At 45.9% G+C, this 144179-nt stretch overlaps 1 protein-coding gene across 1 annotated transcript; it reads left to right on the top strand.

Moving 5' to 3' along the window:
• Positions 1–30142: 30142 nt before the first annotated feature.
• LOC144758635 (uncharacterized) lies at positions 30143–88704 on the top strand. Its single transcript, XM_078646439.1, has 3 exons — positions 30143–31799; positions 87608–88551; positions 88612–88704. Exons 1-3 carry the CDS (start codon positions 30143–30145, stop codon positions 88702–88704), a joined length of 2694 nt encoding a protein of 897 aa, XP_078502565.1.
• The last annotated feature ends 55475 nt before the right edge of the window (positions 88705–144179 follow it).

Here is a 144179-nt window from a genome sequence, read left to right as displayed (position 1 = left end):
ATCATAATTAACACGTGAAGGCAGTAATCAAAGACCTATTAGTAAACAACCCCCTAGAAAAAATGTGGCTTCTTGATATTTTTGCCACTGTTAGTCTCTGGATCCAAAGGCCTGTAACCTTTCTATCAATATGAACAACAGTGACACTGGTGCATGTACATCAGTTATTCATTAGGCCCTGGTTGGATTCTCTGTGTGTAAAGAATGCGTCAACGCGTTTCGGTGCAGAACAAGTGGTACTGTAGCACCTTCTTCAGGGCTTCTTAAATTGGGGTTAATCGCTTCAATCAATGTTGACTGACAATTTCTCTGCAAATATACGGAGAGAAAGGTAGGGTATCATTTACTTTGTATAAAGGTTGTTAACCTCTCCTACTCTGAGGCTCTTATACCTACATTCTCTACAGTGATATATTACACTCTAACTCTTTATAATACAGTAGTTCAATTACGTATCTGTTGCCATTAGCCATGTCTGTCTAATTCTATATACATGTACATCATTCTCTGTTCACTCTACATTTTGGACTTCTCATTACATTGTTATATATTAGACATCTCTGATCCCTCCGAGTCCATTTCGTTGTGGAAATTGATAAAGAAGCTTATACACGTCACTTAGAAAGAAACTACTCCCCTTATCTTTGTTTGAAGAAATAAACAAGCTCCATGAATTTGTGATCAAGGTCAAATCCGGGTCACCAACTGACCCTTGCCCTCCACCAGTCGCAGAATCTCTGACGTCATCAATCCCCTGCAGAGCGTTTTCAGCAAATCAATAACTGAAGCGATCGATTCAAGTGCGTTTAAAGATGCTGTGGTGCTTCCGTTACTGAAAAAGATGGGAGATGTCCAAATCTAGAGCTAAAAGTCTGGGAGTGATGGTCGATAATAACAACCAGCAGAGGCTCTCAATGCACATATACTGAAACTACTTAAGAAATATCTCCACTGATCCCACTTTAGGCAAGAAAAGCAATAGTGCCGGCCGCAGTCCTATCTGGATCGCATTATGTCAACCCAGTATATTTAAGATTATCCAATAACACCATACATAGACTACGAGTAATTCACAGCGACGCATCTTGTTTACTACAGCACCTTCAGAGGTGGACAAACGTCACACCTATATGAAAATAACAAATCCACTGTCACACCCTCTGCCTCCCCTCCAAAGGGTCGAGATTGCAAATCAGGTGGAAATGCATGCACCCCTACAAAACTTATGATCTCACATGTTGAATATTGACAAAAACTGAGGTTGCAATTCTAAAGAATAGGACCAATCTTTGGAGCCAATGTTCCTCGCCAACAAAATTGAGAATGTTACCGGAGCCTAAACCCCTAGCTAAAAGCCTCTGAGTGATAATCAATAATAATCTTTAAATCTTTATCAGTTTAATAGTCAAGAAAGGCAATTCATACATAAGGCAGTCAGGCATAATCACCCGTCAATCAACGAAAACAGCGAAAGTCAACTGACCCACGAGCGCCAATCAGTCCTATAATCACTGATCTGGAATGGGTAAACCTTGACCCCCCCACCACCTGAGCTTTAATAGTAGGTACAATATCTTTCATAATAGATTGATCTTGTTCACAGAGTCAGTCTGAACATGGCAGTCCCCTGTAGGTCATCATCTGCCCAGCTGTAAGAGTTTCTCTCCCCTCCCCTGGGCATCATTCACTCACCCCCATTCTCTCCGGCATATCCCCCTCTAGAGAGCATGTGTAAGTGAGTAGGCCCTGAGATGTCTCAGCCCAGGCGACGAGGGCCTCCTGTGCTTTGGAGTCTCTTCTCATCCTTCTCAAGCGGAAATGTAAACCTATGCAAACACCAGACCAACTCCACTGGATCAACCTCCTAAGCCCCCCTCATTGGAGCCCGGTGACTCATCCAGTGGATTGCAGCTGGCCTTTTAGCTATAAGGAGCCTAGCATAGTTTACTGGCTACTGAGCATCAGTGTTCGGGGCATAGGGCGCTCTTCTAAAGACACGCCTGACCACTCGCTCCCGTATTTTCCCCATGTGGCGGATCACATGGGAGAGAACAGGGGGTATACTAGCCCCTTTTGTAGAAAATAGAAACCTTCTCAGGGGTCTCACTGATACTTGGTCCTTTTAAACCAACAAAGAAGAAATTGGCACAGAAGCTGAAATATAAAAGTAACATCTTTATTAACCTCAAATGAGGGAGACTACTTCACACAGAAGCCTTAGCAACTGAATGAGGCAGTCTTAGGAGTACAGAGAACTGGGGCCTTATATATGCTTAGGGTTACATAGTCAGCATAAGACCAAGGGGCAGTCCTGGCTCAGGTAAGCATGCAAAATGCCTAATATGGGCATGCAAGACCTGCTTGCTCAACAAAGTGAGAGGAGATAACAGTGGCTGTTTTAACAAACACATCCTGACATTTACAGACTAGAAACAGTTGCAAGGACAGCTGCAAGCTCAACTGAGCATGTGCGAAGGTGGAAGATGCTAAATATAGTTCGTTTCTAGGCAGATTACAAGAGCAGTCAACACTGAGGGAGGACAGAGCACATGGTGAGCACGTGGCAGCACATGGCAAACAAGATGGCTGCCAGAAATACAAAATGGCTTTCACAAAACGGATAAGATAACTTCTAAATACAGGATGGCTTCTGCTAATGCTAACCCATTCGCTGTCAATTTACAACAGATGACCCTTTTAGCATTAGCTGAAGACATTCCTATGATCCAGTAGGAACATAGAAAATATTTGCACATTAATTTTCATAAATGTATCAATATCCTAATTCATTGCTAGGTGGGCATTTTCCATTCTAAACATTTCATTAAGCGGGTATATATTAAGTATAAGCAGGAATACAAAGAGAACGGAGCATTGGGTCATAATTAACATACAGATAGCAGGAGAAAGTAATGACCACTATCACAAACAGAATTATCATTTTTCTAGTCCTAAGCGAAAGCAAATCCTAAAATTATCTAGTAAACCTTTCCAGGGCTCCTATACATTGCAGTGACAATCTATTTCAGTTTCAGAATAGCAAACAGGACATCTCTAATAAAAACATTTTCCAATTGACTGTTATATTTTCCTTTTATGAGGACTAGAACATCAATCATATCTGGGACCAGGAGGACCACACAGGGCCATAGGAATTAGAACGAAGAGCTGCAAAGGGCTGCTCCTCCTTAAAAACGGAACATCCAAAGGGGTACATTATTAACAAGAAATAGAAGTCCTTGGGGAAATTGAAGCCGCTGTACAACCAAGCCAGAGGGGAGTCTTCTCCCTGTGTCCGTTTGAGCCTCACAGACAGGCTCTTGTTGTTTCCACGGTGGAGCTGCACAACTCGCAACTCAAGAATCACAGCCCAGTTTCAAGGAAAAAGTCTCTTCTTTCAGGATAGGGCAGTCACCCAACAGGCAAATGCTCTTAGCGATCCTGTCCAGTGTCTCAGGCAGTGCACCAGTTTACTTCACTTTAATCTAACAGGCACCAGAGACACAGCACCTGTACCCTAAACTCAAGTCCTTTGACCTTTGACCCTGTCCTCAGGTAGGTCGCCCCCCAGCCACCACACGGTCCTCCTGTGACGCTGCCCCGGCTGTGTGCTGTTTAGAACACCTTGCTCCTGCTCTGTTTCTTTAATTTGCCACTGTTGTACCCTTCGTGACTTCTGTGTCCCTTTTCCCCGTACTTTACCTTCTGTGCCCTTCCTGCCGCTGCGTCCCTGCGGCCCCGCCCCCCGCTGTCCCTTTCGCCGTCTGCTGCTGTTTATTCTCACTTACTGCCTTCATTGTACTCTGTTGTGCCCTTTTCTGGCCTCGCCCCCCGTAACTCGTTTTCGCCTTCTGTGTCCCTTCCCTTGTATTTACTGTTGCCACTGCTGGGCCCTCTGTGCCCCCTCCCTCTTCACCCTGTTTTTACCTTCAGTGTCCATTCCCGCCGCTGCGTCCCTGCGGCCCCGCCCCCGCTGTCCCATTCGCCACCCCGCTCCCGCCTCCCAGCTGCTCCTCTCTCCCACAGCCCCTCATATGGAGGCCGCGCAGCGGTGAAGGGAGGGACCTTAGACCCTGTCCTCATGTAGGTCGCCCCCAGCCGCCACACGGTCCTCCTGTGACGCTGCCCCGGCTGTGTGCTGTTTAGAACGCCTTGCTCCTGCTCTGTTTCTTTAATTTGCCACTGTTGTACCCTTCGTGACTTCTGTGTCCCTTTCCCCCGTACTTTGCCTTCTGTGCCCTTCCCGACGCTGCATCCCTGCGGCCCGCCCCCCGCTGTCCCTTTCGACGTCTGCTGTCGTTTATTCCCACTTACTGCCTTCATTGTACTGTGTTAACCTCTGTTGTGCCCTTTTCTGGCCTCGCCCCCTGTAACTCGTTTTTGCCTTCTGTATCCCTTCCCTTGTATTTACTGTTGCCACTGCTGTGCCCTCTGTGCCCCTCCCCCTTCACCCCGTTTTTGCCTTCTGTGTCCATTCCCGCCACTGCGTCCCTGCGGCTCACCCCCCGCTGTCCCATTCGCTACCCCGCTCCTGCCTCCCAGGTGCTCCTCCCTCCCACAGACCCTCATATGGAGGCCGCACAGCGGGCGCCAACAGCGCGCCAAAGGCAAGCCCGTCTGTGTCCGACTGCGCCTGGACCATGCCCAGCACCAGAACCCCTGGCCCCCACTGGAACCAGGACACCCTATTGAGATACGACACAGCCGCCCTCAACACCGGATGACCACCCGCTTGCTACCGAGCCACCCCGAAGCGTACCCACGGACCCTTCACCTGCCTAGCCTGCAAATTCCTCAAAGGTACAGGAGGTTCCCCTGTTGTGTATAGCAGGGAAGGGGATCTTGCATCAGAGAAAGATTTTAAGTCCCTGTCGTAAACGTAGCATGCTAGGATCGCTGAAATAAAACTTATTGGGAGGGTCTTAGTAGGATGGTGGAATTATTCCACATATCCTTAGTCAATTTAATAACAAAAAAGAGCAGGCAACTAAAGTAAAACAACTAGTAGATACAAGGAAAAGTTCGAATGGTGAAATTTATTATCTTCCTCCCGGTTGGGTTACAGTCTAAAACATAGTAAAAAACAATTAAAAAACCACCAACAGTGGTAATACAGTGAATATAGGTACAGTCAAAGTAAAAACAGTCGACGTGGCGTTTCGGTGCTATTCAATCTTGACACCTTCATCAGGACACTAAAAACATTTGACTCCGTATCTACAAATTAAATAACATTGTTTTAGTATTTATTTTTATACTTTGTTAGTTCTTATTACACACACCTTGCTCTTTTTTATGTTGCCTAAACATAATCAACTAATCTTGACCACTTATATTAATTAAACTAGTGCTAAGAGAATCCAACATTAGCAAACTCATTGTGAAAAAGAACCATTGTGAAAAAATCATTGTGAGGAAATCCTCATTTCATCAAACCAGAGTTCTAATTTCAACCATAATCTGTTGATTCTACCCATAATCTTTTAGGGTCCACCCTCATGTTTCTATGTAATATTACTAACTGTACCTGTATTTTGAGCGGGAGAGTGTTTCAATTGCTTTCCAAATTGCTGTAAACTTCTCTGATAATTACAGTCTTTTGAGCTACATAAATAAAAGAACAACGGAACATTCTTATTTCTATCTTTTATTATCGATGTCTCACTGATTGTGCTTATAATAGATTAGATCATTATTTACCTTATAGATCAAATATAAGATCTTCTAAGTGCACGGAGGGGCCACCGTTGATAAAGGGAGTAGCTTCTTTAAGTATTTTGACCTATATACATAAAGATCACATATATATGAAACAATTGCTAATCCATGCTGGTTTTAAAAAAACTCTCGGTTTTGAAAATTGCTGTCTCAGAATAGTACTCACCCAATTGTTTATCAGGTGGGTATCTAGATATGATACGTTGATGATAGTTGATCATCCGATTCTTTTCATGATTGGAAAAGTTGGATATCTATGGATATAAGTAAAACAAGCATTGGAAATGCAATAGGTCTCGCATTAGAAAAGTTGGAGTTATTGGTCTTGTAAATGACATATTTTATTTATTTGTTGGTTTTTAAAATTGCTAAATTGATGGCTTTGTCATTTACAATGCCAATAGTTATAACTTTCGCGAATGTGACACCTATAGCATTTGGAATGCAACATGTTTTGTATTTACGTGACTTAGATGGCAGCTCTGGTCGTTAGGCCACATCTCTAGAGAGCAGGAGAGTGCAGCAGGGGAGAGAAGCACAGCAATGCAACAGGTCTCGCATTAGGAAAGTTTGAGCTATTGGTATTGTAAAGGACACATTTTTTATTTATGTGCTTGTTTTGAAAATAGCGAAATTAATAGCTTTGTTATTTACAATGCCAATAGTTTTATCTTTCGCAAATGTGACACCTATTGTAACACAATATGTGTTGTGAGGGTGAGTGAGGGTGAGGGGTTGAGGGTGAGGGGTTGAGGGTGAGTGAGGGTGAGGGGTTGAGGGTGAGTGAGGGTGAGGGTGAGGGTGAGGGGTTGAGGGTGAGGGGTTGAGGGTGAGTGAGGGTGAGGGTGAGTGAGGGTGAGGGTGAGGGGTTGAGGGTGAGTGAGGGTGAGGGGTTGAGGGTGAGTGAGGGTGAGGGTGAGGGTGAGTGAGGGTGAGGGTGAGGGTGAGGGGTTGAGGGTGAGTGAGGGTGAGGGTGAGTGAGGGTGAGGGTGAGGGGTTGAGGGTGAGGGTGGTTGAGGGTGAGTGAGGGTGAGTGAGGGTGAGGGTGAGTGAGGGGTTGAGGGTGAGTGAGGGTGAGGGTGAGGGTGAGGGGTTGAGGGTGAGTGAGGGTGAGGGGTTGAGGGTGAGTGAGGGTGAGGGGTTGAGGGTGAGTGAGGGTGAGGGTGAGTGAGGGTGAGTGAGGGTGAGGGTGAGTGAGGGTGAGAGTGAGTGAGGGTGAGTGAGGGTGAGGGTGAGTGAGGGTAAGGGTGAGTGAGGGTGAGGGTGAGTGAGGGTGAGTGAGGGTGAGGGTGAGTGAGGGTGAGGGTGAGTGAGGGTGAGGGTGAGTGAGGGTGAGTGAGGGTGAGGGGTTGAGGGTGAGTGAGGGTGAGTGAGGGTGAGGGGTTGAGGGTGAGTGAGGGTGAGGGGTTGAGGGTGAGTGAGGGTGAGGGGTTGAGTGAGGGTGAGGGGTTGAGTGAGGGTGAGGGTGAGGGTGAGTGAGGGTGAGGGGTTAGGGTGAGTGAGGGTAAGGGTGAGTGAGGGTGAGGGGTTGAGGGTGAGTGAGGGTGAGGGTGAGTGAGGGTGAGGGTGAGTGAGGGTGAGGGGTTGAGGGTGAGTGAGGGTGAGTGAGAGTGAGGGTGAGTGAGGGGTTGAGGGTGGGTGAGGGAGAGGGGTAGGGTGAGGGAGAGGGGTTGAGGGTGAGTGAGGGTGAGGGGTTGAGGGTGAGTGAGGGTGAGGGGTTGAGGGTGAGTGAGGGTGAGGGGTTGAGGGTGAGTGAGGGTGAGGGGTTGAGGGTGAGTGAGGGTGAGTGAGGGTGATGGGTTGAGGGTGAGTGAGGGTGAGGGGTTGAGGGTGAGTGAGGGTGAGGGTGAGGGTGAGTGAGGGTGAGGGTGAGTGAGGGTGAGTGAGGGTGAGTGAGGGTGAGTGAGGGTGAGGGTGAGTGAGGGTGAGGGTGAGTGAGGGTGAGTGAGGGTGAGGGTGAGTGAGGGTGAGTGAGGGTGAGGGTGAGTGAGGGTGAGTGAGGGTGAGTGAGGGTGAGGGTGAGTGAGGGTGAGTGAGGGTGAGGGTGAGTGAGGGTGAGGGTGAGGGGTTGAGGGTGAGTGAGGGTGAGGGGTTGAGAGTGAGTGAGGGTGAGGGTGAGTGAGGGTGAGGGGTTGAGGGTGAGTGAGGGTGAGGGTGAGGGTGAGGGTGAGTGAGGGTGAGGGGTTGAGGGTGAGTGAGGGTGAGGGTGAGTGAGGGTGAGGGTGAGTGAGTGTGAGGGTGAGGGGTTGAGGGTGAGTGAGGGTGAGTGAGAGTGAGGGTGAGTGAGGGGTTGAGGGTGAGGGGTTGAGGGTGGGTGAGGGTGAGGGGTTGAGGGTGAGTGAGGGTGAGGGGTTGAGGGTGAGTGAGGGTGAGGGTGAGTGAGGGTGAGGGTGAGTGAGGGTGAGGGGTTGAGGGTGAGTGAGGGTGAGGGTGAGTGAGGGTGAGGGTGAGTGAGGGTGAGGGTGAGTGAGGATGAGGGTGAGTGAGGGTGAGAGTGAGTGAGGGTGAGTGAGGGTGAGCTGTTGAGGGTGAGTGAGGGTGAGGGTGAGTGAGGGTGAGGGTGAGTGAGGGTGAGGGGTTGAGGGTGAGTGAGGGTGAGGGGTTGAGGGTGAGTGAGGGTGAGGGTGAGTGAGGGTGAGGGTGAGTGAGGGTGAGGGGTTGAGGGGGAGGGGTTGAGGGTGAGTGAGGGTGAGGGTGAGTGAGGGTGAGGGTTAGGGGCTGAGGGTGAGTGAGGGTGAGGGGTTGAGGGTGAGTGAGGGTGAGGGTGAGTGAGGGTGAGGGTGAGGGGTTGAGGGTGAGTGAGGGTGAGGGTGAGTGAGGGTGAGTGAGGGTGAGGGTGAGGGGTTGAGGGTGAGTGAGAGTGAGGGTGAGTGAGGGATTGAGGGTGAGTGAGGGTGAGGGTGAGGGGTTGAGGGTGAGTGAGGGTGAGGGGTTGAGGGTGAGTGAGGGTGAGTGTGAGTGAGGGTGAGTGAGGGTGAGTGTGAGTGAGGGTGAGGGTGAGGGTGAGTGAGGGTGAGTGAGGGTGAGGGTGAGTGAGGGTGAGTGAGGGTGAGGGTGAGTGAGGGTGAGTGAGGGTGAGGGTGAGTGAGGGTGAGTGAGGGTGAGGGGTTGAGGGTGAGTGAGGGTGAGGGGTTGAGGGTGAGTGAGGGTGAGGGGTTGAGGGTGAGTGAGGGTGAGGGTGAGTGAGGGTGAGGGTGAGGGTGAGGGTGAGTGAGGGTGAGGGGTTGAGGGTGAGTGAGGGTGAGGGTGAGTGAGGGTGAGGGTGAGGGTGAGGGGTTGAGGGTGAGTGAGGGTGAGTGAGAGTGAGGGTGAGTGAGGGGTTGAGGGTGAGGGGTTGAGGGTGAGTGAGGGTGAGGGGTTGAGGGTGAGTGAGGGTGAGGGTGAGGGGTTGAGGGTGAGTGAGGGTGAGGGGTTGAGGGTGAGTGAGGGTGAGGGTGAGGGTGAGGGGTTGAGGGTGAGTGAGGGTGAGTGAGGGTGAGGGGTTGAGGGTGAGGGTGAGTGAGGGTGAGGGTGAGTGAGGGTGAGTGAGGGTGAGGGTGAGTGAGGGTGAGTGAGGGTGAGTGAGGGTGAGGGTGAGTGAGGGTGGGTGAGGGTGAGTGAGGGTGAGTGAGGGTGAGGGTGAGTGAGGGTGAGGGTGAGGGGTTGAGGGTGAGTGAGGGTGAGGGGTTGAGGGTGAGTGAGGGTGAGGGTGAGGGGTTGAGGGTGAGTGAGGGTGAGGGTGAGGGTGAGTGAGGGTGAGGGGTTGAGGGTGAGTGAGGGTGAGGGTGAGTGAGGGTGAGGGTGAGGGGTTGAGGGTGAGGGGTTGAGGGTGAGTGAGAGTGAGAGTGAGGGTGAGTGGAGGGGTTGAGGGTGAGGGGTTGAGGGTGAGTGAGGGTGAGGGTGAGGGGTTGAGGGTGAGTGAGGGTGAGGGGTTGAGGGTGAGTGAGGGTGAGGGTGAGTGAGGGTGAGGGTGAGTGAGGGTGAGGGGTTGAGGGTGAGTGAGGGTGAGTGAGGGTGAGGGTGAGTGAGGGTGAGGGTGAGTGAGGGTGAGGGTGAGTGAGGGTGAGTGAGGGTGAGTGAGGGTGAGGGTGAGTGAGGGTGAGTGAGGGTGAGGGTGAGTGAGGGTGAGGGGTTGAGGGTGAGTGAGGGTGAGGGTGAGTGAGGGTGAGGGTGAGTGAGGGTGAGGGGTTGAGGGTGAGTGAGGGTGAGGGGTTGAGGGTGAGTGAGGGTGAGGGTGAGGGTGAGTGAGGGTGAGGGGTTGAGGGTGAGGGGTTGAGGGTGAGTGAGGGTGAGGGTGAGTGAGGGTGAGTGAGGGTGAGGGTGAGGGGTTGAGGGTGAGGGGTTGAGGGTGAGTGAGGGTGAGGATGAGGGTGAGGGTACATTTATTTATTTATTCAATTTGTATAGCGCAATTATCACCGATAGGTCTCTAAGCGCTTATGGTGTAAACAGCCGAATCAATACAGAGGGGAAGATCGCCCAAATCATGCCAAGCCCCAAGCTTCTCGGAACAAAATCGTTTTTAGCTTACGCCTAAAAGGCAGTAAGTTTGGTTCTTTCCTCAAGCAAAGCGGTAGCTTATTCCAAGCTGCCGGTAGAGTAGTGGACAGAGCACGCCCACCATAGGTGGTCGTGCTGTAGCGAGGACAGACTAAAAAAGACTCCTCAGATGAGCGCAGTGTTCTTTTAGGGAGGTAGTGTCTCAACTTATCTTTGATATATCTAGGAGCATTGCCATAAACTGCCTTATGCGCAATGCACATGCCCTTAAATAAAATCCTCTGCCTAATTGGGAGCCAATGTAGTTGGCATAGGAGAGGGGAAGCATGTTCTCTTCTAGCCTTTCCAAAGATCAACCTCGCAGCATCGTTCATTACAATTTGTAATCTTGAGAGTTGCTGCTGAGGGAGTCCAACATAAAGGGAGTTTCCATAGTCGAGACGCCCTAAAATTGTTGCGGACACTACCGTTCTCAAGGTAGAGAAAGACAACATCTGCGAGATTTTCCGCAGTTGCCTAAGAAGGCCGACGCATGTACCCACCACCGACGACACCTGATTTTTCATTGACAGTTTCCCGTCAATGTGGATGCCCAGGCTTTTCACCACCGCAGCTGGTACCGGAGTCCTCCCCAGCTCCTTAGGCCAGAGGCAATCGTTCCAAGGGTTTCCCGAGATGGTTATGGGCAACACCTCAGTCTTCTCTGGGTTAATTTTTAAGGAGTTGGTGGACATCCAGTTGCTTGTGAACTTTAAGATGTTATGTAATCTATCCTGGGCTCCAGATGTATCTTCAATTTGTATAATGATCTGGGTGTCGTCGGCGTAGTTGTAGACTTGGCAATCCATGTGGTTGAGAGCATGAATCAGAGGCTGGAGATATATATTAAAGAGGAGCGGTGAGAGAGCTGACCCCTGCGGAACTCCGCAGGTTAAGGCTGCTGCAGTGGAGACCAAGTCCGACAACTGGACCCTCTGCGATCTTCCCTGCAGAAAAGAGGTCAGCCAACTTAACACAGTCCCCCCTATGCCCAGATCTCTCAGCCGCTTCAACAACAGTTTATGGCACACCGTGTCAAACGCGGCCGAGAGATCTAAGAGCACCAGGGCCCCAGGGATCTTCTTGTCAGCTCTACATCGTAGTTCATCCAAAATGGAAACCATCACCAGCTCAGTACTGTGATGTTTACGAAAGCCAGCTTGATTTTGCTCTAGCAGGTCCCAGGTCTCCAGGTGTTGAGATAGGAGTGCCAAGACGTGCTGCTCGACTACTTTAGCTAAGAAGGGAAGTTGGGAAATGGGCCTATAATTCTTTAAAATTTTTATATCTGCCCCTGGTTTTTTTAAAAGCGGAATCAGCCGAGCTTCTTTGAAAGACATCGGCACCTGTCCAGTTTCCAACGACTTGTTTAGGAGGGTAAGAACATCTCCTTCACAGCCTAAAATAGCGACCTTAAAGACGCTAGGGGGACAGGGGTCTGCCTGGGAACCTGAGTTAACTCTCTCCACCAAACTGGAGAGCCTCTCCTTAGTAATCAAGGGGAAGGTCTCAAGTGGTTGCCGTACGTCCTGGGTAGTTGGCAGAGTGCAGGGTGGGCAATCAAAGATAGGGGTCCGCGCTATCTCATCCTGGAGATCCTCTATTTTACTTATAAAGAAATCCTGGAAATTCTGACAGTCATCCTGGGAGAACTCCGGCTTTTGTTCTTTAACATTTTTCAGTTCATTAAGAACTTTGAAGATTTCTTTCTGTGGGATCCGAGCTGTCGCTATCCTTATTTAAAAAAAAACTGCTTTACAAGACACAATAGCTTTTTTATACAATGCTACTTCTTGTACATAGCGATTATGTGCCACCGAACAATAGTCCTTCCTCCACGCTCTCTCCAGTCTCCGAAGGGCTTGTTTCTTGGCTCTTAAGGTCTCATCAAACCAAGGTGCCCCTGGCCCTCTGTCCACCCATTTCACCTTTTCTGCTGGAGCGACCACGTCCATGGCTCTCATCAATTTATCAGTGAGCTTTTGACTGCCCACCTCGACGTTCTCGTTGGTCATATTTAGGACAGTGGAATTCGCTAGATGTTCAATCAAATCTGTCTTATCGATGTGATTCCATCTCCTAACGGTTTTCCACTTCATTTTCTGCCTATATGCCCCCTTGCCAAGCTTCTTTTGACCTGTAATTAGAAAATGGTCTGACCACACGCACGGAACAGAGGTGGGTTGCCCTGATGTAGAGTCAGTGGTCCATACCAGATCCAGAGTATGATCTTTGGCATGGGTAGGACCAATTAGCAATTGCGTCATTCCTATAGCCCCGAGGGCCTCTTCTAAAAGAAGAGCCTGCCCTTCCTTTGGGGAGAGCTCCCAATGGAAATTAAAATCTCCCATGATCAACAGATTTTTGTAACGGGATCTAAGATCATGAGCAATTTCCAAAAGGGAATCCAAAAAAATAGGTTTAGCCCAAGGAGGACGATATACTAATAAAACAATCCAGCAGGTAGCACCCATCTCAAATTTTACTCCCAGCACTTCTGCGCCTCCGCAATTTTCTGCGCACACCCTCTCTGCGCGCCGATGGCCATTATAGAAGAGCGCCACCCCCCCTCCTCTCTTGGGGCCCTGGCGATTAAAGCAAATAGCCTTATAGGTCGGAGGAAGCGCGGCCACCAAATCTGGGTTGGAATCATCTTCGAGCCACGTTTCCGTAATACCCAGAATATCAAGTCCCTCACCCTGAAGTAATGAAAATATTTCTAGGTTGTGCTTTTGTAGGGAACGGGTATTTAAAAGGCCGTACCTCAAGATGTTGTCAGTTCGTTCATTTTTCCTCTCCTCCCTTGGACGTATAGTTATATATAGACCCTCCTGTTGTAATATCGTTATACATCCCTGTGACGGTATGAACCCGGCGTGCTGTAGCTGTAGCAAAGCCGCTTTACTGTACCTGATAGAATGGCCAGGGGTTATGGCCCCAGGTCCCGGCTGGTCGTGGATGGGCGTAGATGGGCTCGCCTCTGGCGAGCCTCCGGCGCGCCCACGGCACGCACGCTGCGCGCCTGCGCTGCGCGCTTGCATGCGGCCGGTTGAAATAGACGTCGTAATGAGCCTCCTGACAGCTAGAACGCTGCCCTAGAAATGGCGGCCCGGGACCAAGCGTCCCAACTACCCCCAAAATGGCGGTGATGAGCGAAGAAGTAGGGAAAAGATCCACAAAATAGCGGTGGGGCCACAATTTAGTGTGCAAGTAAGCGGGAAAGAGCACTAAACAGTGCACAATATTATCAGGTTAAAAATATAGCCAATAGTAAAATGTCAGCCAATAATAAAAAATTCTCATAACATGAGTACTAACAGCGCGCTACTATGCTTGTTGCTTGTTGCTTGCTATAGCTCTGGGAATCCTCTCCTAAATCAAATTAGAGTCACCATTAACAGGGCCAGCCTGGGAACGACGCGTCTTAAATAGACGTCGTAATGAGCCTCCTGACAGCTACAACGCTGCCCTAGAAATGGCGGCCCGGGACCAAGCGTCCCAACTACCCCCAAAATGGCAGTGATGAGCGAAGAAGTAGGGAAAAGATCCACAAAATGCTTTTCACTTTCTTCAAAGGTTGTCCGTGCATCAAGGGTAGTTGACTGAACTTTAAGTATAATAATTGTACGTACTCTTCGGTGGCATAGAGCTCACACCCTCGAATGGTCTTCGGCAGTATTGTTTCCTGTAGAATTCTATTTCCTGCTTATAAAGCGCATGTCTCGGTCAGTATCAGCAAAGTGGTATGTGCATGTGAAAGTCGGAGAGTTGGAGGCGGTTAAGGAAATGCAGAACATTCTGCAAAAGTAATGGGAAACCATTTTTATCTTGAAACTGTTTTTAACCGACAGTCTTTTATTCCTAATCATAGATGAGTGGGAGTAATACAGGGACTGGAGCAGCAGCGCCTCAGTTTGGATTGGTGTGGCAGGCAGGAGAAAGTCAGGAGAGGGAGGAGAGGGAGGAGGGGGAACTGCTTGCGAAATGAAATTAAAAAAAGCGGCCGGGCGGGAAATGCTCTCGGTAGCATTCGTTTGAAGTGTGAAGCAGGGGGCGGGAGCAGCCTTTGATGTGCGGATAATTAGGGGAGGAGCAGCCAGGAGATCCAAGCTGGGGAACAGATGGCTGGCGATTTGATGCTGTGCACGCGCATTTTAGGTCAATGCGCTTGCGCATTGACCTAAAAGCGCACGGGCACAGCACCAAATCGCCACAGTTAGTTAAGCTTTGTTTAAAGCCCTATAGTCTCGCTTCTCTCAATGCGCATGCGCATTGATAGGTCACGAGAACTAAAAAGGGGGGGGGACTATGTTCAAAATCTATGCTAGATATAAGTTTATCCACTCCATGTATGCTGATATAATACCCTTTTAGGAAGCTGTCTACGATATTATCTACAGGGGCATGGTGAGTTATATTTCTGTCTGCTTAGAGTATTCTTGGTTTGAAAGCTGGTTAAAGTCTATATGTATATATCTTGCTTAGTGCACTAAACAGTGCAGGAAACTATAGTTTTCCTTGGGTACTAGGCATAAAAGATTTATTGTTAATATTATCGCAGGTGGACAGGCATTAGTTCTGCACAATTTATCCCTGTCATTAATATATTGTCAGGTAGTGCAGGTTAAGGTGGTTTACACCAACTAGGTAGATATCAATGGACAACTGCCCGTCATATAGACTGAATTACTCAAGACTACCTAAAGGACAAAGTGCCCTCCCAGTTTATTATCGTCCTAACTTGAAAGCCCTCGCTTACCTTTTGGTGAGTATTCGGCCTCCCTGCTCCTCCGTGCTGTCGGCTTGGTAATATTTTGAAGTATACGTTAGCCTCGTGGGATCGGCGTTTTTATGCTGCCGCTTCCCATGGTGACCCGGAAGTTAAGAGTCACGATAACTGCGTAATTTTAAAATGGAATATTTTGATGATTCACCCCTATGTTATTCATTTACATATGTTAGTGAATGATGGGGACACATTTTAAAAATTTAATAACACGGTCTAAACAGAAAGGACGGGTAAATGAACCCGGAAGTAAATTTACATCGATGCGCAACCACGGCGATTTAATTCTTCTAAATATGGACAGTAAAGGAAATTCCTTACTTTGTAATGGCATTACACAGTACATATTTGTGCCTGTTTATTCAAACTGAGTCTGTACATACACATTCTTACAACATAATTAATTTGTCGCGGTGGCCATCTTAGGTTGGGAGAACACGTATTTACATTAGTTCAGAGTGGGATGTATACCTCTTTGTTTGCCCTGAGTATGGATCATGTTGCTCGTGTTTATGATACATATAATAGTACTATATTCTCATTGCGGAACTCCGTATCTTGATTCTTATAATTTCAGAAATATATAATTCAGTTTAGACATTATTTTTCGGCACTGTAATCGTATGAATTCATATTATACAAATGGTATCAATAGTTCGAGTCTAAATCTAACAGCAGTGTATGGACATTCCTTCTATAGTAACAACAAGTCATAACATTTGATCTTTCCCCTACCACAAGAAGAAATTAATACAATACATTTTCTGAAACCTGCAAATTCACCTGCCTCCGAACCTGCACCCCGCCCGCCGGACCTAATATCAACAACAACCACCTCAAGTGCATCCTCCTCAACACCCGCTCCGTCCACAAGCACACCATCGAACTCTGGGACCTCCTCGACACAACAGCACCAGACGTCGCCTTCCTCACGGAAACCTGGATGAATGCATTCTCGGCCCCCGACATCGCCACAGCCATCCGGGACGGCTACAAGATCACCCGGAAGGACCACACCAACCAAACCGGAGGAGGAATAGCCATCATCTACAGGAACACCATCAGCGTCACGACCAACGCCGAAGACACACTCTCCTCCGCCGAACACCTACACTTCCAGATCCACACCGACCCCAAGACTACACTGAGAGGGACTCTCATCTACAGACCACCGGGTCTGCGCACACAATTCAGTAAAACCATCGCCAACTTCATCAGCCCGCACGCCCTAGCCTCACCCGAATACATCCTCCTAGGGGAGCTGAACTTCCTCCTGGAGAACAACAACGACAGCAACACCACCACCCTGCTCGCCAACCTCGGACTCAAGCAACTGGTGAACACTCCCACCCACTACGCCAGCCACAAGCCTGACCCCATCTTCTCCTCTAGCAACCACGTCTCCTTCAGCCACTCCACCGGACTACACTAGACAGACCACAGCTGCATACATTTCACCTTCAAGACTACATCCCACCACCACACGCAACAGATTCCCCGCAGATGCTGGAGCAAAGTCATCACCGACCAGCTAACCACATCGCTGAGCCAGAACCCACCACTCGAGCTCACACAAGTGCTTCAAGCGCCTTGTCAACAAAACAGTGAAAACTCTTTCCATGGAAGAAGACAAAGCAGCACTAACCAGGAGATCACATGGGTGGTTCGTGATTCAAGGCTACACTAGCCCCCTACCTCAGCCATACCTCAGTACCAGCTTCTCAAGGAAGGTGAAGGAAGACTTCCTGCGGCTAAGGATGGGGGTAATTCCGTCAAAAGTACATCTACCCCCTTGGAAATGCCAGGAATTGAACAGCAATTGCAGGCTTTGCGGCAACCCAACGGAGGACATGCTGCACTTGTTATGCAGCTGCAAAGCTCTAGACAGAGCCCGAAGGGGCCAACTAACGCAGCTCTGGAACCAAAACGGTGTGCACACCCGCAGACAAGCCCTGTTGATCAGCTTCAAGGGAGATGATATCCAATTAGCCTGCAGTCTAGTGCGCTTCATGAAAACAGTTAACACGATCCAAAATCCAGAACCCAGCGATTGAACTTAACTCAAAAAGACCTGCTTTTGCATCTTAAGAAAACTTTTTTTTGATTAACAAAGACTCAGAAAATCTTGAACTACTCTTTCTTACAATTACAATGTACTACAACAGTTTGCACGGGTCTTTTGTCCATATTTTTAACTCTCTATTGTTTTTAACTGTTGATCATGTATCTACTCCAATGTTTTTTTCTAAAGAGTCATTGCAAAGATTTTTAATAATCACGCAATAAAGTTATTATTACGTTGTTATTACGTTGCATTAGAACCCACCAGTTGACACCCCTGACACCAACAATGCAGCCCAGAACCTCACACAGTGGATCACCAACTGCGCCCACGACCTCGCTCCTCTCAAGAACCTTCCAGGCAAGACCAGCAACAGGAAAACCACATGGTTCAACAACGCCCTCAAAGACTCTAAGAAATCCTGCCGAACCCTCGAAAAAACCTGGCGCCACGAACGGACAACAGAAAACATGACTGCCCTCAAGAACGCCACTCGCAAACACCACCAGCTGATCCGCACCACCAAAAGGACATCTTTCAAAGAGCGTCTGGACAAAAACACCCACAACAGCAAGGAACTCTTCAACATCGTAAAAGAGCCCTTCAACCCAAGCGGCAGCAACAACGACATCGCACCGTCACAAGATCTCTGCAACTCCCTCGCCACGTTCTTCTACCGCAAGATCACAGACATACACGACAGCTTCAGGACCCAGACCCCACCTCCAGCCACCGAACCAACAATCACACCCACCACCCTCAGCGCCTGGACCCCCATCAGCACAGAAGACACCACCCACGTCATGAACACCATCCACTCTGGCTCTCCTTCGGACCCATGCCCCCACCACATCTTCAACAAAGCCGACACCATCATCGCACCCCACCTCCGGAACATCATAAACAACTCCTTTGCGTCAGCCACCTTCCCAGAAAGCTGGAAGCGCGCAGAGATCAACGCCCTTCTGAAGAAACCCACAGCCGACCCAAAAGACCTCAATAACTTTCACCCCGTCTCTCTCCTTCCCTTCCCGGCCAAAGTCATCGAGAAGACCGTCAACAAACAAGTCGCTGCATTCCTCGAAGCAAACAACTCGCTTGACCCATCCCAGTCCATATTTTGAGCCAACCACAGCACCGAGACCGCCCTCATCGCAGCCACCGACGACATCAGGACCCTGATGGACAACGGGGAAACAACCGCCCTCATCCTCCTGGACCTCTCGGCTGCCTTCGATACCGTCTGCCACCGCACCCTAATAACCATCCTCCACAACACTGGGATTCAAGGAAAAGCCCTGGACTGGATCACCTCGTTCCTCTCCGACAGAACCCAGACTGTCCGCCTCCCTCCCTTCCGCTCTGCAGCCACCAGGATCATATGCGGCGTACCCCAAGGCTCCTCACTCAGCCCAACCCTCTGCAATATCTACATGAACCCCCTCGCCACCATCGCACGCAAACACAACCTCAACATCATCTCCTACGCCGACGACACCCAGCTGATACTCTCCCTCACCAAAGACCCAGCCACCACCAAAACCAACCTCCAGGAAGGAATGAAAGACGTCGCGGAATGGATGAAGCTTAGCCGTCTGAAATTCAACTCAGACAAGACGAGGTCCTCATCCTCGGACAATCCCCATCCGCCTTGGACGACTCCTGGTGGCCCACAGCGCTGGGCACCGCACCGACACCCACGGACCATGCACGCAACCTGGGATTCATCCTGGACTCCGCCCTCATGATGACCAAACAAGTCAACGCCATCTCATCCTCATGCTTCAACACCCTGCACATGCTCCGAAAGGTCTTCCGTTGGATCCCCACCAATACCAGAAAAACGGTCACCCAAGCCCTCGTCACCAGCCAACTGGACTACGGGAACGCCCTATACACAGGAACCACAGCCAAACTTCAGAAACGACTTCAGCGCATACAGAATGCCTCCGCACGACTCATCCTTGATATCCCACGCCACAGCCACATAACACCCCACCTGAGAAACTTGCACTGGCTCCCCGTCAACAAGAGGATCATGTTCAGGCTCCTCACCCACGCACACAAAGCACTCCACAACATGGGTCCCGAATACCTCAAGAGCCGCCTTTCATTCTACACTCCCACCCGCCAGCTCCGCTCCACCAGCCTTGCCCTCGCCATCGTCCCACGGATCCACAACCGGAGGAAGATCGTTCTCCTACCTGGCCGCCAAGACATGGAACTCCCTCCCCGCACACCTACGACTAACCCAGGACCATCTCACCTTCAGGAAGCACCTCAAGACCTGGCTATTCGAGCAGTAACAGCACCCCCCCTCCTGTCAGCGCCTTGAGACCCTCACGGGTGAGTAGTGCGCTCTCTAAATGTCGTGATTGATTGATTGATTGATTGATTGATTCCCTAACTCCTGTATTGCTCTGCTGGTGCACTGCTCATTTGTTGGGGCCACACAGTGCATCCAGTGTGCTCAGGTATCTCTTGATCAACAAACAAAGTAGCAAACTTGCATTCACTTTAGGACCAGGATTCAGAGGCCTGATGCTAGGATCTCTGAAGCAACCCTTGTCTCAAAAGGGGTCACCTCAAGCAAAGCTTCCTCGCCATTCTGGTCAGTCTGCTCATAAACTTTACATTACTTGTACAGGACTGCAGACACTTCTAAAATAATTCTTCTTAATAAAAAGCACCTACATTGTACGCGTAGGACCATGCTCTCATGGTATAGGAGCAGCAGGAAAGTCTAAAACTGCTAAGTTAACAGGGTTCTTACCTATAAAACAATATTTCCTTCAAAACATTTTTTTGCTAAGGATCACATGGGCATCTTTCCTGCATTCTATTTTTCATGATCCAAACTATGAAACATCAGCTCTAATAAGGACTGTCAGTTTATTTACACAGACTAGCTAATAAAAAATTAGCAATGCCCTTGCAAAACTATGTAGCATGAGGGAACAACAATCTAGACTACCGATCCTGTCATAACAGGATGGGCAGTAACATAACATATATTTATTCATTTTATTTTGTAGAGGAGCTAGCCTCCTTCCCCCATTTTGAAAGTAGGAAACCTGAAACAGGTTTCACTTCTGTCAACACTATCAACCCCTATTTGTAGCAATTGGGCATAAACAAAGTTATAGGAGGTATATTGCACTTTTGAAAGAGCTAAAAAAACATGAATTCCCAAACCCCAATCCTTTTAGCAAATGTACAAATGTAACATGAGGGCGAATGAATTCAAACTAAATTTCATTGCCTTAGCTTTTAAGCATTAGTGCTGTATAAATATGGCAAAGCTTAGCTGTTAATCAAAGTGCACATATACCATCATATATTTTTCTATCACATGAGTGCATAAAGTGCGTGCTTTTGCCAAAAAAAAGTCAAACTTCTCCTTTTCTCCCTGTCCTCTTTCAAAAAGTTTCAGAGGTCAAAATGTCAAAGCAGACTTCGCTCTGGGAGCCATGACAGGCTTCTAAATATAGAACTGACTTTAAACTCTTACCAGCTGTCCTATTCTGTGTGCAAAGTATTCCATGCAGCTTTCCCTATTCAAAGTCACCCTGAAAACAGAAATCTGGAATGCAGCCTCATTCCCCTGTTTGTCAGTTTAGGGTTAAGAAAATAACTTCTGTTGGTTTTATAGATATTTTCAATTATAAGCAGTGTGCAGTAGGCTTTTCCAGCTATATAAAGGTCAGCTATTTGTTTTATACCTAAATGTATGCATTTACTGAAGCCTAAGGCAGTTTAAAACTGCTCTGAATGCACAATTTGTTTTTAAATTAGTGAATTTTGCCCAATTTCGACTTTGATATTTGGGGCACTTAAAAATGAATATCCTATATTTATTTTACATAATAGTCATCCTCAGAATGTTCTCTACAAATCCCATGGATTGGACATTAGACATATCTCAAGTAAATCCTTATAAAAAAGAGTTTTTTACGCCTGCGCAGAGTCATATTTCATACGCAAATATCCTCATTATGCGGTACAACACAACTTAAATTTAGTTTTAATGCTAGAAGGTCACAGTATGAATATTAAGCTTTATAAATATTAAAAAACGAATTTAAAAGCACTTATTTTTTAAATAGTTTTTTCATAATTAATAAAACATGTTTTAATAAAACCAATCATTTTTAATAATTCCACATATGAAAAGCAAGCTGCATCCCCTGCCTATCATATTTAGACACATTCATTCTTAACCTTAAGTACAGAAGCCTAACTTGAAACATGAAAAGTTTGGCGCCACTTTCTAAAAGGACAGTCTTTATTGAACATCAGAACCACGAATATGCTTATAAAAAAAGGCTTTAGGTAAGGAAATCCTTACTTTAAATGTTTCCCTGTTATCTAAAATAATGAACCTGATATTTGTAACTTTTGAAAACAGCAGTCTGAAATGCAGGGTTTTACCCCGTGTTTAACTGACAAAATCCTAACTGAGTCAACATTCCTGTCTCTCCGTGGCCTACAATCAAAACAACAGCTGCTGCTCAGCAGTTAAAACACAACTGTTGGAAAGGTTTTAGTGTTGAAATGTAAGCATGGGGACAGTCTATTTAAAATTGAGGCATTTCAAGTTCTAAAAATGTGTGTGTAGTTCAGCAAAAATGTAATCAGATGGTGTGTTTGCCAGTTAATATCTAACACAATGTATCTAAGAAAAAGGCTGTAATATTTTATAATTATTTATTGTAAAACACACAATTTCCTTTTTGAGGCCTATTTTATTCCTATTCAATGTGAATTCTAAATGTATCTTTTAAGCATTAGCAGTTTGTACATGTGCATAGTTACTTGCTCTATAAATTTAATAGTAACATGCAATTATTTAGTATATTATATGGTTCATTTCTGGATTTTTATTATTTTTATTTAATATCAATTAAATGACATTTTGCATAACAGACTGATGACAGCAAGAAAACACAAACACATTGAGCTCATTCCAGACATATACAGAAGGGGGGGTTATACACTTATACACTCAGAACACATCAGACAGCGCGCTTAAGGCTAGCAAATATTTCACAAATAGCGCAATCGCTATTTATTCACAGACGTTCCACTAATGGGAAAGCCACAAACCACATAGACATTTAAACACACGATTAACTCACAGATCAACACATAGGACAGAAACAAAGGACAGCCCACAGACTGTACCTAAACCAAACCATTTGTAAATACTAGTTGTAAGTCATATTTACAAGAAGAGCTTCTCACTAGTATTCCAAAAGACTGCAAAAAAACAGCCCAACAGACTTTTTTATTTCCAAGAAGCCAAAATACACTCAATTCACTAGCTTTGTCTGGCAGAACACCAAAACATCGCTCTGCAAATCTCCATTTATAAACGTGCGCAGAAAACAATCCTTGTTTATATTATGTCCATATTTGAATTCCATGGGGATACAGAATCACCAAGGAAGAAATATGTTTTTATACCTAAACCTATTTAGGTATTCCCTCAAGGGAGCCGGCTAATTCACTTCACATCTCACTATGGTACCTCCAAAAAGCAACACAATCTTCAAAAGTGTGCTTGAAACAGGCATGCCAAAAATAGTGCAAAATATGCAGTATTATAATAGCGCTTAAGGTACTCTTCGTACGTTGCGCCGTTCAATTCAAATTCAAATAGAGATAAATCTCCTCATTACCTGCCTATATAAATTGCAATTTATATATATACATACATACATATTAACCAAAAGTTGGCTAACGCAAATCTAAGCCACAGTAAGTGTTACTAAACTACCTTACCAATCCAAGGCATCAAAACCAACAGCAAGTGCCGTGAACGACTCTTACCAAACAAATGGTTGTCCAAATTCTAACTGCCAAGTTCTGAAATACCTAACAGTTGTTTTTAGAGTACTCACGCCAAAAAGGTTCTCAGTCAGGAGTGGTAAAGCATCATGTGGAGAATCAAAATCAGAAATATACTGGGCTGCAGAGACAGAGAATCCCCAGAATCTCCGTGCATAGAGTACCTCCTTAGTAGAATCCTGTCCTCCTCACTAGATTTCTGTCTCCTGACAAGATCATTCCCTTAGATAAGCAATTCTCTGATGAGTAACCCTGGGCTTAAAACTACGCTACGCTGACGGAGCATGCAAAGTTTGTACTAATTCGCACTTTGCAAATTGCACGTAGTACAGTACCAAAACTGTGCTTAATCACGTGGCGTAGCATTCAAATCATCAATATTCTCAGATGCTTTGATCAAGCAATTTTACATGTTTAACAGCATTTAACAAATTCACAAGAATGAACTTTTACGATGAAAACATTAGGTAATGAGAGAGCTGATGATTTTGGGGCCCCCCTAACCTAGGGGGAGTACCAAGCAGATGCCTTGAACACAAAGAGCATAAACAAAAAGCACATTTTGTTGAATTTCAGTGGTGATCCTATCATTTTAGGACCACCCCAAGCACAGTTATTGGCAAAAAACAATCCCAACCAAAGGCCCTGCAAAGCATTATGGGACGAGATTAGCAGTGGGCAGTGAATATTATAGTATCAAATATCAAAATAATTCTACAAAGAGCTTCAGTTCACCTAGTTGTTACTAGATGTCCCTCACGAGTCAAATGCAAAGCATTGAAATTATTCTTACATCAAGCTGCAGTTCCACTGGTCGTCCCTAGATGTCCCTCACGAGTCAAATGCAAAACCATTGAAACCCTTTCATCAAGCATTTGCATTTGACTCGTGAGGGACATCTCGTAACCACCAGTTGAACTGCAGCTCTTTGTAGAATTCTTTTGATATTGTATACTATATAATATTCACTGCCCACTGCTATCTCATTCCATAATGCTTTGCAGGGCCTTTGGTTGGGAATGTTTTTTTGCCAATACCTATGTTTGGGTTTGTCCTAAGAGGATGGGACTACAACTAAATCGTTCAATAAGATGTGCTTTTTTGTTTTCAAGGCATCTGTTTGGTACTCTCCCTAGGTTAGGGAGGATCCCAAAATCATCACATCTCCCACTGCTTGCTAACTTTTCAGTTTCACCATTGTGAAAGTACTATATGCACTTTAGCATATAAAGATAGAAATAGTTATTTTATCATATCTGGTCATGTACAGGAAGCTTTTTGCAATTATTTTGCAATTTTTGCACAGTACTGACAAGTACACAGTATCATCAGCTACGATACGCAGACTAACTACGTGTACTATGCAAAGTTTAAAGTATGCTACGTGAAGCTACGTGTAGTGCTGCTACGCAAACTACGCCCAGGCTTACTGATGAGGTCCACATTGGAGCGCCATTTGGAGAAAATAGAAACCTTCTCAGGGGTCTCACTGATTCTTGGTCCTTTTAAACCAACAAAGAAGAAATTGGCACAGAAGCTGTAATATAAAAGTAACATCTTTATTAACCTCAAATGAGGGAGACTATGTCACACAGAAGCCTTAGCAAATGAATGAGGCAGTCTAAGGAGTACAGAAAACTGGGGCCTTATATATGCTTAGGGTTACATAGTCAGCATAAGACCAAGGGGAAGTCCTGGCTCATGTAAGCATGCAAAATGCCTAATATGGACATACAAGATCTGCTTGCTCAACAAAATGGGAAGAGCTAATAGTGGCTGTTTTAGCAAACACATCCTGACATTTACAGACTAGAAACAGTTGCAAAGACAGCTACAAGCTCAACTGAGCATGTGTGAAGGTGGAAGATGCTAAATATAGTTAGTTTCTAGGCAGATTACAAGAGCAGTCAACACTGAGGGAGGACAGAACACATGGCGAGCACGTGGCAGCACATGGCAAACAAGATGGTTGCCAGAAATACAAAATGGCTTTCACAAAATGGATAAGATAACTTCTAAATACAGGATGGCTTCTGCTAATGCTAACCCATTCGCTGTCAATTTACAACACTTTCATCAAAAATTCTCCCAGCTGATACCCAGTATGGGAAACCTCCAGCAATCGATAATAATCTTAACAACAAACAGCAGTAGGATCTAAATGTATACTTATACTGAAAATAACACCACTGCTCCCACTTTCAGCAAGAAAAGCAATAGCGGTGGCCGTAGTTATATCTAGATCACATTATGCCAACCGAGTATGTGTAAGAATAACCAATATCACCATTCATAGATTACGAGTAATTCACAACGATGCAGCATGTTTACTATAGCATCTTCTGAGGTGGACACACGTCACACCAATATTAAAATAACAAATCCGCTCTAAGACCCTCTGCCTCACCTCTAAAGGGTTGAGAGGTCTGGTCCCTCACTTCATTGTAAACTAAGTGGAAATGCATACATCCTCCAAAACTTACAATCTCACTTGAATTTACTTCCTATTGCAAAATGATAGAAGATCAGATCAGGTGGACGTAGATTTGTGGTACAAGCTCCTTCCATTAGGATCTCTCTCCCGGCGAAATCCATTTTGAATCTAACGCCAAGTGTTGTCCCAGAAATCTAACAGCCCACAAGCCTATTCATACTACATTCTTCCCTAGTCTGATTTGTCGTCTTCTCTTTTATGTATTTCTGATTCAGTTCCAAGAACCCCAGGTTGAACATACTCCCTTTATATGCAATGACATAAGAAGCATTTTGTAAATCCTTTAGAGGTTTGGTATATTGGCGCGTGCTTCAGTCCCTGAACCGAATATTGCAAAAGAGAGCTGTACAGTGCAAGTGAGAATGATAGCGCAGTCTTGTCTGCCAGGGTATTATAAACCTTCGATTGCTGCAACTCTCTTTTTTAGGTAGCACAGTGTGTAATTTGGACAGAGCAAGGAACAGACATGGGGCCTGATTTAGATCTTGGCGGTATTCCCTCCGTCACTCCATGGCAGCAGCTTCAAGTACTCCGTTGAGTGGCCGGTATCCCGCCTGCTGTATTTAGGTGTGTGCTGGCTGAACCATTATCCACACCGACAGACTGTTTTCCATTGAATAAGCGGCACTCCACCCTGACTCGGCGGTCTCCTCTCCTAGGTAATGTTAGAAATGGGATCCCCGGCTGGCCAAGGCTCGCACCAAAACCAGTCAGAGACCACCACTCTAAGTCAGGGCAAGGGAGTTACACGCCAAGATAACCTCTGCTCACCCCCTTGGTAACGTGACACGAGCAGTCAGGCTAAACTCGGAGGCAATGTGAGTTAAGCGTTTGTGCGCGCACCCCCAGCAACAACACCCAAGGCCCACCACAAAGGAAACTCCACACAAGGTTATATATAAAAATAGCCTTTGTATTACACCAAAACACATTAGATAAAAACACACACTTTACAAGGTGCCAACAGGCACGGGCAGGATTTACAGGGGATATGTACAGGACAGGGCCACATGGACCACTGTCAGGAATATGCACTTTTAGTCTCAGAATACTTCTTAGAAATAGCACTTGGTACATAGAATAATAATCACTTTAGTACAAAATAGAAAACAGGGCACACAACCAGTAACTACTGGTAACAGGTAAGTACCATCTACGCAACCCTAACCACCTTAGGAGAATATTACGCAGGGAACCAGGACCTCACTAGCAACACCTGTACTAGTAAGAACAACCACCTAAGTATCACTATACTTTTAGGGGTATAGGCATGAACACATTACACATGATGCATCACGACATTCAGAGGTGTAGGGAAGAAAACACATGATGCATAAGCATACATTCAGCGGTGTAGGGAAAAGCACATGACGCATAAAAACACATTCAGAGGTGCAGCAAAGAACAATTGCGCAGAAATCACATAAGGTATAAACTCATAAACTGTCCCCAGGCCACTCGGCCTCTCTGGGGCTGGGACGGCCTGTGTCTCATATGTCAGGGCAGGCTGCAGGCAGCCAAAGAAGAAATGCTCCAGGCCTAAACGTAGCAGCTGCCCACTAAGTGCTGGGCAGCTGTAGAACCAATGGGGGCTAAAATAGACACCTGTGCCCTGAGATCGAAGGAGTCCCTTCCGGGGGACTCAAAATACTTATGATGCCCAGGAGCCTCTCGGGCTCTGAGTAAACAATTGTGGTACCCTGGAGCCTCTCAGGGCTCTGAATCAATAATGCCTCCAAGGCCTTGTCGGCTCCGAACAAGTGTTGGGCCTTCGGGGGACTCGAAATATGCCAATGCCGCCACTGACGGAGCCACGGGGCTCTGAAAACAAAATCCCCCTTGAGCCTCTTGTGGGCTCTGAAGAAGAATGCCCCAGATCGTTGGAGTCCCTCGTGGAGGACTTGGGATAGACAATGTGACCCCGGGCAGGTGGTGAGTAAAAAGGGGGGGAACGGCCCGCTGTCTCCCGGGGCCGCTCTCTCTAAATGAGAAAAATGGCCCCTGAGCCTTGTAGGCTCTAAAACAAATACGCCCCACGCGTTGGAGTCCCTCCTCGGGGGACTCGAAACACCAAAATGCCCGAGCCTCGCAGGCTCTTCACCAGCACCGGCAAAGGGCAGGCGGGGGGCAAATACCAGCAGGAGGGGAGGAGCGGGCACCAGCAATGTGCCCAATGCCCTCCTCTTCCAGAATGACCCCACTCACCGGCGGCTTTCTCTCAGTGCTGGTGCTCCTCTGTGCAGCGGCCGGACTCTGCGTGGTGCGGCGGGCGGGGCTCTCTCACTTGCGAGAGCCTTGCGGGGGACCAGACAGCCTCTGTAGGCTTCTTCTGTGGGCAGCGTGGGGCTCCTCTTCGATAATGAAGCCCTGCCGGTACCTTCGGCCGCCTCTCCTTTCCTCGTGCTGCGGCGGCGAGGGCGGGACTTCCGGGGCAGGCTGGGGCACTTCCGGGTCACGCTAGGCAGCACCCGGCAACGTTTTCGGCACTCCTGGGCTGCGGCGGTGATTCTCCCGGGTCAACGAGGGGTAGGCTCCCTCTTTTAAATCAATATTAAAAGCCAGGTGGGCACTCGCTTGGGCGGCACAAAACGGCACCAGGTCCCTGGCGGGGTGGGCACCCGCTAGGGATATTAAAAATCGGCAAAATAAGCGGGTGGGCTCCTCCACCGCAGCTTCTCAAAAAGGGGGGATCCCCACGCCGGTGAATCCCTCGAGGAAGGCAGGATCACAGCTTTGGGCGCTAGGGGGCAAATCCAGTGCTCCCAGGCCGTGTAGGACCTCAGCAAAATACAAGTAAAGCGCTTCTCATGCGCTAGGGCCCCCAAAGTCCTGCACAAAGTCCTTCAGGAGGTGGGGGTGGGCAAGGCTGGGCCCAGAGCCAGTTCACAGGGTCCTCCTAGGCAGGGAGTCAATCCCCAGTGGCGGTCCTCCTGGCACTCAGCAGCAGCAGCAGCCCCCCTCAGGAAAAGGATCCAGTTAGAGAACATTTTGTAAGGGGACACAGCCCAATTTTATACAGTAAAAACCTTTGTCTGGGTGCAGAGTGGGGGAGAAACCAGTCGCAGCTGGTTTTGGAGCACTTTGTTTTCCTCAGCCACCCTTTCCATTCACTAGGCAGGCTAGGGTCATTAGACGCACCACAGGGGGTGGAGCCAGCATGGTGTGGGAAAGCCCAGCCCTATTCAGGTCCCAGGTATACTCCTCCCTCACATCACTCATGCTAATCTCAACACTCACCACCGGGGCAGACCCATCATGACTCATGGAGCCAGGCTCACCAGCCAGCTCCAGCCAATCACAAGCCAGACACAAATTACACAAACATGCCAACTTCTAGATGTGGCACTTCCACACTAGACACATTCATGCCGCACACATCATCGCGCAGCATTCAATCACACGAGTACGCACATACCAGACTCGAGCCTGCACACCCCACGCATCAGCAACAACCAGGGACACATACATTCCCCATGCATTCCTATGGGAGGGCAGGCCTATCTCACCACACGCACCAACCAAAAATCACCATCCCCAGGTCACATATAAAAAGCAAAAAGTTCAGGGGTGAACCTGCCAGAAGGGCCAAGTCCAACAGGTAACATAACTCCGCCTCCATCAGGCCAGCCGTATTCTGCCAAGCCTATTTAGATATCCCTGTTGTGCTGCAGTTTGCTGACAGAGTGAGTCCCTGGTGAAGTGGAGACTGGTAAGTACTACTTATTAATGTGTCCATACACATATGTTGTATGTGCTTCTAAATACATATGTACGTAGTGTCATGCCCCTTTTTGTTACATATTGCATGCCAGACAGACAACAATCCCACACTATTGAATGCACACCCACAGGCACCACAGCCACAATATATTTTTCAAGTGTCAATACAGATGTGTTCATTTGACCTTGTTAAATTGTGAAATGAGCACTACTGCATTACAAAGGAGAAAAAAATTGAATGTAAGAGCAATCCAAAAATACGTAAGGCTACAGCAATTGTCAACACATGATTCATAGTAAGACAAATGTAAAAGTAGCTTACCTCTGATCCCGTTAACAACGGAGTCATTTGGCATCGTGGTGCTGTTGAAGCAGCAAAGGTGGTACCTGGATGAAGGGATTAAAGACAGAAACAGTAGTGGAAAATCACAAAAATAGTTAAGTTTTTATTCCTCATTTGCTTTGATTCCAACTAAGATTAGGAGGGATTCCAGCCATTGTTGGTTCGACGGAAAGCTACGGCGTGATTAGCTCGCCGATCATCTTGGCTGGAGGGCCTCCAACAGCCGCTTCTGCCTCTTACGCCGTCAATTCAGTTGACAATTCTTGGCGGAGTCGGTGGAACTCTGGCGTTCTTTTGTCTATGGACCAGCCGACCTCTAAATAGAGTGGAGGAACCGCCAAGAAGGCATACAGTTAATGAAGTCGAAAAAGTGATGGCTAAACCATACTGCCAAGATCGAAATCAAGCATATTGCCCTGGAAACACGTTTCAAATCAGTTTTTTTCATAATATAGACTAGGTTACAGGCATTGTGAAATTATAATGATTCAATTTTTTTTTGGTTTTAGAAATGAGCGATGTTCTCTGATCACATCACGCTTGGTGAGACAGGAAGGAGTATTTTGACCTAGTTGTCCTGTGATAACGTGTTGTCTTTTCTCTTTTCCTTCTCTCTGCAGACACTTGAGACTTGAAAATCAGAGTACCCGAATGGGGAGAAGACGGGCTCCAGGAAAGAAAGTGACAGCGCAGTGGTTACGTGAATCCGTAAGAGCCACAGTCCCCTCTTTACTTCTCCATAACGTCTCCACTTCGGGATCCCAAAATGATGCTCAGAGGGACCAGGACCAGGAACCACTTTTTGAGAACCTGCCTCACATTATCCTTTTATCCATGCTGGAGGAGTTGGAAGCCAAACTGGATAACTTGCGGAATACTGTAGAGGACGTACCTTCTAGAGTCGCTGGGCTGATTAAGAAAATCTGGATAGAAAAGGATCAAGGTTACCTAGATAATGGTGCAGTGTCTTTGGAGATGGTCTGTCCGGCGAGCATTAGAGATTGTACTGTTAGCCGGTCTCCTGCAACACCTCAACTGGACAGGCTAGTGGAACCGAGCTTGTGTCTTCAGCCAGTGTTCTCTGATGGGCATGCACCAAAGCAGGAGTGTGCGCTCTCTTCTCCGACCGATGTTCAAGGGCGTCCAGAGGAGCCAAACCTTTGTCTACAGCCAGTTTTTCCAAATCGGCGTGACCCATGGGAGGACCAGTGCTTGCAACCTGGGTTTCCACATCTACACGAGTGGAAGCGAGACCAGTGCTTGCAACCTGGTTTTCCAGATGTACACGAGTTGAAGCAGGACCAGCGCATGCAGCCCGGTTTTTCAGATGCACACGAGTCGAAGCGAGACCAGCGCATGCAGCCTGGGTTTCCAGATGTACACGAATCACAGCAGGAAGAGTGCATGCAGCCTGTGTTTCCAGATGTACACGAGTCGCAGCGAGACCAGTGCATTCAACCTGTGTTTCCAGATGGAAATGGACTACAGCAGGATTGTACTCTATCCAGATGCCCTCAGACTGATCCTCCAGGCAGATCAATGGAGGCAAAGCTTTGTCTTCCTTCAGAATTTGTTGTTGGGCAGGCACCAGAGCAAGACCAGAGCGTACAGTCAGCATTCGCAGAAGAGAGGGAGCCTGATGAGCCCCTGAAGCAAGAACCATCCTCATTGTCTACTAATAGCTGGGAACAACATCAGAAACTCTGCACACACCCACTATTTTCTGAAGGACACGAACCACAGCAAAACCACTGTATACAACCCGCGCTGCCAGATGGGAAGGCACCAGACGAACACTTAGAGTCTGGTCTGTTGCCTTTTGGTGGCTTGGGGTCACAACAAACCCAGCATCTACAGCAACACTTATGCTTGAAGCATGAACTTCCTTATGCGCAGGATCCAAACGTGAACTACAAGCTGGAATCTATGCATCCTGAAGCACAGGAACCAGATCAGAAAGACAAGCTAGAACAGGCCTATGCATATGCACCGGGTTCAGATCAGAACAACACGGTGGAACCACTGCACCCAAAGGAGCAGGATTCAAATCTGAACTACAAGCTAGAACCAGCCTGTACTGATGCACAGGGCTCAGATCAGAGCTACATACTCGACCCATTGTACCCTGAATCCCAGGATCAACATCAGAATTGCAAGCCAGAACTGCTCTGTCCTGAAGAGTGGGGTCAGCCTGTGCCTCCATCATGCATAGAACTGGATACAAATACTGCAGATGAAGATGCCCCCTCAGACTCAATGGAGACAGGACCAACACAGTCACATTTATTGCCATCCAAAACCACCCCAGGTATGTGTTTCGCTATACATGGACACGCTGAGTGCACTAACACATGTAACCTCTTTAGAATGCATATGGCCAGATTTTAGAAAATCTCTGAGGGGATTGATATGGTTTGGGTGGAACCCCCTGAGCGATACTGACCTCCAGAGTACGAGTACACAGGGTGCAGATGTGTCCCTGCATTCTCCGCCTCTGTTTCCACACAGGACTGCATCCTTCCTGTGCAGAAACAGGCCTGGTAATGGGACTCTGCATGAGACAAGTGGGCCAGTAGCTCTCGTCCTTCCTTGTCCGTACCTATTCCAGGCCGAGGAACTGGAAATAGAGCTGTTCTTGGGAGGAATTACTGGCTGGAATCAAACTTAATAGTCAGATGCAAGTGATGTGGTGTTCATTGAGAATAGCAGACATGCACAGTCTAGAGAGGGACTGTTTCCTGTTGCACAGTTACATTGGTAAGACACAGTCGTCTCCAGTTCCTAATATAAAAATCCTAGTATGTATTCAGCCTCAACAGCAGGGATGACCAGTCATGTTCTTGCCACTGCAGGGTTCTCCAAGAGTGAACACGGCCTCGTTGTGAAAGACAGATACACTAGGTGATTCGTTGTATGTGACTTGTGAATTTACTCACCTGACTTCTAGCTCAGTCCCAATTGTGCTATGAATGGTTTTAAGGGAAGATAAAAGTAGGGATGATCTCCCTACAGCATCATCCTGCTTTAGCAAACTCTTTATCTATGTAAAATGTCATTCCATCATCACACGTAACATGCTGAGTTAGGGTTTGTACACCCATAGTGCGAGTTACGGATTGTGGTTCTAACTATAACTTGCATATTGCAGTGGTTTGAACAGTTTTAAATGTTATAAATGCACTTTACCCTTGTTTTTTAAGCAAATGTTGTTGTTGTTTTTATTTTTAGAGATCCATTAAGGTGTTATAACAAAACCAACTATAATTTCACTTTAACCTTATTCAGTGAAAATACATTAGGGATAAAGTACCTTCGGCCACACATTATAAGGATATTGCATGTCAGAGAGGAGTTCCATAACTATATAGAGGAACGAGGCCAAAGGCAGAGTTACTTTATAAGGTTATGGGACTCCGAGGTGACTTGCAGTAATCTTATAATGTGCGCCAGGTGGTACTTTATCTCATATAATACATGTTCACACCATCACCTTTCCCACAAACCACTTAAAACCTTGTTGCGTAGCTCTTTCATATGAAAAAGCAAACATGTTTGCAAACATGAAGAATAAAAATAAAGCCTCTAGTGCAAAATTAAACACATCAAAAACCTGGGGGATATTTTTTGCACACAGATATTAGAAACAGTTCAATACAAGTCATAAAAAAAGCTGCAGTACCTCGGAACATGTAGAAAAATGCAGAAAGATTCCACGATTCCACCTTTCCTCTATCTAAGGAGTTGAATACATAAGCATGTTCTCTCTGCTTGTTACAGTAAGCTAGCAAAATAGAGCAGAAGAAAGAAAATCAACTTTCCATTTGTTGCTTTAAACAGCTGCTTCAATTATGTTTTGTTTGACCTGGCATCATTGGCGTGGGTCTCCCTTCCTCTTTTCGCTTCCTATCTTTTATGTTGGCTGGATTTAGATGCTCTGGGCGCCGTGCCACTGCTAATCATTGCCACAGCGCGAATGCTCCTCATGTAAAGATGACTGTGTGAATTAGGATAACCATAATGCCTAGGTCTGTGTAGTATGTTCTAATAGCGAGTTACATTCCATTTCACTGTTACTATTTTGAAGCTAACCGTTCTCATAGGCCAGAATGGGCAGGTTGACGATTACCTTCTATAATCCTATCCAACCCCCAGAACCTGATAGGAACTTCGAGTTTGATATGTTTATGCTCAGGACATTGAGATACACCTTTTAGTAACAACCAATTAAATATCCCAGGTTCGAAAATGGCTCTTCATGAAACGCGGTATTTGCTTGCCTGAGCTTTTCTTTAGGCTTTGCTAGTATGTGTATTGGCCGTCTGGTTTTGGAGCAGCAGGGCCAGCTGGGTCAGACCTGGCTGGAGAGAGAGATCGGTATTTAGAGCATGGGGAGGGGTAACTCTTTGATCTGAGCAAGGCTGTGCCTGGCAAGGTGAATGATGGCATCCCCCCCCACTGGGCGTCTGATACAGACCCCACTTTCTGAAAGGGCAGGATGTCGCCTCATAAACCAAGTGCTCCCTGACCCCACCGTACTGGCTCTGACTGGATTGAGTGATTTGTGGCTTTAGAGAACAAAGACTTTTCAGGTATAAAACACTGCACTGGAATCTTGTCCAGGTGTGTTCCTTCTGGATGTCAAGACGAAACCCTGTCAGAACAGAGGAAAAGACTTTTGAAACTTTCACCAAGCTTGCTGAAGAAACTACCCGAGGGCCTGAATCGAGAGCGCCTCCTGCCAAAGTCTCTGGGACATTAGACTTCACCCCGTCAGCCATCGGAATTCCTGTGCGAGAAATTCTGCTTGAAGGTGAGGCCTCCGTCGAGCAATCCAGAGCCTCTAGTTCTACTGTAAGGAACGCGGACTGGTAACCTGCGCTGTATCTATGTTGGCCGCTGCAGCTAAGAGAGAGCTGCCGCCGCTGAGAGCCTGCCTGAATTTGAACCTTCTCTGAATCCGTGTGGGCCGCCGCAGCTTAGAGAGAGCTGCTGCCGCTTAGAGCCCGCCTGAATTTGAACCTCCCAGACCTTCGCGGAATCCTTGTGGGCCGCCGTAGCTAAGAGAGAACTGCTGCCACTGAATCTGTGTGGGCAACTGTAGCATAGAGATGTAGTGTAGTTCCTATCTTCCCAATAGGCTCTGCGCATTGGAATAATACCTACAGCAGTAAAGGCCTAGGCCAGACGTTAACTAGGTCTACTACTGTCGATACTAGACTTAAGTTTTGGGTTTGCCAGCGTAGCTCAGAGTTCGCTAGAAACTTTCTCGAATGTTCAGGAAAGAATTAACTCCCCTGATTAGACAAGAAGGGATTTAGTTTCTGCCAACCATAGAACATGACAACTTTGCTCTCCCCTAATCAAGAGTCAATCTCGAGAGTCGTGTGAACAAAAGGCAATTTATTTTACTCAGTCAGTACGTGCATTCTTAGTCTCATCAGAATGTAGAGAAAAGGAAGAGACGGGCGTGTTCAATAAAAAGGTGTTATTTATTGATCAGTCTCTTTTCTCATACAAGAGAAATGGATCGATATTATTGCAATACTTATAGTTAAGTAAAGTGCATACATAAAAAGCAATAGTATAAAATAATACTGTAAAAACATTGATATGGTTTCTAAGCCATATGATGTTTAAAATGAATAAAATATATTTACATACACATATACATTTGACTAAACGTACTCAACTGGTGTTTCTAGATACGCCTACCCCGTGTACCTGACCTAAGTCTAATACGTGGGCGGGAATAGAAAGTTACAGTTTAAGTTAAGTTTGTTTTTTCCAAGTGAATAACTAAAGAATTCTCTGTGAGGGGTTATTCAGTTCTGTACCTGGAAGTTAGGATGAATGAGGAATGGTATCTCTCTCTCTGGTCTCGATATTCCAGGCGGCCTGCGAGGGCTGCCCAGAAACGCCGGTGCTGGATTCTCGGCAGGAGAAAGCAGCGCGTCTCTCAGCGCGTCAGAAAGGCGGGGCTGCTGCCAGCGGGGTCTGCTCTGCTCTCCGCTTCGGCAAGTATGGCTGCTCCGTATCGTCACCACGCGTGTGTTTGCATATGGCAAGATCGGTAATATTTATACCTTTAAGGTGCCGAGATTGACGTAAGGATGGACATAGATACGTCAATAAAGATGTCATACGATTTGCTCGTTAGCACATTCTTTACTAAAGTTCTCTGTGAAATCAAAACAATGGCCGCAGGTTTTTGCCCAGGTTGTCATAGGTTTGATTTGTTATGAGAACTCCGTATGCCTTATCAGGGGCTGGAGGAATATCGCTTGTCTAATTAGATCGCAAGTGTTATGACCTAATCAGATAACACGTTCCTGTGCCGTAGTGTGACTGCGTCAGATAACGGTATCTGCATCATGGGGAATTTCTGCCTCATGGGCTGACTGCTAGTTAACTTGTTGGTTTGTTTAACTAGAATAGGGTCAGGAATAGGGGGATCGATTCAGAACCGATAGGAATACATGACACCCACTCCACGCTAACTATGGACATATTTACTAATCTAGGCATAGTATAACATAGTACAACATATTATAGAGTAGTGTGTATACCTTACCACCCCAAAATACATAAATGCATTTTGAAACTTTCAAATATACTGAAAAATTGCAGACATATATATATAGTATGCACTCAAGCTGTAGAAAAATGCCAAAGTAATCGCATTTGTATACATTATTGCTTATTTGGTATATGAGAATTACACATGAAATGATTTCTTACAGAAAAAAGTTTCGAGACCATTCCATCACAGAATAAAATATCTTTATGAACATGCCAGCGGGCAGCTAATGTCTATAAGCTATCTAAAATTTAGAAACCTTAGTTCTCTAAGAATAGTTCTTACTTTAAGCAGAAGATAGTGTCCCGAAAAATATGCAAAAATATTTGGGGCTGCTGAAAAAACTGCTGTCCGTGAACTGGAGCGAAAATGTTCATGTGACTTTATTTTTAAAGTTGAAGGCCGAATTCAGGGAACGCCGTGTGCGAGCTTGCTCAAAAGTCTCTATTTCTGTTCTGGAGAGAACATCATATCATTCAGGCTTTCGAAAAAACTGTCAACAGCTTCCTGGGAAAGTTCCACTAACTCGGAAATAGGTGTAATCATGCATTCTTGCGCATGATTGTCTCCATTGACATTCTGATTTGCATTACTGACAGAAGGTCGTACCTGTTCGATGCTGCTTTCATCTTGAACTTCACTACCCATCAATCGTAGTGGTGAAGCTTCCACGAATGCCGTCATCAGAATTGGTAGCCTTTGAGGGCAGCACAAAGCATGAACCTTGATCGGGCTCAACAATGTTTCTGCATCCATCGGCGCATCCGATTGTAGCGTCAGACAGGTGTCTAACACGCATTCTTCTCCGCATAGCAGACACCTCAATACAGGTAAAACACATCTTTGCCACATTGGTCGAAATGATAGAAACCAAGTCATGTTCAGGTCTCTAAGCCGGGAGAGTCCCAGGATTTTTGATATCCGGTCCCGGTATCCAATGGCTAGGATTGTTTCTTCCCTTGTCGCAAGAGTTTTGTCTGTGACATGGGTTGCCATAACGAAAAATAAGGACTAAGAATAGGATTCCTGCAATTAGTCCCAGTATCAGGGGAAGTCCGCCAAAAATCGAATGGACGAAATCGGGAAAAATACCCAGTATGGCTTTGAATGGTGTTAATGCCATCGAAAATACTGTCTTAAATACATTTGAGACCCCAGTGGTATCAGAAATATTTAAGATTTCATTTAGGATTTCCGCGAAATGTACGGGGGAATTAGTTGATAATAATGTATGTATCTCTGCAGTCGTCCTTGCGACTTGTAGATCATACGTTTCTTTTGATGACGAGAGCCTGGTAGGCGTCTGAAGAAGGACTGTTTTCATTCTGCTTAAAGTATCTATTCGAATAGAAGTAATTTTCAAATCGGGCCATGCCCTTGCCTCCCTGTCTGGGAAGGAGCTGGGGAACAATGAGCGTCCACAGCACTTGACCTTCGCAGTCGTAGTGACTAGATAAGGAGTCCCGGGCATAAGACTACAACATCAGCGGTCTACAATAAGAATGTAACTCCCATTATAGAGTCTTTGAAAGAATGGTTCTATTTCAGTTGCAGGTGCGCCTTGCTGGTGACATGAAAGGTTGTATGAATTCCCTTCAAAGGCTCCATGCAAACTAATTCCGTTACACAGAAGTGTGCCACTTAGTGACATCGCACAATTGTTGCCACTAAGAAACACTTTCTGTCCTTTATTACTGACACATGCATGTGAATAGGGCAGGTTCCATGTTGTTTTAAGGTACCCTTTTCCCAATTTCTCGTACATGCCAGCCTGTATATATTTTTGGCAATATTGAAACCTGAAGGTTGAGATTGGAATATTTATGATTCCGTGTATTATCCATTCACTGACAGGTCGTTCTGACATTGTCATTGGTAATCTTTCTAGTTTTTCAATGCTCAAGATTGTATAATCAGCACCCTTTTGCGCCATACCGATTTGTCTATCAGTAAGGTTAAAGATTTGGAATAGTGACGTTGTGTTGATTAAACGCCAAGGCACATAGCCTGAACGCAGATTTTGTAACGTCCAGCCAAGCTGTACAATAGAACGCAATTGTGACTGATCATGTTGTAATAACAGTAAGTCTTGCGATAATATATCGATTGCTGAAGACACAATGCTGTCCAATGAAAAAATTCTGGAGGACAGAGTCATTAACCCATTGTCCACTACAGAAAGTGATTTTTCCAAATTGATACGGTCAATTTCCCGTATTCTTTCTGCTGTTTCAATTTGATTAACCTTCCAGGCCTCATTGTATGCTGCATATACAGAGGCTGCTATGAAACGCTTTTGACGCTGTTTGCGTGGTCCCAAAGTGAAATCACGCAAGTCAGCACCATCAGTAAGTAAAGTTAGGTGTTGCTTAATTTCTGCCAGTGTGGAAGTTTGTAGCCATTGAAGGCATAATTTGCCCACACTGTAGGTGGTTATTATCCCTGGGTGATGTCTTTGAGGATATCTAGGGTCTGGCCTGTTCATTTTGAAACCTTGTGTTTTGTTCAGGAATCTGTCTTGACAGTTATTAGTATCTGTGGGCCAGATCAACCACTGTTTCCAATCAGGATGTGTTCTGTTTTGGTTTAATATATGGTTTACGTCTATCTCTTCATCTGTATCAGAGTTATTGCTAAACATTGTTGGCTTTGGAATAGACGGGTTATTTAAATCTTTGATTTTGGCTAAGCCAAGACAGGTGGTTTGTTGAACAGTGTCATTTAAAAATATCATTTGTTCTGGGATCATGCAGGCTCTAAACAAAGCTTCTATACCCTGTACTTGCCATTCTTTTGTACCCCAAACACTTTTCAATTCAACATTTTTGTCCCAATAATCAAATCCAAAAGTATTCATTTGTTCAAAAAATGAGTCTGAATATAACAATTTTGTGTTGGTTATCATGGTTTTGGTTCCTGTCTTGTTTGACAATTTAAAATAAAATGTTTCAGCATTACTTGTGTTAAAACCTGAAAAATATGAATATTTGTCGTAAACGGTTCTTGAGCTCCCTTTTGGAGGTGTTGCACAATGTTCCCATTGATTATAATTTAAAACATTTCTAGGTTGTGCAGATCTATGTAAAAAGTGATTACCATAGTGGTTATAGCAATACATACTGTCATAATTTGTAGAACCCTGCAAATAATCATGTTTGGTAAATTTAGCAGACATTACTAAGTCAGACATCATATTATTAATGCTTTCGAAGTCCCAATCATCAGCAAATGAGTTTGGTTTTGCAAAGTCACTCAATGAGATCTTAATTTGGTGTGGATATTTCAGGATCTCCACCGGACCATAAATTTCATAGTCAGTGTTGTCCCAGGCTACCCCACCAGGTATAGGATTGGCTGTGAAGTTGGCTGAAGAAAGTTCTCTTTTCTCGACGTGTGAAGATGTGTGTGGTTTGAGGATCAAGTTGATGTTCTGGCTTGCTGTGTCCATTTTAGCATATTTTCCCTAAATGAAGCGTCCCAAAGTAAGTACCATGATGAGCCAAAGTATGAGGATAAATGCACCAAAACCCACCCAAAATTCAATCCATGGAGAAATCAGATATGTTTCTTTCAGTTGTCTCAAATGTTCCTTAGCTTTATCTTTAAAGGTTTCTGATGATGGCTGTGTCTTTGATTCACTGAAGCCTTCAGAGGAATCATCGAAGTTTATGAAGTAGCCGGATGCAGTTCTGTCAATTGTTCCAATTGCTTCAGGATTTCTGTTTCTTGCATTTTCACTTGGTACTTCATTATAGATTGGTGTGTCTCTGCTAAATGTTTTTATTTGGGTTTTCAGAGGTCTTAGTTCTATTGCATTGTTGCATAGTCCTCGTTGTTCTTCTGTAGGCGTTTCGAATGTGATGAGCCTCTTTGTTAGGACCTCTGTACTCGTAGCAAACCTTGGTGTTCTGCTACTTATTGGGAGTCCACTTGGCCTACTGTTTGTTATCGGCCACATGTTGTGGTTTTACCAGGTCGATGGATACAACTCGGTTCTCCTTTTTACCAGCAAGTGGCGGTAGTACAACTGATCTTGTCCCGTTGACAGACAAGACAGGAACTGCTTTTCTGTAAGAAGGCCCAAATTCCTTCTTTACCGCGATCTTTTCCCTGACCAGATCCCCGACTTTTGGAATCCAGACAGGTCTTGCTGGGACAGGTGGTGGTTCTTCAGTGGTTGTTGGCTGTTGTTTCAACTTTATGTTGCTCAGGTCTTTTCTTGTTTTGTTTAAGTCCTGCAAAATAGCCAAACGGTCTTTGATATCAAAGCTTTTTTCTTTCACCACTGAAGTCTGACTATCAAGGTCAGAGATCAACATCCTAGTTCCAAATAATAATTCGTACGGACTGAATCCCTTCAGAGAATTTCTTGGCAAGTTATTGAGACTACGTTGGACACTTATTAGATGTTTGACCCACTGAGCTCCCGAACCTAATATCCTTTCCGCTATAGATTGCTTTATGCCTTGGTTTTTTCTTTACACCATCCCGTACCCTCAGGAAGGAAGTGAGAAGATTCCCGCTGGGCTGTGCTCATTTGGCCCTGTTTCCCCCCAGGCTGGTGGGCCTGAGTGAAAACAATGGTCGAACGTAGCATGCTCGTAGCGTATATGCCATTTAGACTCGCAAATCTTTGTATAACAGTCCGGACGTCAGCCGAGTGCTGGTGATCTACATTATAAGTGGAAACTAGCCTGTATATGTTAATCGCAAGCCATTCTTTTTACTGGTGATATTATCTGCCGTAATACGACAAGGTATCAAACTCTTTCTCTCCCCACTGCGATCTCTATTGCAGTTTGGGCAGCGTTTTACAAACATGGTGTGACGCAGGCTCATGCCTGGCCACCAGTACCGTGATTGTAATTCTTCCAGAGAATCTTTTAATTTAAGGTGTCTGAGACCCTCGCCCATGTGTGCGTCTGCGATTAACAAGTTTCTCCTGTCCATGTTTGGAATCACTCTATCCCCCACTCCAGGGATTCGAGCAAAAGGGACGGAGTTTGCATCGATTATGTATGTATAATTGAGTGGATAGTTGATCGGTAACGCTGAGCAGTCGCCTTTTGATGACGTTTTCACCGCCAGCACTGTTTCACCGTCAATGTATTTTAATGTACGCTTTTTTCGAACTACGGGAGCCGATTTAGTGGCTGCCGCTGCGGCTGTTTCAGCCAATGAATTCCCTACAACGTGAACGCCATTACGCTGATGACTCAGTGAGTGTGTCACGTGAGTCTTTGGTAGTTCTTTTTGTAAAAGAGCTATTTGTTCCCAGAGCAGTTTCTGCTTTATTGGTGCATCTGTGTCATCTTTGTAACCGTTTTGAATCCATGTCTGCAAATCGTTGTTATATGATTTGACGCAGTAATACGAATCTGATACTATAAGTGTCGGGAATTCGCGATCCGCATTATCTAGCGCCATTTTCAATGAGATTATTTCAGTTTGTTTTTCTGAATTAGTTTCTACTGAGTGTGATTTTGTTAATAGAGGTTTTAATTTACCTCCGCGCCACACTTCTTTTGTAATCTCACATGTGGGGTTGTATGCCTGTTCTCCCCAAACGGAGGGTTTAGCATGTCCGTCTGTATAGATTACACAGGCGTAATGTCGTAGAGGCAGAATGTCGATTGGCAGAGGATATGTTTCTTCATATGCTAGATTTTTCAATTCTTCTAGTTCTGGATCAAAGAAGTAGTATACTTTGTCCGTTGTGATTGAATTTACCCATTGTAACCATTCTGGATCCAATGTTGTTGTTGGTAAATTACACGGTGTTGTTAATGCCTCAAAGGCTGATTCAGCTGTTCTGACTGTGATCTGTCTACCGTCAGCTATGTCTTTTTCTCTAGCTATTGCGGTTTGAACTGCATGAACAATTTTTTCTTTGTTGCTGAATTGCTGTTCAGCTTCTGTGTACAAGTGTGATTTGAATGCAATTGGTACCTTTTCTCCCTCATAAGAGGTCAGGTATGTGAATCCGCATCTCCCTGGGATGACTCGAATCACAAGATTGCGTGTGTTATCACGTGTTTCTAATTTTGTTTTAATTAGCATGTCTGTTTGTAAGGATCTAAAAATTTCTGTGTGTATTTGAGTCCAACTGGATCTTTTAAAGTCTAGTTTAATTAGATCATAAAGGGGTTTTACCCTTTCTGCGTAATTTGCAATGTATGTTCTTCCGAAATTTAGGAATCCTAGAATCGACTGTAAGTTTTTTAGTGTTCTAGGTGCTTGGAGTACGGCACATTTCTCTAGGAAATTGTCAGCCAGGCTTTTGCCTTCACTTGATAACTCATATCCTAAGAATAGGACTGTCAGATGGGCAATTCTGGACTTTTTAAAGTTGAATTTGTAACCCTCTGCTGCGAACCCAAGTATTATGGTGTTCACTCTTTTCAAGTGAGTCTCCAAGTCATCATCTGTTAAGTAAATGTCATCGACATAAGATAATGCTTCATCATCATATAGTTGTAGTAATTCTGTTACTCTCGCTGAGAATACCCCCGGGCTGTTCTTGTACCCCTGGGCTAACCGACAGAATTGTTTTTGAGTGCCATTTACTGAGAATGCAGTTAAATATCTGCTCTCTGGTGCTATGTTTTGACAAAAGAATCCATTGGAGATGTCCAAGGTCGTTTTGTATTTTTTGCGCACTATGTTATTCATTAGTGCAGCACTGTGTGAGTTTTGCACTGCAAAAGATTTGCAACATGTGTTAAGGTGTCGGTAATCCAAAACTAGACGATATGAGTTGTCTGGTTTGGAGACCGGAAACAAAGGATTGTTCATTTGTGAGGTGCAAGTTTCAATCACCCCCTGGTATTCTAGCTGATCTAGTATTTCATTTACCTGTTTTTTAGCTTCTTGCTTAATTGGGTACTGCCTTTGTGCAGTAGGTTGTGATTTTAACTGGATTTTGTGAGGAGGAGAATCCTCATCCCATCCTACGTGATTTTTATATAAAGCAGGTGCTAAAGCCACTGCCCACTTTCTAGCAAGTGTGTATTTTTTATGAATTGGAATTTGATTTGAGAAGGCAGGCATAATTACTTCTTCGCCATGAGGGCACTCCCTGACAAACTCTGGTGGCCAGTCTTTTTCAGCTAGAAGGATATCATAGCCCTTGGAGAGATTATCCCAAAATAGTCCCCTTATTTTCCTAGTCTTATCTCCCTCTATACGTAATGTTATCTCGTATATCTTGTGGGGTTTGCTAACCCTGGTGTCCGCAGTTTCCACTTGAAGATATTCATTCGTGTCCACTGTCTCCAGATGATTCATAAGGACTTTGCGAGCTATGCTCACTTCTGCTGCACTGTCTAGCATGGTCTGAGCCCACTCTCCGTTTTTCAGTTGTGTCCTCAGTATTCTCGGCATTGTTAACTACCTTGATACTGGCTACCTTCTTTTTTGGAAATTGTAATTTCTTTTTTAGCTGAGCAGGTTCCTTGTCTTTGGACTTGGCGTGCTCTTCTCTTTGTTCTGATCGTCCTCTTCTTTCCGATTTCTGCGAGGAATTCTGAAAAGATTGAGAGGGACGTGTATCAATGTCTTGATATCTATCAGGTTTTTTAATATTATCCCTATTTAACATAAACATAACACATAACATGAGTATTTGTAAAGCGCACGTTCACCACTACGGGCATCTTGGCGCTGAAATAACAGATGTTTGATGTTACCCAACTCAATGGTACTCATTTTATCGACCCCAATGGATGAAAGGCTGAGTGGACCCGCCGGGATTTGAACCTGTGACCATGAGGTCGAACACAGGCCCCTGCAGTAGATGCATTAGTCCACTGAGCCACCAGACCCGGCTTATATCTATTCCCAGAGGGGTCACTCTGCGGTGACCTCTGTCTTCGGTTTGGAGATTTTTCTCTTCGCCTAGGAGACCTTCCTCTGGACTGGAATTTCTTTTCTTTAGGATTGGATTGTTTGTTTCCATCCCAGTTCTTTTTTGGTGAATTATTAGTAAAAAATATTTTTTCTGGACTTTCAGTCAGTTGCGGTTTTACTGGTATTCCACCTAAACTATCTCTACCTAGTTCCTCATATGATTTTTCTATGATTCTGGCAATTTCAGCTGGTTGGTCTGCTATATCTGTCTCTTTTAACCTCTGGCGGATCGCCACGTTTGCTGCTTCACCTTTTATGTTGGCTAATAATATAGCCGAGACCTGCTTGAAGTCTTTCAGTAATTTCATACCAAGAGTTAAAGCAGGTTCTGGACCGTATTCGTCTTGAATTTGTTTTAGCACATCTGGTATTACCGAAATGGATGGAACACCGTGCGTTTTTGTGTAGATGGAAGCAAAGACTGTACCCCAAGTGTCACAGTCCTCTATGTGTGGTGCGATTCCCATAGGAAGACAGATAGTCAGAATCCTGTGTTTTTCTAGCGGGGTGGTGTCAGGAAACACCGCCTCTATTTGGGTAATTTTCTGTGCCAACCAGAATGGTATTTGTTCCCGTTTAGCCGGTACTTTACCTAGGCAGGATTGGATGTTCTGTGGTGTAATTTTATTTGTGTTCCCCTGGTGAGGGGTCAGCTGTGGAAGTTTAATCGCTGGCTGAATTGTTGAAGTCCGCATTACATACTGGACTAATTGTCTATGAATTTTTAGTAATTGTTTTAGCTGTATTAACAGCTCTCCTGTAGACATCCCTTCGATGTCTGGGTGTGGTGTGTATCCGGCTAAGACCGGCCACGTTGCTCCTGGTCTACCTAAAGGACCGAGCCTGGTGATGTGATTATTATGTATTAGGGCGCCATCAAATAAGAGCAAATGCTCTTGGAATTTGAGTGGTACTTCCACCTCCTCGAAAGGAGTGTAAATGTCGGGTGGAATCTCTATTTTGTAATAGTGGAAGTACTTTGTTACAGCATTTGCTGCTGGAAAATGTATCCATGTATAGTATACCTCTGTCTGCCGATATTCGTGTGCCTCAATTACGAATATGACTGTGCCACCTCTAGGTGTCAGTCCATTTTCTATAAGTTTTAAGGTTATAGATTTCCTTTTGGCGACCGGGATGAGTATTATATCCCCGTCCGCATCTAGTGCTGCAGTATCAGCTGCTGCTATTTCAGCTGCTAATCTAACTGCCTCTCTTTCATCCTCATTGTCAGACATTTTACTGTCAATAAGGTTATTTTGTTTGTTTGCAGATCAGGTTTCTTATGGAACAAAGATTAGATACACAATATTTTGGAACTGTTTATCCTTCAACGTTGACTATACCAAGAACCATACATAGGAGTTCCCTCCTGCGAGGTCTTGGAGGATATTACCTTTCACCCACTCCAGACGTCTTTGGAGTATTTGGGAAAAGGGGTCTGAGTGAGAAAGCACGACTGAGTTACTCTAAATGTCTTACGTTAGTTTTATCGCCCTTTCCAAACGCGTTGGGCGCCATGTAGTGTAGTTCCTATCTTCCCAATAGGCTCTGCGCATTGGAATAATACCTACAGCAGTAAAGGCCTAGGCCAGACGTTAACTAGGTCTACTACTGTCGATACTAGACTTAAGTTTTGGGTTTGCCAGCGTAGCTCAGAGTTCGCTAGAAACTTTCTCGAATGTTCAGGAAAGAATTAACTCCCCTGATTAGACAAGAAGGGATTTAGTTTCTGACAACCATAGAACATGACAACTTTGCTCTCCCCTAATCAAGAGTCAATCTCGAGAGTCGTGTGAACAAAAGGCAATTTATTTTACTCAGTCAGTACGTGCATTCTTAGTCTCATCAGAATGTAGAGAAAAGGAAGAGACGGGCGTGTTCAATAAAAAGGTGTTATTTATTGATCAGTCTCTTTTCTCATACAAGAGAAATGGATCGATATTATTGCAATACTTATAGTTAAGTAAAGTGCATACATAAAAAGCAATAGTATAAAATAATACTGTAAAAACATTGATATGGTTTCTAAGCCATATGATGTTTAAAATGAATAAAATATATTTACATACACATATACATTTGACTAAACGTACTCAACTGGTGTTTCTAGATACGCCTACCCCGTGTACCTGACCTAAGTCTAATACGTGGGCGGGAATAGAAAGTTACAGTTTAAGTTAAGTTTGTTTTTGCCAAGTGAATAACTAAAGAATTCTCTGTGAGGGGTTATTCAGTTCTGTACCTGGAAGTTAGGATGAATGAGGAATGGTATCTCTCTCTCTGGTCTCGATATTCCAGGCGGCCTGCGAGGGCTGCCCAGAAACGCCGGTGCTGGATTCTCGGCAGGAGAAAGCAGCGCGTCTCTCAGCGCGTCAGAAAGGCGGGGCTGCTGCCAGCGGGGTCTGCTCTGCTCTCGGCTTCGGCAAGTATGGCTGCTCCGTCTCGTCACCACGCGTGTGTTTGCATATGGCAAGATCGGTAATATTTATACCTTTAAGGTGCCGAGATTGACGTAAGGATGGACATAGATACGTCAATAAAGATGTCATACGATTTGCTCGTTAGCACATTCTTTACTAAAGTTCTCTGTGAAATCAAAACAATGGCCGCAGGGTTTTGCCCAGGTTGTCATAGGTTTGATTTGTTATGAGAACTCCGTATGCCTTATCAGGGGCTGGAGGAATATCGCTTGTCTAATTAGATCACAAGCGTTATGACCTAATCAGATAACACGTTCCTGTGCCGTAGTGTGACTGCGTCAGATAACGGTATCTGCATCATGGGGAATTTCTGCCTCATGGGCTGACTGCTAGTTAACTTGTTGGTTTGTTTAACTAGAATAGGGTCAGGAATAGGGGGATCGATTCAGAACCGATAGGAATACATGACAGAGAAAGCTGTCACCGATGAGAGCCCGCCTGAAATTGAACCTTCGCTGAATCTGTGTGGGCCACTGTAGCTAAGAGAGAGCTTTAGCCGCTGAGTGCCCACTGTTGTGCCAGCCTGGGCGAGACCATCCTTCGTCCTGTGGACTGCCGTAGCTAAGAGAGAGCTGCTGCCGCAGAGTGCCCGCACCTTCGCCAACTTTGCATCATTGTGGTCTGTCCTGTGGGCCCCAGCAGCTAAGAGAGAGCTGCTGCCACTGAGTGCCCGTACCTTTGCCAACTTTGTATCATCGTGATTCGTGATTTGTCCTGTGGCCGTCGCAGCTACGAGAGAGCTGCTCCCACTGAGTGCCCGCACCTTTGCCAACTTTGCATCATCGTGATTCGTCCTGTGGGCCGCCGCTGCTAAGAGAAAACTGCTGCCACTGAGCGCCGCACCTTTGCCAACATTGCCTCATCGTGATTTGTCCTGTGGGCCGTCGCAGCTAAGGGAGAGCTGCCGCCACTCTCTGCCCACATCTTGGTCACCATTGTCGATGATTGTTGCTATCGTCTTCTGGGCCGCCGCAGCTAAGAGAGAGCTGCTGCCGCTCTGAGCCCACCACGGAGCTGCAAGACGAGAGTCATTGCCACCACCAGCCCGGGCCGCCTGTCCCCGAGTGCTGATCACTATTGGGCAGTTAATTTGGCAAACCTTACTGTAGGTGCAACAACCGTAGAGTGTGGGAGTACCCCGGAGATGATTACTCTTGGTAATTTGTGAGTTGACCTACTGGTGAAAGAACTGTCTTCCAGAGGTTACAGACTTTATAACTACACTGACTCTCAGTTGATAATTTAGTTAGGCAGAATGTCAGCATCACCACTCCAGTTTCAAAATATGCAATTTGATGATTACTGAGGTTGAATCGACTAAAACTGAATATAGACAAAACTGAGATTGTAATTCTAAAGAATAAGACTAATCATGTGAACCAACGTTACTCGCCAACAAAAATGCCTAAACCTACTGCTAAAAGTCTGGTAGTGATAATCGATAACAACAACTAGCAGTAGGATCTAAATGCATAGTTATAATGAAACTTAAGAAAATAACCCCACTGCTCCCACTTTAGGTAAGAAAAGCAATAGTGGTGGCAGGAGTCCTATCTGGATCGTATTATGCCAACCCAGTATATTTAAGATTATCCAATAATACCATTCATAGACTACAAGTTATTCGCAGCTTGTTTACTATATCACCTTCTGAGGTGGGCACAAGCTTGAAGTACGCTTTGACCACATTGTCCTTGATATTCCTTCCTCTCTTGAAGGCAAATAACGGAGTTCGCTGGCCAACAAGTTCCAATACTTCTCGATGATTTTCTTTATATCATTACTTTTTGAGTTGAATGTGGTTACACATACAATGTTCTCAGTCTTGGTCTTCTTTTCTTAAGTTTGTAGCAATAGATCCCATAGGCAATATCAGGCACGCTTCCTTGCTTGTTTCAATAGTCTAATCGGATAGCCTCATTCTCTTAGGTGTTTAGTCAAGATGTCAGTTTCCTTGAAGAAATCTACTCTCCAGGTACAATCCATGCTCCAAACTGATTGAGCTCGTCTTCTGTGAATGGCCAAATCATAATGACATCGTCAATATATCTTTTCCATGCTTCAATAGACTCGATGAATGTATTGTCTACGCTGCACAGATGTTCTTCCTCATAATCGTCCATGAAGATATTGGCCAGGTTCGGGGCATATGTAGCTTCCATTGCCACGCCTTTGCACAAGACATAAAACTGATTTCTGAACACAAAGTAATTTTTCTTCATAGCTATACCCAACATTTTGACTATGAAATCAGTTGGTATCCAATAAGGTCTTGAGCATTTATTCAGTGTTGTCCTTACCACGTCCAGTGTCTTGGTCTGTGGTATCGATGTATAAAGGGACGAGACGTCAAGGGTTACAAGAAATTGTGATTGTGTGTTGAATGCCAGGCCTTCAAGCAGCTGGATGGCGTGCATTGTATCTCTCACTTATGACTTAGTCTCTACCACCCAGGGTTACAGAAAATGGTCAATGAATTGATTAAGAGGTTCAAGAAACGACCCATACCATGAAACAATGGGTCGCCCAGGTGACTTCTCCATGCGTTTATGCACTTTGGGAAGGGTGTATATAGTGGGGATTCTGGGCTCTTTTACCCACTTGTAAAAATCTTTTCACCACCCTGTATATATTGCACACCACTAAACACTTTGCACCAATGTCACTTGGCCCTCACCTATTTGTGATTTTTTATTGTGTTGACAGCCATTAATATATGTGTAAAGAATGTGAATGCTACTATTTGAAAAAAACTTACACATTAGACAGCAATTTGAGTCATGTGCCTCATTTTTTCAAAAATATTTTTCTGCATCTAGGCATTTTGAGATACGTTTGTGACACTTAGGGCCCGATTCCCAGAATGAATTTAAGACTCAATCCTAAACTTACTATTATTTTGGTATTTACAGAATGCACTTACTACTTTTGGCATTCACAGAATTAACTTACTGCTTTTGGTATTCACAGAAGTTAGGATTTTGTCTTAAGTCTGTCTTAAGTCTGTCTTAAGTCTGTCTTAAGTTTGTCTTAAGACAAACTTAAGACAAAATCCTAACTTCTGTGAATACCAAAAGTAGTAAGTTCATTCTGTGAATGCCAAAAGTAGTAAGTGCATTCTGTGAATACCAAAATAGTAGTAAGTTTAGGATTGAGTCTTAAGTTCATTCTGTGAATCGGGCCCTTAATGAGCTAATAGAAGTAATCAGAAACGCAACAGAACCACTTTTGTTTATTACGATATACCCAGGTTCCTACGTACATAGGGTCGCCCCATTTTTGTACAATTATTTGTGGAAGGTAGCTAAGCACATATAGTTTTTGTGTATGATAATTTGTCCACCGATAGTGCGATCCTAGCGGTTGTACGAATGATTGCGAAGCCCTATGGGGTGAGGAATTTGATAAAAGAGGATGAATGGTTGTTCAGCCGGGTTTCAGTTGGAAAGCAGAAGTTACTTTTGTGTCCTAGGATGGTTTTGGCTATTGGAGTGGCATGCTTGACTGCTGACTGATAGTTTAGAAGCATGCAGCAACTCGTAGGTAGTGATCTTGGACCAGGCTGACAGGGAAGCATGGTAGTTATTTGGTTAGGCTGCCTGGGAGGGCAAGTGGTGTTCAGGGTTCTACTCGTACCAAGGATGACCGGGGTCTTGCGGTGCCAAGGTTGGCTCAGGGCATTGTCATACGTGTTGCTCAGCATTTCAGCTTTCCCTTGCGTCATTTCAGTCGTAGTGCATTTATGATTGTGTTGGTGATGGATATAGGGGATAGTTTGTCTAGGGGTAAAGGATAGGGGATCAGAGTGTATGTTTGTGGTAGGATCAGTGTTTGCTATAGATGCGTGAAGCTGGGGCAGGAAGTAGGTCATCTTTGCATTCTTACGTAGTGACGAGATTTCATCCAGAATAGTGTTGATTGTGAGTTCAAGCTGGGCTGTTGTAGGGATCAGTTGAGTGGCGGTTGGGTCAGTGGTAGGAAGTGGAGTGTGATGAAGCTCGGCAGAGTTTGGGGCAGAGGCTAATGCAGGAGCGGCCCGTGCAGGTAAGAGCGGTGGGGCCGGGTGGGGGGGTATTCAGTTTTTAGTTTTATTTATTTATGATTTTGGAACTCAAATGAGATCCACATATAGATTAAACAATTGAGTACATTTACACACAATCATTGTTCGATAAAAATATGACAATATACATTTCCAACCATAATTAATATAAAGCTAAGAAAGTTTTTAAAAAGTTAAAAATTTTGTAACAAAACAATTCGTTAGGGGGATTGTAAATAGCATCTAAAAAAGAGATAGCAGAGGAAATACCCAATTGAAAGCAGATAGGTCTCAGCCACTTGCGCCTAAATGCAAGTAGAGCTGGGCATACAAAAAGAGCATGATTGATATCCTGATTACTATTATTGCAAAGATCAAATAAAGCTGAGGAGCCATACCATCTGGATGTCAAAAAGTTCAGCGGAAGTAGATCCTGCCTTAGTAAGAAAAAGAACCGCCGCACCCCATGATGGAGATTCCAGGTGGAATATGGTTGGGCAATTCTCATTTGATAGGAATCTACAACCAGATGGACACATTTTTTCAAGGTACGTGATTCTCTGTCCAACCTAAAGCTTAGTTCCCAAGAGGCCGCTTTCAGGATAGTTTTCAACTGATATGTGGATAAGGTAAATAAAACCGATTCGTCAAGTTCAAGAACATCAACTGCAGATCTAAAGTTTTTTACAATTGTTGAATATTCTTTGAAGTTTCCAAGCAACTCCGTTTTTATAATATATCTTAGGGTGCCTGGGTACCCCTGTGCAATGTTAAAAACCCAACAAACTATTCCAGCGACACCTTGGGCCCAACTGCTTCATAGGCCGAACTCCAATCTGAGAGCTGCTGTAGAGCATGCAGTATTTACCATAGTGAGACTACGCAAAATGTTGCCTTCCGTGGAGTTTAGGAAGCCCCAAGTTTTTATATCTATTATTTCCATACCATAAAGTAAAGATGCAGAAATTTTTGCACGATATACTTCCAACAAGATAGCAAAATGCCATCTGCCTGTAGCCTTATACAAAGAAGCCAGACTTTTTCCTTGGATAATTGTTTTGCGAGTGTTGTTAGCTATATGAGCTTTCTCGCTTAAATTACCCGTAACAATCTTTCCGAGGAAGACATAAGATTGTACCACTTCCAATCTCTGTCCCCCCACGGACCATGGGAAATTCGCATATTTCAACTTTTTTCTTCCCACCATGCACATTACTTTGCTTTTTGAAACATTTATCGACAGGTAGTGTGCCTCGGCATATTTATGTAGAGCGTCCAGACGGTTATTTAGACCTTTAGGTGTTAGGTCTAGAATCAGTATATCGTCTGCATACATTAGACAAACAATTGGGACACCACCCAACATTGGAGCAATTCCATCACTTACAGACAGAGCTAGGGGTAGATCTGTTACGTAAAGGGAAAACAGCAGAGGGGCCAATAAACAACCTTGTTTTAACCCATTTGCTGTTTTAATTTCCTGCGACAGACCTTTGTCCCCACCTAACAAAACTCTACACCAGGTTTCAGAGTGCAATGCTCGTATTAACTCCAAAAGAGAAGAAGGCATACCAAGATTTAATAGCTTCCTCCACAGCAAAGATCGATCAACTTTATCAAATGCTGTGGAGAAATCTATGAAGGCGCCATAGACTCTCCCTCCACGAATTTTAACATATTTTTCCTGTATAACCTGCAGAGCTGTCAAATTGTCTAGGGTGCTATGTCTCTGCCTAAAGGCAAAATATCTTCTCTTAGCACCCACTCTTGAATTAATTTTAAAATACATTTAGAGAAGACCTTGCCTGTAGCATCCAGGAGGGCAATTTGTCGATAGTTTTGAGGCATATTACGTACTCCCTTCTTAAATAAGGGAACTAATATACTACCCCTCCATGAAGGGGGAACAGTTTTACTAGAAAAACAGAAGTTTAAAACTGGGAACAGAATTTTGCTCCACATCTTACTGTGTTGTTTTATAACAGCAATGGGGAGCTCGTCCGGACCCATTGCTCCAGAAGATCGCAGGCCCTTAATCGCTAATTCAATATCCTTTTCGGACGGAGGACCATAGATGAGATCATCCACTAATAATCTGCTGTCCTCGTGTGCCCTACCGTTACTAGCATATAACTTTTCGATATATTCAACCCAAATAAGCTCTTCAATGGGGATTGGCAGAGGACTAGATCTTAATCCACAGCCTTCCCCAATTATTGACCAAAATGTCCTAGCTTGACCCTTATAAACAGCCTCACGAAGTCTAATCCAAAGAGCATCTTCTTGCCCCCTTTTTAATTTCTCTTTCATCCTTTTCCTTCGTCTTCTCAATAAGATGATCCTATGATATCTTTCGGGGATGTTTATAAGGTATTGCTCCCGTACCAATTTATTTATTTCGATATTGAGATAGCGAAGACAGCTAGGCACTGCTTTAGGCTTTTTTACAGGACGGGGTTTCTTTGCAGTTGAAATTACTGTATGCAAAAGGTCAGCGAAACGTTTTAATATACATCCATCCCAGTGAACCAAATTCTCTATGGCAGTCTCTAGAATACTCGTCAAACCCTCTATTACCTTAAAATTCAAATAACATCTCCCGGAATTAACTCCAAAATTTGCCTGTTCGCTATTTAAAGACCTCGTATCTACCGCAGGTGGAATTATGTTTACCGAAATTACAAGTACCTTATGGTCACTAATTTCTGTATCAATTACTAGCAGGTCTTTTAAAAGATGGAAGGAAGAACTATCCACTACCCCATAATCGAGAATGGATTCAATGTTAACAGAATTACTTTTATTAGATTTATTTGTGGATTGAGCTGGAATATCAGAGGGAAGCCTTCCATTTATAATGATACAATCTGCCTCTAGTGATTCCTCCAGTAGTAATTTCCCTCTCTTATTGGTCTTGATGTTATTAGGGAATAAGGCATGTGGTATGTGTAATGATTCTTCCTTAAGTATGTTCCTAAACAATTCTAGGCTGTAATTGGAAATTTTACAATTTAGATCCCCTATTAATAATAAATGAGGGGGATCATCGGAATCTAAAAGATTCTTAACAAATGAAAAGACCTTTATTAAGCCATCATTAAAAAAGGCATCCGGAGGAATGTACGTGTTTATCAGTACCAGCGTTTTTTTAGGATCTCCATTGACGAGATTTGATAAAGTTATTGCTTGTAACATTCTATCTGGATCCAAATAGTGAACAAATTTCCATCTTATGTTATTCGAAAGCAAACAAGCCACTCCTCCTTTGGCATGGCCTCTCCTAGAAGGGATGGCATTACTATCCAGCACATAAAAGTCCTTTACCATAGGAAATCCTTCATCGACCCAAGTTTCCTGGAGACAGATCACGTCTGCTTCTAATGTATGTAAATATGTTAATTTTTCAAGATTGTTTTTTATTCCTGCCGCATTCCATGAGATTATTTTTAAGTCGGTGTTAAAGACAGGGATGCGATTTTGGAATAGAGATGGATTTGCTTGACAGTATCCCTGGCAACCAATTCCATTTATGAGTTTCTTCTGCAAAATTTGATTGACAAGAGATGGACTTTTTGTAAGTTACATGCCTTTCATTCCTAGAAATGCATATTTTTAAATCATCAGTTTTTTTAGACCAATCAGTGTTGCCTTTAATTGCAGCAGGGAAGATGGAGAGATTTTTGGGACTGTCATTACAAGATTTTATGAAGAAAGGAATAACATCTATCCCCCTACATTGTAGTCCCTCGGACCATTGTAAAATGTGATTTACTATAATTTTAGAGTAGAATTTAACCCTTGCTACTTTCCCAACCTCAGTTTTTGAGGTTGTAACTGTATCTATATCATTTGTTTGGATCAAATTTAAGTTTTCGATCTCCCGAAAACAGTTCAGGAGAACAGATCAATTTATAATAAGATCCTTCTCAAATAGAGGGATGAAATCAAGGAAAGCGAAATCAACACTTTCTTTTCCAACGACCATGTTTGAACAATTAGATGACCTTTTATTTTCCATCATATCGGTGAAAGGCTCAGCTAAAGGGTTAAGGTCCAAGGGAAGGATGTTAAGGGGATTTCTCTCATCAGCAGATCCTAGAGTGTTCACTATCCCAGTTGAATCAATGACCAAAGTTATTTGGTCAGATTTAGTTTGTATAGTGTTTACTTTAATTGAGGTTAAAGAACACTCTAGAGGCAGATTTTTTTCAACAGAAGTGTCTAAATTTTTATCAAAATTAATTCTCCTCTGCCTCTTTTATGCATATCTACGAATAGGTTTCCTTTTTTTCCCTCTATACTTTTTTTGTTTACCTGTTACTTCCTTTTTTTCATCGTTAGAGGATTCCAAAATATCTTCTTTTTTTTTTCTTCATTTATTTGAGATTTAAATATAGGAAATAGTTCCTTCTTACTCCTTTTTTCAGAGTCAGACAGTATTTCAATTTCTTGTTCCTGTTCAGAAATGCAGTTAGGAACTGCTGTTTTTATTTTTTTTATTTTTTTATACTCCAGGGAATTCCCCGGGAAAGCTGTTACTTTCTTACCAGTATTGACAGGACATGTATAACTTTGTTCTTTAGAATCCAAATCTAAAATTTGAGAAGTACTTCCAAGATCTTTTTCAGACGCCTTCTCAAGATTTTCATTAGCTACTATTATAGGTATCTTGTATTGTGGACTGGAGTCAGTCTCTTGTCTACTGTTTAACAATACCTTAAGAATCTGTGTTACCGTCTCAAACACACAATCCGAGCCCCCAACAAATTTTTCTAGCAATGATAAAATAGAGGATAGGAGATGTTCTAAAGAGACCAGTGAGTCAGAAATTGGCTTATCCAACCTAGCAGGGGAATTAGGCTGAGAATGAATCATATTAAGAACCGGTCTTGATGAGAAATTTACCTGAGAAAGGGAGAGATGTGAATTAGTTGATGGAGTACTACTCAACAGTCGAAGGCCCTGGGATGCTGGTACATTTGGGGTATTAATTTGGTCCGAGACTGGTTTATATTCAGAGTTAGTAAGTTTCTTATAATGTATTATATCTATATCAGGTAGGGTAAAATCATTTCCAGTAGAGGCCAAAGGGAGAGGTAAACCAGGAGAAACAATTAAGCCTTCCTCTGTTAGAGGGGGGAGGCTGTGGATTAACACCTCAATTGGTTTAGTAGGGGCTTTGTGGGGAGAACCAACAGAATTATTACTTAGAACACCCGGAGTGTACTTTAATTGCCTCTGCAAATTAGGGGATATGATGGGGCCAACCGTAGTGGTTTTACACGCCTGTGTATCTGAATATAAGGTGCCAACCTGCTCGTTACATCCATTGAGTGTAGGTTGACCTTCCTCTTCCCTATTAAAGATAGTTACTTCTGGTTGTAAACCCCCAAATGGAGCCTTATCCTTTCCCCTCTCCCATAAGCTATACAATTGACCTTTTCCCTTCCGATGCGCTTTGGGAGTTCAGTTAAATACAAGATGGAGAGGGGGGCGGAGCACGCCCGGGAAGAGGCACCAGCTGTGGGTGGAATGAAGAATGCTGGTCCTCGCAGTCCCGGGCGGCCGCTCTGTCTCCTCCGAATCAGGAGCTTTCCCCCGGTGCAGTCCCTGCCTCACAGCGCCCAATGCAAGCACACAGCAGGAGTTAAATACGTCTCCAACAGGAAAGAGCAGCAATCCAAAGGTCCAGTAACTGCTTTCGAGCGGCACTCCTGCCGCTGCCCAGGTTAAGCCGCTTCCACAAGCTCCACTCCACTGTGGGTACTATAAAAAAGCCAAGAAAAATCGATCTGCCACACTATTGCACTCTGCCGCCGGCCCCCCAAATCCCCAGGCGCTACACTCCCTGTGGTCAGAGTCTCTCCGGATGCAGGGCGGTGTTGTCAGCGTTTTTTTCACCAATAGGCGTTCAGCTCTCAGTTCAGCTCGCCTCGTCTTGCTGCTCCATCAGCTTCCGTGGTTAGCTAAACCAATACGGCTCCAGCCGCTCTTGCTGCAGCCCAGGTACCGCACGCCACGGACACACTCCACGCAGCTCAGCATAGGCTTACGTACTCCAGAAGCGTGGTAATGACCGCGTCTGTCACCCTCTCTAGTTGAAGGCTCCTGCCGAGTCTTGGGGCTTTTCCAGAGCAGCGATTAGCAGCGATTTTAACTTCAAGCGGAAAAAACCGCGAGGGAACTGGTCTTTGGGCGACACTGCGTTAGTTTTTCACAAGCAGCTACGGCCGCTTTGATGTATAATTTGATTTTCAGTGGCTCCTGCCTCGTTTGTTCCACAATCGGCGACGGCCGCTTTGATGTATGATGTAACCGGCTCCCGGTTTGATTTTGGTCCCGGTTTGGTTATCAGCGGCTCCTGCCGCGTTTGTTCTGCAAGCGGCAAGCGGCCGCTCTGGTGTTTTATTTAAGCGGCTTCTGCCGCGTTGCCAGCACAGCTCAGCAAGGCGTCTGACTCTGACTCTCGCCTGATGAGCTGACGAGCTTCAGGTGCGGTCACTCTGCAATCTGTTCTTCAATAGACCACAACGAAAGGGAAATGATTTATTTAATTTTCCCTTGTCATCTGTCGCATTCCCCCGGCCCCCCACCACTCTTACCTGCACAGGCCGCTCCTGGGCTAATGTAGTATCCAGCCTGCTGTGGTTGGATGACTGAGAGGATTCTGATGCGATAGATAAGTCAAGCTGGGCAGTGGAGGTGTGCCTTGCAGAGGGGGCAAGTAGTTTTGGCATCAAAACAGAAGCTTCAGTGCGTCTGGGAATCAGAGAGGCTGTAGGTGGGGTAGAGGAGGGGGCAGTAAGAGGGGGTATGGGAGTAGAAGGTTCAGCTAGTAGATGAGGGCGTGCATGGGAGAGGGTGGAAGCGAATGGCATGGCGGTGCAGAGAGCCCGAAAGTAGAAAATAGATAATTTTGTTCAGTGGCTTGGATTAGGATGTTCCCATTTCTGTATATAGTTAGGGACCGATCTCTGCTAAAGTTCTGGGATAGGGATATAGTTTGTTTAGATCCATAAGGGACATTGGTAGCATTATTACATGAAGGTGTTGAATTACGTTTTCTCTCCTTTTGGCGAGTATCGTAGTATAGAAGATGAAGTCCATTTTAAGACTTCCGTGTGTTGGATTGATGAAGATGTCTGGTCTTAGTGTCTCTGGGTGTTCTTTAAGGATGTTGTGTTTGTACTTTTAGCAGCGTGTTTGGAGAGGTTTTGCAGAAATTAGTTGGGGGCAAATCTTTCCACGCTCCTGAAGTTGAAGTGATACTCAGAAGTTGTTTCTGGGGATAACCTAATTTAGACTTCAGGAGAAGCATTCAGAGGTGTGCAGAGTGGTCACAAGACGGCCTCCAACAGCTGAGATGGCCATCTGATTGTAACATTGGGCCCTTCAGTGGACGGTTGGTGGGCACTTCTTTGGAAGAGTGGGATGCGAGTGTCAGAGTCGTGTGAAAAAGGTCACCAAGGCGATCTGGTAGGATCCCTTTGAGGAAAAGGGGGCCTTAAATGCCGAAAAGTGCCGGTGGGCCTGTTGATGTCACTGGGTTCTTAGTGGCTATGGTATCTAGGAGCTGGAGGTTGTGATGGAGCTTATTGGTCAGTCTGCAGAAACGTCCTTTATATTCGAGGGCATATATACAAGTTATTCACCCACATCATAGGTAGTATATCAATATCTGCATAGACTAGTAGACATCACAAAGGATGGGTCACTGCTATAGGCACATGGTAGGATAGGAAGCAGCATCAACTTGAGAAAACAGTATACGCAACAGATAATATTGGAAGAAGATGGGCAAAACAATCACCATGTAGGCTTAGAATAACAGTGTAGATATAAAGACACCGTATACTCGCAAGAGGACATCTTGCACTTTAGCATTGTGGAACTTCGTTGAGAGTTCATTTTAATGGTGAGGTATGTTGGGAGGGGTCACTAGGTGTCAATGATGTAAATTGTCTCTGACACTATAGTTTTGTGGGACTTTGTTGAGAGTTATTTTTATTTTCATGAAGTATTAGAAGGGACAGTAGGTGGCACTGGGACCTCATTTATTCTTTTGCGGTCTGGAGTCCAATATTTATATCTTCCGCCTACTTTGAAGTAGGAGTTTCTAGAGGCTTCCACCGCCATGACGTGTCAGGCATACGCTTCCTCCTTGCCCAGGGTCCAGTTTGTCTGGAGTCACAAAAGACCAGTGATAACTCCTTTGTGAGAGTGCTCATGCAGAGCCTTTGTGATGTGCAACTGCGATAAGTGACAGCTGCTCCCCCTCGTTAAGTCAAATAGGCCTATCCTGCCAACACCTCGCTTCCAAATGAGCAGAAGAATACTGAAGCACTCAGCGAGGTCCAATGGCCATGCCTTGTGGCCAGTAAAGAAGTACTGCAAGATCAGAGATGTTTGTTGTGATTTATTGTTTCCACAATTATTCACCTTTCTTGCGTCTGAGACGTAAAATTAATTACAGACAGGCAGCTGTCACGTGTTTTGTCATAGAGACTTTTTCAAGGCTGCAAGATGATATACAAAGTATCTTACACAATTGTAACAAAGACGTAGGGATAAGAAATGCAGCTGTTAAATCACCGCCACCAGATAGAACAAGAAGAACACCGTTGTGATCCTGAAGGATACCCTGTGAAGAGCCAAGTGCATCGGGTGAAATCCTAAAACAGATTGTGCCTGATAATCTGGCCATGCTAAGTTATTGCAACTTGCTGTAAAATCATACTACTCCCCGGATAAAGTCATTGTTAGCCAAAACAACAGTAATCAAATCTATTAGCATTCCAGAATGCTCAAGTAGAGTGGCGTCTATGATTTTCAAAAAATGCTGTATGGCGGCAATCCCCCCCAGATTTGGGGATACTAGTATATAATGCACAGAACTCCAAGGTAACCAGTATGTTGGTGTCAGTCTACTCAATTTTTCTTCCTATTGCTTCATCAACCCATACACCAGAAGCTACACTACAAAGGACCCCCTCTCCTTTCACCGCTTCAGCCATGCCGTTTAAGGTTTATTGTGTAAATTTAAAGCTGAGTGCAGTGCTCGCTCTTCCCTAGACTCCACCCACTTTTCATCTGTGTTGGACTTGGCCCTTTTGGCAGGTTCAGCCCTGAACTTTTTGCCTTAAGCTCTGACATGGTGGTAGTGATTTTAGACCTGTGGCCCAGTGTAGAGTGCATGCGCTCTCTGAGTGCATGTGGTGAGAATGGCCTGCCCTCCCATAGGAATGCATGGGGGATATGTGTGCCCATGGTAATTCCTGGTATGAGAGGAGTGCAGGGTCAAGTTTAGTATGTATGAACTAATGAGAATAAATGCTGCGCAATGGTGTGCACAGATTTATGGTGACTGGTGGAGAAATGGCACTTTTAGAAGTTGGTATTGCTGTGTGTCTGCCTGCCTGATTTGAATTGCATGTCTGGCTTGTGAGTGACATGAGCTGGATGATGAGGTGGCTCCAGGAGACAGGGTGAGTCAGCCCAGTGGTGAATAGAGAGATCTGCATGCAGATGGGAGGGAGGAGTTGCACCTGGGACGGGAATAGGGCTGTGCCTTCCCTCCACAATGCTGGCTCCGCCCCCTGTGGTGCCTCTGATCACTGAACCCCCACCTAACAATAGGGAAGAGGAGCCTGGTAAACAGAGTGCTCCAAAACCAGTTGCATCTGGTTTCCCAAGCCCAATGCTGTAACACAAAGGAAATTGTCCTATAAATGTAGGGGCTGGGACCCCATGAAAGTGGTGTGCTTGTTCTTAATTTGGGAGGACACTTTGCCAGGAGGAACCACCGCGGGACCCAGCTGATGTGTCCTGGGGGTCTCTGCGTGCTAGCCATCCTGGCTGCACTTTGCTGGGGTCTCCCCAGCACCAAGGATTCGCTTATTCCTGCCTTTTGAGGACTTTTGTGGCCTAGCGCCTCGTGAGTGCTGTATTTGGGTCGCCTAAGGGGAGAGGAGCAGGCCCTGCTCCAGCACGAGGCTGCAAGGGAATCCCGGCGTGTGGATTTCCCCCCCTGAGCTCCTTAATGAAGCAGGAGCCCACCTTGCATTTGTGTGTGCTGCTGGCGGTTTCCCACCCCGCAATGATCTATATTGAAAGTGTGTGTGCCCACCCCACGTTGCCGCTGTTTCCAGTTTGTCTGGAGTCACAAAAGACCAGTGATAACTCCTTTGTGAGAGTGCTCATGCAGAGCCTTTGTGATGTGCAACTGCGATAAGTGACAGCTGCTCCCCCTCGTTAAGTCAAATAGGCCTATCCTGCCAACACCTCGCTTCCAAATGAGCAGAAGAATACTGAAGCACTCAGCGAGGTCCAATGGCCATGCCTTGTGGCCAGTAAAGAAGTACTGCAAGATCAGAGATGTTTGTTGTGATTTATTGTTTCCACAATTATTCACCTTTCTTGCTTCTGAGACGTAAAATTAATTACAGACAGGCAGCTGTCACGTGTTTTGTCATAGAGACTTTTTCAAGGCTGCAAGATGATATACAAAGTATCTTACACAATTGTAACAAAGATGTAGGGATAAGAAATGCAGCTGTTAAATCACCGCCACCAGATAGAACAAGAAGAACACCGTTGTGATCCTGAAGGATACCCTGTGAAGAGCCAAGTGCATCGGGTGAAATCCTAAAACAGATTGTGCCTGATAATCTGGCCATGCTAAGTTATTGCAACTTGCTGTAAAATCATACTACTCCCCGGATAAAGTCATTGTTAGCCAAAACAACAGTAATCAAATCTATTAGCATTCCAGAATGCTCAAGTAGAGTGGCGTCTATGATTTTCAAAAAATGATGTATGGCGGCAATCCCCCCCAGATTTGGGGATACTAGTATATAATGCACAGAACTCCAAGGTAACCAGTATGTTGGTGTCAGTCTACTCAATTTTTCTTCCTATTGCTTCATCAACCCATACACCAGAAGCTACACTACAAAGGACCCCCTCTCCTTTCACCGCTTCAGCCATGCCGTTTAAGGTTTATTGTGTAAATTTAAAGCTGAGTGCAGTGCTCGCTCTTCCCTAGACTCCACCCACTTTTCATCTGTGTTGGACTTGGCCCTTTTGGCAGGTTCAGCCCTGAACTTTTTGCCTTAAGCTCTGACATGGTGGTAGTGATTTTAGACCTGTGGCCCAGTGTAGAGTGCATGCGCTCTCTGAGTGCATGTGGTGAGAATGGCCTGCCCTCCCATAGGAATGCATGGGGGATATGTGTGCCCATGGTAATTCCTGGTATGAGAGGAGTGCAGGGTCAAGTTTAGTATGTATGAACTAATGAGAATAAATGCTGCGCAATGGTGTGCACAGATTTATGGTGACTGGTGGAGAAATGGCACTTTTAGAAGTTGGTATTGCTGTGTGTCTGCCTGCCTGATTTGAATTGCATGTCTGGCTTGTGAGTGACATGAGCTGGATGATGAGGTGGCTCCAGGAGACAGGGTGAGTCAGCCCAGTGGTGAATAGAGAGATCTGCATGCAGATGGGAGGGAGGAGTTGCACCTGGGACGGGAATAGGGCTGTGCCTTCCCTCCACAATGCTGGCTCCGCCCCCTGTGGTGCCTCTGATCACTGAACCCCCACCTAACAATAGGGAAGAGGAGCCTGGTAAACAGAGTGCTCCAAAACCAGTTGCATCTGGTTTCCCAAGCCCAATGCTGTAACACAAAGGAAATTGTCCTATAAATGTAGGGGCTGGGACCCCATGAAAGTGGTGTGCTTGTTCTTAATTTGGGAGGACACTTTGCCAGGAGGAACCACCGCGGGACCCAGCTGATGTGTCCTGGGGGTCTCTGCGTGCTAGCCATCCTGGCTGCACTTTGCTGGGGTCTCCCCAGCACCAAGGATTCGCTTATTCCTGCCTTTTGAGGACTTTTGTGGCCTAGCGCCTCGTGAGTGCTGTATTTGGGTCGCCTAAGGGGAGAGGAGCAGGCCCTGCTCCAGCACGAGGCTGCAAGGGAATCCCGGCGTGTGGATTTCCCCCCCTGAGCTCCTTAATGAAGCAGGAGCCCACCTTGCATTTGTGTGTGCTGCTGGCGGTTTCCCACCCCGCAATGATCTATATTGAAAGTGTGTGTGCCCACCCCACGTTGCCGCTGTTTCCACGTATTAGTACTTTTTTTAAACCGAAGCTGGAGTCCACCCCGCTGGTTCTGGCCCCCTGCGAGAGGCTGCTGCCGAGAACACAGGGGATCTACAAGAGGGGCCGGCCCGTAAGCCAGGCAGAGTGGCCTGGATGTGGGCAGAGCACTCCGCAAGAAGCTGGAAGCAGACGGGAGCTTACCCCGCTCTCCTGTGGAAAAAGGAGAATGGAAGTAGACGGGAGCCTACCCTGCGCTCCTTGGACCAAAAGAAGAGAGACCGCCCGACTAGGTGAGGAGGTGCCCAGGGGTGGGAGAAAGACGAGTCACATTGTCAGAGCTTGCCCCCACCCACCGGGTGGCAGTGCACCACCAGTGAGTGAGGGGGCTGAATGCACCGCCGTGTTGGTGCCGCTCGAGGCACATTGTCGGTGCTTGTGGCTTTTTCTCAGTTGCACCGCAGAAGCGGGCAGCTGCAATGTTTGGGGCCCTTTTCAAGTCTAATCTCCAACGAGTGGCCCATGCTGTTCCTCGTGTTGGCAAGATTTTGTTACAGTTGCCCAGCGTGTCAGTGGGCAACTGCAACATCCCAGGGTGGGACTCCCATGTGCACAGTGCCTGTCCTCATTGCTTGTGGGCCATTGTTTTGGGTGCCAGAGGCACAGTGAGTGCCAGGACTGCCGGTGATATCATTGGAAGCGGACGCTCCCCACGACCCCTGCTCCCACCTGGGTATCGTATCTCACTGCACTCAGCTGCCTATTTACGCTGCTCATAACTATTTACTCTGGTGCCTGCGCTGCACGCTGCTATCTGCTGCCGATTTATTTATTATTTATTACTGTAACTTTCTATAATTTCTCCTGGAGCCTGCGCTGCTCGCATTTCCTCTTCAGCTACATCCGCCATAATTTAGAATACTCTCAGCTGCTGTGGTGTGGTGCTCGCTTTGTGTGCCCTCATTGACTCGCATTGCCTCCGCATTAATTAATTATAGTGCACAGCCTGTCCCGGTTCAGAATCGCCAGCCATTTTTGTTGTTGTTGTGAATAGGAGCCCGGCCCCTCCAACACGATCCCGCCTCCCAGCTGATCCCCCCTCCCACTAAGTGCCTTGCCTCGCTCCGTCCTTTGTTTGCGCTGTGTCCGCCCTGATATCATTGGAAGCGGATGCTCCCCACGACCCCTGCTCCCACCTGGGTATCGTATCTCACTTCACTCTGCTGCCTATTTACCCTGCTCATAACTATTTACTCTGGTGCCTACGCTGCAATCTGCTGCCGATTTATTTATTATTTATTACTGTAACTTTCTATAATTTCTCCTGGAGCCTGCGCTGCTCGCATTTCCTCTTCAGCTGCATCCGCCATAATTTAGAATACTCTCAGCTGCTGTGGTGTGGTGCTCGCTTTGTGTGCCCTCATTGACTCGCATTGCCTCCGCATTAATTAGTTATCGTGCACAGCCTGTCCCGGTTCAGAATCGCCAGCCATTTTTGTTGTTGTTGTGAATAGGAGCCCGGCCCCTCCAACACGATCCCGCCTCCCAGCTGATCCCCCTTCCCACTAAGTGCCTTGCCTCGCTCCGTCCTTTGTTTGCGCTGTGTCCGCCCTGATATCATTGGAAGCGGACGCTCCCCACGACCCCTGCTCCCACCTGGGTATCGTATCTCACTGCACTCTGCTGCCTATTTACCCTGCTCATAACTATTTACTCTGGTGCCTGCGCTGCACGCTGCAATCTGCTGCCAATTTATTTATTATTTATTACTGTAACTTTCTATAATTTCTCCTGGAGCCTGCGCTGCTCGCATTTCCTCTTCAGCTGCATCCGCCATTATTTAGAATACTCTCAGCTGCTGTGGTGTGGTGCTCGCTTTGTGTGCCCTTATTGACTTGCATTGCCTCTGCATTAATTAATTATCGTGCACAGCCTGTCCCGGTTCAGAATCGCCAACCATTTTTGTTGTTGTTGTGAATAGGAGCCCGGCCCCTCCAACACGATCCCGCCTCCCAGCTGATCCCCCCTCGCCCCTCGCCCCTCCACTATCCTCATATGACCGAATCATTTGCGTGCAGCGTTCACGCGCAGCGGTCGCGCCCCATGCGCGCCGAAGGTGCGCCAAAGGTAAGCCCGTCTACGCCCGTCCGCGCCGGGACCGCGCCCAGCGCCAGACCCCCTGGTCCCCGCTTCACCCATCCCTCCCGCATTACATACGACGCCCCCACCCTCTTAGCACTTAACCCCGGCCGACTCCCTAACTGCGCCCAAGCAGCACCAGGACACACCCATGGACCTGTCAGCTGCCACTCCTGCAAATTCACCTGCATCAAGACCCACACCAAACCAACAAACACCAAACAGAATTCCAACACCAACCACCTTAACTGCATCCTTCTCAACACCCGCTCGGTTCACAAACACGCCATCGACCTTTGGAATCTACTCGACACCATTTCTCCGGACATCGCCTTCCTAACAGAAACCTGGATGAATGCCTCTTCATCTCCAGAGATCGCCATAGCCATCCCGGACGGCTACAAGACCATCCGTAAGGACCGCACCATTCAAACAGGAGAAGGCATCACCATCGTCCACAAGAATACCATCCGCGTCTCAACCAGCTCAGAAGACAATCTCGCTATCACCGAACACCTTCACTTCCAGATCCACACCGACCCCAATACCACACTCAGAGGCACCCTCCTCTACAGGCCACCAGGACCCCGTACAAAATTCAGCGAAGACATCACTGACTTCATCACCCAACACGCCCTCCCCTCGGAAGAATACATTCTACTGGGAGACCTTAATTTCCATCTGGAAAAGAACAACGACAGTAACACTTCCACCCTTCTGGACAATCTCGCCAATCTCGGACTCAAACAACTTGTTAACACCCCCACACACTATGCAGGACACACACTCGACCCTATCTTCACTTCCAGCAACCATATCTCCTTTACTCACACCACACCCCTCCACTGGACGGACCACAGCTGCATCCACTTCATTTACAATAAGACCACGATCCACAACCACCCTCAACTCTGCGAAGAAACTGGAACAAAATCACCATCGACCAGATCTCCACATCGCTTCTTCAAAAAACCCCTGCCTATTCAACGAACCCTAACTAAGCCGCCATCAACCTCACACAATGGCTAACCCAAACCGCCGACAAACTAGCACCCCTGAAAAAACATCAAATCAAACAAGGAAGCAAGAACACCCCCTGGTTCAACGATGACCTTAAGAAATCCAAGAAGCTCTGTCGTTCCCTTGAGAAAACCTGGAAAAAAGACCCAAACGCTATCACCCAAGCCGCCTTCAAAAACGCCACCCGCAAACACCACCAACTAATCCGGACAGCCAATAAATCAGCACTCAAAGACCGACTAGACAACAACGCCCACAACAGCAAGGAACTTTTAAACATAATCAAAGAATTCACCAACCCCACCGCCAGCTCTAACGACATCACCCCCTCTCAAGTCCTCTGCGACTCCCTCGCCTCATTCTTCCATGACAAAATCGCCGACATTCATAACAGCTTTGACAACCAACCCGTAAACCAGTCCACCCCACTCACCTCCGAACCTGTACCTCCTCCGAATAACCTTTTCGACTGGAACACAATCACCACAGAAGACACCATTCGCCTGATGAACTCCATCCACTCAGGATCCCCTACAGACCCATGCCCCCATCACATCTTCAACATAGCAGACTCCATTATCGGACCCCATCTCCGAGACGTCATCAACTGCTCCCTCAACTCCGCCACATTCCCAGAAAGCTGGAAACACGCCGAACTCAGCGCCCTTCTGAAGAAACCCACAGCTGACCCCACCGAACTCAAAAACTACCGCCCCATCTCGCTCCTCCCATTCCCTGCCAAAGTCATCGAGAAAGCCATCAACAATCAGCTCGCCGCCTTCCTCGAAACCAACAAATCACTCGACTCCTCACAGTCTGGCTTCCGAGCCAAACACAGCACCGAGACCGCCCTCATCGCAGCAACAGACGACATTCGAACACTACTGGACAATGGAGACACAGTTGCCCTCATCCTCCTTGACCTCTCCGCAGCCTTCGACACAGTCTGCCATAGCACCCTGATACAACACCTCAGAAACATCGGAATTCAAGGAAAAGCATTGGACTGGATCATATCGTTCCTCGCTGGAAGAACTCAGAGAGTCCGCCTCCCCCCTTTTAAGTCAGAGGCCACCGAAGTCATCTGCGGCGTCCCGCAAGGATCATCACTCAGCCCCACCCTCTTCAACGTCTACATGAGCCCCCTCGCAACCATCGCACGTCAACACAACCTCAACATCATCTCCTAAGCGGATGACACTCAGCTGATCCTATCACTCACAAAAGACCCAATCACCGCCAAAACCAACCTACATGAAGGGATGAAAGAAGTAGCCGAGTGGATGAAGCACAGCCGTCTGAAATTAACAACTGTATTCTACACGATCATTTAATCCATTGGGCTTAAGAGTTTGCAGACGAAAGGTCCATTCAAGTTCTTTCTGTAGGAGCAGTTTGCGATTATCAATCCCTTCTCTTCGAGAGACACATTCAAGTACAATAAATTGTAGTTGTGCTAAAGTGTGGTGGAATTCCTGGAAATGTGTAGCGATGTTGGATTTCTCTTGTTTCGTGCGTATGTTGGACTTATGTTCGTTTATTCGAACCTTGATCTTTCTTTCAGTTTTGCCAACATATAGTTTGCCACACGGGCATTTTAGGGCATAGATGAGGTTCATAGAGTCACATGTTGCGTTTACCCGTAGTTTGATGGAGTTGCCTTTCATTGGATGTTTGATTTGATTTCCTCTAATTAAGCAGTTGCAGTTGTTGCAGTTCTGGCATGGTTGGGTTCCTTTGAATTTTTGTTGGACTATTGGTGGTGAGGAAAGAATCTCTTTAATGTTTTTACCACGCGTGTAAGCGAACAACGGAGGGTTGTCGAAGATGTTCCGGAAATCTGGTTCTATTTGAAGAATGGGCCAATGATTAAGAATGATTTTTTTGAATTTGTTGGTGGCTGTAGAGAATTTAGAAACAAGAACCATGCGTTCAGCAGGAGGTTTAATATTTTTGACTAGACTATGTTGTCTAGTGATGTTGGCAACACGTGTTTCTGCTTCGTTGAGGATTGGTTTGGGGTACCCTCTATCTAAGAAACGTTGATGCATTTCCTTAATGCGGTTGTTGTAAGTGTCTTGTTCGGAAACAATGCGTTTAATGCGCAACATTTGTGAGTAGGGCAGGTGTTTTTTAAGAGACCCTTGGTGGAAACTCTGATAATGTAGTGTATTGTTGCGGTCGGTAGCTTTACGATGTAGGTCAGTGATTATTTTCTGATTGTGGATTTTAACCTGTACATCTAGGAAGGGGATTTCTGTACTGCTTGTCTGCCAAGTGAGGTAAATACGTGGATCCTTGGTGTTGAGGTCGGTGAGAGCTACATTAAGTTCTTCTTGTGAGTTCGCCCATAGGAAAAAAAGATCATCTATGTATCTTACATACATTTTGAGTTTGCCGTGGAATTTGGGATTTTCATAGATGTAGGTTCTCTCAAAGTTTTCCATATAAATATTAGCGTAAGTTGGAGCCGCGCAGTTTCCCATGGCCATTCCTGTGAGCTGAAGGTACCATTTATCGTTTTCTTGGAAATAGCTGTGATAAAGCGTATAGATCATCAGTTCCATCAAGAATGTTTGCATTTTAGGGTCAATGTTGCTCTTGAGTAAGGCTTGTTCCACTGCTTCGATACCTCCCTGATGGGGTATGGAGGTGTATAGTGACCTGACGTCGGCTGTACATAGGATCAGTGGTTCGTCATCAGTGATATCAACTGAAGTAAGTTTTTTGAGAAATTCAGTGGTGTCTTTTATGTAGCTTTGAGATTTGATGACCAAAGGTTGAAGATATCTGTCTAGATATTTACCAGTGGGTTCGTGGATGGATCCTTTTGTGGAGACAATAGGCCGAAAAGGTGGGTTGTGAAGGTTTTTGTGAATCTTAGGGCTCATGAAGATTTTTGGACTTCTGGGATGTTCTTTGCTTAAGTATTTTTTAGTGCGGTCTTCAATTATCCCTGATTGGTGTGCTCGGTCAATGATGTTCACTAACGTCTCCTGAAATTCTTTGGTGGGATTATTATGAAGCTCCATGTAGGTATCCGGGTCTTGGATATGTTCTCATAGACGTTGTGTATACAAGGTTGTGTTCATTATCACGAGAGCTCCGCCTTTGTCGGCTTTAGCACATCGGATGTTAGGATTGTTAGCTAAAGTCTTTAAGGTGTCCAGGTCTTTCTGTGAGGTATTCCGGTGTTTACTGAGTCTTTTGAAATTCACTTTCGCCAAGTCGTTTTTCACTAGTTTCTCAAAAAGATCGATGCCTTTGTGGCCCTGAGGGGCCAGATAATTGCTGGGCGGGCGTAGACCCATGAGTTGATCTGTTTTAGCATCAGTTGTTGGAGGTAGGATGTTCTCGAAGAAGTGTCGCAGCCTTAGTTTCCTGGTGAACTTGAAAGTGCTCACTTCCAGCTCGAGGAGGTTGGTGTGAGTTACTGGGACGAAAGAAGTACCCTTCTCAAGGAGGTTCATTTGGTATTCAGAGATGTCTGTATCAGAAATGTTGATGACTAAGTTGGTTTTTTGGGCTTCAGGTCCTTCTTGGTTGCTGTGCTTCGTGTGTTCGGAGGGCTTTTTTCCAGATCTTTTCTTCTTGCTCCTCCGGAGTCTGTGATTGTATCTGGGCCTAATCCTAAAAAATGAACTGCGGCAGATTGTTCTGCTCCAGTGGCAGAAGAGGAAGCCTGATCGTTGGTTGGTGGGCGGTCTGCTGATGACGTAGTAGACGTTTTTTGTGGTGGACGCTGAGATGAATCACTACCTGAAGAAGAAGTGTCAGTTTGGGTGTTGTAAGGTTTGTTTCTTCGACGTTGGGCGTATACATCAGCCCAGTTGTACACTTCATCAAGTTTGTAGTCAAGCGTGTCCCTTCGGTACTTGCGGATCTTGCGTTCGTTAATTTCTCGTTGATGCTTGTCAAGAATAGTTTTTACGTCTTCAAGTGTCGAAGTCAGTTCTTCTGGTGTGAGTATGAGGTTCCGTGAAAATCGTTACGGTGTTTTGGGCATTGCCGAATATGGACGAGTTTGGTATCTATGAACCGTAAATGGCGAGTTCGGTAAGTGTACGCGTTTTCGCTACACTACTTGAGACGGTTCGCCTAAATTACGTGTTTCTTACCTAAACCCTCGGGTTCCATTTTAGATACGGCATCCCTTTTGTTTCTTGCCCTCACGTAGTCAGTGAACAGGCAACTGTCCGCATCGTGACCTGTTAGTTCCCAAGCCATACGGAAGACGCATATTCCTTTCATGCGTCTTTATGACCGAAGGAATGACACTGCAGAGGCAAATGGCTCAGCTTGAGGGTAATCTTGCCGTGCCGGCCTATTGTTTCAGCCGTGCATGTGCTGGGATCAAGCTCTTTGATCCTATGATCATGTTTCCGATATTACCCCCACACTCTTTTCTCTACGTGTGTCTGACTTCCTAGCAGCTGTTCTTGTCTCTTTCTCTTCCTCATTTACAACTCAAGTGGAATGTGCCTAACGGTGGGAAGATGTGCTTTTACAGTTGGGAACCGGTAATGTTACTGTGATTATGTTCCGGGGTTCTGAAAGCATGAAAGCGACCCTTTTTGAAGTTTATTGTGGGAACTGAGTTGTAACCTTTTGTTCACATGTAGTGCAATGGCAAAACCTTGTATAAAAGAGAGTGACTCACATATGCAAGTGGAAGCAGACTCGTAGAACCTACATGCTGTTGTACTTCTAGTGACTTTTGCCTCCCTGCAGTAATAAACTCTGATCTTTGACGCCGAAGGAAGTCTCCCGTGTCTCTGTCTTTAGTGCGCCGAAACAGGTATCCCACGAAGGTTAGAGGTGTTGTTCCCTGGCACCGCTGGGCCTTAAATAGCTCAGTCCTTCAGTTGGCGCCCAACTCGGGGCGACATCGGCGGTACCGGTCCAAAGCCTGACGATTGTGAGGAACTTCGTGTGAAATCTCCGAGGAAAAGGTGCACCCCGCTTCATCGATCCTGTTGTCGAAATAAGTGGTCCGAAGATTTTTCCCGCGAAGATTCCCGCCTCCTGACGGCTGCGACGGACCAATGCCCTGACTGTCGACCTGTTTTCGACGCCCGGCGTAGACCTTTCGTACAAGCGAGACGATAGACGGGCCTTCCTGGTGACGCCATTGAAGCTCTCAGTTAAGTATTTGTGGGTCGCTCCCAGTCCTTAGTTGTTGTCGAGCTTTTTTAAGCTTTGTTGTATGTATGGTTCCATTGCATTTGTGGTTCTTAGTTGTTGGTCCTTAGTTGTTATTTGACAATTGCAATTGCCAAAAACCGAGGGTTTTTGTCTTTCACGAAGATTTAGTACTTCGGTAACCCTTGAAGTTTGATACTAGGTTAGTGTGCACGATGCCTAGCCATAGTGGATTTCTTGGTTTTCTTAAATGTTGCAACAAGGATTCCCGGTTGGAGGACTCGTGTCCGATACCTCCAGTTGGAACCCCGATATATGAGCTCTATAGTCGACATGGTGTGGGTCCTATTATTTATAATAAATATTGGGTCCGTTACACGAAAAAAGATGGTGTCCTTAGTTGGCCACCGCATGGAAGTTTTGAACTTACGATTTTAGATAATCTTGAAGCTAAATTATTTAAAAAGAAAGCTAGGCCAGCTATGTTTGATTCTTTTCGGTTGTGGCGTAAAGAGGCCAAGCAGAAAGAAATCAAACAGCTTAAAAAGGATCGAAGAGAAGGGTTTGTTCCAATAATGCAAGTTGTACAACAATGTCAGCGAGATAAAGAAGAAAAAGAAATAGAAGTTTCGACTAGATTACATCACATGAGGATAGACAAATGTTATCCGGTTTTACCAACTAGTCCTGATAAGAAAGAGGAGGATCCGAAGGAGGATCCCCTGTTAACGTATTTCATGAACTCGCCACCTCCTTATGCACAGGGTGCTACAGCCCCTGTAGTTCCTCCAGTAGTCCCGCCTGTCGTTCCTCCTGTTGTCCCTCCTGTTGTTCCGGCGGCTGCTGGTCAGCCCGTTGTTGATCCTACGTTTGTCCCACCACCTGTTCCTATTCCTACTGCACCTTTGCCTGTACCTCCTCAACCGCTAGTTTCTGCTACTTCGACTGTCTCGTCTGTCTCTGCTGTTCCTACGTTCACTTCTAATATTGTCGCTCCTGTTCTTTTTCCTTCTACTCCTTCTGCTCGTACCCATATTCCTAATACTGTTGCTACGCTCTATTCACCACTATCTGGATCGATACTACCACCCAGTGTTTTTGAAACTTCTCAGAGACGAAGTCAAATCCCTGGTGGAAGGGAGAGAGAGACGTTAGTGACAATGGCACATAGGTGGATGAGACATCCTGTTAATTACCCTCCACGTGTGGTCTTCGACACGTTTTCTCAGTTTAATGAGCCTACACAGAGATTCGTGTTCGAAGAAATGTGTAACTTTTTGAGGGAGCAATGGTATAATGATGATTTAGATACTGTACCGCCCGATATGATTGAACTTCAGAGTCAATTTTCGAACGGTATGATCGTAGGTGGAGATGTACGACGTGCCTTAGAGCGATTGTTAGCCCATAGGTCGACAGTGCCTTCTCGAGTGTCGTTTGATGACGACTCTGAGAATTGGAAAGCGGCTCCTGGTCAGTATCCTATGCGAGAGGTTCCGCCACTGTGGGTGCCAGGTGATCCACAAGCTCACCCTCCGGTTTTACCACATTTCCGAAGAGTTTGGATACACCTCCCATGGAAACGATCCGAAGTTTTGCAAGTGAAGCAATCTTTGCCTGATCTGCGTAAGAACCCGGCTGGTTACTATAAGGAGTTATCCCAATTGGTGGACGCTTCTGTTATGAACCTTGCCGACATCGACATGCTGTTTGGTAATGTCGTACCGCAACCGGTTTGGGCGAAAATTCGCCAAGCAAATCATGCAAACGAGTTAGGTGGTGATTGGGCAGCACTATTAGCGGCTGATGGATTACAAGTTGGGGGGGCTAAGCCTGATCAGTTAATTTTAGATTTACCTCAGAAAATCATTACACTTATGAAAACGCTTATGCCGGCGATGAGAGTAAACTGGGATAAATTATCAGCTTGTAAGCAAAAGAAGGACGAGAGTGTCTCCGATTTCTTCACTAGGTTCGAAGAGGCATTTGTCGATCATAGCGGTCAGGATATGGGCACTGAGGGAGGCCAACGTTTATTTGTCGATAAATTCGTATTAAATTTGTTGCCTGAACTATGCACCAAATTGAAAAATTCAGAAAGTGCATGGGCTGTCTGAACCACTGCACAGATATTAGCAACGGCTCAATACTATGAGAATAGGGAAAAGGAAGAAAGTGATCGTGCAGACAAGAAAACGAAGGAGCTCAAAACGAAGGTTTTGTTGCAGCAAGCGTATCCTCCACGTTCGAATCAAAATGAGTCGCAACAGCAATATAGACCACAATCACAGTCCTCCAGAGCACAGCCACGTTCAGACTTCTCTGACTATAGATCTACACTTGGGTATAATCAGTGTGCGTATTGTAGAAGGGAGGGTCACATAAAATACGACTGTCCCGCTTTGCGTGACCGTCTTAATGGTGTACCATCACGAGGAAGCCGTGGTGGTCCTCAGCAGGCATCTCGAGGTAGAGGCCGCGGTACCATTCACAATCAGAATGATCGCCCTCAGAATTCATCAGATACGAATAATTGTTTTGACCAGCGAAATGCGGGGTCAGTTAGATCTACACAATATCATGTGGACGATTACTACGTTGAACATGAGACTGTTGCAAACGATCATTACTAGGACAGCCACCGACAAAGAGAGGGAGTAGTATCAGTTCCGGTTGATCAGAGTGGGCCTTACGTCGCAGTAGCTACTTCTGGCGTAGTTCAGCCTTTTCTGTTAGACACTGGTGCGACGAAAAGTTCCATCATGCATTCGAAACTCCCTGGCGCACCTTTGTCTGGCTTAGCAAATGTTTCCGTTGGATTCTCTGGCGCCCCTGTTAGCAATCCTGTTTCCAGCCCTTTGCCACTTACGATTGGCCCTCGTGAGCTGAAGGCTCCATTGATTCTATCTACTGGTTGTGGTGAGAATCTTTTGGGCTTGGATTTGTTAAAACGGTTATATGCGACTCTGTATTGCTCCCCTGAAGGAGTGGAGCTTACATTAGGTCGGAGAGTAATCTCTCCTATGTACTTGTCGATCGATAAATTCCCACCGGAATTGAGCTCCCTTCCTGCGTCTCTATGGGCCACAGGTCCCAATGACGTGGGTCTCTTGGACATCCCACCTTATATGATCAAGCTGAAACTAAATGTGCGACTGCCACGTATACCACAGTATCGTATCTCCATTGAGGGAGAACGGGCGCTATTAGCGATTGTACACGACCTGATCAAAAAGGATGTCGTTGAAGAAACTCGAGGAAATGTGTGTAATAGTCCTGTACTACCAATTTTAAAACGCACTGATCCATCTAAACCTCCTGTGTACGGTTTCATAATCGATTTGAGAGAGGTGAATAAAATCGTGATTCCACAATTTCCCGTGGTCCCTGATATCACGGCTTTGCTGACCCTGATTCCAGCTTCTGCCTCCTGGTTCATGGTGATCGACCTAAAGAATGCTTTCTTTAGTATCCCGATCGCTGAGGAAAGCAGAGACCTATTCGGATTTTCATTAGGTGGTCGCAGTTTCAGACTAAAACGCGCACCACAAGGCTATTGTGAAAGTCCCTCGATCTATAGCCAGGCACTTAAAAGTCAACTGGATGGATTTGTGTTACCGACGGGTGCGGTTTTGATTCAATACGTTGACGACCTATTAGTCGCAGCTGATACGGAGGCTATTTGCAAAACGGCTACAGTATCACTATTGCGCTATCTACATGACTTACATCACAAGGTGTCACCTTCCAAACTGCAATATTGTTGCCAAGAAGTAACCTACTTAGGTCACTTATTGTCAAAAGAAGGGAGAAGGTTGACCCCAGAGAGAATTGCAGCGATTTCTCGAATGACTATGCCAAAAACTCAGAGAGATATACGTGCCTTTCTAGGTATTACGTCATACTGCAGACAATGGATCCCAAATTTTTCACTATTGGCGAAACCATTGTTAGCTCTCACGTGCAAGGATGTTCCTTTGCCATGGACAGAGGAGTGTCAGAAAGGTTTCTCTGAATTACGTGATGCGTTGTGTTCGGCTCCTGTGTTAGGTACTCCTGATTACAGTAAGCCGTTTACACTGTACGTTCACGAGAGGGATGGTTGTGCGTTGAGTGTTCTGGCACAACAATTTGGTGACAAACAGCGCCCATGCGCATATTTTTCTTCGACCTTAGACCCAGTAGCTAGAGCTTTGCCGAGTTGTTTAAGAGCAACGGCGGCAGCCGCGGCGTCCATTCGACAGTCCGCAGGTCTGGTCATGGATAATATGCTTTCGGTGATGGTTCCGCATGCAGTTGACACTCTCTTGAACCGAACGAAAACTCAACATTTGACGAGCGCAAGGTTGTCTGGGTATGAGTTGACGTTACTGGCTAGTCACATACGCATAAAACGATGTAATGTGTTGAACCCAGCAACATTGTTACCGATCAACATGGAGTCAAGTGGTGAAGCACCACATGACTGTTATCTGAGAACTGAGGAGGAAACAAAGGGTCGTATTGACCTGAAAGATACTCCATTGGTAGATCCCGATGGTACTTTATATGTGGATGGTTCCTGTTTCAAGTTGCCGAATGGTGATGTGACGACCGCGTATGCTGTAGTGACATTGAGTACGGTTGTAGAAACTGCAAGATTGAGTCAGAATTCGGCTCAGGCTGCTGAGCTGATCGCCTTGACGAGAGCGTGTGTGTTGTCCAGAGGAAAACGGGTGAATGTGTTTACCGACAGCCAGTATGCTTTTGGTGTGGCGCACAGTTTTGGGCGATTGTGGAGAGAAAGAGAATTCTTGACGTCGCATGGCACGAAGATTCAGCATGGACAGCTTGTGAACGACCTTCTAGATGCACTTACATTGCCTAAGCAGGTGGCCATAATCAAATGTAGTGTGCATCGGAAAGTGACGGATGATGTTGGTCGTGGTAATGCGTTTGCAGATGAGATTGCTAAGGAGACAGCTAAAGATCTGACCAATCTAATGTATGTTACGAGTACAGTGAGATGGCCAGCGGAGACTAGCGTGTGTGAAGACACAGTTGAAAGTGTGAAGGAAATACAGAACGAGGCCACTGAGATAGAAAAGACGCAGTGGAAAGAAAGTACGGGAAAATTGGATGAGAATGGATGTTGGGTTGATTTGTCGGAAAAGCAGAGATGGATGTTACCGGATGCATATGTGCTTGCTGTTGTTACAATGGCCCATGGCACAGCACATATTAGCTCGAAGGGCATATGCAAGTTGTTGTCTCCTGTATGGAAGAATGATGGGATTCCTAAGTGTGCGGAGAGAGTGGTTAAGAATTGTATGGTGTGTCTGATGTACAACCCCGGAAAGGGCACCCCCACTCCACCTGGTCATTTTGCCCCTCCTGCATGTCCTTTTGAAGTTATCCAATTGGATTTCATCCACATGGAAAGATGCAATAATTTGAAATATGTCTTGGTTGTAGTCTGTGCGTTCTCGAGATGGATTGAAGCATACCCCCTTAAGGATAATACTGCCCTGTCAACAGCCAAAGTCCTGCTCAAAGAGTATTTCCCTAGGTATGGCATGCCTCGGATTTTATGGTCAGACAACGGAAGTGAGTTTGTGGGAAGTGTGATGAAGAGTGTGTGTCGTGGCCTGGGAATAGTTCAAAAATTCCATAGCGCTAATCATCCCCAGTCAGCGGGTTTGGTGGAAGGGTACAATGGCACCCTGAAACTAAAACTTGCTAAAATTCAGGCAACAACTGGTTTATCATGGCCTGATGCTTTGCCCCTAGCTCTCTTATCGACCAGGGCAACCGTGCACTCTCGAGTAGGGCTTAGCCCATACGAGATTGTGTTCGGCCTTCCTGCGAACATTTGGGGAGTTCCGAGGCCTAAAGAAATTGACAGACTTGAATATCCAATGTTGATCGACTATCTTTATGTTCTGACTGCTAAATTGAGTTTGATTCATCAACAGGTCTTTGAGGCACTCCCAGCACAAACAGAGGGTCCTGGTTATCGGCTGCAACCAGGGGACTGGGTCCTCACCCGCAATTTTGGACGGAAATGGAATCTTGAGCCGAGATTTGTGGGCCCCCATCAGGTGCTACTTGCAACAAGGACAGCAGTTCGGCTGGAAGGCAGGAAAAATTGGGTGCATGCCACTCACACCAAGAAGATACCGCTTCCCTTGCCAGCGGATTCTTGGATAAAAAAGGGTTTTTCCTCGTCCGAGACCGACGCTCCACAACGTTTTGTCCCGTTCAGCGAAGCTCAGCCCATATCTGACACCCTTGCTGATTCCCCTCAACCAACTTCCTTTCCATCAACATTGAAAACTTCAAGTGCTGAACAATTGTCTGAACAATCGAACACTCATTTGCCATCCAATTCACTATTTGAAGATCAGACTCGCCCTGGGAGCAGCCGATACTTTCTTCGCCCACGCACAAAAGACTAATAAAATATTTTTTTGTTATTTTTGGATTCCACATTTACCGTGAACATTGTGGACATTTTATATGGTGTACCTTTTTCCCTTTTCCGTGCAGCCAAGAACCTTATAGTAAATTGAATGTTCAATTTATCTAGAACCTATCATCCGGGTTAGCCGTAGGGCCGTGCGGGTACTTCCTTCTGTTTAGCAGTTATTGACACTAGGTCGATTCCTTTTGTCGATTTCTGGGAACTCCTGGGAATTGACAATCGCTACTCAGAACGAAGTGCGTCAAGAACGCCACGGACGGTTTTTAGAGGATGAATTTCTCAAAGCTGTCGGAAAGAGAGAAAATGTCGGCGCAAAGATCTGCATTAGATAAGGTGTTGCGTACAAAATGTTTCTTGCTACAGGTTTTCATGTTGTTCCTAACTGTTTCTATGCTACTGGTGGGTGGAGTATATTTTGATGTCCAATCATTACTGCCTTCTGCCTTACCTACCTCTCCTTCTCTTGATCTAAATTTCGTCTCTACTGTTTCTCCACATTCTTTTCACATACTGCCCCAACATGGGCAAGTCAGACGTGCGGAATTTAGAAACAATTCTTTTGTGCAACTTTTGCATCAGCATCAGTTGGTGGTAAATACTACAAATTGTTGGGTGTGTGGGCTAATGCCACATACCATGGACCGGGGTATCCCGTATTTTGATCTTCCGTACAGCCCCCAAGGGTCAGCTCGGGCATTCCAAATCATGTTCCATAGTGCACTAGATTCCTACCCCCACCGAGAGCCACGCTCGGCAAGCTTTGGTCCAGGCCCATACCATAAGTCTCTGGCGACAGCGATTGCTGATCTAGACAGAGACATTTTCGATACTTCACTTATCCCAGAGGAGGAAGTGCAGGCCTATAAGCACCTTAGTGAGGCTGAGTATAGTATATCAGTGGGTGATAGGCAGCTTAAAAGCTCATCTCCAATCTGGATTGTACCTCACCTAGGCCACTTTTGTCTGCAAGGTCGTGGCCGAAATCCAAGAGCCCAGCTTGGGAAGAGCGCTTGCGTGGATACTTACGTTCTACCGATGCTCTCTTCCCCTGTCTTCCTAACTGCCAAGGGTACCTATTTTGTATGTTATGATCGAGCATATACGTGGTTACCTCATGACTTCTCGGGTACCTGCTATATTGCAAATCTCTTGCCTCCGACTTTCACTGTTGCTTCAGATTATCACCGAACTAGAGTTGAGAGAGGTGGTATTAGCAGAGAAGATACTGCCGGTCAAGAGGCAGGAGACTTCTTTAAGGGGTTACTACCGTTTTGGGGCCCTATGGTCAATAGCAGAAATCTGAGACAGTTAACTCGTGTAGTAGAGTCAACTGCTAACATAACCGCAAGTGCCCTTGGTAATTTGACAGCAGAGCTTCAAGCGAATAGGCTTATGACGTTACAGAACCGTATGGTTCTAGACATTGTTCTAGAAGATAGAGGAGGTGTGTGTAAGGTCATCCATTCGAGCTGCTGCATATTCATACCTGATAACGCTCCAACGGTTTATCAAGCCATCTCCAAGTTGCACAAAATCTCGGACTCCATACACGTGGACGAGGGAGATGGGACGCTTCTAGGATGGTTTTGGGGCCTGATGTCGACCTGGGGTTGGAAGATTCTGATGATTATAGGGGTTGTTGTGACGTTCCTGTTCACGTGTTGTCTTTGTGTACAGTGTGGTCCTGCCTTATGTGGCCTATGTGCTACAACGTGTATAAGAAGGCCATCTGTTTCCAGAGAGGCATTGATGGATAGAATAATGTTCCAGCAACACCTGAACGATCTGATGAATATCGAGGTCGACTATGATTTCGACTAGTGCTTGCCTACATGAGGGCAAAAGGAGCGTCTGAGGTTCCGTGAAAATCGTTACGGTGTTTTGGGCATTGCCGAATATGGACGAGTTTGGTATCTATGAACCGTAAATGGCGAGTTCGGTAAGTTTTCGCTACACTACTTGAGACGGTTCGCCTAAATTACGTGTTTCTTACCTAAACCCTCGGGTTCCATTTTAGATACGGCATCCATTTTGTTTCTTGCCCTCACGTAGTCAGTGAACAGGCAACTGTCCGCATCGTGACCTGTTAGTTCCCAAGCCATACGGAAGACGCATATTCCTTTCATGCGTCTTTATGACCGGAGGAATGACACTGCAGAGGCAAATGGCTCAGCTTGAGGGTAATCTTGCCGTGCCGGCCTATTGTTTCAGCCGTGCATGTGCTGGGATCAAGCTCTTTGATCCTATGATCATGTTTCCGATATTACCCCCACACTCTTTTCTCTACGTGTGTCTGACTTCCTAGCAGCTGTTCTTGTCTCTTTCTCTTGCTCATTTACAACTCAAGTGGAATGTGCCTAACGGTGGGAAGATGTGCTTTTACAGTTGGGAACCGGTAATGTTACTGTGATTATGTTCCGGGGTTCTGAAAGCATGAAAGCGACCCTTTTTGAAGTTTATTGTGGGAACTGAGTTGTAACCTTTTGTTCACATGTCGTGCAATGGCAAAACCTTGTATAAAAGAGAGTGACTCACATATGCAAGTGGAAGCAGACTCGTAGAACCTACACGCTGTTGTACTTCTAGTGACTTTTGCCTCCCTGCAGTAATAAACTCTGATCTTTGACGCCGAAGGAAGTCTCCCGTGTCTCTGTCTTTAGTGCGCCGAAACAGGTATCCCACGAAGGTTAGAGGTGTTGTTCCCTGGCACCGCTGGGCCTTAAATAGCTCAGTCCTTCAAGTAGGTCTTTAAGTTGACGATCAGTCTCTTTAATTTCTTGTTCAAGGTCTTCAGAATACTGGCCAATTCTTCGACAATCAATAAAATCAGGTCAAGACTGCACTTGTTAAGTATACCGTTCCATTTGTCTTTAAAGTCTTTGGAGTTTTCACAAAGGGACGGTTTTAAAGCTATACGGAGGCCACGTGGAATTCTGAGGGCTCTATGGTATCTCAGTAGAGTACTGGCATGTAATTTCTGGTTAATATGACGTTTTGATAGATATAGGAGTTGTTTCAGGCATTGCTCTTTATTGCGAGAAGGTGCACTCGGGCTAATGTCTTCTTCAATCAATCCGCAATAAAGAGCAATGCCTGAAACAACTCCTATATCTATCAAAACGTCATATTAACCAGAGATTACATGTCAGTACTCTACTGAGATACCATAGAGCCCTCAGAATTCCACGTGGCCTCCGTATAGCTTTAAAACCGTCCCTTTGTAAAAACTCCAAAGACTTTAAAGACAAATGGAACGGTATACTTAACAAGTGCAGTCTTGACCTGATTTTATTGATTGTCGAAGAATTGGCCAGTATTCGGAAAGACCTTGAACAAGAAATTAAAGAGACTGATCGTCAACTTAAAGACCTACTCACACCAGAAGAACTGACTTCGACACTTGAAGACGTAAAAACTATTCTTGACAAGCATCAACGAGAAATTAACGAACGCAAGATCCGCAAGTACCGAAGGGACACGCTTGACTACAAGCTTGATGAAGTGTACACCTGGGCTGATGTATACGCCCAACGTCGAAGAAACAAACCTTACAACACCCAAACTGACACTTCTTCTTCAGGTAGTGATTCATCTCAGCGTCCACCACAAAAAACGTCTACTACGTCATCAGCAGACCGCCCACCAACCAACGATCAGGCTTCCTCTTCTGCCACTGGAGCAGAACAATCTGCCGCAGTTCATTTTTTAGGATTAGGCCCAGATACAATCACAGACTCCGGAGGAGCAAGAAGAAAAGATCTGGAAAAAAGCCCTCCGAACACACGAAGCACCGCAACCAAGAAGGACCTGAAGCCCAAAAAACCAACTTAGTCATCAACATTTCTGATACAGACATCTCTGAATACCAAATGAACCTCCTTGAGAAGGGTACTTCTTTCGTCCCAGTAACTCACACCAACCTCCTCGAGCTGGAAGTGAGCACTTTCAAGTTCACCAGGAAACTAAGGCTGCGACACTTCTTCGAGAACATCCTACCTCCAACAACTGACGCTAAAACAGATCAACTCATGGGTCTACGCCCGCCCAGCAATTATCTGGCCCCTCAGAGCCACAAAGGCATCGATCTTTTTGAGAAACTAGTGAAAAACGACTTGGCGAAAGTGAATTTCAAAAGTCTCAGTAAACACCGGAATACCTCACAGAAAGACCTGGACACCTTAAAGACTTTAGCTAACAATCCTAACATCCGATGTGCTAAAGCCGACAAAGGTGGAGCTCTCGTGATAATGAACACAACCTTGTATACACAACGTCTATGGGAACATATCCAAGACCCGGATACCTACATGGAGCTTCATAATAATCCCATCAAAGAATTTCAGGAGACGTTAGTGAACATCATTGACCGAGCACACCAATCAGGGATAATTGAAGACCGCACTAAAAAATACTTAAGCAAAGAACATCCCAGAAGTCCAAAAATCTTCATGAGCCCTAAGATTCACAAAAACCTTCACGACCCACCTTTTCGGCCTATTGTCTCCACAAAAGGATCCATCCATAAACCCACTGGTAAATATCTAGACAGATATCTTCAACCTTTGGTCATCAAATCTCAAAGCTACATAAAAGACACCACTGAATTTCTCAAAAAACTTGCTTCAGTTGATATCACTGATGACGAACCACTGATCCTATGTACAGCCGACGTCAGGTCACTATACACCTCCATACCCCATCAGGGAGGTATCGAAGCAGTGGAACAAGCCTTACTCAAGAGCAACATTGACCCTAAAATGCAAACATTCTTGATGGAACTGATGATCTATACGCTTTATCACAGCTATTTCCAAGAAAACGATAAATGGTACCTTCAGCTCACAGGAATGGCCATGGGAAACTGCGCGGCTCCAACTTACGCTAATATTTATATGGAAAACTTTGAGAGAACCTACATCTATGAAAATCCCAAATTCCACGGCAAACTCAAAATGTATGTAAGATACATAGATGATCTTTTTTTCCTATGGGCGAACTCACAAGAAGAACTTAATGTAGCTCTCACCGACCTCAACACCAAGGATCCACGTATTTACCTCACTTGGCAGACAAGCAGTACAGAAATCCCCTTCCTAGATGTACAGGTTAAAATCCACAATCAGAAAATAATCCCTGACCTACATCGTAAAGCTACCGACCGCAACAATACACTACATTATCAGAGTTTCCACCAAGGGTCTCTTAAAAAACACCTGCCCTACTCACAAATGTTGCGCATTAAACGCATTGTTTCCGAACAAGACACTTACAACAACCGCATTAAGGAAATGCATCAACGTTTCTTAGATAGAGGGTACCCCAAACCAATCCTCAACGAAGCAGAAACACGTGTTGCCAACATCACTAGACAACATAGTCTAGTCAAAAATATTAAACCTCCTGCTGAACGCATGGTTCTTGTTTCTAAATTCTCTACAGCCACCAACAAATTCAAAAAAATCATTCTTAATCATTGGCCCATTCTTCAAATAGAACCAGATTTCCAGAACATCTTCGACAACCCTCCGTTGTTCGCTTACACGCGTGGTAAAAACATTAAAGAGATTCTTTCCTCACCACCAATAGTCCAACAAAAATTCAAAGGAACCCAACCATGCCAGAACTGCAATAACTGCAACTGCTTAATTAGAGGAAATCAAATCAAACATCCAATGAAAGGCAACTCCATCAAACTACGGGTAAACGCAACATGTGACTCTATGAACCTCATCTATGCCCTAAAATGCCCGTGTGGCAAACTATATGTTGGCAAAACTGAAAGAAAGATCAAGGTTCGAATAAACGAACATAAGTCCAACATACGCACGAAACAAGAGAAATCCAACATCGCTACACATTTCCAGGAATTCCACCACACTATAGCACAACTACAATTTATTGTACTTGAATGTGTCTCTCGAAGAGAAGGGATTGATAATCGCAAACTGCTCCTACAGAAAGAACTTGAATGGACCTTTCGTCTGCAAACTCTTAAGCCCAATGGATTAAATGATCGTGTAGAATACAGTTGTTACTTGTGATTTACATCTGTTTATTGTCTGCATTGCTCTTTATTCAACCTTCATTTAACCTTTTTTCATTCACTACTTAACCTAGACCCTTCAGTCCCTCATCGGTTTTTTTCTCTCCCCATTCCAACATGGCCACCATTCACGAACCTGTAGTCCTCCTTCTATGTTGCACCTATTTAGTTCACCCTTCGATTCACCACGCCGAGTTACCAGACCGTCGCGTTATCTTTCCTGACCGCCTCGGCGCGTATCATCTAGTAAGTACCGAATTTCACACAGTCCGTTTCTGGACGTCACAGCCAGCTTCTATACCATTCACGTCTTTATTTGGCATTTAACCTTTGCACCTACGCGTTTTTATCGCTTTTTGTTGGGCACTTTAATTTCACTTTTTATCGTATTTACCCCAACTCCCACATCAACCCACCATATTGATCGGCACTTGTTTAACTACTTGAACGGCCAAAATCAACCTCCCCGTTCACCTTGTCCTACCTCCTCACCCTGACCCGGGCTCTATTTCTTTCTTTTTTCAGCCTCTCCTTGATAAAGGGCGGACAGCCCGAAATGCATTGGAGATTTATGGTGTTCGTTGTAACGATATGTCGATAATATCTACAAACCGATGAAAGGAAGTAAAATACTTCATAAATTTGGAACACATTTGGAATAAACTTATCTTTTGAATCCAACATATAGAGTAATTTCTATGAACTTCCCGGAGTGCCTCCATGAGGGGATGTAAATGCAAATCTTTTGCTTACACTACTTAATTGTATTTCATGGTGTGTGACGGTCACACCACCCTCGAGCGCACCCTTCCAGAATAAAAATCAAATACACCGTTGATTAAAAGTGCGGTGTACCTACCACCAATTCACATTTCAATAAGAACCTGTAACAAACTGAACGTGCATACTCGCACCCTGAGAAAGAAAGTTTGGCACTGGTTTGGGCTTGTGAATAATTTCCATGGGTTTGTGGATGGAAAGCCCTTCACATTAGTGACTGATCCCCAAGCATAGTTTATGGTATTCGGCAATCCCACAGCAAAAATGCCTCCTCGAATTGAGTGCTGGGGTTTGAGGTCACAAGAATTTCAACTACATGATTCTTCATCGTCCAGGGAAAGATCAGAAACTGGCAGATTATGCCCTAGTACCCCATCTAATACAGTGGAGGATTACATCAAATTTATTGTGAAATCGAGCACACCAGCTGCCATGTCTTTAGAGCAAATTGTCACTGCCACCAGCCAAGGTAATGGCATGTCAAGATTAAAAGTTGCGGAACCAGTATTCTAGACATCTCACTAATGACAGCGAGTATATGAAGTTCAGAAATGTGAGATGAACTTTCAGTAACGCAGGAAGGCCTCATTCTGCAAGGTACACGGATTGTTATTCACCAAAGTCTCTGACAACAAGTAGTCGAATTTGCCCAAGAAGGAGATCGAGGAATAGTTGCCTTTAAGAGAGCTGTCCGTGATCGAGTCTGGTTTCCGTATCTTGACATAAGGGTCAAAAATGAATTGAAGACTAGTCACATATGCAACTTTCTTTCCTCTCAAGTTAGTCAGCAACCTTTGATTATGTCAGAATTGCCAGATCATGCTTGGAAGAGAATTGCTATTGATTTTTTTATGGCCCTCTGGATAATGGAAATTATCTTCTAGTTATTGATGATCAATACTCCCATTTTCCATTGGTAGAAGACCTTTCATTCACTACACATGAGCAGGGTTATTCAAAACGTAGATGGCATCTTTGCGTCATGACTTGTACCTGCAAGTTTAAAATCTGACAAGGACCCACCTTTTAATAGTCAAGAATTCAAAAACTTTCTAAATTACCTCCATTTAAAGAATCATAAAATGAACTCCCCTTTGACCCCAGGCCAATGGTCTGGTAGAACGCCTCATGAGTACTCTAAAGAAAGGTGTTCAGTATTTTGCACTTGTGAAGCTCAACCTCGAAGGTGTTTTGAACACTATTCTTTGAGGTTACCGTTTGACCCCCTCACTCAACCACAGAGGAAACCCCTGCAACTATCATGTTTGGAAGAGTCATGACAACCAAGCTTTCCCAATGGAAGGGGCTGGCTGTGACAGGGGATACATCTGCATTCATCTGCACGCTGATAGTCTTCTTGGGCTGGGAGAGAGGTGATTCACACTTATATTTGAATAGGTTGTGTCCTGCCCTCACTGAAAGGGCTGATTTACCCCGTACTGATCGTCTGGAGCCAGGAATGGGATGCAAGGGACTGTTGCACGCTTCTTAGGGTTCCTTTGAAGTCACCCGTTCATCAAAGACAATTTTGAGTATATGTACTGGAGCTCTAATCCCATGTTTTTAGACGCTGCTTGGGACTTGTAACCAGACACTGTTGGTTCTACAAACTGCTCATCGCCATGAGGACTGCTGTGCTGCCAGGAGCAACCACCACTTTGTCCTGCTGCTGCTGGGCGGCAGGAGGGACTGCCAATTTGTAACATAATAGTATGTGCTCTCTGCTGCCTGGCCACTCCCCTTTGTGCCCCAAAGTGCTCTCCAAGGGCTTGTTTGCTTGCCCCCTGTCCTCTTGAGACCTTGTTGCCTCTTTTCTCCGAGACTTCTGCTGGGTGAGCCCATTTTACAAAGGCTAGCATGTCGCCAGTGCTCCCTTCTGCACCAAGGTAAAACTTTGTGCATTACAGGACAGTGCACCATGGGCCTACAGTGCAGCTCTCTGATCAGCAGCGTGCCTTTGTGCATTCTAGGGAAGTGCTCTATGTTTTACAAACCAGCATGTGGTGAGCGTTTTTTCTCTAGCGTGAACAGCGTTGTTTCGTCTGGAGGCATTACCAGAGAAACAAACACGTCCTTGAGCCACCGTGCTCACTGCAGCTGAATTGTATTGTGAACCTCACCCCCGAAGTCTGGCAAGATATCGTCACTGTCAGATACCACCAAGAACAAACTAGTGTTGCCCCTCCGGTCCTGAGACTCAAGGAACAGCAACCTGAAGACTTGTACTGCTCAGAGGTGGTACAGTGCAGAGCCTAAGGCTGCAGAGCTACAGTAGCTGCACAAAGCCTTCAAGGGGGGCCTTTCGACGACACGTTGTGCTGTAACATGTGGCGTGCCAGCATTCTGAGGCTCATTCCAGCCAGCCTTGCCCTTTTTAATGCATAAACTGCACAAAGCTACCAATGTCGGGTCCCACGTCCGAGACATGACAACATTGTTAGCAAGTTACAGATGCCCTGAGGACAGTGGCCGTGCACCCACAAAGGTACTGTGAGGCAAGTTGGGTCCAGAAGAGTGGTATATCCACCCTGCTCTCCTTCACTGGTTGCTTGGTTTCCCTTGGGCAAAGAGTCGCGATTCAAGCGGCCCCGGCAGGCTCCAAATTCGCTAGAGCGTGAGGGGCATTTCTTGTTCAGCATTGTCTCTGCTCTGGAGATGACCTCAAGAATGGCGCAGGGCCGTCCATAGAGGAGTACTGCGGGAAGACTCAAGCTCAATTACTGTTTAGCGTTTAGTAGGTGCTCCTGCCCCCTACATTTGGTTTCCAAATGCAATCACTTCAACCACGTTCAACGTTCACTACAGTTACCATATGATGTGTAATAGGAGCGCAGGTGTGCTGTGTCCTCTTTTCATAGTAATTTGTGTTTTTCTCTATCAAACCTGCATTATTTGCACTAACAGTGTGATTAAAGTCATTTTGGTCTTGTTTGATGTACAATATAGAATTTATTTTTACATAATTCTGCGTGGATTCCCTTTTGTGGTTTACTCACTGTGTTGCTGCTCTAGTGTGTTGCACAAATGCTCTGCACATTGCCTCTTTAAACTAGCCTGACTGCTCTGCGCCAAGCTACCAGAGGGTGAGCGCAGGTTATCTCGGGCGTGTATCTGGCTTACCCTGACTAGAGTGGTGGATTCTGCCTGGCTTAGGTGCCTACCCTAGCCAACCAGAAACCCCATGTCCAACAGTGGTTCTTGTGAATCACTTGATTTCCCAGCATGCTCCTGCTGCAGGACCAGGTCACCGCACTTTGTGTAGGACTAGCCACCATGTGTGTCTCAAAGGGAAGTGTGACTCTTCTTCTTAGAACATACACTTTTTTCCCTGAATTGTAACTGTTCACTTTTCCATATTATAACAATGCAGCTTTTTCAAGAAGTATTTTCCATATGTAATTTTCAATGTTTTTTCTATTTTGCAGAACAACAATCACATCTAGAAAGTATGAATGGGAAAGAAAGCCATAAAGGTCCCGGAGGAAAGATGAATTTTACTCAAAATATCTACTTTAAAAAACGTCGCAGAATGCACATGAGGGAGAGACGCTTTGCTTGTAATGTGTGTGACAAAGGATTTATCAATGAGACACGTCTTGTGAGGCACAAAAAAGGACACACCAGCCTCGGGCCATATCCCTGCGAAACATGTAAAAAGTGTTTCACTCAAAAGGCAACTTTTTTACAGCATCAAAGAACACACACTGGAGAGAGGCCTTATCACTGCACTGTATGTGCAAAGAGCTTCACTCAAGAGCAAATTCTCCATGAGCATCAAAGCATACACACAGGAGAAAAGCCTTATCGCTACACCATGTGTGAGAAGAGCTTCAATCAAAAGACAACTCTACTAAAGCACAAACTAATACATACCGGAGAGAGACCTTATCACTGCACTGTGTGTTCAAAGCGCTTTTCTCGTAAGGTGACCCTTGTACTGCATCAAAGAACACACACCGGAGAGAGGCCTTATCACTGCACTGTGTGTTTCAAAACCTTTTCTCAAAAGGGAGACCTCGTACGGCATCAAAGAGTACACACAGGAGAGAGACCTCATCATTGCACTCTGTGTTCAAAGCACTTTTCTCATAAGGCAACCCTTGTACGGCATCAAAGAACACACACCGGAGAGAGGCCTTATCACTGCACTGTGTGTTTCAAAACCTTTTTTCAGAAGAGAAACCTTGTACTGCATCAAAGAACACACACAGGAGAGCGGCCTTATCCCTGCACTGTGTGTTCAAAGCGCTTTTCTCAAAAGGGAGGCCTCGTACGGCATCAAAGAGCACACACAGGAGATCGGCCTTATCACTGCACTCTGTGTTCCAAGCGCTTTACTGATAAGGGATCCCTTGTACGGCATCAAATCGTACACACAGGAAAGAAGCTTTATCACTGCACTGAGTGTTCCCAGCGCTTTGCTTATAAGGGAACACACACAGGAGAAAAGCCTTTTCGCTGTACTGTGTGCGAGAAGAGCTTCAATCAAAAGGCAAATCTACAAACGCACCAACTAATCTAATTTCTTTGTAAATGTGCTGAGCGTTTCTCACTGCTAGTTGATTCTATTGTACTAACCTAATATAGGATTCATTTACCACCTCTCTCATGCATTACATGAGGGCACAGCCGCAACACTTTCACGCCGTCTTACAAAACACACACTAAACTACTACTTACGCGTCACAACAACTTTGAGCTCACAGCTAGGGCTCTCAGCACAGCCCCCTATTTGCAGATGCCAAAGTCCTAACAAATCGAAAGCCCGTAGCCCCTCTTGCTTCCATCTTCAGCCCAGGTGCTGCTCGCTCTTTGTGGTGTCTGATTAACGTTGAAGATGCAGAAAAAAACGTGGGCTCTTTTCCCTTCCCATCATACCTTTTCCCACATATGTTTAAGAGTTAGTAGTTGAACTGTGTTTATTGCAGATGTATGTAGACATCTTTTCCTAAATAAATCCTGCTGTATCTTGCATTGCATTGGGTTCGAGTAAGCATTCTGTTCATTAAAGATCCCCTTCTATAGGACGCACATTTATTTTTGTGTCACTCTGTAATTTCTACAGCGCTCAGGCTTCGGTAGTGAAGAGTGCTGCCGCAACCAACTGGAAAGCAGCGAACCCACCAAGCAGCCCCGTATCTCTGAGTGCCGCCAGGTATAACTTGATTTACCTCTTGTAAGGAGTAAGTACTGTGTCCAGACTGATTTTTTAATTTCTTTTTTCATCCCAGTTCTTTTTTGCTTTTCTCATTCGAAGAATGCAAAATACAACAAGACTTAGTGCAGGATGTACTAGCATCAGGAATACCGATTTCCTAATTGTGATTCTCTCTGAGTCGCAATTTGGAAATCGGAATTCCTAATGTATGAAACTCTTTTGATTTTCATTGGCGATTGCTAGCGAGTGACAAATAGACCTACCTCATGCATATTAATGTGGTAGGTCGCAATTTGAGACCCATTAGGAATCACAGCCATCACAGAGATGGCAGCCTGCTGAGGACAGCAGACCACCATGTCTATGATTGGTTTTTAATAAAGCAGTCTTTTTTTTATTTTTTTAATGCAGCCTATTTTCCTTAAAGGATAATGGGATGCATTTAAAAAGAAAAAAAATAAGCTTTTTCGTTTATATTTTTTAAGAGTAGACAAGGGGGTCCGTGGAACAGCTGCCTACTCTTAAAAATATTTGTTTTCCATTCTTTAAAGGACCCCTATCTATTTGCAAATGTGTTACCACCTCCTTCAAGGAGTCAGTAAAATATGACCTTAATTCGGTCGCAAAACTTTCATACAGCCCATTTGGATTCAGTAATTGGAAGAAATGCCGTAAACACGCCCCTTTTAAATACAAAATCGCAAACATAAATTGCGAGTAGGTAGCGTGTTACCGAATCACAATTTGTATTTGGTACATTTGTAAAAGCATTTTTGCGGTTGGACGTTTCCGACTGCAAAAATGCTTCCCACAGAGACAATCTCCCAACCCTAGATATTAGTGCAAATCTCAGTCAGTTAAAATGCAAAACCAAAGAAACTCTTTTAAAAAAAAGAAGTGCACAAGTTCATAAATATAAATTTTCACAATACGAAGGCGGCGACAAAATTGGAAAAATCTTAGCGTTTAAAGTAGCAGAGGATAGAGCACAATCTATGATCTCCCAAATTACGGGGGTTGATAATAAGAGATATAATCAGCCAGATGATATAATTCAACAATTTGCCAAATATTATGAAATCTTATATACACCAGAGAATATACCTAACGATAAAATAATTGAAAACTATCTAAAAGAAAACTTAACAAATAAGTTAACAAGAAACGAAACAGAGGAATTGATCTTAGAAATAACTAATGAAGAATTAAAAGAGGCCATAAAATCATTGCCATTAGGAAAATCTGCTGGTGAGGACACCATCCCGTTGGAAATCTACAGACTATGTTTGGACGAGCTAACACCTTTTCTTTTAGAAGTAATTACCTATATAGGAAGAACCGGGTCAGCTCCCCGCTCTTGGAACAAAGCTAAAATCATCTTTTTTCATAAAAAGGGTAAACCTAAAGAGGAGATGGACTCATATAGGCCAATCTCCCTGATCAATGTTGATGCTAAGATTTTTGCAAAATGTTTGGCTAGAAGACTTGCACCACTAATGCCTAAAATTGTAAACACGCAACAACATGGGTTCATAACAGGGAGAGATACATCAGCCCATGTCAATACAGCAATAACTGCGTTTGATATAGCAGAAATAGAGGATACCCCCCTAGCCATGATAATGCTTGATGCCGAAAAGGCGTTCGATCGGGTGGGGTGGGACTATCTATGGCACGTAATGGGATCCATGGGGTTTGGTGGAAAATTTTTAAACGGGATTCAGGCACTCTACGACAATCCAACCGCATTTACTAGCTATGGCGGTCTTACTTCACAATGCTTCCCAATCAAGAGGGGCACACGTCAAGGGTGTCCCCTATCACCTTTATTGTTTGCCCTTTCATTAGAACCGTTTCTAAAGGCTTTGGATGCTCAGTCAGGAATAATACCCTTCAAGACTGGCAGTCAAAACTTAAAAATTACTGCGTGTGGGGACGACATCGCTATATACTCTATTGAAACAACTGAGTCTCTAAAAGCTATCAAATTTGAAGCATCAAAATTTGGCAATGTATCAGGTTATAAATTAAATGCTCATAAAACTCAAATAATAGCTAATTTTGCTCCCCCTCAACCAATACCTGAAATATGCAAGACCGCGACATATCTAGGAATTAAAATTACTTCAAACGTCAAAGAACTTAATAGCATCAATTATAAAAACTTAATGAAAACTACCACTTCAAATTTAAAAAAAATGGCACCGACTTCCATTAAATTTAATCGGTAGAATAAATCTGATCAAAATGAAAATAATACCAAAATACTTATACTTATTCAGATCAATTCCTTTGGCACAAAATAGACTTTTTTTCAAACAATTAGATAGGATCTTCTGTAACTTTATCTGGGGGTATAAGAAGGCTAGGAGATCGTTAAAAATGCTGAAAAATCAAATAGGATCTGGTGGGCTTAACTTTCCTGACGTGAGATTATACTTCTGGGCTTCATTTATAAGGCGTATTCGATCACTACTAAATGAAGAGGATCTATTTTTCTATCATTTCTTATCATTAAAGGGAGATGCTAAACAATTTTTCCTCCGTATTACAGATCCAAACTTCTACAAAAGGGTTAAATTTAAGACTATACGAGATATAGTAAAGATATGGAAGGATATATCTATGTATTGTAAAACCACTATATTTCACTCACAATTAATCTTATGGGATAATCCCGGACTGCCAAATATATTTAGCGACGGGATATCCCGTGAATGGCAACGGAAAGGAATTATGGTTTTGGGCGATCTATATAACTCTCGAGGTATTCTGAATTTTCTAACTTTAAAGCAATTATATAGCCTATCTGACACACATAGATTTAAATATATGCAAATATATGACTTTTTAATACGGAAGAACAGAATTAACACTTTGCCGAGTGGGGGTATATGGGACCTATTAAATTCTAAAAAAGAGAAATCAATAATCAGCTCGGCATATAAATTCTTTATAGGTCCAAGTCCCGACGATAATGATATACTAGCAAATAAATGGAATCTAAAATACGCTACTAATTTTACTGGAAAACAAATAAGCACATCTTATACTAACATTCATGACTATGTAAGATCATCCAGTTTACGTCTACAACAATATAGAACTACATATCTGCTATATTATACCCCAGAAAGATTTTCTAAATGGTCCTCGAATAATATCACGAGAGAAAAAACTAAATGCCCGAAATGTGACGAGTATGCGGCAGATCTTGTACATATGCTGTTTTCATGTCCGAAATTAGGGAAATTCTGGGAAGAAGTGGGAAAGATTCTAACCACAAAAAAAATCTTAGTTCACCAATAACCGCATCTATGGTAATATTAGGCCCACATCTGATAAGTCAACCACATCATATACTACTATCAATTTTATTTTCCTGTGCCAAATTAACTTTAGCCAGGGCCTGGATCAACCCCAACCCACCAAACACTTTGGAATGGTGGTACCTGGTTAATGAAATAAAAATTATGGCATCCACATTGGCAGAACTCAGGGGTGTCGGATCGCTCAAAAAATTTGAGAAAATTTGGGGGAACCTAGAAATGAACTGATGTACTCAAGATAAATATATTATATGTTCATTTATGTTTTTTTTTATCTTATGTTAAGTAACCTCTGACAAAGTGAAAAGATTGATCAATCTATGTTTAATTTTGTATTTATCGGTTGAATGGTAACTTTGTTGAATGCTTTGTAATTTTATACCAGGTGAAAATAAATTTAAAACAAAAAAAAAAATGCTTCCCACAAGTGGCCCCTAATGATTTACTCCCCCAGCAGCAGAACTAGCCAATAGGGCACTAAACTAATGGTGCAGCGTCAGCTTTGCACGTGTGCAGCAACAGCGGTGGCTTTGAGCACTGCCACTTAGTTTAAAAAAATAAATAATAATTTGTTGGAAGGGGGTTATCCCTGGATGGCAGCAATAGGTACTGCTGACCACACAGGGGCCTCTCCCTCCCAGGAACGTTGCCGAGCGTTTGGGGTCTGACCCTCAGATGTGAGGGTTAGGCATTAACAGTTGCACACAGAGAGATTCCGCTATACCACAGAAGAACAACACACCAGTTAATTACTTGGTGGAGGGCCTCCGCTTCGACCATGCCACCCTCCGCAAGGAGTATGATGCCCTGGCCGCAAAATTCACCAGCACCCTCCAGTAGTGGAGTGTCCCTTGCCCTTTTTTTAGAGACTTTTAGGGGGTGGGATTTGGGAGTTGGTTTCTTTTTGGGACTTTTCAAAGACAATCGTTGGGGTTAGGGAGGGTCTTGAGGGAGATTATTTTGTTAGGGCTACATAAATATACTTTTTTAAACTTTATCTGACCATACCTGTTTTTTACTGCTTTTCAGTCTGGTGGGTGGGGGTTTAACAGTAAGTTTGTTTTCCTGAAGAGTCCTAGGACTTTAGTAGTACTACCGTCAATCTCTCGTCTAGTCCTAATACTCCATTATACTACCTCCCACCAAACGCTTATCTTACCTGTAATTTGTGTTAGAAATTAGGGCTAGGCCCAGGGCTGGCTCCACAGGAAATGGGGATTAAGGTTGGCAATCCTGGGCGGATGAAATTTCCTCATTGCGGTGGTACTAGTGGTGTGACACAGTGGCAGTTGCATGCCTATGGAAAAAAAGAAAACGAAACCTGGTTTGTCCTTACTGTAGCATTACAACGGTTACGGTACGATAGAGAATATAGCAGGTGACAGTACACTAGAACAGTGCCACAATGTAGCCTAACAAATGGTAAAGTATTGCAAGTATAACTAGTACTTGCATTGAATTTATTTGACATTGGCTCCTACTACTACAAGAAATAGTACTGAAGCTGAGTAAGTCTAGAATATATCCTCGTATTCCTTCACCAGCCCGTTGCTATGACCTTATCCTCCCCAGCAAGTGTGTGGAATTATTGATGTCATTTAGTCAGACATCAAGCAAAACCACACAGCCCGGGGGAAGAGGGTTAGGGTTTGGAAAATGGATGGGAATGCGGGTTTCTTTTTGGGTAGGTTTTGTTGAGAGAAGAAAAAAAAAGCACAGCATGGACAAACAATAATTGAAGATAAAGAAATCTTTGGGTAGAAACTAAAGCTAACCACATGCAGTCACACTCATAGAAGAAAACAATGGATACTGTATCTGTATTCTGTATGTTGTTGGAGTTGTCCTGTTGTCCTGTTGAATTTGGTAAGTAAGTTGCATGCAGCAAACAATTCCTCTTATTAGCGGCACTCCTCCATTCCAGCTGACGCTTCGTCCATCAATGTTGGTGACCACTGACAGAAGACACCCTGTCCACTGCCTGCCTGGCGGATGTTGACTGAAACCCGGCCTGTAATTATTGAACGGAAAACAGGAAGCGCTATTACAATACCACTGATAAATAAATATAAGGTATGTACGCTGTGTGGTGCAAAAAGTCACACTTTGATTTTCCTAATAGATAGTACAATATTTTTGAAATTGCGTACTCTGTCTGAGTCACCTTTTTAAGGATAAATAAGTATGGCCAAATTAATTTAGCGGATCTTTCCCCTCAAGCTAGGTGTACTAGAACAAAATTAGACCTTCCCAGCAATGCTCCCACCAAGACCCTTACTAAAGCCAGTCGCAAAAATGTAGAAGACCCCCAATCAGATCTCAAAAAACGAGGCCTAGCAGAAAAATGGTGACAAAACGTACTTTGAAAGTAAAAGTAGGCCCAAATACACCCTTACCCACCGTGGATTATATTCAAACCACTTGCAAGCAAGCAAAAGTATCCATAGCCAGCATCGCTCCAAGAGTGCTCTAAGACCCCAGAACTCAGTTGCAATAGAACACCCCGAAACACATGCAATCCTGCTGCTAGGGCTAACCCTAACGAACCCTAAGTTACAAAAAGTGCCAAAAGGCTTTTCCTTATGGATTTTGTCCAAAACACTTCTATCCGGTATTAGACCTTCACAGGAATGCCCCAAGAGACCCGCCAACCCACCCGCAAAAAAGCACGCGACAACACCCCCAAACAGCCAAAAAGCAAAATCTCATACTTACAATATCTCTCGCTCTTCGGTCCAAACGCGCTGTGCAGCTAGGTCATCATCATAACTCCTGTTTGCCACCACGGATTTCCTGAAAAGCAAATGCAATCAAGATTAGACTGTCACAGCAGTGCTTCGACAGAGACCCCGCAACCCACCCACAAACACCAGGAAGCCCCCCAAACAGGCCCCCGAAAACGCTACATTGAGCAAGATGTCAGAAGAAATAGCAAAAAAAAGGCTTTTCCTTATGGATTTTGTCCAAAACACTTCTATCCGGTATTAGACCTTCCCAGGAATGCCCCAAGACCCGCCAACCCACCCGCAAAAAAGCACGCGACAACACCCCCAAACAGCCAAAAAGCAAAATCTCATACTTACAATATCTCTCGCTCTTCGGTCCAAACGCGCTGTGCAGCTAGGTCATCATCAGAACTCCTGTTTTCCACCACGGATTTCCTGAAAAGCAAATGCAATCAAGATTAGACTGTCGCAGCAGTGCTTCAACAGAGACCCCGCAACCCACCCACAAACACCAGGAAGCCCCCCAAACAGGCCCCCGAAAACGCTACATTGAGCAAGATGTCAGAAGAAATAGCAAAAAAAAGGCTTTTCCTTATGGATTTTGTCCAAAACACTTCTATCTGGTATTAGACCTTCCCAGGAATGCCCCAAGACCCGCCAACCCACCCACAAAAAAGCACGCAACAACACCCCCAAACAGCCAAAAAGCAAAATCTCATACTTACAATATCTCTCGCTCTTCGGTCCAAACGCACTGTGCAGCTAGGTCATCATCATAACTCCTGTTTTCCACCACGGATTTCCTGAAAAGCAAATGCAATCAAGATTAGACTGTCGCAGCAGTGCTCCCAGACCCCAAAACTCACCCACAAACACCCGGAACCCCGCCAAAGAGGACCTCAAAGGCAAGCAAGTCAGCAAAAACGGCAAGAAATTTCCGCCTCATATTTGGTCCAAAAACCTTTTATCCGTTATTAGAGCTTCACAGCAATGGGCCCAGAGCCGTCAACTCACCCGCAAAGAAGTAGAACACCCCCACAAGTGCTGAGTCTTTCTTCATTAGGTGTAATCCAGCCCTCTGCTTTGAGGGAAATAGGAGTCTGGAGGAGGAGGATAGAGGAGCATGTTCTTCTGAACTTGTGAACCTGAGGAATGTAGACTGCGGCACCTTCAAATCAATAAGCAAACAAGTGAAGACAGTTCTGCTGATGGGCTTGTTTTTGGGATTAGGTGATTAAAGTTTGAATTAAATTAACTGTGCAAAACAAAGAAAGACAGACACACAGGAATAAAAGTGAATAAGGACGAAAAAGAAAGTTATTGATTCATTGTCTCATTTTCAGGGCTCGGTGTCAGGGAATAAGAGGAAGACTTCGTCCTCATACTCTGCGAATTCAGGCAGGATGAGGTCAGCGTCACCGAACAGAGAACAAATCCCCTCATCTACGTTGCTGTCCTCCTCGTCTTCATGCGGTGTGCTTTCTCGTACTTTGTAATCTGGTGGTATGAGGTGCTGATTCATCTTGATCATTGTTAGCCTCTCCACATTTTTGGGCGAGAGGCGGCTCCGTTTGGGAGTTACAATGCCACCAGCAGCACTGAAAACACGTTCAGAAGACACACTTGCGAGTGGGCAAGACAAATAGTTTATAGCCAGGTTGGAGAGCTGTGGCCACAATTGTTTTTTCCCATGCCAATACTGCAATTGCTCATCATTAAGAAAGACCTCTGTTGAGTCATTCAGATAGTCCTGCACCATCGACTCAAGGTCCTCAACGGTTCCTCCACTTTGCTTACTTTTTGCTGTGCCTGTGACCTTTTTCCGAGAACCATACCCAAGCAAAGTTAGCCAATCCTCTTCAGCAGCCAATGTTACTCTTGTGTGTGGTGCAGATGATCCGGTTGACGGTGTCTTTAACGGCTGAGAGGTCACTTGTGCCACAGCCACAGGTGCAGAAGTGGATTCTTTTGACTGGGGATGGCCTGCTGATGCTGATGTACTGCCTTCTCCTTCAATATCCTGCCGTTCTTTTTCAAACCTCTTGGCTGACCAGGCTAGCCAACGTTTGTACTTTTTAACATCTTCATCAGCAAAAGGGAAGAATGCTTGGCCTGCCAGCGCCTTTTTGTAGAGTGGATCCAGAATAGTAGCACAAATGTAATGCTGTTCTGAGTTGATCTTTTTAAGACGTTCATCACCACGTAGGCGCTCTAATAATTTCTCCGACAAAAGAAAAGGGTCCTTGTTTTTTTCATCTTTTTCTAACTCAGAAGACACCGCCTTCAGTTGGTGCTACAGCATACACAACAATGGGATAGCTTTTCCCAAATTACAGTCCTCCTGGCTGACTGCACGCGTGAAGAACTCAAAAGGATGAAGCATGTCTGTCAGGCTTTTAACTATGTCCCATTGCGCCGCACTCATCCGCAGGTCCTTCTGACCTGTACCCTCTTTTAATAAATAGTGATCGAGTACCGTATACTGCTCATACAGATGCTCAAGCATGTAGAAGGTTGAGTTCCAACGTGTTGCCACTTCCTGGATGAGTGCTTTCACTGGCATTCGACGTTCAAGTAGCAGGCTCCTCAGATGCTTCCGGGCCGTAAAAGAATGGCTGAAATGGTTGCACATTTTGCGGCAGGTGGCCATTACCTCGCACGCTGGACTATCTTTATCACTCAAGAATTTTTGAACTACCAGGTTGATAGGTGCGCCAAACACGGCACTCTGAAATAGTCACCCAGCGCCATGGCCTTAACTACATTGGCGCCATTATCCGTGGAAACATAACCAATCTGGCGTTTTTTTGGGGACAGCCAGTGAAAGACCTTTTTGTTAAACTCGTCCAAAATGTTTTGTGATATGTGACTTTTCTCCAAGCCAAACATGGCTAGTGTTGCATGTTTCCGAGCAGCTTTAAAAACTTGGTCCGGGTCAACACCTGCGTTTAGCTTTGCTTTAACACCTGAAAAAGAGACCCAGTGTGCAGTGATGCACATGTAATCAGCGCCTGCGCCACTGGTCCACATGTCTGTTGTCAGATGTATAGTGTGAACAGCACTCTTCTGCAAAGCTGCCCCAATCGCCTCCAGCACATCTTCATGTAGTGCTGGAACCGCAACTCTGGCAAAATAGAACCGGCTAGGAACCTTCCATTTAGGGCAGAGCGTTGCCACTAATTCTAGAAAACCTACCACTTCTTCAAAAGAAAAAGGGAGAAGGTCAACAGCTAGCATTTTAGCCAGCTTAGTGTTATACAGACGAGTCAGTGGGTGGCTGCGTTCATATGGCGCGTCTGAAGAAAACATGGTTCTAATGTTGCCCTGGACCAAGCATTTACGGGATGATAATGACTTCGTTGACCCAATTATGCTCGCTGGTGAACTTTTGCGCGTTGGTGTCTCACTCGCTCCAACACTCTTAGTGTGCCTCACATGGGGTGTGCTGCTGACAGGGGTACTGGGTGTAAGTGAAGTGTTTGACACGTCTTCTTCCTCCTCGTCATCATCAGATGCAACATCAACGTTTTCTTGACTTCCAATTCGGGCTTCCTTCATCTCCTTTAGGTGCGCAAACCATTGGACAGCGTGCTGTCTCTCAAGATGACCTCTCTGGCCTCCAGTCCCATAGTTGGTACCAAGCTTACCACGACTAACTGCAAGCTTACAAGTGCTACAAATAGCAAACTTTTCCCTTTTTGGGCAAACAGTAAAGAAGACCCAAACTGGGGAATGGAAGTGTCTGTGGGGGCCGGAGGAGGCGGCGATACTGGTGGTGGTCATGCTGCGAATGCCGGATGAAGTGGAGGATCTGGATTGCCCAACTTTTGTACGTTGTGCACTTTCACCGCCACTAAATAAGGTCGAGGTGGATGGAGGTCCCTTCTTGCCAGAAAGAAATATGGAAGCTGTACGAGTTGGTGTACTACTTAACTCCAATGATTGTGGTGGTGTTTCCACTGCCTCCTCGTCGACAACATCATCATCATCACGCTCAGCAGCTTTTCGGGCTAGGGTCAAAATGTCTGTTTGCTGCATGCCCGCTGGGGCTACAGTGACCTTTATGATGACTGGGTCGTCGTTGTCAGTGTCTTCATCAGCAGCAGTATCCGCCACTTCTTGCTGAGCCTCATCATCACACTCCATAACTCTGAGACTTTGGACAAGCTTCCTTTTACGCTTAACTACCTTTGTCAGATCATGGTGCGCCTCACTCTCAGACGGCAGTGGTGCTGGTTCCCAATTTTGATCCGTATCATCAGAAGGAGGTGTGCTTGAAGAAGATGTAGACACCACCCTTGATCTCTTCCTTGCTAGGGGTGTGGAAGACAATGAATGATCATCAGGAGGAGTGTCTTCCTCAAATGATACCTCGCCTTGATTGTCGATTTCCTGATGTGCCCCTACTTCGGGAGGAACAACTATTGTGGGCACTTGTGACCCTCCATGCACCTCTGCTTGCGCATCTCCTTGCGCTGCCTCTCCTTCCACATGTACTTGGGCTTGTACTTGCACATGTGGTTTTTGTTGCGGCTGTGGTTGTTCAATACTCATAAGATGAGTTACAACAACCTGTGTTGATTGAGGGACATTGCTGCTACTTTCTTGCGATGAGCGAACATCACTGGTCGATGGTGATTGAACAACAAGACTAAGTGCCTCTGCAGCAGTGAAGGGCTTGGACTTAAGTTGGCATGGTGGTGGTGGTGGCACTGAGCCCAATGGTGCGGGGGTGCTGCTCCCAGCTTGGTCCCCAGCAGATCCCGCTGCTGCTGCAGGCATACTTTTTTTTTTACTCCCAAAAAAAGGGGCGGCCGGCACACCAGTCTCCTTGGTAACTTGCTTCTTCTGCTCCTTACTGGCAAGTTTCTTGCTAGAGGAGCTACGGGTAACTTTTTTTGGGGCCATCTTCTTCAGAACAGCAGGCAGCAGTTGCACGAGTTGCAGAGTTGTCTGTGTCCAGACGTGACGTCGCGTGACGTTATGCTGCACACACACACCGCTGCAGGACTTCTTCCTGGCACTGGTGGTTCTCTAGAGTCTTGTGCACCTAAAAGCAATGGAAGACAGAGGAACATCAGTTCAGTTATACACCCCAAAAAATGGAAAAACACAGAAAAATCAGCACAATCCCATGCCATCCATGATGTTTACATTCAAGACACCACACAGAAAGACTAGGCCCATGCAACACTCACTACCCCTGGGGATAATGGATGAAAAGTAGGCAAAATAAGTGCAGGCCTCAGACACTTCCTCTCTTCAAAATGGCCCCTTGCACCCCAAGCACATGTTGCCTGTACCAGCCAGCACTCAAGATGGCCACCACCACCACCCACATGGCCAGTCCACATCAACAGTACACCCCAAAAACAGAAAAACACCCAAAAACCACCACAATCCAATGCCATCCATGATGTTTACATTAAAGAGAGTGAGACCCCACAGGCACACTCAGTCCATGCACCACTACCCCTGGGCAAAAGGCCACACCAGCAGCCCCAAAAAAACAACATAAAACGCAAAAAACAGCACAATCCCAGCCCATCCATGGCCTCAATGGTGTTTAAATTCAAGAGGACACCCCACAGAAAGACTGGGCCCATGCAACACTCACCACCCCTGGGCAAAGGGCCCCACCAGCAGCCCCAAAAAACGACACAAACCACAAAATTCAGCACAATCCTAGCCCATCCATGCCCTCAATGGTGGTTAAATTCAAGAAGACACCCCACAGAAAGACTAGGCCCATGCAACACTCACTACCCCTGGGGATAATGGATGAAAAGTAGGCTAAATAAGGGCAGGCCTCAGACACTGCCTCTCTTCAAAATGGCCCCTTGCACCCCAAGCAAATGTTGCCTGTACCAGCCAGCACTCAAGATGGCCACCACCACCACCCACAAGGCCAGTCCACATCAACAGTACACCCCAAAAAAACTGAAAAACACCCAAAAACACCACAATCCAATGCCATCCAGGATGTTTACATTAAAGAGAGTGAGACCCCACAGGCACACTCAGTCCATGCACCACTACCCCTGGGCAAAAGGCCACACCAGCAGCCCCAAAAAATCGACAAAAAACACAAAAAACAGCACAATCCCAGCCCATCCATGGCCTCAATGGTGTTTAAATTCACGAAGACACCCCACAGAAAGACTAGGCCCATGCAACACTCACCACCCCTGGGCAAAGGGCCCCACCAGCAGCCCCAAAAAAACGACAAAAGCTACAAAAATCAGCACAATCCCAGCCCATCCATGGCCTCAATGGTGTTTAAATTCAACAAAACAGTTGTATCATGCAGCCATAACCAACACTTGTCCTACTGTATACTGTGGCTACCCACAATATATTTTATTTAATGTTCTGAAAAAGTTCCAAAATTGTAGTTGCAGCAACTGTAATGCCCCAAACAAACTTACTTGTGAAAGTTGATTTCTAATCCAAAAGTGATCCAAAGAAAGTCAAAAAGGCCTCAAATCCAAATATCCAGCAGCACCCACAAAAAGTAATCCTTCCAGGTCAAGGTCCAAATGAAAGTGACCAGCACATGAAGAAAGCACTGGGAGGAGCCTGCTGGACAGGAACAGGAAGTTGGAGACTGTGGGGCACTTCCTTCCTCCCCCCCCCCCAAAATGGACTCCTTGCAAAAAAAAAGGCCATGCAAATGTCAACCTGAGGAGTGATTCTGATAAAAATCATCATTTTCTGAAGGTTTATCCTGTTTGCTGGTGGATTTCTTGTGCAGAATTGCTAAATCTCTATTTCGCGAGTGCGAGATTGTTCCTTTACCCCGCAACTACGTGTTCGCAATTGCGAACTCTCGCGAGGCGTGCTGTGCAAGGTGGCAAGCCGCGATTACGTATTCGCGGGTGCCAAACTCCCGCGGGATCCCGCAGCAAGATCCAAAATGGCGCAGCACTCGCAAAATATGATCGAGAAAAACAACTCGGCAAACGCTGAATGACGGAAAGTGAATGCTGTGCACCACGCCGCGCGCCGCAATAAAAAATCAAAAAAGCAAAAAATCCACCGCGAGCGAATTCACGGATTTTCGACAAATTCGCAAGAGTTCGCGGATTGCGAATTTGCCGAAAATCCGAAAAATCCGCAAGCGGAGCGGATTTAACGCCCATGCTTAGTGCCGATATGACTAGTCTGTAGCTCGGGGATCGCGGACCTCTGTGACCATGATATTATCGGAGCGGGCACGCCAGCAGCTCCACTATGAGAGCGTATAGCAGGGGCAATAGTGGGCAGCCCTAACGGGTGCCTCTTGTAATCGGACTTTTGGACGTGGTTATTGCACCAATATGAATACGTGACACCGGTTTGTTGTGAAGTGTCCTAACCAATTGTTGAAATACTTCTCCCACTCCAATCCGTCTCAGTTTGCTCTCATGAATACCCACTCGACTGAGTCAAACGCCTTTTTGGCGTCCAAAAAGACTGCTGCCGCTTCTGTTTCGGGATCCAGGATCTGTACTGCTTCCAGCAGCGTCCTAAGATTAGTATGCAGACTCCAAACCATGACAAATCCCGACTGCTCTGGCCCCACCACCCTTGGTAATATCAACGCCAGTCTTTTGGCAAGTACTTTAGCGTATATTTTCGTGTTAACATTTAATAACGATAAAGGCCCACAGGAAAAGCGCACATTGGGAGGTTTACCAGGTTTAGGTATTGCAACTATGAGGGCCTCGCGCATCAAAGGGGTATTATTCCGGTCTGTACCCTTTGTACATAGAGCGTGACTAAGTGTGGTATCAGGACATCTTGATATGCTTTTTAAAAAGCCACAGTTATGCCATCCATCCCCGGCGCTTTCCCAGGTTGCATACCTGCCAGTGCTGCATGGATCTCCTCCGGGTCCAGCGGAGCCATCAGATGCTCCCACGTCATTTTAATGTGCTCCAAATAGTCATTCATTGCTGCCTCATCCTGGATTATTCAAGACCTATTTAACTCAGCATAGTAGTTGCGAAATCTATCGGCTGTATGGTGCGGCTCATGTAGGAGTTGGTCATCTTCATCTAACTCTTCCAACAGAGTCTCTATCTCTCTCCTAGGGTGCACCAATGCCCCTAGCGTTGTCCCTGGGTGTTCACCTTCTCCGTATGCTCTGGCTACCACATACTGTCCCATATGCTGAAACTCCTAGGCTGCTATTTCATTGTACTCTTCTGGTATAACCTGGATGTACCTTAACGTTTGTTTATCTCCCAACCACTGATGTTTCGTTTCTAGCTCGGATATTTCTTTTTCTAGGAGTGTTCACCTACTCCGGAAGGATTTCAGTACCCCTGAGTGCTTTGATATAACCATACCCCTGATATTACCTTTGAATGTTTGCTAGACTACAGCAAATGTATCCACCGAGCCTACATTGTCTGAGAAAACTCACTTATCAGCTGGCTCAATTCCACTTTAAAGGCGGAGTCTAGGAGAGAGTACGGTGGGAATCGCCAAGTAAAGGCAGAGGTCTGGCATTGTCAGAGCTCCATGGTCAATATCACTGGCGAGTGATTCGAATATTTATGGGGGAGAGGTTCACGTTGGGTAACCCTAGGGACTAGGCTCTTAAAGATTGACCAATAATCTATCCTAGTGGATATGTCATGTACGGTGGAATAGTGCATATACCCTCCCCCCGTATTTGAGCAATGTCTCCAGATATCCACCATTCCCAAACAGTCCATTATATCTGTGATAGTTTTTGCAGTCGCTGCCGGTCTGCGGGTGGGGTCAATTGATCTATCCTTAGCAGGTTCCAGGAGACAATTAAAGTAGCCCCCCCCACACACACAAATCTGAGGAAGGCCATCGTCCTGGTGCAGGTAGGTGCCGAGTGTGTGGTAAAACTGCGGGTCATCATAGTTAGGACCGTAGAGTCTAATCAACAGGACTGCTACGCCTTCCATATCACAACAGGCCACCACAAATCTACCACTTGGATCAATGCGTACATATTTTATCGTAACACCTGCCTTATTGTCAGCCCAGATAAGGACCCCCCTAGGATGTGAGGTAAATCCAGATGCAATAAATTGACATGTACTCGTTTCGCCCTCTTTCTCATTGGCTCAAAGTCTGGTTGAACAAGGGTACCGCCCTAAATAGAGAGATCCTAAGGGATTGTATGGCTCTGGACCATGCCACTACATTCCTTGGTTAAAATTCATCCGGGATGGATATAGGACTCTTGGTAGGGCGGATCTCTATAGTAATCCGAAGTCAAAGAAAAAAAGATCTTCTTTGGGCCAAGGAGACTTTTTTTAGACAGCGGCTGGTGAACAGGGAAGAGCGTGAGTTAATGAAGCCCAGTTTACGTAAATATATTATTCTTAAGACGTCCCCACAATAGAACCATATCTCGTAGGGCTTCCCAAAACGCATAACCGTTTTTTATTATTTGCTTAACTACCGCGGCAATTCCGCCGCGGTGCAGCGGTTTTGCGCAGTAGGCGGGCCGCGGCAGCCAACGGACGTGCGCAGCACTACGAAGGTAGTGCGCTCGACGGCCATTGGCCAGCGCCAGCAGCTAAGAGGTTATCAAGATTACGTTTTGATTTATTTCACCTTCGCCTCGCCGACCCGCGGGAGAGTAGAAAAGGCGAGACTCTGTTGCCATGTGGTTGCGATGGCAAATCCCCTCAGGATATGACTCATTTTTTTATGTTTTGTAGTTATTATGAGGTGCCGAGGGAGATGTTTGTAATCCCCGTTTTAAAACAAGCTAACTTTACGTAAGTGTGCCCTGCTTTTACCTTTTTAGCCATGCTTTCGGGGTCCACTTTATGGCACGTTCTCAGCTTTTCAGGTAACAGTTAGGCTTAGATCTAGCTGCGACTACATTTCATATATGATGTAGTCCTGAAAGTGTTATCAATCTTAATTTTTATATGTGATGGAGATACTTTTTTATGTCCTTTTTTTAAATCTACTTTATAATTAATTGTAACCATTGACCAAAGATATTCATGGACGGGATCCGTACGCTACAATGTAACGTGGACTTTTATGTTTTTTATACAAAAGCTGAATAAAGTATTTTGATTGATTGATTGACCTTGCAATCTACGTTGCGTCAATTCATCACTATTGGGGGCCAGGTGCGTCTCTTGTAATATTGCTCCATCTACACTGTAGCGTTTGAGATATTCTATCACCTTCCGTATTCTCCTGTGGTCATTCAACCCTCTAACATTCCATGTATGGAGTCTAGTCTGCGGCTTTCTCCTAGGGCGCACCAATGCCCCTAGCATTGCCCCTGGGTGTTTCCCTTCTCCGTATGCTCTGGCTACCACATACTGTCCCATATGCTGAAACTCCTAGGCTGCTATTTCATTGTACTCTTCTAGTATAACCTGGATGTACCTTAACGTTTGTTTATCTCCCAACCACTGATGTTCCGTTTCTAGCTCCGATATTTCTTTTTCTAGGAGTGTTCACCTTCTCCGGGGCCGGTTTGGATAATCAAGGACCAGTTTGGATAATCTAGTCCTCTCCCTTCAGAGGAGTTCTACCCCTGCCTCCCCGTCTCCATTGCACGCAAGTATAACCATGCTCAGCATCTACATGGTTCCGTACCATCTTCCCAATAATCCATCCGTGTAGCTGCATAAGAAGGTTCAATCTTCTCTTCCCCCACCAGGTGAACACTTTCACAGCCGTCTCTCAGCAAAGGATAAAAGCATGGAGTGGTTACAATGTTTGCAGTGCGCTTAGCTCAGTGCCATACGGTGATCTCATATCCCCAACTTAGCAGGAGAATTGGGGGCAGCTCTGATGTCACCATCACCTCATTGCTCCTCTAGGTCCGGAGCGTCCTTATCTTCATTCAAATTACCTTTGGTGAGGTCACTTTTGTCTTTAACTTTTCCTTTGTGCTTAAGGAACTGGAGTGCTGTCTTGGGATCCGTAAAGAAGAGAGTCTTCCCCTCATTTACATTTCTGAGCTTAGCGGGATACATCATGCTATATATATATATATATATATATATATATATATATATATATATATATATATATATATATTTTTATTACCTACTGGCGGTCGCCAGTAGGTATATATAGTTAGGATTTTTTCTCTATGGGATTTTTGAAAATTCTATGTCTAATAACTTTGGCGTTTGTGGATGGAATTGGCTGAAATTTTCAGGAAAATGGAACATTTTGTTTCTGAGCAGCCCCTGAAAATTTGGGGGGGGTTCGTCAAGGGGGGGCCGAGAAAAAAGGGGGGTCCCAAAACGTGTTTTTAACATTGAGTTTCCCATAGGGCGGTTGGCCTCACTTTTAGCTCGAACGGCTGAATGGATTTGCACGAAACTTGGCAAAATTGTAGGGACTGGTAGCCCGATGTGCCTTTTGTAGGTCTCAATATATGTGCTTCAGTGGATTTTGAGAAATTAAAGTTCAAAAAAAGATATATATCTGTAACAGCGGACCGGGCAGCGCTCCGCTACGCGTACTTTTCGCGCAACGGAGCTTTGTGAAGCGAAGCTGATTGGTTCTCCGGCGTCTGTCAACATTCCAAACAGTCCGTAGCGGCCGCCATCTTGTCTCTCGGTAGGATCGAGAGACAAGAGGAGGCCAAAGCGAAGGGGCAAATGACCATAAGGGGGCATAGTAGATCCTCTCTGACCCTCTAGGTTTGATGTGGAGGTTTTAAAAGGGTCCCGCGGGGCAAAAAAAAAAAATAATAATAATAATCGAACGGCTGAATGGATTTGCACGAAACTTGGCAAAATTGTAGGGACTGGTAGCCCGATGTGCCTTTTGTAGGTCTCAATATATGTGCTTCAGTGGATTTTGAGAAATTAACGTTCAAAAAAAGATATATATCTGTAACAGCGGACCGGGCAGCGCTCCACTAAGCGTACTTTTCGCGCAACGGAGCTTTGTGAAGCGAAGCTGATTGGTTCTCCGGCGTCTGTCAACATTCCAAACAGTCCGTAGCGGCTGCCATCTTGTCTCTCGGTAGGATCGAGAGACAAGAGGAGGCCAAAGCGAAGGGGCAAATGACCATAAGGGGGCATAGTAGATCCTCCTTGACCTCTTAGGTTTGATGTGGAGGTTTTAAAAGGGCCCCGCGGGGCCAAAAAATAATAATAATAATAATCGAACGGCTGAATGGATTTGCACGAAACTTGGCAAAATTGTAGGGACTGGTAGCTCGATGTGCCTTTGCTAGGTCTCAATATATGTGCTTCAGTGGATTTTGAGAAATTAACGTTCAAAAACAAGATATATATCTGTAACAGCGCTCCGCTTCGCGGAGATAAAATTATATCTGTATTACCTAGCTGTTGCTAACACCAGTTAGCGACGGCTAGTAGGAGATAGCGACCATCTTGGGCCCCACTTTGCATGTGAGTGATATTTATCACTAATGACATGCAAAGTGGGCGTGCCAAGATGTTAGGGACTGGAAACAGTCGCTAACATCGCTATCTCCTATTATCAACTTTTGGAAATATTCGAGATAAGCGCGAATATCTCCAAAAAGTAGCACCTGCCCTGAGCAGTTGTTAGCCATGTTATCCAATGGGAGGTGGATAACATGGCTAAGAGCATTAGCTCGGTAATGCATGAATATCGCTGAGTTTTCAGCGATATTAATGCATTGCGGTCGTTTATTATCGTATTTGCGATAAACCTTGATAATAGCAAGGTTTATCTGCGATAATTTCTGACGATGCTTAGCGGTAAAAAAATCGTTGCTAAGCATCGTTAGGGATAAATATCGCTTAACTTTGGTAATATGCCCCAACGTCTGTTAACGTTCGATTCGAAGGAAATCAGGAAGTGTTGAAAAACATTGTCTGCGCCATCTTGTCTTTTTTCAAATGCCACACTTTTGTCGTGCACGGCAGCCATTTTAGATGCCTTGACCAGACCCACTCTCTGCACGCTGTCGATCCTTAGCATGGCTCCCCACCCTCGCAAGCATCTCCCCCAGGCAGTGGTCACCCCCGCTTTCTGTCTTATGCATGGGTAATAAACCTCCCCCCATCTGCGCTGCTCTTCCCTGAGAATCACACCCTGTGCCCGCCCGACACCTCCCTTTCGCCCTATTCACTACCGCACCCTCTGACACTCCTCTTCCTCTGTGTCCGATTGTCCAGGCCGGTCCTAGGCTATCAGCTAGATGTAGTTTATGGCCCCAGCTGTAAAGAATCACCCCTCTTCAAAGGAGTTATAGTAGATCAAGGCCCACACTCGATGAGATTCGTCACAGCAGAAGCGTTCCTATTATCTGAAAACCATCCTGTATTGTGATTGGGGAGGGGACCGAGCCTGAAGCGGAAGATTCCAGGGATGACTCTTTGTACATCAAAGTTTTTACAATTATGTGTCACATTAAAAATATATAGCACTCCGACAAAGTAGTAAGATTATAAAACTTTAATAATTTATAAATATATACAAGAAAACAAAAATAGTAATAACATATAAACATTTTTAGGGAAAAACAACGAAGTAGCGGTCGGCTGTGCGAATAGTCCCAACGCAGCACAACGTCCAGATTTCCGGCGTGGGGCGTCGCGGGGGGTGGGTCATCAGTAGCAAACTGTTGTGCGAATAGTTCCAAGGCAGCAGAACGCGCTGAAATCTAGATGACACGAAAGTGATGTCTAGTAAGTTGCCACCCAGCAAATAACGGCGTGGGGCGTCGCGGGGGGTGGGTCATCAGTAGCAAACTGTTGTGCGAATAGTTCCAAGGCAGCAGAACGATGGCACCAAGGTGATGTCCAGTAAGTTGCCGCACTGGTTTTGGTATCCTACAATGCTGCTCCGAATAACGGCGTGGGGCGCCCCGGGGGAGGCGGCGTGAACGGGCTTCTCCAGGTGGAGTGTCATCTGTTGTAGTGGGGCGCCCCTTTACCGTTTCAGTTGCCATTCCGTCCGTTTTTGGTCCATTGTGTCAAAAGCCGCAATTCAGCTGAGTTGCGCCCACTCTTGCGGTGCAGCGATAGGCGGCTGTCACAGGACTCTCAAAATGGCGGCAGGCTCTTTCCTTTTTGGGCCTGGTCCACTGAAATGGCCCTGGGACACCTTGGAAATCGGACGCTTGTCTGCTAGGTCTTGGACCCCATTCTCGAAAGCGTCCCCTCCGCCTTGAGGATTTATCAAAAGTTTTGGGGGCCCCCGACTCCTGTAGGCTTCTGGTGGGGAGCGGTTGCCATGATTGCTCGCGGAATGACCACGACGGAGCTACGAGATGGTGGTGCTCTCATGCTGACGCCAGCTTCAGTCTGAAACATCCAGAAACAAGGTGGGGCTTTCATCGTTTGGGAAAAAAAAAAAGTTTTCATCCAATGAAAAGTGTTGTTTTTAGGTCATATGATCAAGCCTTCCATCATTAGGAAACCAAAAGTAAAATGAACCAATGAAAAGTTTTATAAACAAGTCACATGACCTGTTATGCGGCATAGGGTATAAAATGCGGAGAAAATACGTTGGCACGTGAGGCGGCGTCAGTAGCGGACCGATGTGCGAATAGGCCGAAGGCAACACAACGCGCCAAGATCCGGATGGCACCGAGGTGGTGTCCAGCAAGTTGCAGCACTGGTGTGGCCATCCTATAATGCTGAAAGTCGGCGTGGGGCGCCCCGTTGGCCTGTGAGTTTGCGTCAGTAGCGGACCGATGTGCGAATAGGCCGAAGGCAGCACAACGCGCCAAGATCCGGATGGCACCGAGGTGGTGTCTAGTAAGTTGCCGCACTGGTGTGGCCATCCTACAATGTTGAAAGTCGGCGTGGGGCGCCCCGTTGGCCTGTGAGAATGCGGCAGTAGCGGACCGATGTGCGAATGGGGCCAAAGGCAGCGCAACAATATTTTTGGAATAGAAGACACCACAAGGCGCTGAGATGCCAAGATCCGGATGGCACCGAGGTGGTGTCTAGCAAGTTGTGGCACTGGTGTGGCCATCCTACAATGGTAAAAGTCGGCGTGGGGCGCCCTGTTGGCCTGTGAGATGGTGTCAGTAGCGGACTGATGTGCGAATGGGGCCAAAGGCAGCGCAACAATATTTTCTGAAGAGAATACACCACAAGGCGCTGAGATGCCAAGATCCGGATGGCACCGAGGTGATGTCTAAGTTGCGGACCGATGTGCGAATGGGGTCAAAGGCAGCGCAACAATATTTTCTGTATGGAAGATACCACTAGGCGTTGAGATGCCAAGATCCGTATGGTACCGAGGTGATGTCTAGCAAGTTGCTGTACTGGTGTGGTCATCCTACAATGCTGAAACTCGGCGTGGGGCGCCCTATTAGCCTGTGAGATGGCGTCAGTAGCGGACCGATGTGTGAATGGGGCAAAGGTAGCGCAAGAATATTTTCTGAATAGAAGACACCACAAGGCGCTGAGATGCCAAGATCCGGATGGCACCGAGGTGGTGTCTAGTAAGGTGCACTGGTGTGGTCATCCTACAATGCTGAAACTCGGCGTGGGGCGCCCGATTAGTCTGTGAGATGGCGTCAGTAGCGGACCGATGTGCGAATAGGCCGAAGGCAGCACAACGCGCCAAGATCCGGATGTCACCGTGGTGGTTTCATAGTTGAGAGGCACTTCATCTGCAGTGGGGCGCCGAGATCCGGATGGCACCGAGGTGATGTCTAGCAAGTTGCTGTACTGGTGTGGCCATCCTACAATGCTGATAGTCGGCGTGGGGCGCCCCGTTGGCCTGTGAGATGGCGTCAGTAGCGGACCGATGTGCGAATGGGGCCAAAGGCAGCGCAACAATATTTTCTGATTTGAAGACACCACAAGGCGCTGAGATGCAAGATCCGGATGGCACCGAGGTGGTGTCTAGCAAGTTGTGGCACTGGTGTGGCCATCCTACAATGGTAAAAGTCGGCGTGGGGCGCCCTGTTGGCCTGTGAGATGGTGTCAGTAGTGGACCGATGTGCGAATGGGGACAAAGGCAGCGCAACAATATTTTCTGACTGACACCACAAGGCGCTGAGATGCCACGATCCGGATGGCACCGAGGTGATGTCTAGCAAGTTGCTGTACTGGTGTGGCCATCCTACAATGGTAAAAGTCGGCGTGGGGCGCCCTGTTGGCCTGTGAGATGGTGTCAGTTGCGGACCGATGTGCGAATGGGGCCAAAGGCAGCGCAACAATATTTTCTGTATGGAAGATACCACTAGGCGTTGAGATGCCAAGATCCGGATGGCACCGAGGTGATGTCTAGCAAGTTGCTGTACTGGTGTGGTCATCCTACAATGCTGAAACTCGGCGTGGGGCGCCCCATTAGCCTGTGAGATGGCGTCAGTAGCGGACCGATGTGTGAATGGGGCAAAGGTAGCGCAAGAATATTTTCTGAAGAGGAGACACTACAAGGGGCTGAGATTCGGTTACCACCGAGGTGATGTCTAGCAAGTTGCCGCACTGGTGTGGCCATCCTACAATACTGCTCCGAATAACGGCGTGGGGTGCCAGAAGGGGGGGGAGGGGGGAGGCGGCGTGAACGGGCCTTCCCAGGTGGAGGCTCGTCTGCTGTAGTGGGGCGCCCCTTTACCGTTTCAGTTGCCATTCAGCTGAGTTTCGGCTGCTCTTGATGCTACAGCGACAGGCGGCTGCAACAGGACTCTCAAAATGGCAGCCTGTTCTTTGGATTTGGGCCTGGTCCACTAAAATGGCCCTGGGACACCTTAGAACTCGGACGCTCGATTTTTTTTTCCTTTCCTGTACATGCAAAAAAAGGTAAATGTCCGGTACGTTACACGCTTCATCTGCCACGATGAACTCTCCAGAGGAACCGAAAAAAAATATAGTTATGGTAACTATACCATGCATCGTCATATGGAGAGGTGGCACCAATTAATTATAGTGCTGCATAAAAGAGAGATTTGGAGGAGAACCCCTGACCTGCTAGTACATTCATCAAAGAAGTGGCACTGACAGCATCAGAGGCAAGGGAAACGGTCCCAAATATTTAGAAGAACTTTGGAAAGATTAAAATGACATGTTTAGATTGTGGCAAATTAATTTCATGTGGACAGATGAGTGTTACTCTAATAAATACAGCATATGAACATCATCATAGTCGAGGGTTGGTAGAGACATTTTGACTATATCCTGGACCTGCCCGTCCTCGCCCAAAATGGCGCCGGAATAAATGGGACTCGTAACTCCTTGTTGTGTACTGGTTGCAGAACCTTGAAATCACGAGATACGTATGCAGTTTTGAAGCACATGGCGGGCGGGCGGGGACGAGAATTGATTGAATATTTCGACATCCCTATTGATATTAAGTTCTGATGTGTTATTGATTACTGTACTATTGAAAGTTCGAATTAACGTCACCCATGGTACTTGCCCGCAAATGTATATGTAGATAATTTTATTGTAACTGGTCCTGTCGTATTTTAATTATAAAATGTACGTCCACCGATTCCGTAACTGTTAGACACCTTAGTTCTTGCAACCTAATGGCCCGCCCGTTACGTTCCTCTACAGTGTAAATGTTTACTCATCATATACGATTACAGTTTGCTCCGTGGCCGGCCCACGTGGTTATAGGCTCGTATTTGTATAATGAAATTTTCACAATAAAGGTTTTTAAAAGAAAACATGGTAGTAGTATATACATTGGTAAAGTTTTTAATAATAGTCACTGTTTTAGAATCATTAAAAGGCAAGTGAAATAAAGCAGACCAATTACATGAAGGGTAAAAGGTATAATACGAAGGAACGCAGTAAAGATAAATGGTCAAGGGCTGTTGTGTTTTCTACTCCTGCAACATAAAGTGATCGATAAGAATCTCATATTCAGGCGTATCGGCGACTAAGACAGCAGGTCGACCCTCTTTTGCTCAACGGCTCCGTCATGGGACGAAGAAACGCTCTTTTTCTCGAAAAAAGAATATATTTTACTTGCAGGACAGTTGTAAATTTTCCGGGAAAGTACATTAGCCTGGAACATTATAACATATATTTAAGAAAAAATAATGTTCGGAAGTAATAAAAAGCGTAATTTTTAGGTCATATGACCAAGCCTTTCATCATTAGAATAAGAAAAGTAAAATGAACCAATGAAAAGTTTTATTAACAAGTCACATGACTTGTTATGCTTACGTTACGCGCTGCGCGCCCCGGATGACTTCCGGATGCGCTAACGCGGCGCGTCATATGACGCATTACGCGACAACGCAGGTCCAGAATATAGTCAAAATGTCTCCACCAACCAGCGGTCGGAACACAACCCCTTTCAGCAGGCTAAATAGTTCTGTTAAATGACAACAGAAGGGACAGGCAACAAGAACCATCAGTCAAAGAGGGGAGGGCTAGTTCTTCTCTACCGGGTTACATTGGGGCGCTACCGGAACTGATCGAATTGGTAGTCTACAGTGTTTCTGGATGTTTCAGACTGAAGCTGGGGTTAGCATGAGAGCAGCACCATTTCGTAGCTCCGTCGTGGCCATTCCGCAACCAATCATGGCAGCCGCTCTTTATCGTTATTTTGGGCGGGGTGGGTGGCGGAGCCGAGCTGTTTTGCAGCCATCATTGTGTGGAGTTCAGTTCATCTCACTAGTTTTGTATTTGTCATGAGGGGTTGTTCCTAATGTTTCTATTTTAGCGAGGTCAAAAAGAGATCCCATTAGTGGCCTACTGATTTTGCTCGATTCCTTTTCTTTTTTTTTTTACACGATTTTTCGTTATCTGCAAAGACTAAACAGAGTATTGCGACTCTGTGTTTGTTTGTAAATAGAGAATGAACCAAAGAGAACCAATTCTAAAACAGTAAATACTTGGATAACAATCAATCAAATGGAGAGAGAAGCAGGCACGACGTATTACAACGGGGGCAAAGGCCTGCGTTAACTACTCTTCACTATGTGCAAAGAGAGAGTACTCCTAATAGAAATGAGGGGGGGGGGCACCATTCAAAGCAGATCAGTGTGCATAAACACGAAAATGTTTTCACTTACCACGTACTTGACATTCGACAGCTTATGATATTTGCTATTAAAAAACCATTGAAATTCACTGAAAAAACCATAGGTTATAGACCATATATAGTTAGGAATTAGCATTTACAAAACCTTGAAAATTCACTGAAAAAACCATAGGTTATAGACCATATATAGTTAGGAATTAGCATTTAAAAAACCTTATTTTACTCACACAAAACCATTGAAATTCCATATATAGTTAGTTGCACTAACTATATATCGCGCACCCGCAATCCACTGCTGATCATGTCACATATTACATCATTCATGACATGGTCAGTGACATCACTGATGACATCACTGATGACATCTCAAATGACATCACTGATGACATCACTGATGACATCTCAAATGACATCACTGATGACATCACTGATGACATCTCAAATGACATCACTGATGACATCACTGATGACATCTCATTTGACATTACTGATCACATCACTGATGACATCATTCATGTGATAATACGATGAACCTCTTCAGACTCTAATATAACCTTAGATACACTCAGTGTAAACAGACACTCATAGACTGTCACTCATCCATGGAGTTACTCAGACACTTAGTCAGTCATGCAAAGAATCAATCACACCTCCATTTCCTCAACTATACAGTTATACACACCTTACTTATTCAAACATATACTAATACATATTTACTCACTTATACAATCCTGGATACAAGTTCACAATGATCCATACAGCCACTCACACATTCACTGGCTCTTATGCACAGTTATTTATATATGTCAACTCTCACATGTACTGTGTTTTACATATGTACTTACTTTGACATGTAGCACTGAGATATCCATTCACTCACCAATACACTCATGCACACAGTCAACCGCCCATACAGCTGTTTTCACATGCACTTTTGAACCCATACATCTAGTCAACCAACTGCTCACACATCTATGCAGAGAGTCATACACCTCCCAGCCACCCACACACACACTCAGTCTCCCATACAAATGCTTGGGCAACCAAACAATAACCCATACAGTTAATCATATAGCTAATGATCAACACATGCAGCAGTTTACAGAACAACAGACCTAATGATGCACAAATTAAGACAGTTTAGTCACTAACCCATGCACTCAGTGAGACACATTTAATCAGTCACTCATACAGTCAGCCATGCCCCTACTAAATCCTTCATCAAGACACTTATACATCCACTCATTCTTCAATATGTAAGACATATTTTAACTTTACAGAATTATACAGTCACTGGATGTAGTCATCAGTGATGTCATTTGAGATGTCATCAGTGATGTCATCAGTGATGTCATTTGAGATGTCATCAGTGATGTCATCAGTGATGTCATTTGAGATGTCATCAGTGATGTCATCAGTGATGTCACTGACCATGTCATGAATGATGTAATATGTGACATGATCAGCAGTGGATTGCGGGTGCGCGATATATAGTTAGTGCAACTAACTATATATGGAATTTCAATGGTTTTGTGTGAGTAAAATAAGGTTTTTTAAATGCTAATTCCTAACTATATATGGTCTATAACCTATGGTTTTTTCAGGGAATTTTCAAGGTTTTGTAAATGCTAATTCCTAACTATATATGGTCTATAACCTATGGTTTTTTCAGTGAATATATATATATATATATATATATATATATATATGTATATATATATATATATATACATATATATATATATATATATATATATATATATATATATATATATATATATATATATATATATATAACACTCGCAGCTTTCTCTTCACTGGCACAAACTGGCGGCAAGGTTCCCGCACTTGATGCGTGAAGTCGGGATAAATGGATTACTTCATGCCCTCATGGCGAAGAGTCTGAATCTCTCTGGCCTTCTGCAGTGAAGCATCCCGGTCCCTATGGTTATTTTTAAAAAAAATCATTTTATTGAAACATAACAGCTCCATCAAAATACACATCAGATAGCAGTGGAAGTTCATTGGTAAAGTTACAATACACAGATACAAAAACCATTTGGCGAAATCCATTGTGGCCTCCCCCACAGCGTACCCCTTGTGGAATTCAACATTTTATTCTTAGCCACCCTTACCTTCCCTGTCTAGACCCCCCTCCCCGATCTGTGCCCCTACCCATCCCTCCAACCCCCTCCCTGCTTCGTGACCATTCCCTCTTGCGACCGTGAGTGGGTGGTCCCCCAGAGAGTGGGGTTCATTAAATTCACGCAGAGCGTGTCGACCCGAGGGGAAATTCCAATAAGGGCCTCCCTCAACCCAGTGGTGATCCATCTGGGGTATTCAGTCAGTCCCCCCTGTATCGTCTCCATGCCAGCCATATCTTCTCCCATTTCTTGGGGCAGCCCCGGCTATTATAAATAACTTTCTCTGCCCTTTGGCACCAGTCCAGGTCCCGCTCCCATTCCTCCACCATTGGTGACAGGTCACTCCCCCAGAGGCGGGCTATGTTCCTCTTGGCCACCATACTTGCAAGAGCTAGCCATATCTTGCCCCACTTGGGCCAGGTAACGTCACTCGTCACCCCCAGAACGTGCCATCGGGCCTCCAGCGGCACCTCTGCCCCAATCACTTCTTCCATGATTTCTTTCAGTCTAACCCAATATGTGCAGACATTGGGGCAGTCCTATAGAATATGAAAAAAGGTGCCCTCCTCCCCGCAACCCCTTAAGCAGAATTGTGAAGCCGCAAACCCCATCTTATATTGCACCGTCCTTGGGGTGTAAGACCTAAGGAGGATACGCAGCTGGACCAGCCTGAATCTAGTCCGGATCGCAACCTCTCTAGGGCACTGCAAGGCCTCGTTCCAGTCATCGTCTTCCAATAGGCCAAGATCTGACTCCCATGTTTCCCTTAATGGTCCCAGTGTGTCGGAAGGTTATTAATGAGCTTTTTATAGGTTAGGGAGATAGCTTTATCAATCATAGGGTCTAACAGTAGCCTATCCTCAAGTGGGGCATAATCAGGTAGTTGTTCCCCCTGCATCAGATGTGCGAGTAAGGCGTGTTTGATTTGTTGGTAGTCAAGGAATTCACCATCACCCATGTGGAACTCCGTCTGTAGGGTCGCGAAATCCACCAATTTTCCCCTCTTCCATATGTCCCCCAGCGTGTCTATGCCTATCAGACTCCACTGGCGCAGATCTCGTAGCTTCACAACCTCCTGAAGGAAGTCTCCTTTCCACAAAGGCATATGGTCTGTAAGTTTCGCCTCCCAACCCAGCAACTTCGTTGCCCATTTCCACACCCCTACCACCACAGCTGTCTGGGTAGGCACGGTCTGGCTGTGTCTGGTTTTAGAGTATAGAGCCGCCAAGTAGGATTCTTCCCCCAGGGCCATACGGTCTACCCGATATGTGGGTTTGACCAGCTGTGTCGCCCAGTAGTATAGACGAATGTCGTGCACCGCCAGCCCTCCCTCATATGGTCCCCGCTGCAGTTTTTTAAGAGCTATTCTCAGGCACCCTCCACTCCACAATAAGGAGCGTTGCTCTGACTGCACTGTTTTAAAGATGTGCTCCGGGATCGGGAAGGGCGAGCTCTGCAGTACATAGAGCAACCGAGGCAGGGCCATCATTTTGAATAATATGGCACGTCCCATTAGGGAGACCGGGAGGGTCCTCCAGTGCATCACGTCGCTGTGAAGGCTCTCCAGTTGCATCTGCACATTTAAACGGAGGAATTCAGTGTCAGATGGTGTGACCCTTATTCCCAGGTACCGCAACTCCGTACGCCAGACGAGGCCCTCGCATTCGTCCATGATTTGAGGCTGGAGTCCCGCCAGAACATAGCGCAGGGATTTGCTCCAGTTGATGTGATATCCGGAGTATTCCCCATATGTGCGTAGTATGACCATCAGCCTTTGTATGGACTCAGGCGTTCACTGGGCATACAGCAAAATATCGTCGGCATATAACGGTATTCGTTCCTACCATCCTCCCCCCAGGTCTATGCCCCATACCCCAGGGTCCGTTCGAACCCAATGCGCCAGTGGCTCCAGCGCTAGGGCAAAGAGAGTTGGGGAAAGGGGACAGCCCTGCCTCGTGCTGCGCCCCAGTTGGAATTCCCACGACATAGCCCCATTAACCCGGACTCTTGTCAGTGGCTCTGTGTATAGTAGCTTCACCCGTGCGCAGAAGTTGTCTCCAAAGCCTAGCTTCTCCAAAACTGCATATATGTAACACCATTTAATGCTATCCAAGGCCAGATGGGCATCAAGAGATAGCAATGCCGCCGGCACTCCCGGGTGCTTAGTTACAGCTTGCAGGACCCCAAACAGGCGTCGCAGATTGAGTCACGTGCTTCTATGGGGCATAAAGCCCGACTGTTCCGGATGGACCATTGATTGTACCACCGCACCCAGGCGTGTGGCCAGGATCTTCCCAAGGACCTTCATCTCATAGTTAAGGAGGGACATAGGTCTGTATGAGCTGCATTCCCCCTGTGGCTTACCGGCCTTATGGATCACTACGATCATTGCAAGCCGTAAATCTGTCCAGTCTCCCGCGCCTCGAGGAACATATTGCACATGTGTGGTGCAGTGCGACTTGCCACACACCCAAACGCTTCTGCTGGGAACCCATTGGGTCCCGGGGCCTTTCCCGCCTGCAGGTCCCCCATGGCCTGCTCCACTTCTTTGACCGTGATATCTGCTTCCAGAATATCCCTGTCAGCAGACACCAGTATGGGCAGCCGCGAGGGGGCTAGGAAATCGCGACACTCCCGCTCCTCCCTAGCCGTTTGAGATCGGTAGACCTCCTCATAATAGCGCGCAAATTCCTCCACAATTGCCACACTCGTGGTGCTCACTGACCCGTCCGGTCGCTCTATTCCCGGTACCCAACCGCGCTCCCGATCTCTCTTCTCCAGCCAGGCGATCATTTTCATGGCCTTGTCTCCCAAGTCGTACACCCTCCGCTGGGTAGCAAGTGCATGTGATCGTGCCTGTTCCGTCAGAACGTCCCTTAACTCTTTGCTTAGGAGGCGTGCCTTATGCTGCCTGTCCTGCCCATGTTCCTGGGTAAGCCCCGTCTTATCCTCCAGAGCACGTAGCTCCAATTCCAGTTTTTCCACCTGTGCATGTTTTTCTTTGCGCCGTCTCCCAACCTCGGCCTGCACGAAATCCCTGGCCATTGTCTTGTACGCCTCCCAGTCTATCCCAGGGGAGCTCACTGAGCCTACATTGTCCTCGAAATATTGATCTACCCTCTCCCGTAATCTCTCCTGGAACTCCCTGTCCGTAAATAAAAAGGTATTGAGCCAAGGGGGGACACTCCAATCTCGCCTGGGACCCACCATCTGAACCCCCACCGGTGAATGGTCAGATATCCCTCTAGCTTTATGATGTCCGTCCCTAAAGAGGCTCATGCTGTCTGTCCGTGTGAATATGTAATCGATCCTGGAGGATGATCCATGGGCCGCTGAGACATGTGTGTATTGTTTAGCCTGCGAGTTATGTGTCCTCCAGAGATCCACCGAACCCAGCGCTTGTGCAAAGTCCCTAAGGTGATTTGCCCCTCCCCTACTCAGTTGAGGCGGCAACCGGTTCAGTTCCCTAGCCATCACGTTGTTCATATCCCCTCCCAGGATCAGTGTCCCCGTGGGCATTTCCAACATCAACTTTCCAATATCGGGGAGAGTAGTCGTGTGGAGCTTTGGAGGAATGTAAAGTGAGCATAGGTTCAGAGTTCGGCCCTCCCATTGTGCAGACAACGCCGCAAAGCGACCCAGGGGATCCAACCAACACCGCCCCAGGACCAGTGGCAGGGAGTTTTTTTTTTATAGATCTTTTTATCAGTTTCAATAAACTTACAAAAACAAAGAAACAGGAACGAACACAAGGCAGTACATTACATATTCGTCCCATCGGTGAGAGGGGAAGGGTGTACAGGTGCAAGGCAATCGGCAGAATCATACAATACGCAGGGGGGAGGAGTTCAAAAGCAGGCAAAATGTCTAATTAATTGTGGTGGAAACATTCGGTTGGGAGGAAAATAGATCAGTCTCCGAATCCGCAAGGGGGGGCACACATATCTCACCACGGTATGAGTTCCATTGGTTCCAGATCTTCCCCCATTTACGAGGTCTGCCACAGGCAATATACATAGTCTTCTCTCTAAACATACACCAGTCCATGTTTTGTTGCCACGTCTGAACCGTCGGTGGCCTCTGAGCGCCCCATAATTGGGCTATATCTCTCTTGGCAATCATGTTACCCAGGGTCACCCAGCGAAGCTGCGCCACGTCATAGTCGTTCGGCTCCCACACATTCAGCAAGCATCTTCTCGCCTCAGGCATCAACTGCACACCCGTGACCTCACTCATGACCTCATGCACCCAAGTCCAGTAGCGCGCCACCGCAGGACATTCCCAGATGATATGGAGAAAGGTACCCACGAGACCATAACCACGCCTACGCAGTCCATCCAAAGAAAATCCCATATGCACCAGACGGGGACCAGTCACATATACCCTATGAAGTATTTTGAGTTGGACAAACAGAAGGTGTGCCGGGATCACCACCTCCTTGGGGGAATAAACTGCGGCCTGCCAATCCTCATCGTCCAGTTCCAAATCATCATAGTCCTTACCTCTCAAAGGCGACACAGAAGGTCGATCCTGTTATTGATCAACTTCTTATATATTAGCGAGATCGTACTGTCCGGGACGTACCCGTCCAGTATTCGATCTTCAAGCGGGGACGCCTCCGGAATATCCACGCCTAAGGGAAAGACAGATAACACCGCGTACCGGATTTGCGCATAGCGAAAGAATTCCTTGTCATTCAAGTCGTATTCGGCCTTCAGCTCCTCAAACGTCTTGACCCTACCTTTGATCCACACATCATTCACCCTGCTGATACCAATCACATCCCACTTATCGAATCCCTTCGATTTCCATAGGGACCCAAGCTTTTCAGATGCATAAAGCGGGGTCGCATGGGTCAGTTTATCCGCCCAGCCCAGGGCCGCTGTTGCACGACACCATACCTGTACAGCGATCCTGGTGGGGCCTGTGAGAGTCCTGCCGACGGATCTCGTATACAGAGCCCTGTTATAGTCTCCTCTGGGTAACAACCACTTATCCATCTCAAACGCACAATTCGGCGTGGGACCATAAGTACCGTGGTTGATTGCCCCCATCTGAGAGGCCCAGTAATAACGACGAATGTCGGGAAGCGCGATGCCGCCATCATACCATGGGAGTGTCATCTTCGCAAGGGCAATATGGGGACGACCCCCCCATAACAATTGTCTCTGTAGACTTTCACCCTCTCGAAAGTAGCTAGCAGGCACCGTGTCGAAAGTGTTTTGCAACGCATATAAGAACCGGGGCAGCGACATCATTTTGAATAACGCCGCTCGTCCCAAGGGGGATAGAGGGAGCCTACCCCATGCGGTAACATCAGATCGGAGGCGCTGAAGCGGGGGCAACAAGTTGCGTTCATAGCGAAGTACGGGGTCTAAGGAGATAAAGATCCCCAAATACTTGAATCCCTCCTGCACTACCTGTATAGGACAGCCGCGAGGCAAAAGAGGAGTAGCCCCCGAAAGAACATAGACGCACGACTTAGACCAGTTGATGACTAGACCGGAGATTTTACGGAAAGAGTTCAAGACGTCGAATAGGACGATCAACGACTTCCGAGGTGACGTGAGGTACAATAGGATATCGTCCGCGTATAGAGACACACGGTCCTCAAAATCCAAGGTCCATCGTATGCCCTTCAGAGACGGTTCCCACCTCAGCCAGGCCGCCAGTGGTTCCAAAGCGAGAGCAAAAAGAAGAGGTGACAAAGGGCAGCCCTGGCGCGTCCCTCTGCCGAGGGCAAATGGAGTGGAGACTCGACCGTTTACCACCACTTGAGCTAAGGGGTCGGTGTATAGCAGCTTGACCCAGTAAATAAATATTGGGCCAAAGCCGAATTTGGAAAGGACCGCCCAGAGATATGGCCGCTCCAGCGTATCAAAGGCCATGGTGGCGTCCAGAGACGCCAAAATGGCCGGTTCGCGCAGCGTCGCCGCCTTCGCGAGGGCGCCGTGCAGGCACCGGAGGTTCAATGCCGTGTTGCGGTGTGGTATAAATCCGGATTGATCCGGGTGGACCAGATCACCTATGACCGTTATTAAGCGATTAGCAAGCAGTTTTGCCAGGATCTTCGGCTCGGTGTTTATAAGAGATATGGTTCTAAATGAGGTGCAGCGGTCGCGTGGTTTCCCATCCTTGTGAATCACAACTATGGAAGCCAGTCTTTGGTCAGGAGGGACGGAACCCGCGTCCAACGATTCCAAGAACATCGACCGGAGATACGGGGCTATCGTATCCGGGCGAAGCTTGTAGAGCTCAATGGGGAGCCCATTAGGGCCCGTGGCCTTCCCCGAGCGAACCGAGCGGATAGCAATCGCAACTTCCTCAACTGTGGGTGCCGCCTCGAGGAGTTCTCTTTCAGGGTCCGATAAGCAAGGCAGCGCAATATCTCGCAAAAGCAACCGGGAGTCCTGCTCAGGTCTATCAGACACAGGGGAGTACACATCCCGGAAATAATCCGCAAAACACTCCACTATATCAGCAGGGTCAGTGAGAGTCACTTCATTCACAGCCACAATCACCGGAACCACCCGACTAACACACTCCCTCTTATCCAGCCACGCAAGCAGTTTCCCTGCTTTGTCCCCCACATCATACAAACGTCCCTGCTGTTCTCTGCTCATCACTTTCGCAGCGTCAGTAACCAGTGCTCTGTAGTCAAGTTGTTTAAGACCGAGGAGGTGCAGCTTATTTGGGGTGACCTCGGGTTCCAATTCCCCCTCCAAAACAGTTATCTCTTTCTCAATACGAACCACCGCCTCCTGTTTACCCCTCTTGACATTGCTAATTAAGGAAAGGGCCTGGCCACGTATAACAGTCTTGTACGCTTCCCACAACGAAACAGAGGAAGAGACGGAGCCCACATTCTCAGCAAAGTAATGGTCTAGCGCTTTAACCAGTGCTGCTCTCACCTTAGGATCCGGAGATACCAGGGGTTAATCGGAGCCACTTGACCCTCCGTCCCCAGTTTCGTGTCTATGACCAACCATAAAGGGGAGTGATCCGATATACCCCAAGCAAGATGTTTTATCTCTCTTATAGAGAAGACTTGCGAAGAGGGCATAAGCACGTAATCTAGTCTATAGAGACTTCCGTGGGCACAAGAGTGGAACGTGTATTGCAACTGCAAGGGGTGGAGTAATCACCAACAATCAGTGAGCCCCAGAGTATCCAAGAAGCCACCCAACCAGGATTGAGACTTCGCCGCTGCTCGGGGAGGGTAGCGGTCACACATCCCGGACACTACAGAGTTAAAATCTCCACCCACCACTAGCTGACCCTCCGGGACTCCCAGGATTACTCTCCCCAGATCGGCAAAGGTAGTAGTCTGCAAACCAGGTGGAACATAGACGGAGAGCAGGGTGATAACCCTCCCCTCCCAGCGCCCAACAATGGCGGCATACCTCCCCCTATCATCAAGGATGATATCATCAACCGCAAGAGGGAGGAAGCTCCAGACCAGAACACCCACCCCTCTAGAGCCAGAAGTGAATCCGGAGTGCGCCAGGAGACGATAACCACGCCTGTTCATAGTGTGACACGTACTACCGATCAAGTGCGTCTCCTGTAGCAACACCTCATCAGGGGATAAACGTCGCAACATTTTCAGCACCACTCCCCGTTTTATCCTATCTCCCAACCCATTGACGTTCCAACACAATAGCTCATCAGTACATTGCCTCGAAGAAACCAGAAAAACAAAAACTGCAACCCTCCTACCCCCCAAGAAATCCCAAACACCCTGCCCCCCACCCTGCACCCCTGTGGAAGACTCAGAAGCCACCCCAACTTGCAGTGTGCCTGTCGCCCTAACATATAACTAGTCTACAAAAAGAACCCTAGAGGAGGAAGACTCACCCACCCCCCCACCCACCCCCCAAAATGACAACACCTTGGCAAACGGTATTTGCATAGCATCGAACCACTGCTGAAAGTCAATACGATGAACCGGGAGCCGATCTCGCCCCCTATTCCTGCTCCACCGGGCCGCCCTCCGCTCCTCCGGAATGTTCAGAGTGTTCAGAATGGTCCTGCCACATGGGCAGTGTGTCAAGCCAGTCACCTGCGGCCTCAGGATGGTCGAAGAAGAATGTCCGATCCTTGTACACCACACGTAGCCGGGCTGGGAAAAGCATAGCATACTTCATGTCTCTGTCTCTCAGCCTCTTTTTCACCCTTTGGAATCCCAGTCGTTGTTTCTGTACCTGCTGGGTGAAGTCTGGGTAAAAACTCACTGTAGTGTTTTCAAAAGCAGTGGGACCAGACTGGCGGGACGCTTGCAGGATCGCGTCTCTGTCCCGAAAATTGAAAATCCGAGCAATGATGGGACGTGGGGTGGCCCTCTGCTTAGGCGGTCCTCCCGGTATCCTATGAGCCCGTTCTACAGCGAAGAAATTACTGAGGCCCTTAGGAGCAAGGTGGTTCAAAACAAGGTCCTCCACCAGCAGGTCCACCGAAGAGGCTTCCGATTTTTCAGGGACACCAACCAGACGAACGTTGTTCCGTCGCGCACGGCTTTCAAAATCTTCCAGGCGGCGAGAGAAATAGTCGTGGGAGGATCGCAGGTTGCTGACCTCTGCCTGTAGATCGGAGACGTCAGTAGTGAGGCTGGACGTCTTCAAATCGAGCGATTTGACCTTTTCGTTGGTTTTAGCAAGGTCCGCCCTGATCAGGGTGACATCGATGGCAACTGTGTCCTGTTTGTGGGCCAGGGCTTCATATTGTTTTCCCAATGAGGCCTTCATGCCAGCAATGGCGCCCATGACGTCTCTCACCGACAAGTCCTCACCCGTCGAGGATTCATCTTCGACATTGGCCGGGGGTTTAGTCGTTCCCCCCGGATAGCCCTTGGAAAGAGTGTATCTATCCATGACGTTCGACTGCACGGAACTCCCACGGAGAGCTGGCTTGGTTTTGTGTTTTTCACCCTCGGGCTTGGTGGCCATTTTGGATACTGTGCCCCGGAGGGGAGCCTGAGACCTGGTGAAAATGGCTGCGCCCGATGCGCCCGTAACGGGTTCGAAGAATAAAGCGGGCACCTCACACCACACAATGAGCCATAATAGGCCAGGTCGGCAATCGAGAAGATGTAGTTAGGTGGAAGGTGACCAGGGCGGGCCGATCAAGCCAAAGTCGGAGAGGTCTCAAGGCATAAAACGAAACCGAAAGTAGATGACCGAGCCGAGGGGACTCGGGTAATCCGTTTTTGTTCGATTACTGCCCGGCTGGCAGAGAAATCGAGCCCGGGGTAGCACCAGGGAGTAGGCCAGAAAGGTTCAGATGCCCGTAACTTCTGCTCCCAGAGTCCAAACCGAAATCCGAGAACGAATAGGTGATCAGCAGGGCTTTGCCACTAACGACCCGTCCTCTTAGTCAGGATAGGATGCAGGATAAACGGCGGAGGTGGCGAAGGTCCGGGAGCCCTGTGCTCACGCGACCATCTCGGTTGGGCGCGAAGCTCCTCCTCCATCTGGCAGGGAGTTTTTGACAAGGATCCCTACCCCCCTGGAGCTCGTAGTAAAGCCAGAGTGGGCACGTAAGGTGTAACCAAATCTGTCTAGGGCCTTGCAGCGATTCCCTAACAGATGCGTCTCCTGTAGGAGTATGACATCAGGGGCGTGCCTGCGAAGGTATTGAAGGACCACAGTGCGTTTGATCTTATTTTGCAGGCCATTCACATTCCAGGATACTATATCAATGTGTTGCGTCCATGTCGTGTGTAACCCAGCCATCGTTCCCGCCAAGTATAAGGGTGAGCAACCAAATCTCCCCTCCACCCCCCTCCCACCCTCCAGCTGATTGTGTCAATGGAGTCAGAACAGACATATAGCATAAAACAAACAGTAATAACTAGAACAAAAACCCCATTCCCCCCCTTCATCAGCACCCCACCCTGCTACGCCGGCGAGCCGCGCCAGACATCCCCTACAAGCAGAGCACCTGTAGCCCTTAAAACGAAAAACTCAGAGGCGAGTGGTACAACCAAGTCCAGCATCTGGGGCTCCCATCCGACCCCCCTTACAGTTCATTATGTACTCCACCATTTGACCTGATCTGGAGCAGCGTTCCATTATGAAAGAGTACTTCCAAGAGACTCAACCGGGGTCTCACCGCCCGTACGGTATAGGAGTAATAGCAAATAATATTCGGGGCCTTCAAATCTGTCCCTCGCAGGACCCCCATACATTCTGAGACCCCCCATCCCTCAGTTTCCTTGTAGGACCAGTATCAATAGCCCCCGTATACATTACATGTCCACGATTTCCAGCCAGTCCAAACCAATGTGTTCATTCTTGTCACACCAGGTCCGGAGACGCCGAAAGGCTGCGGGTCCTCCTCCTGTTCGCTTGGTGCTGGCTCTCCTGTCGTCGTCGTGCTCCCCCCGCTGATCCCACAGATGAGGCCGTAGACTGGGGCGCCGCGCTTCTCCAACTTCCCCCACGCTCCGGGCCCTTCTGCTGCTGGCCACGCTCTTCAAGCCAGGTATGTACCTCCTCCGGGGTTGTGAAAAAAAAGGATTTCCCTTCCGCCAAGACCTTGAGCCGCGCTGGGAAGAACATCATGTCCTTGACTCCGCGTTCCCGGAGTTCTCTCTTGGCGGCGTCATACGAACGGCGCTCCTGCGGGACCTTAAGTGTGAAGTCTGGGAAGAAGCGTATCGTGGCGTTGTCCATACTGAGGAAAATGAAATTTTGCCTGACCAAGATGTCCCCTACGTATACCTTATGTTACATGTATGTGCATGTCACCCATGCATATTTCCTTGTAGTGGCCTGAATCACTAGGCCTCTGCATTCATGTCCTGCATTAGAATGCCAGTCATCAAGTTTCCCAAACATTCAGTTAGCATGAAGGCCCATGTATTTGCATTGCATTGTGCACTTTTAAATAAATATCGTATTGAACCCTTTTTGTGGTTCACCCTGAGCCACATTCTGGAATAAGGGTTTTTCATGACTCCTGACACACTGAAGGCTGCAGTTACGTATCTCTGACCTCGCATACTTCAGGCTCAGCCGAAAGAGGCCTGCCAAAGCAGTATTATTAATAACAGTTATCTGCTCAGCAGAATCACATTTCAGTCCGGTGAGGAAAGTAAACAGATCCCGTCCGCAAAAGATAAGTCCTAGCCTCTCTGTCTCCATTAAAGTAAATCACAGTGCTTGCATCCATAGCCCCCACGTAATGAACTGAGACATATATGCTTTTTCTTGATTCTTAGTGATGAGCACCTTTGCTTCAGATAATACATCCCCTGATTCTAGATATCAGTTGTACTAGATGTGCTGGTCGCCTTGACACAAGAGATCTCTCTACTAGGTTGAAAGTCAGCTTCCTCCCAGTTACACGTCAATTGCACGTCATGCTCAAGTTGCACAATTAGGGCATAGTTCTAGCTAGCTATCCAAACTCCTCCTCTAAGTACCCACCCACTTATGACACCTACCTATCACCTTCCTATGACTCATCAAAGTACACACCCTCATGTACGCCTACATGCTCTTATCTCTCTCTTTCTCTGCTCTGCCTCGAGCGTTCCTTCCTACGTCCTATGTACAAGACTAAATGTATAAATATCATGTTCAGTAAATAAATGTTAGAAGACCCTTCCTGAACCTCAGTGGTGATGGAACAGATTTCTCCCATGACTCGAGTTATTGGAATAAAGCCCTTTTAACTTGGACACCACGGACTTTCTGCCTCTCATTTGATACATGCTAATTGTTAATGCCTAGAAATTATGCCAGGGTAATATTTTATTTACCACATTAATTTGGCGCCCGAATAGGAACGTCCCTTTCCCAACGCGCCGGAGGTGTAGGTCCAGCTTTGCCCCCTTCTACAGCCGTGACGGACTTTAAAGTGTACACGCCATCGGGATTTCCCGCTACTCCCTCAGGCCCAGGAGGAGGACGGACTGCGACCAGGCATCCATGCGAGGCGGTGAGGAACGCGGATCGTCTCAACCAGAGCCCAACCCGTGAGAGAGCAAGGTCCGAGGTCTCCAGAGGTCCACCTGTTCCGAGGCGCATGCGTAGAAGTCCGAGGCCTTCAAGTTTCAAGATTCTGCTTCCCGGTGAGTACCACTATGGGGAATGCATCAAGTTTCAAGACGGGTCCACTGTAAAAGGTGGAAACGGTTAAGACGGGTCCACTGTAAAAGGTGGAAACGGTCAAGACGGGTTCACGTTATTCGTGAAAACGGTAAAGACGTGCCTCATTTACATGAGCACGGTCAAGACGGGTCCACGGTAAAACGTGGGCACGGTAAAGACGTGTCTCATTTCTGAGACCGGTATGGTTGTACTGTATTCCAGTGCACAAAGTTTTTCAAGTACATGTTTAGTTCTCTGTATCAGTTCAGATTTTGTGTTTGTTTTAATGTTACAATGTTTCTTGTGTGAATGATTGTTACTTGTTTCAGTTTATTTCTGTGTATTGTGTTTCCATTGTGTTGTTTTCAACATGCCACTGTTTTCAAAATTGCGTCAGATAGGGACCAGGAAAGGTATACTAGAAGAGTCAGTTAACATCCCGCCTAGAGACACACCTGGTCATTATATGTATAATAAGCATGGATTAGACGCTATCTTGTTTTTAGATTTATGGGTAAACTGCACGAAGGATCTAGAGGAGAAATAACGATAGCCTGTCTCAGGAACATGGGATTCAGAATGCATTATGGGAGTAGAGGAAGCGCTATGGAAGAGGAAGTCAAGACCCTCTCAGAAAGATGCCATTGAGTTATGGCGCAAAGAGTCACATAGGAAAACAGAACAGACTGGTAGAGAATGCAATGCCGTTGTTACTGGTATTTATCCCGTCCTGTCAGAAGAACTAGCAAAAGTGACCACTTCAGAAAGACCCAGTTGGTCGCGAACGCCACCACCTGTACCCTTTAGAGTATGTAGAAGGAAGCCGACAGCATCTGAAGCGTTCATTTCATTGTATCTAGACAAGTCCCTTCTGGACTGCGCAAGTGCCTTGTGAGTAACTAGTTGAATTATTTGTGAATTGCGCTTTGTGATTGAGACTTGTGAGTAGTTTGTTGAGTTTTCTTAAGTATAGCTCCTTGTAAATACGGTTTATGAAGAGCATGTCATTATTATGACTTGTTGAATTTCTTGTAAATATGGCTTGTGAATAGCGCCATGTGGTTATGTTTTGTGCAGAGTATGTTATCATTACGTTAGGCAGGAGAGAGCTGGATCTCTTTCAAGTGCTTGGAGAAAACGTTTTGAAGATGTGCGTACGTGTTATGTGATAACATGGAGAGATGAGTTCATGACTTTCCCATGTACTGCAGTCATTGGGGAATGATTGTGCTTCAGCTGCCAAAGGGTTAATATATTGTATTGAGAAGGCAGTATTTGTTTTAACATGCTGTTTAACATGCATGGTTATGTGAACTGACACTAAAAGTCAGTGAGTGTTTAGATGACTGAAGGTTTCTTTAACTTTTTCATTGGTTTCTGGGTCTGCCTATGTGCTTTGTCAGTTCGCAGATTGAATGGTAACATCTTGCATGGAGAGTAATGAAGTGTATTTGTAAGGGTTTGCCTTGGAGCACTTGTTTAATGTGTTTGACTCAGAGGTCGGTAGTTGTAAATAAACCAGTCGGATTGAGATAAGGGTTTGCAGTTGAGAAGAAAATATAAAACAGACCCATCATAGAATGTGCTTTTAATTAGTGTAATGCAACCGTGTGTTTTTTTTTAACAAGAATGTTTTTGCAAAATATTCATTATTATTTTTCCCAATGCAAGCTGCCCTTTAGAATAGCGTAGTGACAGTTAATCCACTCAAATAGAAAACATAGCTTTTTGAAAAATGATGAATCTGGCCCTTTTAATAGGTAGAATAGAAGTGCTTGCACACTTAATTATGAAAATATTGGTTATGCGATGCAAAAGTATGGAGTTTCACATGTTATTTTCAAAAAGTAAAATGTGGTGTGTTTCCATGCCATATTATTCTGTTTCTTTTTTCCCTTGCAGCTAGTAACATTATTTTGTGATATAATTTTTTAAAATGCTAGCATGTGTCTAAGTTACGAAATAGAAAGAATATGTCCTTATTAATTACTGATTTTAGGATGCTTTTTATCACGTTTTGAATTTGCTTCAGTTAAGTTAGAGAATGTTGGTTAGCTATCTGGCCTGGGTATAGATATGTTTTGAATTACACAGAATGTGTTTTTCGACCTTGAGGTGGCCTGGCTCAGAGAGATATTTTGTAAAGGGAGGACTTTTCCCTCTTGGAGTACAAGCCGTGCCTGTCTTGTTGTTATTGGCCATACTCCAATTCTGTTCCGCGGACAATTATTGGCCGTCCTCCAGCTGAACCAGGCTTCCTTCGCATGCAGATAAAGAATGCTTGCAATTTGACCAAGATCTCTCTCTTCAGTAACTTGGCAGCTGTTCTTAGCTCTCAGAGTTTTGAAAGGGGGGAGGAACAGCCCTGTGGGTGACATCATGATGAAGGGGTAGGCAGTGTAGAGAAAAAAAAGCTTGATGGGCCGCGGAGAAAATGTTTATGTAAAGGGAGGGCTACTCCTCCGACTGACACTAGCTTCCTTCGCATGTAGAGGGTGGAGGCTTGCATTCCAACCAAGCTCACTCTTTAAGAAACTTGGCAGACGCTTGACTCTTTCAATGAGCTCAGCGTTGGCAGCGACCCAATTTCAGAGAAGCAGAGAAGAGTGAGAGGCTTGTCTCCTATTTGTTATGTTTGACACTGAGCCAGCTCCTGGCTCTGAGGGGAGGGGTAGGTGAGCAAGGAGTGAGGAGTAGCAAGGCTCCAGCCCATCTGTCTATGCTAGAATAATTTGGATTTTATTCAAATACATTTAGAGAACATATTGTAGGTAGTATGGTCTTACTATTCCCAAGATTTAGAGTAGGATTTTTTATAAACTGCAGAGCTTCTGGAAAGAGGTTTCCCCAAATTAAAAATTGTGCTTTTGAATTGAAAATTAATTTTTATTTATTTATTTATTTTTATATAATTTATTTTTGCTAGATTGATGACAATGAGCCCTAGTATTTACAGTCAAGCATTAAAGAAATGGCTAGACAGTATTCACATGCCTGCCAACACAGGACTGATACAGTATGTAGACGACATCCTGGTTACAGCACGATCAGACACAGAATGCGAAAATGCATCACTGACAGTTTTACATTTACAAGGTATCGCCGTCAAAGTTGCAATTCTGTGAAAAGCAAGTGGTGGACACTTGCTTTCCAAGGAGGGTAGACAGCTAACACAAGACGTATACAGCTCATTTCTAAACCTTTCACAGCCCAAGACACAAAAGGAAGTACGTGCCTTTATTGGCCTCACTTCTTACTGTAGGCAATGGATTCCCCAGTATGCCTTTCTAGCCAAACCACTCATACAGTTAACTACACAGGAGGCAGCCAATCCAACTGTCCTCCCTTGGACACAAGAACACACCTTGGCATTTGAGGAATTAAAAAGAGCATTATGTCAAGCGCCAGTTTTAGCGACTCCAAGTTACAGTAAAACGTTCATGCTTTTCGTAACTGAACGGGATGGAACAGCATTATCTGTCCTCACACAAGATCAAGCAGGAAAAGACAAGCCTTGCGCTTACTTTTCCAGTACTCTAGATCCAGTGGCCCAGGCTCTGCCTGCGTGCCTGAAATAAGTTGCAGCAAGAGCCCTAGCCATAAGACAAAGTGACTCAATAGTGCTAGGATACCCTCTGACAGTACCAGTACCACATGCATACCACAACACTTGACTGTAGCGAGACTGACAGGATATGAACTGACATTATTTCAACCACACATAGAGATCAGACGTTGTAATATTCTGAATCCTGCAACACTTTTGCCCTCAAGTACAGTAAATGCACTACCACATCACTGTGTGGAAGTTATGAATATAGTGACGAAACCAAGACAAGACCTGACAGATATTGCACTTCCAGACCCAGACCTAACGCTCTATGTAGATGGATCATGCATGAGAACGAGTGCAGGAGAGTTAGTAGCAGCGTATGCCGTGACCACAGAAGTCATAGAGACACAGAAAATAAACACACTGTCAGCACAAGCAGCAGAGCTCATCGCTCTGACACAAGCCTGCATAAGAGCTTAGCACTTGAAAGTAAACATGTATACTGACTCTCAATACGCTTTTGGCGTTGTTCATGATTTCGGGGTACTATGGAGGGAGAGAGGTTTCTTGACCTCCCATGGGACCAAGATTCAGCACGGCCAGCTCATTCAAGCCCTGTTGGAAGCAATACATTCACCTACAGCCATTTCTATCCTGAAGTGCAAAGCTCACACCAAAGTTACAGACACCATTTCCCAGGGTAATGACCTGGCAGACCGAACAGCTAAACTTACAGCCCAGACAGCCCAGACACCAACAGACACGACAAGGACAGAGGTACCGTTGCTGACAAAAAGTATGACAGTCAGGGACCCTACACATGATGTACTCGACATACAGACACATGCCATTACAGATGAGATAAAGAAGTGGACTGAACAAGGAGGGGTCCAGACTAACCAAGGTTGGATGACTAAGGGAAAAAGTACATGGTTTCTCCCAGATTCTATGGTACAAGTAATAATCAACACAGCACATAGCCCCGCACACTTGGGAGAGAAGGCCATGCTAGACAGCTTACAGAAAATTTGGTGTAACAAGCACATGCGTGAAGCAGCGAAACAGAAAGTACGAACATGTATGATCTGTTGCCAGTTCAATCCAGGTAAAGGCATTCCGGTGGAACAAGGCGGATTTCATCCTCCTGACCACCCTTTTGAGGTTCTCCAGATGGATTATATCCAAATGGACAGATGTAAAGGTTACAAGTATGTCTTAGTAGTAGTGTGTGCACTATCCAGATGGACAGAAGCATATCCAGTTCCAGATTATACTGCTGTGACAACAGCCAGACAGTTAGTGCGTGAGTACTTCCCCAGATATGGATTACCGCGGGTGATCTATTCAGATAACGGCCAGCCATTTTCCTCTGAATTAATGAAACAAGTGTCTCTTCTGTTAGGATACAATTGGAAGTTCCATTGTGTAAGACACCCTGAAGCAGCAGGCCTTGTAGAAAGACATAATCAGACACTTAAGACAAAACTTGCAGAAATATGTGCAGAAAAAGGCATGGATTGGATGGTAGCCTTGCCGGTTGCCCTCTTTTACATGCGTATGGTAGCTCATTCCAGAACAGGCCTATCTCCTTATGAAGTAGTTTTCGGTAGACCGCCAAATACGTGGGGTACGCCTATGCCTAAAAGAATTACTGATGTTGACAGTAACATGCTGACAGATTACCTGGCTTCCTTGATGTCTGCACTACTCTCTTGTTGTTTACAGGTTGCTGCCGCCTTCCCTGACAACACCCAGGTCAAGGAGCACGCCATATCACCAGGAGACTTTATCGTCATCCGGAATTTTGATCGTTCAAGCCCCCTTGAGCCGCGCTGGAAGAGGCCGAAATTGGTACTTCTGACCACGAGGACCGCAGTGAAGGTGGAGGGACGCAAGGGGTGGATTCATCTTCAGCAATGCAAAAAGTACTTTGGACAATCCGGAACTTTGATAGACAATAAGGACCATACAGACTTTGCGCCGCCTGCGCCGCCCTTGCTAGAAAAGACTCCCCAACAAGAGTATAGGTCCAAGTTAAGATCTAGTAAGTCAGACGTAGTTTAATTGTTTAAGCCCACCCGGTGGTGAATCGGTTAGACTAGATTTCTGACATGTATAAGATCACAGACAAGAATAGCAAGAAAACCCAAATGAAAGCTAAATACTGCAAGCTATTACACAGTAGATGTATAGTTACTTTGATCATTCTTTTTATTCTGTGCATTGGTATAATCTGTGTCAGTTTATTGCTACATGTTTTTTTCCCTATTTCCTCACATATACACTCTTCCAGTAACAGCTCCATAGAGCATACATTTAGTGACCTGCCACCTCATGAACTGTCATATCGACTTGCACTACGTAACAATACATTCATTCGTATGTTACACCATTCTCACCAGACCAGCAATGCAACTGATTGCTGGGTATGTGGCCAACTGCCCCCTTATCAAATAACGGAGGGAGTTCTGCCATTCTATCCTCTACCTTTCTCACACAATGGGTCATGTGGAGCGTGGTTTGCTCTAATGACCTCAATAGATAGAAAGTACATAGCTTATCCAGGTGGCTGGATATATGGAAACTTGAATAAAGTAATGAATAAGGCATGTTTCCCAGACGAAAAAGGGTTTCCCCAAAGGAAAGGAACTGATCTAGAAAATGAAGAGTATGAGCAGGGAAATGCATCCGTTAATTTTATAATGTTAAATGTTCAGCCCAAGCAAAATACAGGTCCACCGTTTATTTCAGTTCTACCAGCAAAAGGTGATTTATGTGTTAGTAAGAAAGGCTCAGTACTCATGGGACACAGCGAGTGTAAAGTTGTAGTAGAATTTAATGATAAAGGACTTTCTTCTTTCAAAACATCACGCCATACCTATTTCATTTGCGGTCAGACAGCCTATGTACATCTGCCCTTAGACTGGGGTGGGACTTGTTATATAGCATTCTTATTGCCACCTGTATTTCTGGCCCCATCCAATTATCATAGAGATTCACAACTAGAACATGTTAGACAAAAGAGGGAGACAGATTCCGCAGGGATTGATCATACTGAAACAGCTTGGGAGCTTGGGAGCAATATACAGATTTCAACAAAGGTTTCTTTTTCTTCATAGGTCCCGTCCAAAACAGTAAACTGATACGCAAGTTAACAAGGACTCTTGAAACAGTGGTAAATATAACTGCATCTGCCCTGGCGAACTTGACCCAGGAGCAGTCTGCCATTAGACTTGTCGTTCTTCAAAATCGCCTCGTTCTAGACGTCATCTTGGCGGATAGGGGCGGAGCTCGTAGAGTCATCCGATCTAGTTGTTGCATTTTCATCCCAAATAACGCGCCATCCGTGTATGCAGCGATAACAAGGCTCCACAAGATTGCTCATGACATACATCAAGACCCAGGCACATGGACTTGGTCCAGTTGGCTCTGGGGTGTGATATCTGCTTGGGGATGGAAAGTGTTGTCCTTCCTAGGAATGATCCTACTTATGATATTTGGTTGCTGTCTCTGTCTGCAGTGTGGCCCGGCCATTTGCGGCCTGTGTGCAACTGCCTGTATTCCACATCCAAGTATACAAAGGGTTAAGGACGAACAAATGATGCTGTATGATGAACTATACGGTCTCATGAATATAGATGTATCCTGAAGGGTTAAGTAGGGGACAAGGAGGGAATGAGGAAAATTTTGCCTGACCAAGATGTCCCCTACTTATACCCTATGTTACATGTATGTGCATGTCACCCATGCATATTTCCTTGTAGTGGCCTGAATCACTAGGCCTCTGCATTCATGTCCTGCATTAGAATGCCAGTCATCAAGTTTCCCAAACATTCAGTTAGCATGAAGGCCCATGTATTTGCATTGCATTGTGCACTTTTAAATAAATATCGTATTGAACCCTTTTTGTGGTTCACCGTGAGCCACATTCTGGAATAAGGGTTTTTCATGACTCCTGACACACTGAAGGCTGCAGTTACGTATCTCTGAGCTCGCATACTTCAGGCTCAGCCGAAAGAGGCCTGCCAAAGCAGTATTATGAATAACAGTTATCTGCTCAGCAGAATCACATTTCAGTCCGGTGAGGAAAGTAAACAGATCCCGTCCGCGAAAGATAGGGCCTAGCCTCTCTGTCTCCATTAAAGTAAATCACAGTGCTTGCATCCATAGCCCCCACGTAATGAACTGAGACATATATGCTTTTTCTTGATTCTTAGTGATGAGCAACCTTTGCTTCAGATAATACATCCCCTGATTCTAGATATCAGTTGTACTAGATGTGCTGGTCGCCTTGACACAAGAGATCTCTCTACTAGGTTGAAAGTCAGCTTCCTCCCAGTTACACGTCAATTGCACGTCATAGTCAAGTTGCACAATTAGGGCATAGTTCCAGCTAGCTATCCAAACTCTTCCTCTAAGTACCCACCCACTTATGACACCTACCTATCACCTTCCTATGACTCATCAAAGTACACACCCTCATGTACACCTACATGCTCTTATCTCTCTCTTTCTCTGCTCTGCCTCGAGCGTTCCTTCCTACGTCCTATGTACAAGACTAAATGTATAAATATCATGTTCAGTAAATAAATGTTAGAAGACCCTTCCTGAACCTCAGTGGTGATGGAACAGATTTCTCCCATGACTCGAGTTATTGGAATAAAGCCCTTTTAACTTGGACACCACGGACTTTCTGCCTCTCATTTGATACATGCTAATTGTTAATGCCTAGAAATTATGCCAGGGTTATATTTTATTTACCACAATACGAATGTCCCCATGTTGCCAGGCCGCCTGTAGGATTGCATCCCTGTCTCTGTAGTTGAGAATCCGCACAATGATGGTGCGCGGTGGGGCCCCCGGGCGTGGCGGCGGGATCGTTGCCCTATGTGCCCGCTCTATGACGAAGAATTTAGACAGTCTTTTGGGTTGCAGGCGGTTTAAAATGAGATCTTCCAAAAACAGTTCCATGCTAGCCCCTTCCATTTTCTCCGGCACTCCCACCACCCGCAGGTTGTTTCTTAGCGTCCTCCCTTCCTGGTCCTCCAGCCGTGCCACCATCTGTCTCTGTTGGTGTGTGAGCTGTTGGACCTGTTGTTGTAACTTCTTGGTAGCACCATGCAGTTCCGTAAAACGGCGGCGTTCTGTGTGGCTTTCTTGGACGTCTTGTTCAAGTCCGCCCGTTGAAGCGTCAGTTCGATAGACATTTTATCTATTTTGGACTCCAGAGTGGTGCCTAAAGATTGTATGGCCTGCATTATGGAGGACAGGGATGGCTCACGGGGCTCCTCCGAAATTCGGGGTGGGGTCCGGCTCCCTTCTTGTCCCGCCGTGTAGTTGTCCATAGTGTTGGATCGGGTCACCGTGGACTTCTTGTTTCTCATGGCAGTGCGTGATATAGGGCGCCCGCCACTGGGCCCTCCGTCCGCACCACACCTCGCTCGGGAAAGGCAGGGGTGGCCTTTGTCAGTCCAGCACGAGCCCACTGATGCCGGCCGGCCGTCTGCCAATCGTTAGTGCCGCCTGGCGGGGACCCCACACCTCTCCCACCGGTCCGCGGTCTGTTGTGGCCCCCGGCCTCGGCACCGTGGTCACCAAGGGCCTCTGCCGCTGCTACCTCCACTAATTAGTGCGCCCCCACTGCCTCCATATCCTGGGCCCGCAGGCAAGGATTCTTAGGCCTCTCCGCCGCCTTGTTCCGCCACGTGGTAGGGGTGCCGCCATACTGGCCTGCCCTCTCTGCATCCACTGCCCGGGGGACCAGCCACTCACCGCAGTACCGGAGAGAGTAGCACACCACACCAGCACACACCAGGAGAGGTGGGGGTTCCAAACACCTCATCCTACTCTGGGGATCGACGGTATGACGTGTCCCCTCCCTTTGTCGTGCGCCACTCGGCCGCCCTCCTGCCCTCCTGCGGCGGCCCGCTCTCCACTCGAGTCCGGTGCTTCACTGGCAGGCCTCCACCGCTTAGGCCGCAGCAGGCCCACACTCACCGATCCCCGGTACTCGGCTTCCCTGTTTCGGATCCGGATAGAAAACACACTGTTGTGTGTCGGAGTATTTCAACTCTCAGATCCCGGTGTGTAGCGTCGTGGATCCACAGGATCGATTTCGGATTTCAGGGGTCTTCAGGTATGCCGCCGGTGCGCCGCGGGATTATGCGGCCATCTTGGTCGCTGCCAAGCCACGCCCCCCTCCCCGGTCCCTATAGTTTATAAGTTTGGCCATTATTGGGTGAGGGGCGGCCCCCCTGGACCGGCTTTGGGGCCAAGGCACTGTGAGCCCACTCCATACCAAAGATCTCTGAAAAAGTGTCTCTGCCCATTATGCTCACCAGTGTGCTTTCCACAAATTCCTCTGTATTCCTTATATTGGCTGTTTCCGCAACTCCCACTATACGTATATTGCACAGCCTAGAGTGTGCTTCTAGATCCTCTGTCTTTGCTTGCAGGGTGTGGAGTATTCCATCCATTACCTTTTTCCTAGTCACTCCTTCGCTGATCGTATCTTCCATGTCAGAGACTCTTCTTTCTACAGTGTAAAGTCTCTGCATGTTTGTCTAGTCTTTCCACCATTCTGTCCATACGGTTAGTAAGCTTGCCTATTTTCCCATCTATTTTTGTTCAACTGTGTTGCATGGCTACCAATATTTGTTTGAGATCTGCTTCCGCAGGAGGTCACAAACTTCAGGCCTGGAGCCAGCAGCATCAGGTTCGGTGTCTCTGCTTTTTAGACTTTTGTGGCTCAAATTACAACTTGGCCTGTGCCTTATCTGCTTTCCCCAGGCTGTTCCTCTGCCACTGGGCGTATGCTTGCTCAATCCACAGATCAGAAGTTCCTGGCTGCAATTCTGGTTTCCCCAGGCACCCATGCAGTGCCCTTTGCAGTCGCACTGTACTCTCCAGTTATTTACCCACCTTGTACCTATCAGCCGCAGCGTGTAGCGTCGCGCGTGGAGGGACCAACTGCTCAATTCACTAAGCATATGTCTGTTGTGTAGGGCTATGCCTGTGATCCGTGCCCCGCTTATACTCCGATGCTGGTTCCACCGCTGCTCCACCTCATACTCACAGGCCGCACTGCATGTGATTTCCCCTTTGCATCCATATCTACTGGGTAGCGTGTCTCTTGGGTTAATTTGGAGCCTACAGGATCACTCCAGGCGGCTCCTCACTTCGTGGCAATGCCTTACATGAGCTATTTCTCAGACCACACTTTGCCCCCCGCAATTTCTTCCTGGCCGTTGCTTCACGTGGCAGAGTTGCTCTAACTAATCTTTCAACTGCACACAGTCTTCCTGTCAGTGTGCCTCTCCAGCTGCCCGCTCTGACTGAGCCCTCAGGTCGACTCCCACAGAAATACATGCGCGAGTTACCATTGACTTATGATGGGAAGGTAAAAGTTACAAAGTTAAAGATTTAGGGCACTTCCGGATGGACTACAACAAAACCACTTTAAAGTAGGACACTTCGAGAGTCAAGATCCACGGGAGCACCGGAGTATTCGTGTTACCTCACCCCGGGAAGCCGGGTGCATAGGTGCCTTATGATGTTGGGTTTTGTCGATCGTTTCAATGGGGATCTGCAAAGAAGTGCTGCAGGCGACCAGATGAAAAGTGCCTGGGTGGATCCAAGGGTGGATGGAGGAACTGAAGAACCTGAAAGCAGAGGGGACAGAGTCTGGGTCACTAGCCAGTGACCAGGAAGGAACCAGGAAGGAACCAGGCAATGTCGAGTCGATTTCAGGTGAAGAGGTGAAGCTTGTCTCTGCAGCCATGAGGACCAGGAGGTGTCAACGATGACCAGGAGCTGGGTTCGAGCTGCCCCATGAAGTATCTAGTTGACTGCGGCATCAGTATCCGGATTGGACCCAACAGGCCTTGGCAAACGCAACCCACGCAGGAAGTGAAGATTGGCTTCGAGTCAGACCAGCAAGGTCTGGGGAGCTTCTCCTTTGGAGGGAAGCTGGAGAAAGCCTGGAGCAACTAGGCCAGTGGTGTAAATTCAAAAAGAAGTCTTCAGAGGGCTAACTAGCCAGCGGGCTAGCAACCGGGAAGACGCATCGAGCTGAAATGCAGGAGCAGGCCCCACGCGGCACTCATGGAATGTGGAGGGCTGAGCTTTGGTGCAAATGGCGCTTGGGTCTGGGGCTTCTTGTACCCACACTGCACAACTGCGAGTTACCTCAGGAGTCGATGCAGTTAGCAAAATGCAGGAAGTCCAGGGTGTCTGGTCCCACGTCTCTCGTGTCTGTCACGGGTCTCAGCTTTGCTGTAGAGGTGGATCGGAGTCAGAGAAGTCTGGAAGTCCAGTTCCTGTGTCACTGAGTCTTCGTGTTCCAGTAGGAACATTGACAAAGCAAACCGCAAAGTTACTGGTGGTGCCTGTTTGCACAGGATGGTCACTACTTGACCACAAGGGAGATGTCTTCAGTCTTCTAGTCGAAATAGAACGTCGAAGGTCCAAGAGTTTCATATCAGAGTTTTGTTCCAGGATAATCTAAAGTCCTGGGGACACAACTCCTATCTTTATACTTATTTTAGGGGCTGGATTACCTGCTAGGTCCCTCCTATGGGTGGACCTGGGGAGGGGGTGGTTACACCCCTTTCCTTTTGTCTAGTTTCACACCAGAGCAGGGCTGGAGTGCCTCAGCAACTGGTTTGAACCGGGCTATGCATGGAGCACCTTGTGTGCCCCAGGCAGTGTCTGGAAAAGCATCTTTCCATTCAACCCACCCTGCCCCAATACACTACAGCCTGTCTGGGGAGGTGCTAGCGACAGGAAACCTATTGTCCAGGCCTCCCTTGCTGGAGTTTCGTCCAGCTGCAGGAGGTCAGACTCGTGTCTGTGGCAGCAGCATCCATTTTGTGATGCTGAGGCTCTGTTTAACTTTAACGGGGTAAAGCAGTAACTACATGTCTTCTCCCTCTGGAAGGGTGGAATGCTACCCCCGCCACCAGGACTGGGGGGGGTGGAGGGAGGGCAGTATTCCAAAGTGTTTGACACCTTACACAACATGTTTTGATAAAGCCAAACCAAAGATAGCATTAACCGCGAGGATTATAATGCACTTAAGAGTATATGGTATGGCTATATCATAGAACAGCTATAAGGAGATGGTTCCGAAAGCTGCAGAGGGGCTCAGCTCATGCTAGGGCACCCTCTCACATAAAACCAAGCACTCTCCCTCCAGGATTGTCAAGGCCTGCCTTAGGAGTGACTTATAGGTGTATATGTGTCTATATATAAGGTAGATATAGATATACTATATCTAAGTAAGGGGTGATTACACCACCTTACCCAAGCTGAGTGATCAGCCTGTGGTGTCAGTTTAGATGGCCAGCCAGGGGTGGCATAATACATGCTGCAGCCCCTGGTAGGCCTTGGATAGACCTATGCCCTGGGTACCTATGGTACACTATACAGGGGCTCACAAAGGTGACCCAATACCCAATCTGGTATGTACCTAAAGTACATGGTATCAATTTAGAGAGAGAACAGCTGGGCTGTGGGGCTTATTAGCAGGCCCACAGCCACACTAAAGCTGAAAAACCAGAGAATCACAGCAATAAGTGGGGGTGACCATAGGAAGCAGACCCTACTCTCCTACACTGAAAAACCCCCCTTCTCCCGTGTCAAAGACATAAACCATAGAGCCCTCCTAGTTTTCCCATGTGCCCAGATGAAATGATTAACTAAACCCTCCAAAATAATAAACCACGATTTTTGAAATTCCAAAGGGATAGTCCTAAACAAATACAGAATCTTAGGTAAAAACATCATCTTAATGACATTGCACCATCCCACCAAAGAGAGATGTAGATTATTTAACCTGTCAAAATCAATCCTTGCTTTCCTGATAACTGGTTCGATATTTTTTGCCACCAAATTTTCTAAATCAGACGTAATCCTTATGCCTAAATATATTGCCGATTGTCCGACCCGGGGGTCCTCATAGATGTCAAACGTTTCTTTACTATTTGAGTTTTAGATATATTAAGTGCATATCCACTATATATGCCAAACTCTAATGCAATAGACATGGTCTCAGGTGATGATAGCCACATCGTCGGCATAGGCAAGGATTTTAGATTCGACCCCCTGGCTTACGTCTGGGCAAATTTCCATATTGGACTCAAATAACCTTATTAAGGGTCCATATAAACAGCAAATAGTAGTGGTGAAGTCGTGTCCCTCTCTGTATATTAAAAGGGAGAGTGTAGTTCCCGTTTAACCTTAAGTGAGCAGTAGGTGCCACGTATAGCATTTGAATAGACTTGATAAACCCTTCCCCCTGCCCAAACCATCTCATTGATTCCCAGAGGAAATCCCAGGAGACCCTATTGAATGCCTTCTCAGCATCTAAAAGCATAACAGCCATAGAGTCTCCTGAGATCTCCATTGCATCAAAGAGAGTGATCACCATTCGCACAGGTTGTGTGGTCCCCTGGCTCATTATAAAGCCGTGTTGAATAGTTATTTTTAAAATCCCATTTAAACGTGTTGCCAAAACTTTAGAAAAAATGTTCACATCGCTATTCAACAGTTTGATCGGACGGTATGAGCCTGGCTCTCTGGCAGGTTTGCCTTTCTTCAGAAAGACACCACCGTCTGCTCCCGCCCAAGATTCAGGGACCGACCCACCCTTTTGGGCTAGCAGCATAACAGCTGTAATAATATTCCGTCTGTCTCTCCTCCAACACAAATAGTAGTGGCTAGAGCTTCTTCGAGTTTAATTAGCTCTTCCTGAGCTAAAAGTGCCCGGAGTTGTTCCTTCTTTCGACGACGCAAGCTACAGCTTATTGTCTCTCCTCTTACTCCCACTTTGAAAGCATCCCAAGCTATTCCACTACTGGTGCTCCCCCGATTAAAATCCCCAAATTCCTTAATCCACCCTTTCATAAATACAATATAATCTGAGTCGTATAGCAACCTCTGCTCAAAAGTCCATGCCACATTTTTCTTCTCTATGCTATTAGAATTAACAGTCAGAATTAGCGGGTTGTGGTCTGATATAACACGAGGATGCCTCTCTATACCAGAGTTAGTTATGCGTTGTTTTGAAATAAAAAAATTATCCAGCCGGGAAACCACCTTATGCGGGGCTGAAAAAAAATTACTGCCTGGATCAGATGGTTTCAAATGTGCCCATACATCAGTCAGGCCATTGTTACGCACTAAATTAGTAAGGGCATAACCAACCTTTCTTTTTTCCCCAAGTACGTTCTTCCTAGCATACCCCATCGTATGCCCAAACCATTAATATTAAAATCCCCACAGATAATGATCGGGGCGGGCCATATAGCCAGACTAAGATCTAAGGTTTCTAGGAGCTCCGGATCATCGCATGTTGAGTCACATATCGAGCAAAGTGTAAATTTAAAATTACTGAGCAGACATTCAATCACTACCCACCAACCCCACTGGTCTACGGACTTTCTGAGCACCCTAATGTCAGTCCTCCATGTAAGAATTGCTACCCTTGATTTTGAGAGCCCTGTGTGGTATAGGCCAGCAGTTTAAACCCGAGCTGTTCCATTATACGAGCTCTACTGCCCTCTATGTGTGTCTCCTGGACCGAAAGAAAATCTATCCGTAGAGATTTCAGCCAGGTTGCTAATTTCAGCCAGGTTGCTACTTTATTTCTCTTAATATGATCACTAAGCCCACAAATATTTACTGACAAGATCCATAAACTCATGTCTTAAGATTTCTCAGCTCTATACAGTGACTCCTTCTGCCAATTTGTCTCTTGCATCCTGCCTTTCCCTTCCTACTCATTTATCGAGCATCCTTAAATAGCCTAGCCAATCAGTCTTGTATCTTGTTCTGCTGCCCCTTCGTTAACCTCACAATATGGAATAACTTATACTGTGCTGATCCCACACTAACCCCCTCCAGAAACACCCCAGGCCTCCCACCTCTAACCCCCCCTTACCTCCATTACAGGCAATTAGGTCATACATAACCTAAATATGACGATATGACTCCATCTCAGTCAGCTCCCCCCAGGTGACCCTGAAAACAAAAATGCTTCACTTACTTCAAAACCCAAATGAAAACATTGTTAC

This window comes from Lissotriton helveticus, chromosome 1_1 (genome assembly GCF_964261635.1).
Source record: "Lissotriton helveticus chromosome 1_1, aLisHel1.1, whole genome shotgun sequence".
In the NCBI taxonomy this organism is placed as follows: domain Eukaryota; kingdom Metazoa; phylum Chordata; class Amphibia; order Caudata; family Salamandridae; genus Lissotriton; species Lissotriton helveticus.
This window is presented reverse-complemented; position numbering and strand designations above follow the sequence as displayed.

Excerpts from the sequence above, each read along its gene's own strand:
- LOC144758635 (XM_078646439.1), top strand. The coding sequence starts at position 30,143 with ATGGGGAGAAGACGGGCTCCAGGAAAGAAAGTGACAGCGCAGTGGTTA. Across the intron at positions 31,800-87,607 it reads GCCATCCAAAACCACCCCAG|AACAACAATCACATCTAGAA; the intron begins GTATGTGTTTCG and ends TCTATTTTGCAG. Across the intron at positions 88,552-88,611 it reads CCCTTGTACGGCATCAAATC|GGAACACACACAGGAGAAAA; the intron begins GTACACACAGGA and ends TTTGCTTATAAG.